This window comes from Apus apus, chromosome 19, assembly GCF_020740795.1.
Source record: "Apus apus isolate bApuApu2 chromosome 19, bApuApu2.pri.cur, whole genome shotgun sequence".
Lineage (NCBI taxonomy): Eukaryota > Metazoa > Chordata > Aves > Apodiformes > Apodidae > Apus > Apus apus.
Window position 1 is genome coordinate 7,291,361 of NC_067300.1, and position 141,773 is coordinate 7,433,133.

At 47.0% G+C, this 141,773-nt stretch overlaps 3 protein-coding genes across 14 annotated transcripts; 1 reads left to right on the forward strand and 2 right to left on the reverse strand.

Annotated features, from left to right (window-relative positions):
- Positions 1 to 2,835: 2,835 nt before the first annotated feature.
- Positions 2,836 to 48,361, forward strand: NTNG2 (netrin G2). Of its 3 annotated transcripts, XM_051636347.1 has the most exons (13): positions 2,836 to 2,933; positions 5,543 to 6,635; positions 22,125 to 22,768; positions 33,026 to 33,198; positions 34,913 to 34,939; positions 36,907 to 37,032; positions 39,681 to 39,749; positions 43,119 to 43,193; positions 43,551 to 43,613; positions 44,110 to 44,184; positions 45,754 to 45,921; positions 46,674 to 46,808; positions 47,171 to 48,361. In XM_051636347.1, exons 2-13 carry the CDS (start codon positions 6,423 to 6,425, stop codon positions 47,392 to 47,394), a joined length of 1,992 nt encoding a protein of 663 aa, XP_051492307.1. In that variant the 5' UTR covers positions 2,836 to 2,933; positions 5,543 to 6,422; the 3' UTR covers positions 47,395 to 48,361. The 3 variants fall into 3 exon arrangements, with proteins under 3 accessions (XP_051492307.1, XP_051492304.1, XP_051492305.1); XM_051636344.1 differs by lacking the exons at positions 36,907 to 37,032; positions 39,681 to 39,749; positions 43,119 to 43,193; positions 43,551 to 43,613; positions 44,110 to 44,184; XM_051636345.1 differs by lacking the exons at positions 2,836 to 2,933; positions 36,907 to 37,032; positions 39,681 to 39,749; ... (1 more) ...; positions 43,551 to 43,613; positions 44,110 to 44,184 and adding an exon at positions 3,848 to 3,902.
- A 5,593-nt stretch (positions 48,362 to 53,954) lies between these two features.
- Positions 53,955 to 83,635, reverse strand: SETX (senataxin). Of its 2 annotated transcripts, none has more exons than XM_051636348.1 (24): positions 83,454 to 83,635; positions 81,999 to 82,209; positions 81,707 to 81,816; positions 80,119 to 80,338; positions 79,702 to 79,821; positions 78,524 to 78,695; positions 76,879 to 76,969; positions 71,584 to 76,038; positions 70,609 to 70,732; positions 69,923 to 70,099; positions 69,042 to 69,271; positions 68,383 to 68,550; positions 67,678 to 67,834; positions 66,748 to 66,849; positions 65,785 to 65,897; positions 65,018 to 65,089; positions 63,989 to 64,147; positions 63,373 to 63,480; positions 62,273 to 62,460; positions 61,756 to 61,848; positions 60,993 to 61,157; positions 60,446 to 60,544; positions 58,067 to 58,154; positions 53,955 to 57,024 (listed from the first exon to the last, which is right to left on the reverse strand). In XM_051636348.1, exons 1-24 carry the CDS (start codon positions 83,631 to 83,633, stop codon positions 56,290 to 56,292), a joined length of 8,337 nt encoding a protein of 2,778 aa, XP_051492308.1. In that variant the 5' UTR covers positions 83,634 to 83,635; the 3' UTR covers positions 53,955 to 56,289. The 2 variants fall into 2 exon arrangements, with proteins under 2 accessions (XP_051492308.1, XP_051492309.1); XM_051636349.1 differs by lacking the exon at positions 53,955 to 57,024 and adding an exon at positions 57,040 to 57,251.
- Positions 83,636 to 86,929: 3,294 nt separating this feature from the next.
- TTF1 (transcription termination factor 1) lies at positions 86,930 to 100,534 on the reverse strand. 9 transcript variants are annotated; one of them, XM_051636746.1, is made up of 16 exons: positions 100,451 to 100,534; positions 99,701 to 99,911; positions 97,307 to 98,760; positions 96,794 to 96,885; positions 95,034 to 95,184; positions 94,738 to 94,838; positions 93,692 to 94,590; positions 92,712 to 92,962; positions 91,836 to 92,021; positions 91,235 to 91,313; positions 90,833 to 90,963; positions 90,091 to 90,319; positions 89,676 to 89,765; positions 89,385 to 89,450; positions 88,580 to 88,665; positions 86,930 to 88,148 (listed from the first exon to the last, which is right to left on the reverse strand). In XM_051636746.1, the coding sequence occupies exons 7-16, from the start codon at positions 94,576 to 94,578 to the stop codon at positions 87,988 to 87,990; spliced, it is 2,166 nt and encodes a 721-aa protein (XP_051492706.1). In that variant the 5' UTR covers positions 94,579 to 94,590; positions 94,738 to 94,838; positions 95,034 to 95,184; positions 96,794 to 96,885; positions 97,307 to 98,760; positions 99,701 to 99,911; positions 100,451 to 100,534; the 3' UTR covers positions 86,930 to 87,987. The 9 variants fall into 9 exon arrangements, with proteins under 9 accessions (XP_051492706.1, XP_051492705.1, XP_051492704.1 ...); XM_051636745.1 differs by having other exon boundaries at positions 96,794 to 96,888; XM_051636744.1 differs by having other exon boundaries at positions 97,164 to 98,760.
- Between the last annotated feature and the right edge of the window lie 41,239 nt (positions 100,535 to 141,773).

A 141,773-nucleotide genomic window follows, 5' to 3' on the forward strand; every position in this document is an offset into this window, starting at 1 on the left:
GCCTGGTTATTATGCTGGCAGTAATCTTGGATCTCTCTCCACGGACTCAAGACAGCTCAACTGTTAGCAAGCACATCACCACCGCGAACGGGGACTGCGAGGTGTCACGTCTGCCTTCTGTTGTTTCAGTATATCCTCTATCATCCCGAGCCAGGAAAACACTTCCCTCCTCTCCTGCCCATGTCAAAAGCACCATTTGCCATTTAGATTTAGGGAGCCAAATATAGGCACAGTATAAAAAGGTGCGAGCCCGCATATGTCAATAGGATTACACCTGCTTCTAATGGGTTTACATTTGGCCCTTGAGCCCTGGGGATCCCTTTGGGAGCTGAGGCTGTATTAAATATTAAGGGCCTTATTCTCCACCCCTGCCTACGCTGGAGTAATTAAATCTCAGTGCAGACCCATTGATTTTCAACCACACTCTCCTTGCGTGAGAAGGCAGGAGAAGCCCATCCATTTTGCTCCTCTCAGAAATTTCACCCAGAAGGAAATGACACCCAGCATTTACATATTTGCAAAACGTGCTTGGGCAAAAGCATGGAACAGGTGTAAAACAAAACATTCACTGCAACTCCTCCCCTTTTCTTCCTGCCCGTGTCACTTCCCTTCTGCTCCCACATCTGAGAGTGCCACAGACCATCTCCCTCCTTCCTGCACAAGCACCTTGTGGAGTCAGGCCCGTTTCTTTACCTCGGGAGTGGGAGCAGCTCCATTTCCCACCCTCCGAGTTTGTTCCTAGATCTCCTGGATGGCTGTGTAACCTTGGGGGAGCCGTGCAGCTGCTGCCAGCCCCTCCAGGGTATCCCGCTGATGAGTTAATTCTGGGGATTTGCCCGGAGCTAGAACCTTTTACCTGTGTCTATACAAGCCTTACTGCTGCCTTCTGATCTTTTCAGCTCACAGGGCTGAGAAAAACGACTTAGGTTTTTCTTTAAATGCCATGTAGTTTAGAAGTGTGACGACTCACACTGTGCTGCTATTCTTTCCAATTGAAACCTAATGATGCGTGCATATCACTTAACTCTGATGTCAATAATCAGCACACCACTTGGTCTTTGCCGTGGCTATTAGAGGGAATGAAAATGAAATACCAACTCCTTTTTATCCCCTTACTGTACCATAATAACTAATAAAGGAGTAATAAGTGAGACACGTGGAATTTCCAGGGGAGTCATTACTAGGAGACCTAAAGGCACAACGTGAAATCCAGGAATATCAGCCCACCCTGAATTCCTACCCTGTTCTTCTCACTTAAGTAAAACTATTGCCCTATAATAAGTGTTTACAGGGGGGAAAAAAAAGCCACATGGATAGTACCAGTCTGTGCCCTGACCCGAGGAGTGGAGCTCGAGCCAGAATCAAAATCAGCCTTTTAGGTAAAGACCACCCCATGCACCAGGGCAGCATTTGGGCTGGGCCACAGTCAAGCTGCATGCCAGCATTTCATAAATCTCACTTATGCTCCAGAATACGGGAAACGTTTCCCAGGAGAGCTCTAAATCACCTCTGCCCTGTCACAGGATGGATAGTGCTGCTTTTTTTTTTTTTTTTTTCCTTCCAGGGACTCTTAGATGGGAGCAGCCACATCGAGACCTCAGAGCAATGGGCCAAAGAAAATCACATCACAACACACTGAGTCGATGAGATCGCAAACCACATGCAAGTTGGACAATGCACTTTCTGGCTTAGAAATTATTGAATTATCGGTTAGGAAGGAACAGTCATTTTTTTGGTGGTCGTGTGCCTAGAGGGCAGTGGGGATCCTTTGGTTTTCCTCCCTGTAAATGGACTGTCATTTACCCACGTGCACGTCAAAAACCTGTCTCTGCTTAGGAACGATCCTGCCCGGTGCAGGGCAAAACTGGACCTTTACCTGCCACAGCTTTATCCACCCTGTCCATGGTTGGAGCCTCCTCAGCTCCTCGGTGTGGACACAGGAGAGCTGACCTCAGCAACACCTACAGCTTCTGCATCCCCATGCAGAAAGGTGTCATCACACCTTACAGCCCTACATGTTGATCCCTCGCCTTCCCAAAGTGAAAAACCAGCTTTTCTTAACTCCCAAAGCACATTCCCACCATTCTCAAAGCGTTTCCCAGCCATCTCGTTTCCCCATCTCCGAGTTCCTGCTTTGTTTATCCTATTAATTCCAACCACCCCCTCTTCCCCCACACGCAGCCTCATTTCCAGCATCTTTGCCAGCAGAAACCTCCCCAAAATATTCAGGGCACACCACGGAGAGAACTTCCACGTGCGGGGAAACCCTCGTGACTAGAGCTGCTTATTATTCCCACCCCCCCCCCCTCCCCGAACGAACATGATCTCATGATTTTTTTTTTTTTTTAAGCTCTTATGGAGGAAAAAAAAATAAATAAACAAGGCAAACAAACCCACCCACCAAGGAGTGGCCCTCCCGGCCCGTCCTTACCCCCCGGCGGGACGGCGGGGATGCTGCAGCCGCTCTAAAACCGGAGCCGGTGGGGCTGAAGGCTCCCCCCTGGCAGCCTCCTCTTCCTCGGGCGCTTTCCCTCCCTCCTCCCTCCCTTTCCCCCACCGGCTTTTCCTCCCTGCACCTTTAAGAAGCACATTGCCGGCCGGTGGGATGGTGTGTGCTAAAGCTGCACAGAGGAAGTTACGCAGCCGGGATCAAGCACGGAGATAAAAGCTCCGATTGTGATTGAAAGTGAGAGCAAAAGGGATTTCAGCCTCGGCATTAACTTGCCAGGGGAGCCGGGGATTGCACAAAGCTGCCCCGACCATCTGCCCTTCGGGGGCCGGCCCCGCAGCGGCTGGGGGGGGCGGTGCGGGTGTGAGGGGGGGGCTCCACCCGGCCCCGAAGTTCAGCGCTTCGCCGGGAGCCCCGCAGAGCTCCGAGCTCCCCCCGGCACGGACCCGAGTTCCCCCCGGTGCACGGACCCGAGCTCGCTCCGGTAAGGACCCGCAGCGCCGGGATGGGGGGGGGGGGGGGGGAGGGGGCAGCGCCGGCAGCAGCTCCCAGCACCCCCATCCCAAACACCCCCGTCTGCCTCCCCCCCCCACCCCCCCAGCCTCCCAAGTTGCCCCGAGGTTCTCCCGGGGTCTCCGTCCGCCCCCACCAGCACGGGAGGGGCTGATGGATGGTTCCCCCCCCTCTCCGGAGTTGGCAGGCGGGGATGCTCCCGCCGGGGCGGCTCAGCGCCCGCCTGGTGCAGACTTTTGCCCCAGCCCCTGCCTGCGCCCCGAGTCCTTCAGTCTAGAAAAATAAATAGATCCTGGCTTTTTTCGGGGTTTTGTTGGGGTTTTTTTGGGGGGGAGGGAGGAGGAAAGGGGAGAAGCGCATCGGTTTGCCTGGAAGCGCAGATGCACGAAGGAGCGCGGCTGGATGTGAGGAGCGAGATGTGCAGGTTTTTCTGCTGGGAACCCGCTGCTCCTTCCAGCTTTGCGACGTTATTCCCAAGGCTCAGTCTCCTGCCTCATGGCAGGCAGCGCGGGCGTTCCCGAACTTTGCTTTTAAGGGTGGAGGGGAAGGGGCGGCCAGAGGTGGAAAAGAAAGGGGAAAACTCACCTGGATGCAGAGGGGTTGGGGGGAGGGGGGCGTGGGGAGGAATAAAGAGAGGTTGGGGCTCATTTTGAAGACAACACTTTGGAGAAGAAAATTGAAACGTCCTTCACTGAGTGTACTTTCTGTACTTAATTCCAGAGCAGCTGAGTTGTTGCTCAGCCTCGTCTATTTCGATAGGGTGTTAATCCAATAATAAAATAATAAAAGAGAGGAACCAGCTAAGTCAAGATCCAATCTAATTTCGCGTTTCCCAATCCTCTGGCCATCAGTCCCCGGCGCTTGCTGAGCGCTCTTCAGAGAAAACAAAGAGCGTTGATTCCATTTGTTCCCACCGACTGCAGCTTCTTAATAATACCAGGTGAAGATTTATTTTCTAAGGATCAAACCAAATCAAGCAGGGCAGACCCTTGAATTCAGAGGGTCCCTCTCCCCCGTTGCCAGTCTGCTGCCTGATTCCAGAGCAACATCCTGCAACTCTTCCTGCAAAGGGACTGGACGGGCAGGACTTCGCAGGGGACCCGCACGCCCGGCTGATTGACTGACAATAAACACCTTTTGCCAGCATTTTTATATATATTTTTTTTTCTCCTCTCCCCGGGAATCTATGACATTTAGCAAGCGTAACAAGAAACTAATAGATATTATAGATCATTTCTTCCCGGGTTTTTCCCTGACAACCGTTCAAGTGCAAAATAGACTCGTTAAAGCTATGAAAATAGATCCATAAACTTAACTGGAGTCCTCATTAAAACCACCCTGCTTGTTTTCTACACAACACAGGAGCCTCATGCTCTCCACTGTTATTGAGCACTTGGCTGTGACCAATTTGATGTAATAATTAGGAACTTGTTATAACTGAAAAGACAGCTCTGATGTCAACGGGACTTACAAACACTGTGTCACACTGGTTTATTATTTTTACTACATTTACTCATACTGTAAAAATAGCAGCCAGTCTATTCTTTCTTGAGAGTTTATTCAGGTCCAATGCAGCCATAATAGGCTGTTCTTTGAGAGCTGGTGATGAAGTTTCTCCTTTCTGAACTCATTCATCTCCATCAGCAATCTTTCAACCAGAAAAGGGGGGATAGGGAGATGGTAGCACAGTGATGTGAAGCCCCCAGATGTGGATCAATGGATCTGTTAACCTGGAGTTTGAGCTTTTTAGTAACTGAGCTTTATGAAAAAGCAAAGCCTAAAGGTGCTGTTAAAGCAGACATCCCTAAATTCTGGAAGAAAAGTTGAGTGAAATAGAAAGTCAATTATCCAGAGCTAAATTTCTCTTCTAGATATGTGCCTCCCACCTTCTCTTACAAGGTCTCCCTCTTGGGTCTAATGCTGAGACAGGGTTTGATTATTTTTTTTCTCTCTCTCTCTCTTTCTTTTGAGTTGTCATTTTGTTTTGTAATTACTTAAGGTTTTTATAGCTCTGCTGGAAAGACAACAAAATTGCAGAGATGTTGCTCTAACCTGAAAGGAATACTAGGAAGGTCATTGCTCTTTGTATTAGGTGAACCTTAAATGTTATTAGGACTTTAAATTGTTTTTTATTAAATGTTATTGTTCAGATAAATCATATGTGGGGATACTGGACAACATATCTGTCTCCCCAGCTGTCTTCTTTATTTGCTTATCTTTTTAAGACTACGAATTTGTCTGTCTGTGTCTGCATATTCTCCATCTTCTAATGACCTATAGCTGCTTCTTGATATTATTTGAAGACCCATTAGAGCTCTTGTCCAGCTGCTGTTTCAAACCAGATACCTTAAATGGTGCAGTGCTCCTCCCCATCTCCCAAACAGCAGACGAGCTACGAGCATCTTACTATGGATTTCTTTTTATTAAACTTGTATATCTCTCTCTTACAAAAACCTGGCTTGTGGCTCAGGAAGCCCAGGTGAGGGCTGTCTCTCCTCAGGGACCCCTGTTCCTACATGCCTTGTTGCTCTAACTGCCCTCCCTTTGCTCCCAGCTAATTTATCCTTCAATTTGTTGCAGGTACAGCCTGCTAATGAACTCTCCCTTTGCCCTGACCATGAAAAAGACAGAAGACCTGAGGTAGCAGCATGGTTTGCAGCTGAAGGCTCGGGGAAACTTGGTGCTCAGTTGCCAAAAGGCAAAGTCAGACAGAAATCCTCTCCTTCCAGTGCCCCACAGCTGTTACAAGCCACAGAGGGAGAAGCAGCCAGGCCAGCAGTGCTCCTGCCAACCCACCCACCACCCTGGGACCCCCGCGGATGCCGCCACCCAACACACTGACATTGACACAGCCATCCTTTGGGAGCAAGGAATTTTAGCTCCAAAGAATCTCTCTTGTCAGAGTTGTACTGATGAGCGGATGCTATATTTATGTATTAATGTTCAAAAGCCCCAATAATTATTTAAGGCAAACCACAGCTTAAGGTGCTTTCCACAGCGACGCATTTGCGGCGGACAAGAAGGTTGAAGAAAACCTGATCCAGCACCATCTCACAGCCTCTCCAATTTACTCCTATCAAATTTCATCAGCAACTCAGAACTTGATCTTTCTATTGATTGACTAGAGTCACCTCTAGATATTTTCATGCTGATTTGGAAGCCCTTTCATACAATAAAAGGGGGGGAAAAAAATTAGGTTTAAGGAAGACTTTTGACCATTGATCAGGAACCCTGGCCAAAACTTTCCTAATCAAGTGGCTTCTGTGCCAAGAGAAACTTTCCACATCCAAATACAGCGTGGGATCATTCCTGGTATTGTTTGGGTCTCCTTCTACTGGATCATTTTTAGATGAAGAGTTTCCATGCTGATCCCGAGAGCAACCCCTAGCCCAGTAGCTGCCTTCCTCGGGACTCTCGGCACCGCCCTTGCCCAGGGATCCCGTGCTTGGCTGCAGCTGCCATGTTCTACCTGGTTGCTTTCCTCTTGCAGTGTTTCCCCTTGGCCATGGGACAGTATGACATTTGCAAGTCCTGGGTGACCACGGACGATGGCCCCTCATGGGAGTTTTACGCCTGCCAACCCAAGGCCATGCGGATGAAGGATTACGTGACAGTACGGGTGGATCCAGCAGGAATCACTTGTGGAGACCCACCAGAGAGGTTCTGCACCCATGTAAGTGTTTTCCTCCTTCTTGGATGTCTTGTAACAGACTCTGCTTGCAGGTGGCCAGGGGCTGAGATGCCATTATAAGGCCAGCTGGGTTCAGGCTGGCAGCGGTGGCTGCTGCCTTGAATGCAAAATGAGGGGAAGGTGTCCTGGCCTTCCCAGTGCTGTGCAGACAGGTCAGCCTTACAGCAGGGATGGTGCTGGCAGGCTGAGGGGAGGGCAAGGAGGAGCTGAGTGGGCTTAGGAAGTCCTGGTCTGGGGGTTGAAAGAGCTCCTCCCCCACAAGCACACAGACCAGAGCTGCTCTGAGCACGTCCCTCTGCGTGCTAAAGCGTGTGGGGGAGCTCATCGGTCCCATCCCAAAAGGCTGTGCTGGCACCAGGGTTTTACCAGGGGTGGGGGCACTGTCCCAGCATAAAGAGTGATGGGCAGAGTAGTGGGGGCCCACATAACACCCCCACACTGGCAGCCAGTCTGATGGTCACCAGTGTCACTGACATCCCTGCAAGCACAGCTCTCCCCCTCTCTTGCCTCTGTACCAGAAGACTCTCTGGACAGACACTTGCCCTTGTACTTAAAATCTGTAAGTTATTTTCTCTTAAATATTAATCATTGCATTTCATTCTGTGCACCACAAGGCTCAGCAGGAACACTTGATTTATAATTCACAAGGCTTTATGTTGTTAAAAAGAGTTCGGGGGTCAAAGCAAAGAGCAAACCAGCATGGCTGTAACATCCCCTCCCAAATGTCCTCTAGGTGTTCCCTGAGCACACCTTTAGAGCACAGTGACCAAGCCAGTCGGTGCTGACAGGGTTTCTACTGGGATGAGCACTGGACAAGGAGTATAGTAGCCTATTCCTTGTAATGAGAAGGAGGGAGTTCTCCTCCCTCTAAATTAGTGGAAGTGGGGACAGGAGTCCCAGTTTCTATCAGCAGCATCACCCAGACTCAGACACCCCATGCCTCAGTTCCCCACATACACGTAGAAAGTACCCTGGGCCCAACCAGCACAGAGCATCTCTGAAAAAATCCAAGAGAAAAAAGTTGCTTTCACACCAGGAGATTCCAAACATTCATGACCAGCAGAACCTACCACCACTATTTATTAACCCACTTCTCCCCAGCCTACAGGGTCTTATTAGTACCAGGGAAAAAAATCTCACTCATTCTTGATAAGTAGCAGTTTTTCTTTTAAAGTATCATTTGAAAAGAAAGATTAAGCCAAAGATTGCAAATAAAACAGTGAACTATTGTTGGGTGGGTCTGGCTTTCCATTTATCTGACTGGCTGCAGAAGGATTAAAAGGGGAACCTTGTTTTCTGCTACATTCACTGCAGCTATTTGCAAACACCTTCTACACCTTCTGGCTAAGGGTGCTCCAGGCATCCAGTTCCACTGACCTCTAAGAAAGCAGAAGACACAAACTGCAATCAGCTCCCTACATCTCTGGATTCAGTCAATACTGAGCTAAAATCCTTCTATTCTGGGCAGCAGCAGCATCTCCTGGCAGGGTACGCCTGCCATGTGCTGAGACACTTGCAAACACCGTGTACAGCCTGAATGGGAGTTACACAAATGCAAGCCATGGATTTGCCTCCCTGTCCCTGCCTCACCCCAGGGTGTGTGCCTGGCTCAGCCTTCATCTCCCACAGCACAAACCAGCGTTCATGGCAACCTCCCTGAGCAACTCCCTGGTGAGGCACCGAGCTAAGAACAGGAGTAACGTACTGCAAGTTATTTTTTACATTTTTGGGATAGGTTTATGAAATCCCACTGTATTCATGGCTCTTCCCCTCCCTCTCTGTTCTCTCCAGAGGATTAGAGAGTGTTAAAGAGAAAGCAGATGCAGAGCAGCCCTGCTGAGGGGAGCAAGGAGCCTGCCCAGCACTTGGTGCTCAGAGCCGGAGGTGGCTGCAGGGGTGATCCAAGCTCTAGCCCAGCCTCAGGACTGGAGCCGTGTATGCTGGGAGGCCAGCAAGGTGAATTTTCAGGGCCTCTGCCACAGGGAATGTGGCCATTTACTGCTGCACCTCCCCTTACGGCCAGTAGAAAGAGCCCTCAGCGAGAAACTGCCTTTTCCATCCCGGTCCCGGGCGGTGACCTGACTGACACCCATTGACATGCAGAGAGAGGCGACCGGAGCTTTGCTACCCCCGGGCAAAGGGAGGGCTGCACACAAATCAATGTCACTGCCCAGCCACGGTTCCCAACCCCAGCCCGTGCTGGGAGCAGGGAGGTGGCTGACTTGGGTGAACCCTGCCCAGCTCCCTGCCTGCCAACCCACCTTTCAGCATCCCGTTATCCTTTCTCTTCAGGTTTTAATTATCTTTCTGTAACAGGTGGGTTCTGATAGAAGCACAGCCTTCCAGCAGAGAAGTTCTTACAGTGACTATATTGCTTTCTTAGGTGTCTTTCAAAACAGCAGGGCACTGTCCGTGCAGTGAGACTCACGGCACTCGGAATTAAGCACAGCCCGGCAGGACGTCTGCACTGCTCAGACTGCTGAAATCACAATTAAAGACACACAAACATCCCTACGTGCTCAGAGCAGTCAGAGATGATGTCCACGGGGACGTGGCTGTGGGTGGGCAGAGGAGGAGGGTCTTGTAAGACAGGGAATGTTTCCTACCCGGCTTTACGGGCACCCACAGGTCCCACACGGAGCTTCCAACAACTCTGAGCTGCACTCACAGAGAGTTCTGCAGGAGGAGGATTGCAGGGATTATTTGGGGGATTGTCTTTCCTGTTTGACAACAATTCAAGTCACATCTGGCCGCTCCCTTCTGGTTTTGCTGCTTATTAAAGTCAGGGTGCTTTGCTTTTTCCACAGTTTCTGAACCTTCTCCTATTCATGTCAACGCCTGCCTGGCAGGGTCACCTGAGAAATGAATTGTATTTTCCTCTCCTGGCGGGGCAGGGGAGTGGTGGGAAGACAGATGGGTAAAGAAATAAAAGCCTGAATGAATTGAGAAGCGTGACTGAAGCCTAACAGGGAACAGACCTTTTAACCATGGATGTTGAAGGAAGGGCAAGACTTCAAAGATCACATCCAGGGCATGGCACAGAGCAGCTCCATGCAGATTTCAAATGAGGGGAGGGTCTCGGGACAGGTATGGCTGTGAAGCTGCCTGGGACAGAGAGGGGAGACAGCATTGCTTCCCCATCCCACCCTCCTGGGGAGGAGGAGGGCACAGCTGGGCAGGGTGCTCCCAGGTATGGAGATACCCTGAGTTGTTGAAGGTCTTTTTTGATACCAAGCTGAGACCTCTGAGAGTTTCACTTTCAAGTGTCCACGTTGGGCACATGTGCTAAAAAAATTATGTAGGTTTTGTGGGCAATTTACACACGAGAGGGGCAGGAGGGAGCAAGGAAATGCCGAAACACCAGTGCCCGCTCCAAAGAGGTTTGCAGCTCAAAGGGTTTCCAAATCATTCTAACAAAAACAAGATGGGTGTACAGGGGAGCAGGAGCAGACTGCCTATGAGCCAGTGGCTGCCACATCTCCTGGGTATTCCAGACACAGCTCCCAGCACCCAGCCAGTGGCACAAGGAGCTCAGCTCATCTCCAGGATGGGAGCCACTTTTTTTCCCCCCCAGAGGTGTCAAGACACCATCTCTTGTTCAGAAGACACTTGAATGCAGGGCTGAGCTCTTAGCCCTTATTGATGGGTCAGGGGTATTTTTATTTGGAGTCAGCATTGTTTCATCAGCTAAAAGAGCTTGTGGATTTTGGCACGGGTACATGAAAGGAAAAGGCTTTATTTATTCATTACACTTTGGGGCAAATTTGATGATTAGTTTAACTCTTAGTTAAACTTCTCTGAATTACATGTGGTTATAAGGTTCATACTAAATAACTATTTCACTTAGTAGATAGGGTGCTAACTGCAGAAAAAAGCAGGTAAACTTTTGGGCTGAGAAGCCCTTTTCCCTACATTTTTAGCCTATCTCATACAGCTCTACCCAAACATATCTTCATACCCCTGTTTAGGTGCAAAGGAAGGATTGCGGGTTTGGGGATCATTAAAACTAAAGTCCAAGTTTTTAAAGAAGGAAAATGGAATTGCTTTGGCTGTGATTTTCTAGAAGTATTTTTAAAGATGCAGCATGATCTGATGGCTAAAGAACAGATTCACCCCTTCTAGAACCTCACGCAGCGCTCTCCCGGCCTGTCCTGCCCCTTGTTTCAGGTGGGAGAACCAGGGGGGCAAAACAAGGGTTCTCAGCCCTGCAACCACCCCAGGGCTCACGGGCAGCTTTCGGGCTGAGCACAGCCTGTATACAAATAAAATGGAAAATCTTTTCCAAGAAAAATGGATGTTCTCCCTCTTTCTTGAGTAAATCAGTGCTACCTGCAAATGCATCCTTGGCCTTAGCAGAGAGCTGGGAGCCAGAGCTGCCCTTTGCCCTTCCTTACAGGACTTACTGTTCCCTGTTGGCATTGAGGACATTAACTTTGCCTTTATGCCAAATTTCAGCAGCATAAGAAAACCACTCTCCCCTGTCAACTTGCCCAGGACAGCTCGGTCAGGGTTTTGGGGATGGAAAACCGCATCCTTCTTTTCACATCCCTCACGTGCCAACAGCCTCCCTGCCCCCTGCAGCCCTCCAGTACATTAAATTACCTCCTGGAAAATACACCCCTTTCCTTTGAGGGGAGCCTGGAAAAGGCAACTTCTGCCTTTTCCACCCAGGTGAAGGGTGGAAAAGGCACCCACAGCAGCATCACTTTCAAGCGTGGGAGCAAGAGCAGCAAAACCTCTGGGTTTTGTTCCCATCCTTCATCACTTCTCAGCATCAGGGCTGGTGCAGACACAATTTTAAGTCAAGATTTGAAGTCAAGATCAACAGCTCCTTGCCCCTCAGGGCCAAACCCCTGGATTGCATGTTATTAACTGCTCAGCAAATTACACACTCCTCCTCTCCTGCCAGAGAGGCTGCTCCAGAGCGTGGCAGGATCTTGGTGTCACAGAAGCTCTATGGAAAATGAGAGAAGAAATTCAGCTCTAAATTACAGAGTGCTGAGCAAACAGGATTTCACCTCACAGTCTGTAGCAATTTCCTTAAACACCCAGTTTGGGATTCATCTTGTTGTAAGGTAGGATATTGCTCCTTTAACAAGAATCATTTCTACTTGCTGATGGAAAAGACACAGCGATAAAAAAATGAAGCTGTCAAGTAGATTTAATTGGTACAATGAGCAGAAAGCTTAACCCCCACCTCAGGAGGGATGAATAAACTGCTTTTAAGAAAAGTTTTGCTATCCAAAGGGAACAGCATCCAGATGGGAAAATTGGAGAGAACTGACTCCAAAGATTTGCTGGGGAGCATGGCCAGAGTCAGGAGAGCAGCTTTCACAGCAGCTCTATGTGTGGGTTTTCTATAAGACACTTTTAAAGCTGAAGGGATCCAGGGAAGTCCTTCCTATTTGTTTTGGGTTTGTTTGTTTTAATCCATATTGTATTCTATAGCATCAATACTATCTCCCTTAAAACTTCAGAAGGAATTCTCCCTACAGAAAAGGCTGCCTAAGTGAAAGTCCAGTTTTGACCTTAGTTGAGCCTGACTACAGTTTCAGATCCCAAACACAATCTTTTTACCATCAGGATTTAAAGGCATGTCCCACCTCCCTGGCCCTGCCTGTTGTCCCATGCAAGTGACAACCACATCCCCACTTGTCCCCCTGTGGCAGCAGAAGCTGCTGAGCTGTGCTTGGTCACATTAGTTCACTGATCCATCTGAAAATCATCTCTAGTCACCCAAACCACCTCGCTTTTTGCTCCTGCAGCAGCTCCAGGGCTGAGCCCTTGGCTGCAGGGCTGCACACTGAGCATCCCTGGGCTGCCAAGCACCACTTGATGACCATCCAGATGTCTATGGGGAGAAGCTGATGCCTGCAAAGCCCTAAGACCCACCAGCCAACAGCAGTTTGGACTCCCAGGCTTCCCCCTAGGCAGGTGTCCCATCCTCTCCCACACAGCACCCTAACCCTGCTGGGCATCTTTCAAGCTCACCCTGATGTGGTCCAAGCCACCACCAGGCACCTGCTGAATTATTCCCCTGAGGGCATAAAGCAGCCAAACTCCTTGTAAGCAGCAGCAAAAGCAGAGTGCTTGTCCCAGCAGGCACAGGAGCCCTGATCAGAGGCCCAGGTGGGTGCAAGGGTATCCACCCCCCAACTGTGTTACCCCAACAAAGGCTGTGGGGAAGATCTGCACCTCCAGCTGAGGATGACAACAAGCTCCACTTCCCCCTTTCCCACCCCCAGCCTCTGTGTCCTGCCCTCCCCCATTCAAACTACCAGGGCCTCTCTTACAGAATAAAATATTAATAGCGGTGGAGCGAGCTGCTCTGCAAAGGCTGCATCTATTGAGCTTACAAGGCACACAAGCTTTTAGAGAGCAGGACACTTTTCCTACTTCCTAAGCATTTTCTTAGTCCTGAATCAATAATGCACTCGGAGCCCAGCACACAGGTCACTGCTGTTGTGCTGCTGGTAGGGGCTGTGGACACAGATACCCCCCCATGACAAACTGCAAGGGCTTCAGCATCTGGGTGAGGAGGGATGGGGCAGGATCCAAGGGTCTTAATCTGTAGAGGAGCTTCAGGGAAGTGCCTTGGGAAGAGCAAAACTTGCAACAAATTAGGTACAGAAAGTCCAGGTTTGGAGAAGAGCTAAAAAAGCAGTTGGTGGGATTAAATGCCTGCCTCTTTGAAAGTGTGCCCATGGCTGAGAGGCAGCTGGTTCACCAGCTTCTCACCTCAGGCTGTAGGTCACCCTGTAATCCATAAACTTGCCAAAGGAGCAGTTGCAGGGGTGCAGCCCAGAGGTGGGCATGAGGTGAGCCCAGGGTGCCAGGAGGGGTTAGAGCAGCTCACCAGGGATTAGCAGTTCACAAAGAAAGAGCTGCTCAAAAACTACTCCATGGGAGGCTGGGCTGCAGGAGCTGTGTGTGTGTGTGTGTGTGCCCAGCACAGACCAGATTATCTGCTTAGGAGTGGAATTTTCCAGGCAGATTTAACCCTTGTGTCTCCCACAAATCAGCTCCACATGCATTTTTCTGGGACAAGGTGTAGGGCAGCAGATCCAGCAGCAGAAGCCAGAGCTGCTTCCCAGCCATCCCAGGGCTTTGGAAATGAAGTGCTGCCCCGAGGTCACCCTGCAAATGGGGTGCTCAGAGCCCTTCTCAGAGAGGTTACATGTGGTCAGGGCTAATTTCAGCCTGGAGGTTAAAATTTATCATGTCACCAGATTTTCTGGCTGTTTCTGGCTGAGCCAGAGTGGGCGTGAAAGGATTTGTGTCTGTGCACGGGCCGTGAGGGTGGCCAGGTCCTTAGGTCAGTCTGTGTGTGTGACAAGCAGTATCTCTGGATCCCCTCTTTGTGGAGAGGCTGCTTCTCACCTGGGTGTCAGCCTCCTGCAGAGCTTGTACCATGTATGGCACAAAGATAGATTCAGACCCTGTTCATGGAGGTAACAAGCAGACAATGGGGAGAGGAATTCTCCCTCATGGTTCGCCTTGGCTTTCACATCAAGAGGGGGTGAAGGACCCACCACTTCAGTCCTGAAGACTGAAGAGCTCAGTCTCCAGAAAAGGTGGAGCCCTCAGTGCTCCAGATGAAGCCCAGACCTGCTCCTGAAGTCCCTCCCTGCCTCAGTTTCCCCACCTGGAGATAGGACACTGCGTTCCCACCATACAGCCCTGCCTGGCACTGTGATGCTTCCCTACGGTTGGCAGAGAGAAGGGCAGAGTCCTGAGCTGGGATGAAACACTAACAAGATGCTTCTTGAATTCAGAAGCAGGCTGGAGGGGGAAGGGGAAGAGCAGCCAGGAGAACAGGTTGAATCTTCTCCAGCAAAGAGACGGGCCCAAGGGAGCCCGAGAGCCTTGAGCAAGCGGCGCGCAGCCGGAGAGGGAGGATCTGCTTCAGGCCAAAGGGAAGAGGCAAAAAACAAAGCAAAATGTCTGGCTGAGCAGGTCCCAGGGGGTGCTCACCAGGAGCTGCGCCGAGAAGCCGGCGGGGCCACTTTCTGCTGACTCACCCTCTCCTGAGTCCCACGGGCAGGCAAGGAGTGTCCCAACGCCCCTGCCGAGGGGTGACCTTGTGCTTGGACAACCTCACATCTGGGAGGAAGGGGAAGGAAGTGGAGGAGCAATCAATCCCCCAAACCACGGCCTGGGGGGGGAGGTGGAAGGGGTGACATTCAGCAGAGCCAGAATTAGCCGATCTGTGGAGGGACCCCATTTCCACCCTGTTAATAATTCATGCCAGCTGTGCCTTTACCTGCTCATAAACAGCAAGTGCCTCGTTAGCCAGGATGGTTTTCTCCCCTTTTGCTGTCTCTGCCCTAATAAGAGCCTCGTGCAGGTGGCTGGGGGAGGGAGGCAGCAAGGGGAGGGCACACAAGTGAGCAAACCAGCCCACCCTGAGCATCACATCCCAGCACCATCCCATCTCCACAAGGCTCCCTGCCCCTGGAGACCCCTGCCTCCCAGAAGGAGCTGCCTTCCACCTGCAGAGGTGAAGCTGGGAAAGAATCCTTCACCAGACCATGGGTGTCCTGCCAGGACCTGCCTACACACACTGACCATTTCAAAACATCTCTGTGGAGGGTGACCATGAAGAAGGGAGCCATGTTCAAGGGCTCTGCCTATGGCTTGGGGCCATGCCCACTTGTGGGGTAGGCAGAGAAGGGATTTGCTGGGGCATTCCCAGGCATTCCCAGGCACCCAAGTGGCTCCCAGGCAGCAGCCATACAGGCAGCCCTGGGAAAACTGGATCTTCTACCATATGTGAAAAATAAGGGCTTCAGGATTCTCTAAAACATATTTAACTTCACCCAAGTTGTATTTTCAAATAATAATAATAATTAGGAGAAAACATCTCACCTGGAAGAAAGCAATTAAGGGTCCATTTCCAAAGGGCATGTTTTGCATTCAGAGCAGCCCCAGTGTCTCTGCAGTGTGATGCTGAGGCACGTGGTCCCAACCCAGGACCCCTCCCCTGCACACCAACAACCATCCCAAAGAGGAACAGGTCCCTGAGACACCTGGCAGGCTCCAGTCCCAGCTGTGGGGTGGGCAAGGCCTGTGCAGCACCAGGAGATGGGGCAGGTAGTGCCAGAGGGAGCAGCCCCTGGCCAGGCAGCCCCACCAGGGCTCCCTGCAGCTCCTCCAGCATCAAGCAAGGAGGGCACAGACCTTCCCCCCTGGCTCATGGAAGGGCTGGTGCAGGGTATTCCCTCCTCCCCAGTTATCTCCATGCTCCCAGACATCTCTGCCCATGAGTTGTGCCACTTGCCAGCTGTTGGAAATAATTGCTGTAAATTAATTACTGTTTCACCCCTCTGATCCCTCCCAGCCAACGAATAGAGTGAAAATTAATTGTCAGAGAATATTTCCAGTTCTCTGGCAGTCCCATCCTGGCCACTGGCAGGTCATGGTTTGTGCCCCCAGGCACAAGATGTAATTACCCACAAATGTTATTTTGGATGATAAAATTGCCTTGTTTTTTTCATAACTCCAGACAGAGCAGCTGACCCCTCAGATCAGAAGCAGCAAGAGTGAAAAAACTTTCTAATAACATTGGGACAAGCCTGAGTGTTTTCCCAGGTAAACATGATTCTGTCTGGGAGAGAGACTCACATCCCAGAGCAGTTATTGGAAAAAAAAAAAGGAAGCTTCCCCAAAACACCCACCACTCAGTGTGGCCCTCGTTAAGAATTTTCATGGTGTAAAAGAGATTTAACTCTATCAATGGAGAGGATACAGGAGGTTGTCACCAGGGCTGGGTCAGGGATGGCATCTCCCCTGCTTGGTGGGGTCATTTCCAGGGCTGAACAGCACTGGAGCAAACCTGGAGCCTGGCTGGGATGGGGATGGAGATCCTTGCAAAGCCCTGGGCAGTTTTGCCAATGAGGCTGTTTTGCAGGATCTGGAGTAAATTCGATAGGAACTTAAGGACTTTGTAGCTGTGCAAGGCAACCTGGGGACTTTGTGAACCTCATAGATGGCCTTCAAAGCACCACACAAAAAAATACTGCTTGGTTTTCCAAAACTAGTCCAAGTTGTTGAGACCTTGCCACTATTCTCATTGGGAGACTGATTGTAATTAAAAACAAGTTGACCCCAGAACACCCCAGGTTTTAGCAGAGGTCCTGGCTTAACCACCACAATTTCATCAAGCAGAGACCCCCAAAAGCAGAGCAACTCCAGGGGGGCTTCCCTAGGCAAGGGCACAATTAAACCATTCACACCAGGTTACAAGAACTGTGATGAGCATCCTTAGCTGAGCTGTACAAACTTCCACACCATCTTATTTTTCCTTGCTCAAATCTTGGTGTTTTTTCCCCCCTGTTATTACTACTACCATTATTATTATTATTCATTGTGCAGTTATTAGTTGCAATTGCTCTCCAACTTCCCTTTGGCAGGGAGCTCTCCTGAAAGCTGCAGGGTTGTTTTTTTTGTGCAGCTTTCACCATTCACAACAGATGTCTAGTTTGTTTAAATATTCAGCAGCTTAATGATTAATCAAGTAATTTCACCTACAAAAATATATGATTTTATGCTGTGAGGCTTAGAAATGACATTATCTGCTAGGGAAAAAAAAAAGGAAAACAACTTTGTGCACTCATTAAGAGCCTTAAAAACCAGCTGGGCTTTGGAAAACCAGGGCCTTTTATTGTGGCTGTTTTCCCCCCCATTCCCTCCCTCCCCAGCAAGGTGGGGAGCAGCTTCCCTGCAGCATCTTGAATCCCTGTCATTGTGCCTCCTCAGAGCAATATCTTGTTTCTTAAGACGTGCTCCACAAGAAGCAAGTCACCTCTATCACCTTCAGAAAGTCCCTTTTGCAGCATTTCTGCCCAGCAGTGACCCCAGCTCAGCACCCAGAGGTGGCCAAACCCAAGAGCTGGCTCTGCACTCACCAGGACACCTTCCCAGGGATTTGCCCCATGGAGGCACAATCTTGCTGTGGTGCCATTTGTTGGGACAACTTGTCCTCAGGGAGGCTTTTGTGATTTGTCCCCAGGGCTTTTTGCCCCTTTGGGCTGAGCAGGGGCTGAGCAAGGCTGCAGTGCCCTTTGCTGCACCCTCAAGAAACAAGCAAGCAGAAGATCATGCCAGGGAGCTGGAACCCTGCAATATCTAGTTGCTGTGAGGACACTCACGACTGATTTAATAGCATGAGACTCAAAGTGAACTGGTTTATTTAAAGCTTGCAGAGACCAAGGTTTGCCTGGCTGATACATTCTGACTTTTAGATTGAAGATGTAAATATCCTGGGACTTTGGACAGATTCTTTGGAGGACACACGGCTTGGAGGAGGAAACCAGATTCAAAAATAATACCTGGAATTGTTTCAACAGGGCTATAACTGATCCTACCAGGACCCACAGAGCAGCCAAAGTATGACCATCTGTTTCCGCTCCCCCCTGCCCTCCTGGCTGACTTCTAACCACCCCCTCCAGCCCAAATTGCACTGAGCATCCCGTGGAGGAAGGACAATTCAATAAACTGAAAACCAAAAAGGAACACTTCATTTTAGCAGAGGAAGCTGTAGTGATGTGACTCACTCGGTGGTTTTTGAGGCTCCCCCCCCCCACCTTTCAGCACCCTCACTTGGAGGTTATTTTTGCATTTACCCTGTTGGAACCACTGAGCTCTCCAGCCTTGTGCCACCCCAGAGCACCAGGGTGGTTCAAACAACTCTGAGCTTGTTGCCTGCTGAGCTGAGCACGTTTATGGGTTGGGATGTACAGGAGCATCAGGGACTGTGAACCCCCATTCCCTGATCTCTGGGATGAGCATATGGGAGACAGGCAGAGTTTTGGCTCCACTTCTCCCTGCTCTTGACCCGCCAGGTCTCCTGCCAGGGACATGCCTGGCCAGCTCTGTCCCTCCAGACGGGACACGGGGAGAGGCATCGCGCTTGTCAGACTCTGTTGCTTCCCTCATTGCTCCTGGGAAACCTGCCCCACCTCCCAGCCTGGCCACCCTTTACTGGTCTGGGCAATGTTTTCTTATTTTGGTTTGGTCACAGAGTCCTGCCCTTGTGTAGCTTGGCAACTGCTTAAGGAAGCCTTCAAAGAAAACCTTGCCCCTACCAAGGTGAAGCTGGCGAGTGTGGGCACACTGGGGACAACTCTAGCAGTAAGTACTTGGTGGAGATTCATCTTACACCAGCTGAAGGGCTTTGGCAGCCCCAATGGCTGCTGCACACAGGGAAAGGAAACCACACAGCAAGGGTGCTCTTGCCAGGGCAGCTCAAAGCACACAGGCTCCTGCTCCCACACTACTGTTCTGAGCAGCAGGGTGGGTTCATCGGGGAGTTTTGTGCCACCACCTCGAGCTGATTCCCCATCTGAGCCCACTGAGATGCTGCACCCTCCTTCAGACACAGGGTGAAAACAGCCCCCCAGGACGGTCTTTACAGGACCGTCCGATTAAGCCATCTGTATGGCCACACTGGCAGCAGGACCACACTGCAACACAAAGTGATGCCTCAGCACAGGAAACACACTCACAGCCCCAGCACTTCAGCTGAGGGGGATTTTTATTCCTTTTCCATCAGCCACTGCTGTAAAGCTGCTCTAAGAGGCAGCTACATCCCCCCACAGGAAGCTGTGTCTCATTAGCAAAGGTAAATAATTCCTCTGAACGTGACAAGTCAGGAGAGCATCTTAAATATGTCAATATCTTGGTTTTTTTTTAATCCCTGCTCCAGAACAGTGTGTTGCAGGAAGAGAGGACAAACCCCCCAGCACAACTTGGAGCCCTGCCACACCCCTGCTGCTATTTCCCCTTACTCAGGACATCTGCCCCTCTTTGGGAGGAGATAACACCTGGGCAGGTGCCCTCACCCCTGTCTGATCCACCCAAGCAAGCCTGAGCACTCCATTAATTTCTCTTGCTCAGTCAGCACAGCTGCAAGCAAGTGAGAAATAACAAAACCGTTGCCATTTGCTTTCCAACCATCCACTGGAACATCCATTTAGTAGCCTCCCAGCTCCAGGGATGGACACAGAACTGGAGCTCAGCAGCCTGGGCTGCAGCCCTTCCTCCCAGCACACACAGAGATGGCAAAAGCCACACGTGGCTCAAGCTAAGGCTGGAACAGAAGGAGCAAATCCCAGCACAGCACTTGAGGTTTTCCCATCGGGCAGGTGCCTGTCTGAGATCAAGCTGGTGCTGGACACAGGATGAGTTTTGTGCTGCTTCATCAACTGGCCCCTGCTGCTTTCCTCAGCAGCCTCGGGCACATCTCACACGACAAGGCTGTGCCTACAGGAGTCCCCTCTTCTCCCCAAGGCCTCCACTGCATCCCCTGAAAAGGAGCCTGGTGCTCAGATCAGCTGCTGGTTGGTTGGTTTCAGCCCCTCTGCAGGCTGAGCAGCCTCTGCCTTATTTACATTTGCTACTCACACATTGCCCAGGAGATGGGATTATTTATGTGCTCCTGAGCTTTCCCCAGGCTCTTCAGCACTCTGGCCCCCACTCACTGTGCAAACAGTTGCTCACATTCAGCACATGTCTCCGAGCTGTGGGGAGGCACCAACAGCCCATTTTACATCCACAGAATGCAGAAGCTCTAAGCAGTTCCCAGAACTTCTAGTTGCCCAACTGGAAGTGGCAAAGCCCAAACTTTCCAAAGCACCTCGTGGTACACAGCGTTTTCCACACTCAAAGCACAGCCATGATTTGCACCCAAGAGCACCCATTTGTACAAGCCAGACCCCCTGCTCTGCTTTGCCCAGGGTAGACACAGAGCACCCTAAAAGCAGGTCACAAGCACTCAGAAGCTCCAAGAGTTTGCCAGGACAAAGCAAGCCTATGGTGCCAGGTCAGTCCCCAGTGCCACAGACACAGGAGCAGTCTCTTCCCACACTGCCAGCAGGATTCTCCCAGCCCTGGAACCCAACCAGCTGGTGCAGCACCCACCTCTGCATCTCATTTGTTTGAGCCCCCCAGCCCCAGCTCCCTAGCAGCCAGCACCCCCAGCACAGCCAGGGTGCTGTGGCTGGTCCCCAAGGCCAGGCAGAGGCACAGAACTGCCAACCACACAATAAACATTCACAAGCCAAACTTCAAAACCCATCCGGGCCTTACCTTGCACGCTGGCTGTGCTCAGGAGGGCCAGTCCTTGCAGCCCAGCAGGCTCCTCACCTCCAACCATCACCCCTGAGCAGCTCCAGCTGTTTTATCTCCTCCTCCCCCTGCCAGGTGACTCTGCCTCCCTGATGAGGGTCCCACCACAGCTGAGCCCATTGTCCTACCCATCCCTCACCCTCCCCAGTCCTCTGGGTTTGGAGTCTGAGAGGGAAGTAAAGCAACAGTGAAGAGATGCTTCATGTGCAAAACAGATTTGCAGTGTGTTGCAGAGAGGTTTTTGCAGATGGTACCTACTGTAACAGAGCCCCACGTCACCCCCAAGGCAGGTCTGACCCACACACTCCTGCAGGCAGGAGCTGCAGGGCTTTAACACCCCAATGACACAGCTGACCCTGATGCCCACCTCCAAAACGCCAACATTTGGTGCGTGACCTTGATGACATGTCCTTAGTGCAGCTCAGCACAGGTGCAGGTGTGACTGTGTCCTTGCAAAGCATGCAGGCTTGGCTGTGCACTGTCACTTGTGGGTAATACAGGATGCTTGGACCTTTTCTCCCATTGCCCAGGCCTGCAGGCAATGAGTGATGTAGGAGTGGACGCTGTCACCTGGATGGGTGAGCCATCCCTCCCACCGTGGTCCCAGCAGGCAGCCAAAGATCACTGCACCTCCTGCCTGCAGCTAGGGGAGGCAGGATGGCCTGGGCAGTGCCTGTCCCCTCAGGAGCAGCCTGCCTGGCACTGTTGCATCACTCGATTTCTGCAAAGACAGACATTAACTGGTGTCCTTTGCTATTTGCCACAGGCTGAGGATGCCCAGACAAAGAGCAAGTGGCTGGGGATGGTGTTTAGGCTGCGGGAGTCCCTGGTACTTTCTGGGCACAGAGCCACTTGCCCTGTTCCCTTCCCCATCCCCTGTCAGCTCAGCTTCTGGAGAGTTTGAGTAGGTTGAGCTGAGGAGACACCAGCAATGGTCATCACAAAGGGCCTTCCAAAGGAAACAGCTCAGCCTTGCTCACAGCCAAGGCAAATCCATATCTTTTTGCCTTAAATTCCTGCTTAGAAACAGCTTCATCCAGAGCCAGACCCCTGGCACAGCCCAGTTCAGCCCAGCAATTAAGGTTTGACACGAGCAGCTACAACCGGGGCGCAGTAATGGTGCGAGCTGAGCCACGTGCCTGTGATGCCCACACGATGCCCAGGTGATGCCTTCTCCTCTCATAGAATCATAGAATCATAGAATCATAGAATCATAGAATCATAGGGGTTGGAAGGGACCTCGAAAGATCATCTAGTCCAACCCCCCCGCCAGAGCAGGGTCACCTAGAGCACATCACCCAGGAAGGCATCCATCCACTCTCGTGACCATTGTTGTTGTTCCAGGAGAACCCGTACCTGTGCAGCGACGAGTGTGATGCCTCCAACCCGGACCTGGCCCACCCACCCAAACTCATGTTTGACAGCGAGGACGAGGGGCTGGCCACGTACTGGCAGAGCGTGACATGGCGCCGGTACCCGGAGCCGCTTCTGGCCAACATCACACTGTCCTGGAACAAGAGCATCGAGCTGACAGACGACATCGTGATCACCTTCGAGTACGGCCGACCCACCATCATGATGCTGGAGAAGTCTCTGGACAATGGGAGAACTTGGCATCCCTACCAATATTATGCAGATGACTGCATGGAGGCCTTCAGCATGCCAGCACGGAGGGTCCGGGACCTCTCCACCACCAGTGCCAACAGGGTCCTCTGCACGGAGGAGTATTCCCGCTGGGCGGGCTCCAAGAAGGAGAAGAACGTCCGGTTCGAGGTAAGGGATCGCTTTGCCATCTTTGCTGGCCCCGACCTCAAGAACACAGACAACTTGTACACCCGGCTGGAGAGCGCCAAGGGGCTCAAGGACTTCTTTACCATCACTGACCTGAGGATGAGGCTGCTGAGACCGGCCCTGGGGGGCACCTACGTGCAGAGGGAGAACTTGTACAAGTACTTCTATGCTGTCTCCAACATTGAAGTCACCGGCAGGTAACAGCTGCTGTATTTCTTGGGGCATCTCTTCTCAGAGGGATGAGAAGAGGGTTACTGCTAGAAAACTAGGCCATCAGCCTTTCTGTCCACCCATAAGATTATCAGTGTTTTTCCCTCCAATGCTCCTTCTCCCCAGGCAGGGCAGCAGTGGTAATAAAACAGGTGTGTCCTTGCAGGGAACGGCAGGGACACCTCCAAGGCTGTGTCTGGGAGAAGGGCTGTGTCCTCCTGGAGCTGGCACGGAGGGAGCTGGGACACAGCTCGGGTGGATGGGCAGGGTCTGAGTTCCCTCTCAGATACCTTGGCCCCAGCTGTGCAGACACAACCAGCCTCTGCCCATAAATCTCAGGGGTGATGCTGGTGGGTCTGGGGGATGAAGAATAAGGCTCGTCCCACTAAAGTCCAACTCACTGCCAGTCCCCAGTCAGTCCTGCACCCCCAGAGCAGCCCCCGCTCCCACAGACCAACTTTGGGGTGAGGGTGACCCCCCTGACACATCTGGGGCAGGAGGGGGTTTGTTTCTCCTGTTGTTTTTTGGTTTTCCTTTCTCCACGCGCTGCCATGTGTCACGTTATGACATCAACCAAAAAAGCAAAGTACGGTGGAAAAGTGCCGAGATGGCTGATTTCCCTTCCAGCTTGTGTGAGACTCAGAGGCGAGAGGGGAACAATCTCCCCTCGCTAACAAGACTCATCACAGCAACAGAGGAGCTGCTTGTCTCAGTTCCAACCCCTTCCCTTCACAGACTTTGCAAGAAAACATGTTTTTCAGGTGCCACCGAGGCTGGCACGGAACGGGCTCCAGGGGGAAGGGAGATACAGGGAGGGATGGGAGAGGGGCAGGCAGGGCGAGGAGCTGCAGCTGGCAGAGGGGTTGGTCTCCCTTGGTACAACTGCCTGTCTGGGATGAGCAGCCACAGCTCACTTTTCTGGACATCCACCCCCAGGATTGCTCAGAGAGGAGCCTGGGGAGCTGGGGCACAGGCAGAGGTGGGGAGAGGAGCATCTCTGTGACCGCAAGGGCCTGGGTTTCACTGCAGTTTGCTTCTGTATAAATATGTGCACAGAGACATTTTACACCTGCCCATAAGAGGTATTGCCAGGTGGACTAAACATCCAGGGTCCTCAGGCCGCTCAGGAGGGGGCAATGGAGCAAAGCAAAGAGGCTGAAAGGAAAGCAGGTGAGGGTGAGAGGAAAGGCCACCACGCTGCCTCCCCCACTGCCACCACAGCCAGTCCTGCCCCTGCCCCATTCCCCCCCAGCTGGCCAAGCTGCCCGCAGGGACACTCACCCTTCCTGCCTGCCCTGTGCAGGATGTGTCACTTCAGTACTTTGGGCTTCTAGCTGTGCTGGTGGGATTCTCCACAAACCAGGACCTTTGCAGTTTGTCAGCTGTCTTCTTCCCCACCACCAGTCCCCCAGCAGGTTTTGAACTCTGTAGCCAAATTTAATACCATTTAGTAGCAGCAGAAGTTGTTTCAGGAGATAAAATCCCTACAAACTGTGAAAAGAGGCAATCAGGGCAGGGGAGGAAAACCCCTTCAGTGACCCTGGGGAGAGGGGGCACAACCTCCATGAGACACCAGAGAATCCACAGCTGCCAGCACACTAGGCACGGGGCAGGGAGGGGTGACTGGCTGAGGAGCTGTGGATAAGTGGTGTACAAGGTGGAGAAGCTTCATGGGAATTAACTCTGCTCCTGTGATTATGCCAGTACTGGCAAGCAGGGTTTTATTTCCTGGAAAACAATCTAATTCCAGCTGTAAGCAAAGCCAGTTGCAGTGCAGGGACTAGGACCAAATTAAATCTTGTGTATGGCTCAACAAGCAGAGGGTTATTGAGAGGAGAAATCAATGTGAGCCTGACAGGAGAGTGGTGTGGGCAAGGGGGGGAGGCAGGGCTGGAGATGGACAGAGCCTCTTCCAGGATATGGGAACCACCATGTTTGAGGAACAGGAGGAAAGTGTCTAGATAACATGGGGAGTGGTGTTAGGGCATCACTTCATGGTTATGAAGAAATGAAGGCTCAAAGGCAAAAAGCAGCCAGAAAATCTCAGCTGGAGAGCAGAGGAGCAGTGACTGAGAGATGTGAGCAGCCCCGAGAGGCTGGAGGAGCTGGGCTGTGAGGAGTGGCCCTGGGGGAGCAGAGTGTGCCATCAGAGGAGCAATACATGGCACCCCCTGTGCCCCTCTACGGCTCCAGGATTTTAGCAGGCAGCTGGCAGAGCCTGCAGGCAGTGAGACACATGGCAGCTCATTTCCAGTTGATGTTCATAGTCAAGCAAAGAGTGAAACACTTTGCTCTCAGAGCAGAGCAGGAGCCTGGGTGGTTTCTCCTGTCACAGCCTTAACTGGTGGGTTCAGAGAGGTTCCTCTGATGCCCCTGAACCACTTGCTCCTGGGACCCCATCCAGCTGTACCCCATCCTTCATTCCTCTGCTTCCCACCAAGGAAAACCCCTCACTGTGATCTCCCAGAGCTTTTTGGAAAAGCAGAAAGAGCCAAAGCAAAGGACATGGGGAAAAGGGGAAGAAGTCTGCAGCCAGGGGCAGTCAAGAGTTTGCCAGGATCTCCAGAGGGTCTGATGGATCCTGAGAGTCACTGCTCCCTTCCTGGGTGCTGGTGCTTCAAGGTCTCCTCTGCCAGCTTCATTTGTGTCCCCTCCTCCCACAACCTCGGCCAGGTCCATTTCTCTGTTCGTGGCTGACAGTTTATTTTTACTCACTTTCTCCTTCTTGGTATCTTTTCTGGTTTGGTTGTTTGGTCTTTTTTTTTCTTTCTCCATCCTGTCTCTATTGATCTGCAGAGTAACTGGAGATGCAGAGGAGTCAAGACAGGAATAGACACGAGCAAGCCCTTGGCCTGTGTGCTTGTGTGTGTGCCAGGCAGGGTGGGGAAGGGAAGCGGAAAGACTTTTCCCCGCAGATTCTCTATTCACCGCTTCGTTTTCCCCTCAGCGCAGGGATGAGCTCTGTCTTCTTCTCAGGAATGGGTGAATGAGCCCTTCCTGGCTGCCAGGGCTGAAGGCTGGCCTGATGAAAGCCACCTCTTTCCATTACACACCGTGTCTCTTTGGAGTAATTTTCCCCCCTCCCTAACGTCAGTCACCGCAGCGCTCAGCGGGTCACGCTCCGTCACGGGGACGTTAATAAGCTGTAATTGAAGCTAATGTGCCATGGCCAGGACATGTGGATCCAGTTAGGAGAAATCAGATTGAGCAGAAGTGAATCAATTTTAGGTGATTATAAAGCTTTCTCTCCTTCGTCCTCCCCTGCCCTGCTGCATGCTCTGTCTGTCTATCTGTCTGTCCATCCTGCCAGTGACGAGCAGTCCCCAGAGAAGGGAAGGAGGAGGGAGCGTTACTGGTCAGGGAGCTGCTCCATGTAGCAGTGCCTCATCTCAGGCTTTGCTCAGGCCAAAGAGGCACCAACCAGATTATGAGGCTTCCAGTTTTTTGACAGCATTTCCCTTCCTCACTTCAGCAATTGCCTTCTGGAGGGTTTTCTTGGCACTTCTGCTCACCCAGCAGAACTGAAGGGCAAAGCCCTCTGTGCAGGTCTCGGTGCTGTGGGCAGATGCTCTCTGGGACGCTTTGCCCTCCACGTGATTTGGGGTGGAGAGTTTGCACTAGTGGAGCAGAGTGAATTCACTCAGCCTGTGTTATCCTGGCACCACAGCCAGGATCAGGCACTTCAGACCTGAAGGATCAAGGCCATCCCCCCAAGCACCTCCTCCAATAAATCAGGCCGGTTAATCATCAGGGGTACCCACATGCAAGGGATGCATTTTTCTGCCTTCTCAGTGACTCTCAAAATGTGCTGCTCAGTGCTTTATTGCTGTTAAAGATGAAGGATTTCCTGCTTAGCCTGGTGCCTGCATCCTGCCCGTGTCCTCCAGACCAGCACAGTGATGGCAGCTCAGCATCCTTCCCCTGAGGCTGTAGTTCAGCTCGAGCCAGGGATCAAAGAGCAAGGCATGTTGTGGCTGCCACAGGCTCCTTTGCCCTTCTTGGAAATTCCTCCTTCTGGCTCTGTTGATGAAGCTGTTGGAGAGTCTCCAGCCACAGATGTTCATGATCTTGAGTTCTGCGACAAAGCGGTGTCTAGAAGGGTTGAAAGGAGGTTTGGTCCTTGGAGCCTGTTGTTGAGGGTACTGACCAATGCCCCCACTGAGCTCCTTTCTCTGAGGAACTGGGTGGGAATTTCCAGCTGGTCCACAAAGAGGGACAGGCAAGGACCTGGGGTAAAAGATCTGTGGGAGCACAGGCTGCCCCAGCTGAGCTTGCCCAGCCCCAGTGCCAGAGCATCACCTCCAAAACAGCCACGGGTTCACCCAAACATCCCCCAGGAACTAGCCCAACGCCCCTGCAGCCTCCAGCCCTGCTCAGCAGCTTTGGGAAGACCACAAAAACCAGGGCAAGCCCTGCCTGCTCCTGGCTCTGCTCCTTCCCCCACAGATCCTGGCAGCCAGACACTGGGTCCCAGGGGGTAACAGCATCCTCGTGTCAAGGACAGCCAAGTCTGCGCCGCGTTCTTCAGCCCGTCCTCACCTCCGTGCTGGGCAGCCCCTGAGAGCTGGATGCCTGAATTTCCCTGGCATTCCTCCAGGCTGGAATGAGCTTGAGTTCAAGCAAAATCTTGCTCTTCGTCATATAGTTAAATTAAGTTAATGCTCAGCAACTGTCTGCTTGGCTTTCCTTGAGGTTCGTAAAGGTTTTCGCTCCCTCTGCAGCAAGATGGAGGGGAAACCTGCTGAGAGGAGGGAGGTAGCAAGAAACCCAGAGAGCTCCTCCTTCCCCCAGACACTCATGACACTTTATCAATAGCCGGAGACAGATGCCCAAGGTCCTATTACCTGCCCCTGGCTTTGGTTTGTGAAGGTTTTTATTTCCCCTCCAATTTTGTTGCCAAGTTGCGTCCGGCCCTGAACAGATAATAGAATTTCATCGATAGACTGAGAAGGTGATGTATGTTAAAGCACTTTATATAAAGAGACTTCTACAGGAGCCCAAATTCAATTTGGCCAATGAACTCAATTGCAGGCATTATTGCATTCCAGGAGAAAGACCAAGAGCATTTATACACATTACTCGGCAAATATTTATGTTCACGGATCCACGTGATGTCCTCTTCACCCTTCCTCCCTTCTGCTGCCCGACCCCCTAATGGGGAAGTTTGGTTTCGTGTTTGCTTTTTAAGACAGCTTTGAATGTAAATAACGTTCCACCAGTCAGCAGGATCTTGACAGCTGGCGAGTGTCAACTTATTTAAAATAAATAGCCTCTCAAATGGGAACAGCCAGCTTAGTGTGCTCTCCACTTTGGCATCTTTTAAACTGTCTCTTCTTTGTAACCCAAACCTCAAATCATTTCGAAGGGCAGTGAGGAGGGTTCCTCCCCACGGGCAGGACTCATCCATCCCTACCACACGACCAAAAGTAAAAACCCACAAGGAAAAAACCCACTCACAACATGTCCCTCTGACCTAACCCAGGGTGGTTTGTGTTTTTTTCATTTTTGGTTCTGCAAAAAGCAGCAGAACCCAGGAGCCTCTCTCCCTGGTTTTAGCAGAAAGGAACAGTGAGTTAAAATGGCTTTTCTTCCCCCTTCAGCCCCTGGACCTCAGGCTCAGCTGCGCTCCCAGCCCTGCTCCTGGGATGAATGAGCCACAGTCACCTTCCTCAGCCCTTTCAGCCCTGCTCTGGTCACTGGTAGCAGCAAACCCTGCTGGAGTGAGCTCCCAGCAAGGTGAATCCCAATATATCTGCACTCCAGAAAGGTGCTTCTTCCATAGCCCAGCCATTAGAAGCTATTTTTACCTGCTTCTGCACACACAGATGGGCCAGAAACAAGCCAAGCTCAGCGCCCATTCTGCTTTGCCCAAAAGATTTGCTCCCTGCTTTTGCTGAGCTGCCAAAACAGTTGCAAAGGAGCAGGTAAAAAAGTGGGTAAGTCACGGCCAGGCAGCTGCCAGGGAGTGCTGTGAGCAACGGCTGGGGATGACAATAGAGATGGAGAAGAGTTATTCATGTTTCCCCGAGAGCCGAGATCAGTCGAAACATCGTTTTCCTCAGGGACGGAGAGGGAAGAGCTCCCTTCAAACACATCATCCCATGAGACTCATTAAAGGCTCATCAATTACAGTGAGAGCAAACAATTCAGGGAAAGCTCTCATAAGCCTTCCCTTGGATGACAGTCATTAGCAGCTCTCCGCCAGCTCGGGAAGCCAAGAGGGAGCAGGGGGGGACCAGTGCCAAGCTCGTGGTGGGGGGAAAGCAGGAGCCTGGTGGTCTGGGAGCCAGCAGGAGGGGACCAGGTCCCCATAGCATCCCTGGGGCTCTGCAGTAGCATCCTCATGATGGGCACAGGGTGGGGAGAAGAGGGCAGGCTGGACTGCAAGGAAACTCGGAGGGGAGGAATTCTGTTGCCCTGTGTCCTCAGCCAGGCTCTTTTTCAAGGAGCTTGAGACAAGGCAGGATTGGGCCATGGTGGGAGCTGGGTGAGAGGTGCATGGGGATGGAGCATGCTCGGAGATGCTCTGACCTTTCTCTGCCTTACTCCCCTGCTCTGCAAAGCAGGGTTATGGACAGAAAAGAGGTTGTAAAACACATAAGGACCCTTGGAAGGAAAGCAAATGGCTGGGGTGGCTTTTGAAAATTATTTCAGGAGTCACTAGTCATGAAAAGTCAGGGTCAGGGGCTGCTCTCCCACTGCCAGTGCAGCTCCTGAAGGTTTGTGGCACTCACCCCTGCCTGCTCCCCCTTGCAAAGCCTGTGCACAGGCATCTCCTTCCCTCACACATGGGTTAGCACTGCACACCAATCCAACTGCTCGCCGCTCTGACCTCCAGGCTGCTGACTTGGAGAGCTGCAGGGATGGCAACGTGTTCCTGGAGGCTGAGAGGGAGAACAAAAAAAAAACAACAAAAAAAAAAAAGGAAAAAGAAAAGGAAGAGAGATTAAAAAAAATAAAAGGGCCACTTTGCTGTAAAGTCTCCTTGGCTCTCCTGGCTCCTCCCTGGTGGAGGCATTGGCAGCCTCAGCCCACACTGCACCACTCCCAGGGAAGGCAGCAGCTGAGTGACCTGCACTAAAACAAGTACCTTGTTGTGCAAAGTCCAACATGTAGGGCCAGTCATTGCTCCAGCCACTTCTGCTGAAGAACGGCATGAGCTGGTTTCTGTTTCACGCACAATGCAGTGGTGGGCACCTGCTGACAGCCCAGCACAGGACTTGGGTGTCCCCAGGCCACACAGCAACTCTGGGTGCTGTAGCTCCTGCTGGGGCTGCTCTCCTCCAGGCTGTGCCACACCACAGCTGGGCTCTGGATGCTAACTGAGAAATGGCACCATCACTCCAAGCCTTGACCCGTGAGCTAGAGAGGAGAAATGCTCTCAGCTCTTCAGATCACCTCCAGAGCCAAAGGGATCATATTGTCACCAGCACTTTGCTGGAACAGCCCAGGCCTGGAGTGGGGCCATCACTGCCTTCTGCAGAACATGGCACAGGTGTCTGCCCCTCTGCTGCTATTTAAGCCTCATGGCTAATTAGCTCCTAACCTTTCCCTTCCTCCCCTCTTCCCTGCCATGGTTGCCCACCCTAGGAAGACAAGCAGAGGCAAGCAGGACTAGCAGCTCCCACCCAGAGGACTGGACTAATGGCATTTACTCCAGTCTCCACCAGCTGAATCTTGGCTGGGAAAAGGCACAGACCATCAGCAAGCACATGTCCTTGGGCTGCAGGCCCAGAGGAGGAGGCAGAGCAGCCTGAAGGAGGGGTTAAGGCTGAGCTGCCAAGCTGGAGCAGCAGGGAAGCCCAGATGCAGAAACCTTTGCTTAAAACAGGGCTGGCAATGGGGGCTCGGCCACTCACTGTGAAATAACACAGCCTGATGGATTGGGCTGGGCAGGGCTGTGCTGTGGGGTCAGCTTGCTGGGGTTATAGTTCTCTGCTTAGATTGATGATCCTCAAAGGTCAAACTCAGAAAGCAATTCCCTGGTAAAACTGATCCTTTGGATAACTAAACTTTGGCACAGCGGCGAAGGGCCAATAGCAGGAAACGTCAGTGGCACAGGCAGGCAGGGTGACCAGTAGCCTCTGCTTTCTCCTTATTTAATTTTCCTTTTTTACACTGATAAGGAAGTGAGAGTCTTCTCCGGGCACAGCATTGCCCCATCATTTAGAAAACAAGAGGGATGCCAGGCCCTGCCTTCCTTTGAACCCCCCCTCTCCCCTCGGCTGGATTTTACAGCTGCACCCTGAAGCTGGTTCCTGTCCCCTCAATCCCAGCCCCTCACTCCCACCAGCAGCAGGAGGGAGGAGAGCTGCAGCTCCCAGAAGCTGTTGCTCTGACTCAGGCTGGGCCCAGAGCAGCAGCAGTGAGGCTTTGACCTGCTTTAACCCACTATCTCGCCTGCTCTGCTCCCCTCTGCTCATGTTGAAGTGAAAGAAGGAGGCCACGCGGGGTGGATGCTGAATAATTCAGAGTCAGGCTCTGCAGCATCCCAGGGCTGAGCATCATCTCTGCTAAAGGCCTGGGGTGGCTCAGCCAAAATCCTTCCTCACCAGAGGCAGAGGGGACACAGAGTGGCTGGAATTCAGCATCCCTGCTGTGCAGGTGCCACCCAAAGCTGTTTTCTTCCCCAGACTCGGGATTCACGGCTTGTTCCCAGAGCACGGGTGCTTGGAGGCTGTTAGTGCTTTCAGCCGTGATGCAGCATCTCCAGCTCTCACTAAGACAGATTCAAGTGGAGCATGTTGACTGTGGCTGCCTTGGCTCTATGGACCATGTTTTCTTCCTCCCTCCCTTCCAGAGAGTGCAATATTCCCTCCCCTGCTTGGTCAGAGACAGAGCAGGGTTGTAAGATGGGGAGAGAGGCTGTTCACCCAGCTTATGCTTAACCTCTGAGCAGGGTTTGCTAGAATTAAGGACAGGGAGGGGAGGGGGAGGAAAAAAAAAATCTTACATGAGGTCAGCTCATCCAGCCAGGCGTGAGGAGCACAGCAAAGGAGGCCTTGGTGGGTCAGGCAGGAGGCTGGGGAGCATCTCCAGGGGCTCCGGGAACTGGTGGGCATGCACAGCACAGGGAGCTGGGAGGGAGCTGGCTCCCAGCTCCCAGCCTCATCCAGGTTGTTTATCCCAGCACAGAGCAGGAGAAGGAGCTGGCCACGTTTCCTCTGTTTCCTCTGCAAGGGGTTTCTTCCCCTCAGCTCTGCATCTTCTGGGCAATTAGCCCAGTAAAACCAAGTGTCAGGCCTCTCCCGGGTCACAGAAGGCACCGCGGTGATGTTTTCTGACAGCTCTGCTTCTGAGAGGGTAAATGATTGCACCAACCAGTGCAAAACCAGCAGGCTGTGTTAGAGATCCACCGTCTAGAGTGAAATCAGAGGTTTTGGTCCACAAAGTCTCTGTCTGATGGCCTCAGCTTGGGCTGGGAGTCACTAGAGCCACAAGTGAGTTATGGGCTCAGGCTCCACGCTCTGTGCAAGTCACCTCCAGAGTCTGAGCAACAGGAATTATTGTGCACAGAGATAATTACTCCCTGCATACTGCACTACAGCTCATTAAAAGTTTGTTAATGTTTGCAAATTGCTGAATAGTGTTTTCCATTGTTGCTTTCTCTGATCAGGCAGGGACTAAAAGGCTGATTCCGATGGTGAATAATCTCGGTGTTATTTTGCTCCCAGCAGGCAGGGGCTGAGCTGCACAGAGGGAAAGGGGTTTGTGTTGAGCAGCTTCACACCACAGGAGAAAACACTCTTGACTTAGCACGTTGTGCAGGGGCCAAGGGGCTGAGTCCCACCAGTGTTAGCTATGCTTCTTCATCTGAAACTTGAGACCATCCTTGCTGCCTCCAAGTAAATCCCCACCTCTGAACTAATCACTCAGATTTCTGGGGGGAAAAAAGTGTGTTGCTCCTTAGCGGGGTCTCAGGTAGAGATCTTGACTTACCATTAGTGTGGACTAACCATTACACCATCTGTGTTAATGTACACGAGTGGTGGGAGTAAAGCATCTCTCATCTTGAAGCAGAGACTGCAGATCCACCTTGGGTGAGGACACGGACATCAGAACCCCAGCACCAGATACCTGGGGAAAACAGCTGAATTAATTGAAAAACTCCTGCAGAAGGAGCAGGAAAGGGGGAACCAGCCCAGCTTCACCTCTACGTTTTCATGCACACGGACACCACTACACCGGGGGCAAGAAGGAGTTGAATAAAACCTGACAGCTCTTCTCCTCTCTTCCTCTTCCAGGTGTAAATGCAACCTCCACGCCAACCTGTGCACCTTCAAGGAGGGCAGCCTGCAGTGTGAGTGTGAGCACAACACCACGGGGCAGGACTGTGGCAAGTGCAAGAAGAACTTTCGCTCCAGATCTTGGCGAGCAGGGTCCTACCTGCCTCTCCCCAACGGGTCCCCCAACGCATGTAAGTAACCTCCAGCCAGCCCTGGCTGCACAGCACCCACCCCTGGGATTCCAGTCCTTCTCCATCAGTGCAGGATGCTCAGCTTTCAAATGGGAAGCTGGTATGTACCTGGGTCCTGGGACATGGAGGAATGAGAGGATCTGGGTGGATGCAGAAGTGATTTGTTGGCTGCTGGTAGGTCAGTCCAAATGATGGCTGAGAATAGGAGGGACGACCTGGGGCCAAGATACAGGTCCGTGGCTTTGTAGCCACACAAATGACTGTCCCTTGCAGAAGACATTACTTATCCACAGTAGAGCACTGGCTTCCAAGTAGCTGCTCAGCTGCAGGAGGGCAGGTTGCTCTTTGGATTGCTTTAGGGGTTGCTTTCTGGATCCTGTTCTGTGTGTATCAGCATTCCAGGCCAGCACTGGGAGCTGTGTTCCCTCTGTGCAGCTCCAGGCTCATCCAGTTGTCTGCTGGAGCAAAGCACTGACAGGAGCAGAGGGATGCAGACGAGATGAAGGATTCATACCCACCATCACTCCAGCAGGGGAACTGGGGCAGAAAACATTACAGATGGGCCAGTTTCCACTGGGTTTCTGTCCAGTCCACATTAGCCGACTTGTTTAAATGTCATGGAGCCACAGTGGCCACTCCAGCCTTTCAAGCAGCAGCTTTGAGCATTACCAAAGAGAATCTTTTCCCTTCCTCCCCCTAAATTTTTTTGAAAGATTTATGTGCTTTAAGATGATCAAAGCTGAAATTCAGGCTCCGAAGGCCGTGACGGGAATGTTTTGTGTGTGCCAGGGCTGGTAGATGAGCAGGTTCTTTGAAAGGGAACGAGCTTGTCAGCTCCCACCACGAGGCTGCATTGCTTCAAAGGAGCCTGGGAGAGTTTCTGGCGTTGACAGGCACAGACGTGCTGCTCTCTCTCTTTCCCTCCCCTCCGTTCCTCGTGTCTCTTCCTATTTCGCTTTCTCCTTTGCTCTTTCGTCTCCCATTCGTCTCTTCTCCCATCTGTCATTCAGTCTTTTTCCTTCCCCCCACCCCAACTCTCTCTGTTGCTTCTTCCTTCCCTCACTGATAATCCTCTTCCTCAGCAATAGCAGCAGTTCCCCAAAGCCCTCCTCTCTTGGTGGTCCTACCTCTTCCATCACTGGTCCTGTGCTTTATGTTTGTGCAAAGCTGAGGCTTTCCATGATTCAGCCACTTGGTACAGCAGGGAGAACCATGGCCATTAGTCTCCTGGGTGCCCAAAGCCAGGTCCTTCAACTGGCAGGTTTGAAGCTGGTGGCTTTGTGGTGTCTGGCTGACAAAATGCTGTAGTGAGAAGGGTGTTGAGAGAACTCAACATGGAGAACTGCCCCAAGTGCAACAACCTGGTTCAGACCCCACAGTTTGTACTGAGCCCTGTGAACTCCAGAAGATTTGCTGGTAGGTCAAGGAAATGGTTAACAGAAAAGCCTGTCAGCAAGGACCAATCTGGGTGAGAAGCTTCAGGTGAAAAGCTTGAGATGCCAAGACCCCAGACAGCCCTGTCTGGTCTCTCCTCTGTAGTTTGACAAAAGAAGCTTTTAAGATGTTGCAGCAAGCTGATATGCCTGTGAGCAAGACCCCTGTTAATTAATTGCTGCTCAGTCCCACACTGTGGATCTGTTTGATCTTCTGCTGGTACCAGAGCTGATGGCATCCTGCTTCCAGTGACCAGGCTCCTTCTTGTGTTTTTTTCCAGGTGCAGCTGCTGGCTCAGCCTTTGGCAGTAAGTAACAACATCACTGCAATGTTGGCATTTAACCCCCTGTGCATGGCCCTTGTGGATGGCACTAGGAGGAAGAAAAAAATTGTTGTTTTCTGTCCATTATCATCTTCCAGGCAATAAGTCTTCCCTAATTGTCCCTCATTTCTGTCCTGTCACAGAGTCTTATATTTTCTTCCTTTGACTTCAGTAGCCTCATTTTGCCTCTTCCTCTGGCATGGTTTCCCCCCACGAGGTTCATTAGAATGGCAGCTGGAAAGGAAATTTATATATATATAAAGCTTCTTCAAAACCACTAGTTCTCACTGTGAACTTTTCCCCCAAAGTATTGCAGACTCCTGCTCTGAGAAGGAGCTGGATTTGAATCATTTGGCACAGCATCCAGGCTGGGTCACCTTGGGCTATTGATAAAGTATATAGAGAGTGTGTGTACATCTGTAAGAACACATGTACCTATAGGAATATATGTCTGAGAGGTGTCAGGAGCAAAGACTGTGGAGTTCAGCTGGGATTCCTGTGGAAAGATTGATGGTGTGATAGGGACTCCTTATTTAAGAAAGCTGGAGGTAGTTTGATATCAAAGAGCCTGGAGTTTTGGGTGAGAAGGAGCCTGAGTTTGAATTTTGTAGCTCAGCATTACCCTCCAGAAGGAGCAAAATTGGAGACCTGAATGAATAATGAGTTCTTTGGTTTGCAGGCAAGTGGGAAGAATTGGAGAAGAAATAGTTTCAGAGAAATGCAAATGCAGTTAGAAAAAAAAAATGCACCTAATTGAAAAGCGGAGGATGGGTTTGCTGGGTAAATGAACCATATTTAGGAGTTAAGCAGTTAAATTTAAATGGTAAAAATTAAAAAAAAAAAAATTTAAAGGGAAAAAAATAAGCAAACCCAAACAAAACCAAACCCAAACCAAACCAAACCAAAAAAGCAACCAAATTAAAATCTCCCATAAGTAATTCAGGATTTTAAAATATTAAGTGTTTTAACAGTCCCAAATATTCTTTGCTTTTCTGATCAAAACCATTTTGATAACTCTTTTTCTCCCTCCCTTAACAGAGCTCAGCCTTCTCAGAGTTCCTTTGTTTGACTGGAAAATGTTTCCCATCCCTTTTTGCTGCTAGGGAGAAGCTGGAGGGTGCTGGGAGCAACGTGCAGGAGGTGGACAGGAGGGATTTGTGCCCCAGGCCAGTTAAGGAGAGATTATTTAGCCCACACAGGAGACTAGAAGTGACCTAAATTAAGTACTTAAACTAGCTCAGGGCTATTATGAAATTAAGCATGATAATCTGCATGAAGCAGTGGGACAAACAAGGACAGGAGGGCAGGAGGTGTAAGTTAAGTAGGAATTTGTGTCACGAGTGTCAGTTTAGTTGGGGCGGTTGTGGCGAGCACGGCGCTGAGACCTGCTCAGCTCCACGGGGCCTTGCTGACCTTACCCATCCAGAGGGTGCTGGGGGGGATTCATACAGGCCAAGGGCACAGGGTGGGAGGGATAGGGCCACCCACGGGGTGGCAGGAGGGCCGGGGCTGTCCCCAGGGCTGGGGCAGGTGGCTCTGCAGCTGTCACGGGGACACCGGGCAGCGGGATCCCAGCTCCTGGCAGGACAGGCTGGGGACCCCTCTGCACCTCCCACCTGCTCTTCACCCCACCTCAGCCCAGGAGTGCTTTTGTTTCCCCTTTCCAGCTTAATTGGCAATTAGTTTATGATAGAGCTGTAAGTATTTAAGCCAATATCTGCACCAACAGAGTAAGCTGATCTGGCCCCTGCACACACACACACTCGCTGCACGCAGCGTCACCGAGCTGCCCTCGCCCTAATCCTCTTGGTGCCCCAGTTGTCACCGCGCTGAGAAATCGGTCACCAGTTCAGCCCCAGCAGCAGCAGCAGCCTCACGGGCATGTGGGGCTGGCAAGGAAACCCTCCATTCCCCCCAGTAAGTGCCTCCCACCTCTTCTCTTTGCTTGCTAGCCTATGAGCGACCGCAGCGGGTCACCACCGCAAAAACCACCACCGCAAAAACCACCACTGCAAAAACCACCACTGCAAAAACCACCACCACCAGCACCCCTCTACCTGCCACCACCACCCAGCCAGGTGGGTGCCCCACTCCCTGCTCACTCCTAGGGGCAGGATTCCACTGCCTGACTCCTCTTTTTGGCTCCTTCCCCTCCCAGCTCATCCAGGGGTGGTGGGGAACTCCTGGGGCTGCCGTGTTGGTGGCCCCGGTTACCTGCTCTGTAGGATGATAAAGGGACATGGATAAAAATCACCCCGACTCAATTCACATTCCCCAACCTCTGGGCAGTCCTGTTTGGCTTTTTTTTTCCTCTCTATTTAGTCCAAGGACACTTTGACATGGGTAACACGAGCCACAAGCAAGCATTATGGTCACCATAAGCAGCAGCCAGCCTGAAAGGTCCACCCCAAAGCCAAGAAACAATCATGCCACAGGTTGTCACCCCCCATCAGCAGCTGATCTCACTCTGCTGCTGCTCTGTTATCATCAGGGCAGCAAGAAGTGAAGCCAGGACTGGATGCAGGGAAAACAACACTTTTCCCCTTTTTCTCTCAGCTTTGTTTCTTAAAAGAAAAAGTTTTCAAAATCCATCCCTCCTACAGCCACTCGGCCACCTTGTCCTGCACAGGCTGGCACAGCTGCAGGAGATGCCCTCTTACAGCTCCCATCACAAGGCAGGGTAGGAAAGCCATGAAAGCTTTACTGTCCCACTGTAAAATTAAACCATTTACCCAGTCCTGCCTGGCTGGGAGGAGAGAGAAACTGTCCCTGTCCTGCTCTAACCCAACCTCCATGTGCTGTACTGGAGCAGCCAGGAGAGCTGCAGCCGCTGTGCTGCTGGTGCTGCTCACAGGGAGCAAGAAGCCACCTCCTGCCCCTGAGAACCAAAGCAGCCCACAGGAGTTGCCAAGCAATGCCAGAGAGAAGCTGGCTCTGTCCTTGCTGGCTCTCCCAGCCCTGCAGCAGGTCCCTGTGGGCAGGGATGGGATGCAGGGCTGGCTGCATCTTCAAGGACAGTTTTCCTGGTGCAGAGCTGCTCTCCAACACCCCCGGGCAGCTGCTGTATGAGCAGCCAGGGAACGTGCAGGGCTGGAGCTCTCACACGTGCCAGAAACACCCTTCCTAATTCCAGAAATCACCCCGTGAAGGAAAACTTTTGTCCTTTTTCCAAGGGTTCCTCCTTCCCTCCCCCCGGGAACAAGGAGACAGCGTTTTCACTTGTCTTTTGGAAATGAGCAGATAAAACTTAACAGCAGGACATTTTTTTAAGCTTCTCATGGGGGAATTAGACACGCATTCCTCCCCTTGCCATGCTTTCTGGGCCTGATATTTCCCAGGAGGACGTTTTACACCCACAGTATGTTAGTAACAGTCTGTCTGGGGGAGCTGCCAGAAGCCAGTCAAAGGGATGAGGAAACTTGATTGCATGTTTATGCAAATACAGATATATTCATGGAAGTGCTCTGCTTGAGGAGTTAATCAGAAAGCTGAGGCTTTAGCTCCAACTTCCATGGAGTTGGAGTGACCCTGGGCAAAAGAATGCAAGTCTCATGCCTGTTAGGAAGTGCTCCACGTTGCACATCTGCAGGAGGAGGTTCATCCACCACCCCTGCCCAGAGCTCCCACCATCACTGTGACCCAGCAGTGACAGGGATCATGGCTACATCTGCACCACACACTTGGGGTTATTTGATTTTTATCCATGCTCACCCATAGCAGCCTTTTAGGTCGATTTTTTAGTATTTAGTTGGTGGGGTTTTTTTTGCAAGTGGTGTGTAGGTGTGGGTGGTGTGTTTGGTGCCTGTCTCACGGATGAGTTGCAGTGCTCTGCCCCTCGTGTTGTGCATCTGGGGTGGGCAGGATGGCATCTGTGTGGGGTTGGGTGGTGATGGGGAGGGACAGTATCTCCTGCCAAACTGCTCTAGGGGACCTGGGAGATGTCACAGACCTTGGGATTTATTCCTTCTCCAAAACCTGCTTCCTGTGCAGAGGAAATTTTTTCATAGTGCTTTCCTTAACTGATGTCAAGGGACAAAATCAGTCAATCAATCACAGTCCAGTTGCTTGATACAGTCAGGGCTGAGCTTGGAGCTCCTCATCCCCAACCCAAACCCACATCCATGTTTCTGCACAGACAGATCCCACCCCAGAAGGGTGTGCCTGGGAATGGAGACAGCCTCTAGAGAGGCTGCTCCACATAAGAAGGTACTCAGGACCACCCAGCAGCTCAGGGACCTGCTCTCTTCCATGGGCAGCACACTGGGTTTGATGCCAAGGGTCCATTGTGTGTCTTCAACCAGCCATAGGGAATCCTGCACAGCCTAATTCTGATCTGCTCTTGACCAGAGACATTCCATCCCCCTCCAGTCCTGCCAGATGTACTTCTTTAAGTACCAGGACATCCCAAGGGGGCTGTGACTGTAGCTCACTTGGACCTCAGGGGAACAGCTCTAAAGAGGCATCTCCTCAAGGTCCTGGTAGGACACCTCTTTGCAGGAGAGGCAATAACCCCACCCTGGGTCAGAGGCCCAAACTAAGATACTCCAGCATAACCTCCCTTCTGAATTTTAGAAGCATTAGACAAACCCCTCCTTGCTGTAAAGCCAGCTCAGCCAGACCAACATGTAATGAAAAGTCCCATCAGGGCCCTGACCAGTCCCTGTCCTGTTTCACCCTCTAATTTACACTGTCTTTTGCCCTCTGAATTTCTGCTTCCCACCCCAAGCAAGCACCACGAGACCCACCTCCGACTTCTCTGCCTCTGTCCCCGTGAGCCAAACACAGAAAAAACCAGGTATTTAAAGCCAGACCAACGTGTTCTTCCCTCCTCCTTTGTGCCTCCACACCCCAGTGGGCAGCACCAAGGCAGAAGGCAACGTAGCACGTGGGCTAGAGGAGTAGATTAGATTGGGGTTGTCTCTGGGTTGCATAGATCTGCTAAACATCTGCTTCCTTTGGCTGCTCCTGGTGATTTCTGTGGCCAAGGTGGAGCTGAGGTCATGTTTGTAGGATGCTTTTTTGCCCTGTGCCCTGTCATGTGGGGAAAAGGGGAGAAGAACGAGTTGATGGGCAGGGTCTGTGGCCTGGAGGCAGTTGAGGCTGCCAGAAGGGATAGAAAGAAGGGAAACTGCAGAGTTACCCTGAGGAGGATGAATTAAGTGCTTTTCTCATTTGCCTTCTGCAGTTCTGTTACTCCAAAACCTTCCCTGAAGCCTGTCAAATCCTTCCTTGCCATTTGTTACATTTTTCCTATGCTCAAAATAAGAAAAAAAAGAAAAAAAAAAAAAAAAAAAGGGCTGCTTTTTTTCCCCCCTCTCTGCTTCCATTTACTCCCCCAGTTTGTAGCAGTTTCAGCAGTGCCAGTTCACCCCTGGGGAAAAAAAAACACAACCCCAACCTGAGCCCTGCTTGCTGGTGAAGAGCTCCAGCAGACAGAGAGCACCCAAAGCCTGGCTTTGTGTAGGTCCTGTAGGAACAGGACTTGGTGTTTATGTCTTGAGAAGGACTTTTTCAGGGTCTTTCCCCACTGCTCCAGCTCTGCTTTCTCTAATATTTTGCTTTACAAAGCATGACTTCTTGGTTCAATTTATTCTTCTTCCCCAGAAACCCACCAAGATCAGCAGGGGCTGATCCAAGCCCCCAGAACAAGAGCTGCCCAGTGTTTCAAACTGGGCCTGGGGGGGGTGAAACGTGTCTCTCTCCCTCTCCTGAAATGTAAAACTGTCCATTAACATCCCAGAGCTCGGAGGGAAAGGTTCTCAGGATAATGAGCATTAATAATTTTCCTGGCTCTGTAAAAGCTACTGAGTGGAGGTGTATGTGAATGACTAAAAAGCAAAATGCCTTCAGGGCTGGTTTTTATTGTGGCTCTAATTAAACCCTTGCCAATTTGCACGGGGCTTTCTTCATATTCTCTTTAACACCATATTAATATCAATTGGTTTCCACTTTCCAGCTGAAAAGGACAATGTCTATCACCTTCTCTTAGAACTTGTCATTAAAAAAATATATCTTCTTTTTTTTTTTCTTTTGAATTCTCCATTGTTTATCATCCCCTTGATGAGGCTGGGAAATCACATTTCTCTCCTCCTCGGGTTTGTCCTTTGAAACTTGGCAAGGATGGAGTGATTTTTATGTTTTTTTCCCTCCTCCTCCTTCTGTTACCCAACTGGAGCTTGAAATTAATAATATGGCTTTTAAATTTTTATTCCTTGGTTTGTTTTCTAGTAAACCTGAAGATTGCCACCAATACTGAGGAGAGAGGGAGGGGTAGGGAGCCAGTGGGGCTGAGGGTTTGCAGGGAAACCAAACAAGGGATCTGCAAATTTCTTGCTGGGTGAATTTCTCTGTCGTGGCCTGAAAATCCTTTAAACCGGTATTTCTGGGGGCAGAGCAGAGCCTGAAGGAGGGCCTAGAAGTTTAGAAACAAGGACTTTGTGCCTCCACCCTAGGACACCTCTGCTGTTTCTCAGTTCCCTTCTGTGGCAGCAGAGAGGGGGCAGATCTGGCACCAGGGTCTTCATGCAAACACCCCAGCAAAATCATAGAATCACAGAACCATTCAGGTTGGAAAAGACCCTCAGGCTCACCCAGTCCAACCACCATCCCTACTCTACGAAGTTCTCCCCTAAACCAGATCCACCAGCCCCACCTCCGAACGACCCTTCAACACATCAAAAATGACAAATGCTGAGCAGGGCTGAGAAGGGGCAGCTCAGCCCGCTGCTGCCCTCCTGCCCTTCGCAGGCTTCCTGCTCCCTGCAGTGCCCAGGGACATGCCAGCTCCCCAGGGGCAGCAGCAAACAGGCACAAGAACCTTCTCAGCCCAGTCTTGGGTCGTGTTTGTCCTCCCAAGGTCTGACCCTCCCCTGGGGCGCTGCAGGGCTCCGCGCTGCTTCCCAGCTCCCCCAGTATAACCCAGCTTTTCCCCTTTGATCCCTCCAAGACTACACCAGCTTGTCAGAGGCTGCCCCGCTGCAGGTGGGCTCTCCCCCAGCCCAGGCTGACCCAGGAGCAGAAGGTAGGAGGCACTTGGCTGGGTCCTGCCAGCAAGTACCAGTTCCTGGCGGGCAAACACTGTAGTTTCTAGTTCCACATCCCTGCTTCCCCTGTATCTCTCTCCTCCTCCCACCTGGGAAAATGCTCAGGGTTTGTCTGTGCCCACCACGCAGCTGGGGACCTGGTGAGGCTGGATTGAGCCTCGGGGTTTAGTCATGTACATGAAAGCTGAGGATGGGAAGTGGTAGAAGAGATGGTTCACAGCTTGCTGCTGGGATGAGCAGAAAGGATCATGGAGATCCTGTTGTCTCCCGAGACCAGAGTCTGTTTTAGAGCAGAATAACTTTGTAAATAGATCAGCCTCTGTCGTGTGTAGCATAGATGCTGCCTTATGTGTCTCCTTGCTTCAGGTCTCCCGTGTGAGCTGCTCCTGGAGGGAACCCTGGGAGGCTTCACTTTGGCTGTTGAGGCTGAAGCTTCTCCTCCTCGGGGTTCCCACCAGCACACACAGCCTGGCAGTGTCCTGGTGGTGCTTGGCTCCCCTTTCCCACCTGAGATGCCTGTAGCTCACTCCAGCCACTGACATGGGCATCCCCTCCAGTGCAGAACATAACAAGTGTTGGAACTGGGCTCTGGACACAACCCAGTGTTTGGAATTACTCAGCTGGGGGGAGGGGAGCAGAAAGTGCTGACATGGAGGCTCTTTGATTTGCTGTGCTCTAGGGCCTCTCTCTGGCCTCACAGAAACAAAGCTATTTGATACAGTGACAAGGGACACACCTACACCATGGGCAGCAATGCCAGGTGATGCTGACAGTCTGTGCTGAACAAGGTGGGCTTCCAAGTCTTGACAGTGGTCTGCAGGTTTAGCTTCTCTCCATGCCTGGGCAACGTAATGACCACATGCCAACACTTGCCCATCCAGCAGCTCCCATCTGTTCCCCTTAGTAGTACTTTTTCTGTCTCTTTGTACACTTAAAGACTAATTTCCAGGAGGCTTTGTCTCCTATTCCTGCTTCAACACATCCTCGGCCAGATGTGGCTACACCAATGCACCTTAGATACCTGCCTAGAGCTTCCAGCATCCCTTTGCCACCTTTGTAAACAAACAAGAAGGGGAGTTTGTATTAAATCTGATGTTCTCTCTAACTGATGCCCCTGTAAGCTGTTCAGAGCCCACCAAACACAGCAGCACCTGAACCCAAGCCGAAGCCACCAGACCCTCCCAAGGACATTCAAGGTAAGGCCATTCCCACCCCCAGGGCAGGACAGGTTTCTCCCCCAGTGCCTGTAGGCCAGGACAATCCCCCGGTCCTTGGCATGACCCCCCACCATACAATCTGGTCTCCTACTCAGAGGGTCCAGCTCAGCTCTACTCATCCATCCCCATGGAGATCTTTCTGGAGACAAGTTTGGGGCTAGGATGGCTGCAGGGGTGTCAGGTGGGACAGGGCTCCTGCCAGCAGCACAGCCCTGAGGAAGCCCCATAGCAGGGCATCCCCCTCACCCTGAGGAATTACCCCTCATGGATACATGGCCCTGGGAGCCCTTTCCCACCCACCACAGCACTCAGGTGTTTTTCTTGTCTCACGTTCAGCCCCGAAGAGGAAAGCAGGGCGTGTGGGCAGCTCTGCGGGCAAGAAGCATGGGAAGAAGGCAGGTATGTGCTGGGGGGGACAAGCTGGTGCTCTGCAGGACCTCATAGCAAGCCCTGCCAGATACCACCTGCATAGCTTGTGTCCTCCTAGCTGTACCCCTAGCAGCTTTTTAGGTGCTGGTTGGCATGAACTCGGTTAAACTGAGGCCATGGCCAGTAGATTTCTCAAGCTGTCTAGACTTGTAGATCCTGAATAACCCAATTCATGCCACCAAATGTACAGGAGAGGGGGGTGTGAGAGAAGCTCCTTTGCCTCAGCCCCCAGCTCTACACGTGGCAATAGTGCTGTGCTTTGAGGTTTTCATGCATCAGATTTTGAGGAGGGGAGAAGAGGAGAAATGTAGCAGCTCCCAGCTGTCTGCTGCAGAAATAGATGCTGGTGCTGCCAGAGTGGTGTTCTTGGCTTGGCATTGTCCTCATAGCAGAGCTGCTCACCGTAGGGTAGGACGTGGAGTGGTGCTAAGTGGTGAGAAAAAGTGTGTCTCTGATCTTCCTGAAGCGTCCTCAAAGAGCTCAAAACTCATCCGGCTCAAAACAGCCTCTGGCCCAGTGGTTCCTATTGAATCCTACAAAGGTAAGAGGAGGGAGTGTGGTGCTCCAGGGCTCCTGGTCTTCACCTGGGTGATGGGGTCCAGCAGCCTCCAACGTGGAGAACATGGGGAGGGTTTACCCAGGAGTGCATCCCGAGGGTGAAACACTTGGGAATTGGAGCAACCAAGAGTATTTGAGCTGAAATTCTTTGGGTATTGGTCAAAGAGGATGAAGTTGTTTCCCAGGGGGTCAAGATGACAGCAGACTCTCAGCTTCTCCTCAGGCAGCTGTGAACCATGGGGAAACCTCTGCCCTGCTCCATCATCCCTGATCTTTGTTTCATTTTCACAAGTCTCCTCCAGTTGCACGTGCATGCCAGCCTGCATCCTTCCCTCCCATCCCTCTGCCATCCTTGAATGTTTAATGTTAGATCTTGGACCAAAACCCCATCTCTGAGCTTCCCTCCTCCTCTCCGAATGCTGAGGAAGTTCCGACCTGGTTGGCATGACCTCTGCTCAAGTTATCCCCTGCTCATGCTGGCCAGGACATCTCCTGACCAGGAGAGCTGGGCCACAAGACAACTAGGGTACCTCCTCTCCTCCTGCCTTATGCTCATAAGCTCCCAGAAAGACCCTGAACCAAACCCTGCAGGGTGGTCACCATCCCCAGTCATGGTAATGAAAAGCAAAGACAAAAAGCAAGTAACCAAATTCCTCTGGTTAGACATTAAACCTAGTTTGTTGTTTTCTAACATATGCCCACAGCTGAGAGGGGTCAGCCCTGGGGACAGGAGCAGTGCCAAGCCATGGTGGCATCTCCCACCTCACCACAAGCATCCCCGTGCTGTGCCAGGCAGCCCTGGTTCAAACCCTCACTCACACACTTGTTCACCATCTCTTGGAGGACCCCACACAAGTCACACCTCCTTCCATAGGCCCATTTTAAGCATTTAACCTGAGAGTCACCACACTTCACAACCAGCATTAGTCTGGGAGGTACAACAGCAAGGGACACGCTGAGAGGGGACCCGGAGGGAAGAAAGCCAGAGGAGCAGCAAGGTTTTACCTGGGCACGTAGCAGCTCCAGCCCCACCTGGTCCAGGGCCTTCCTGTCCCTGGAGTGTTGCTGTCCCCTCTGCCAGCATCCCAGGGGCCAGTCCCCTCCTGCCACAGCCCTTGGCAGAGCCTTCATCAGGGCTCTGCGCCCCAGCCCAGCTCCCCCAAAGATCCTGCAGCCCCACCAGAGCCAAACCCAGGCTCTGCTCAATAATGAGGCAGCTCTGTAATTAACACCTGACTCCTCTCTGCCTGCTCCCCTGCTGCTGCATTTCCTTAAGGAGATGGTGCCCAAGGGACAGCTGGGGGCTGCTCCCTGCCTGTCCTGCCCCCCCCCCAGGGGACAGAGCCCCCGTCCCTGCTCTGCTCTCCGAGCAGCATCTTCCAGCCCGACCTCCCCCATGACCTGCTGTGTCCCTCACCCTGCCCAGCCCACCCCAGCTGCAGGTGCCCCCCGAGCAGGTCCCCCTCCCCAAGCCTCCTGGCTCCTCTCCCGTGCCCGGCTCAGCGGGAGCTGCTCCCAGCGCCTCTCCCCAGCTCTGCCCTCCTCTCCGCAGACTGCGAGTGCTACGGCCACTCCAACCGCTGCAGCTACATCGACTTCCTGAACGTGGTGACCTGCGTCAGCTGCAAGCACAACACCCGGGGCCAGCACTGCCAGCACTGCCGCCTGGGCTTCTACCGCAACAGCTCCGCGGAGCTGGACGACGAGAACGTCTGCCTGGGTGAGACGCGTGGGATGGGGCTGCGGGACCCCGGCCGTGGGGTGGGCTTCGGTTCAGCCCCCCCCTCTGGAGGGTGCTGTGCCCACCTGCGTGGCCCTCAAGGACAGTCTCTGCAGCCCACCAAGGCTTCTCTGTCCGGAGAATGAAGCCCGAATAGTTCTTCCCCGAGGAGGAAAGGCTGAGGGAGCTGGGGCTCTTTAGCTTGGGAGAGACTGAGGGGCATCAGGACAGAGCCAGGCTTTGTTCAGTGATGTCCAGGGATAGGACAAGGGGCAGTGGGTGCAAACTGGAACACATCAGGTTCCACGTAAACATCAGAAAAAACTTATTTCCTGTGAGAGTGACAGAGCCCTGGGACAGGCTGCCCAGAGAGGTTGTGGAGTCTTCTTTGCTGGAGACATTCAAAACCTGCCTGGACACGTTCCTGTGTGATGTGCTCTGGGTGACCCTGCTCTGGCAGGGGGGTTTGGACTGGATAATCTTTTGAGGTCCCTTCCAGCCCCTAGGATTGATTCTGTGATTCCCAACTCTATTCAGACACATCTCTCTACCAGGAGCTGCTCAGCAGGGTGGTCTTTGCACCTGTGACTGTTGGCACTGTTGAAACCTCTCATGAAACCATAACCCCCAACCTACTGGGTCCCCTTCCGTAGCGTGCAGCCAACCTTTTCCAAAGGCTTTCTTTGTTGGGGCTCTAGTGGGCACAAACCCCCCCAGGCAGGACAGCCACTAACAGCCCTGTCTTTGGCCAGAATGTAACTGCAACCAGATCGGCTCCATGCACGACCGCTGCAACGAGACCGGCTACTGTGAATGCAAAGAAGGTGCCACGGGGCCCAAGTGTGATGACTGCCTGCCCAACTACTACTGGAGACAGGGCTGCTTCCGTAAGTGCCCCACAGCCCCCTCAGCCAGAGGGACACAGGGAGGTGTGAGGTGGGTCCAAACAAGAAAGGGATCTTCAGCACTGCCTGCTCAGGTGCCCCGTGGTGCTCCAGGTGTCCGGTACAGGCTCCAGCCATTCCTTCCAAACCCGAAGTTTCTTGGTAGCTTTGTGCTTGGAGCTTGGAGCTCCCCCCGCCTTGTGATCCTCTGGCCTTGGGGCTGCTCTAGCACTAGGAGGGTTGGGTAATTTAAACCCTTAGGAGCTAGAGAAGAAAGCCAAAAGGTGGCTGTAAAATTTCTGCTGCAGTCAAAGGGTTTGCTGCACCCCAAGATTAACATCACGCCCTTCCCTCCCACCTCGTAGCCAACGTGTGCGACGACGAACTCCTGCTCTGCCAGAACGGCGGCACCTGCTACCAGAACCAGCGCTGCATCTGCCCCGTGGGCTTCAAGGGGGTCCTGTGTGAGCAATCCAGGTGTGAAGTGGACAAAAAGGACTGTGACGGCGCCCGCAGCGCCCGCGGCAGCCTCAGCACCATCCTGCTCGGGGCGCTCGCCCTCCAGCTGCGCGGCTGGGTGGATCTCTGAAGCCACAGAGAGGGGGGAGCCCAGCCCAGGCAGGTCACCCCAGGGACCCGGGGAGCCCAAGGTGATGGGGGTGGCTCTTCCCACCGTCTCCTCCGCCTTCTTTCACGCTAGGACTTGCACAACTGCCTCCCTGGGCCACTTTCCAAGCAGAGAGGGATGCAGAAATCCAGGGGCTGACTCCTGCCCACGGACCCGCTCGGGGCCGATAGGAACCAGCGGTGGGAGCAGCACCAGCCTGGGCAGCACCAGCCTGGGCCGGGGTCCCACTGCCCCAGGGGACACGGGCCCGTCCCTCCCCCCGCACAGCGAAGCCCCTTCCCTGCTCCGCACAGGGTGGCCGGGGCCACCAGGAGGCCCTGGTGAAATAGTGCCGCCAGCCAAGGGTGTATTTTTTATTATTATTATTACTTGATTTACTTTGGTAGAGGCCGGGCTGTTCTTTTTAATTTTTTCCCCCTCTTCTTAGCGTCCTGTTTTGAAACAGCCCGTCGTGACAGCTCCAGAGCCCTGGCACACAGCAGGCAGGGGAAGGGGAGGGAGGGAACGGGGGACTCTGCTCCATCCTTGCTGCATTGCCCCGTGTCCCACCACGGGCCGGGCCTGCCCACGCACATACTGTTGCCTACAAACTCGAGTTGCTGCGTTGATTTTTGTATTTTCATTCTTGGGGTTTTGTTTCCTTGCACTAATGGAGAGCACAGGGGCCATCAGGCACGTGAGGAGTGCAGTGTCTTATCCACACCTCTCCCTGCAGTGTTCAAATACTTCTTTTTTCTTTGTAGAGACTTATTTTTGTTTGGATTAAATGTTATAAAAGAACCACAAGTTAAAAGGGATGTTTTGCCATGAGCATTTGATTCTGGTGTATCCTTCTCCAGTAAAGCAACTATCAATTGCTGCTTGATCACCACGTTTTCCTTTTCATGTGCACAGTTAATTACAGGTAAAGACTTATTTTTTTGATTCATCATGTCCTCTTGTGTTTTCTGAGTCCCCACCAAGGTGCACCACATGGTGAGGGAGAGGGGAAGGGAGAGGTTGCCTCATCACGGAGAGCTGTTAATTATTTCTCCTAATTACTTTGCTGAACCTGGGTTAGACTACTAACTGTAGACAATGAAGAAAACCTGAGTGATATATTAAACACTGGTCCTGTGTTGAAAGGCCATTCCAAATCAGCCCATGGCAGGAGAAGGCTGGGTAGCCAGGGATGCTTCCCCGGGGGGACCTCAGCTGTTCTGACCCATTGCAGCCCCCTCAGAGCTGGTGCCATGAGGCACCTTGGCAGAAAAAGCTGTTTATCAGGAGTACCTTTCAGGAACCACAGCATAGGACTTCAGTGCAGAGCTCACAGGGACTAGATCAACTCATTTAAGGCTCAAACATGCCCCTGTCAGAGCAAACCTTTGCATTCAAGCACATAAAGGCAGGAGAAACCAGAGACAAGAAATGATGCGACTCAATCAGAACAATGGGAATGGCATGAACACAAGAGCTTTAGTTTTGTGACATCCAAAGCTTTACCAAGCCAGGAGCTAACTGAATGGAGAATTCAAGGACACTCCCACCCCCAACACGTCCAATTCTGGGCTAATTCTGTCGACAAGGGAGCAACCCTTGGGCACTGGCCCAGCCCTTCCCCTTCCATTCGCTGCCTGAGCCTCCACTGGCATTGCCAGCTCTAGTGTCCTTGCCCAAATGCTACTCCAAGAGCTTCTCTGTCAACATCTCTTCTGTTTCAACTCCATCGTCCTGTCCCTCCAGCCCACCCAGGGGAGCTGTGCTGGGAGCAGCCCACGTTTCAGAAGTGCAAGAGCCTGCAGCACCTTCTACCCGAGAGTGGCAGATACCACGTACACAGCCCGTGCCCCCAAAACGCAGCCACCTCCTGGGAGAGGGGGAAGTGAACCTGAGCTTGGGAAAAGGAGAAGAAAACAGGAGCGAAGGCGCAGGGCAGACATTGTCGCCTCAAAGAGCAACACAAAGAAATGCTGCGCCTATTTCCAGCAGCACTTAACATCACAAAGGCAGGTCAGGGGACTTAGTTAATCCACCATAAAATAAACGAGGGTTAAATTCACCCTGCTGAGATCTGATCTTTGAGGGAGGGGGTGGCACAAGCCTTGCAGGGGCTGCCGGCTGTTGTTAGTGACATTTGCTCCTTCTTTGTACTTTCTGACTACCATGTCTTTAAAATCCCCATATGTTACTGCTCTTACAAGTAATAGCACAGAACAGACTGTAACAAGATCAAGATCTCTAATGGCACTTCTGGAAGGTGAAGAAACATTCTCTTTTCCCTACACTGGTGTTTTTCTCTAGAATATTAGATTAAGCGACAGAAAATTTACTACTTCATCAAACCATCTCCTAAACTCTGCACCCAGCAGGCCCCTGCAAACACACTTTTATTGCAATCGAGCAGGAACGTGCTGAGCAGCAGCTGCAGCACTGAATTCATGTAGAAAACAACCTCGGAGGTGCACAAGGAAGCTCAGGAGAGCTGGAGGAGATACTCTACTGTGCTAGACCTTTTTTGGGTTGGGGGATTTTCTCTTGGTTGGGTGCTGGTTGGTTGGGGGCTTGGTTGTTTTTAAGATAAAACATCATTAGCTTCCTAACTCAGCTCCAGAGGTGGTACCACCTCCCTGTGGACCCAGAATGCCTGAAGTGTTCAGTCCTGGACCTTCTTTAACTAAAGCCCAATGAATATTCTGTAACTTCAAGCAGAAGCAGAAAGCTGCAGTGCCAAAGGACACCTGAAAAATGCTGAAACTGATGGGTGGGGAACAAAACCAACCCAAAACACCAGTTCATCCTCCACTCTACAGACACCATCCTTGGGCTCTAACTAGTCGCGCAGAAACAAAGCCCTCTATGAAACAGTAACTGCAAGGGAGAAACAAGGTCCCTTCCAACCACACACACTCTATGACTCTGTAACTCATCTCACAGTAGAAACCAAGTGGCCTTTGGGCTCCGAGCAGGAGCAGAGCCAGAAGAGGGAGTTCCAGGCTTCCCTCCCATGGCTCTGCCCATGGACAGGGCAGATCAGCTCTGCTGCAGGCTGGGACACAAAGCTGGCCCCGCATGTTGGAGACCAGGATGGCACTTGATACATCCAGTGCTGCTGAAGAACTTGTAGTCCTGTGACACAAACCACTAGAAGGCAGAAAAAAAACCCTCTCACACAAAACTTCGACTTGGTATTTGAGAAAATAACTTAAAGCTTCAGCACTGAAGACCCATTAAGTGCAGGCATCTGCTGGCACGTGGTTGTCTACCTAGAGAGAACAGCACATTATTGAGAGGATACAGAGAGAAAACATCACAGCAAGTACCCACAGATCCAGAAGTTCATCTCCTTTAAGACTGAAACATTTGTACCTTCCAAATGGGAGAAGTTATCCAATGAGCTTGATCCTTCACTGGTGGAAAGGTTAACCAAAAAGTACTTCTCTTTCTGAGAAAAGCCACTTGTGCTTTCAAGAGCTTCTCCTGTGCGTCCTGTCACCAGCACCGGATTCATCTGAAAAAGTTTTAAGATCACACTTCTGTCTGCAAAAAAAAAACACCTGACCTCTTCAAACAGCAGAAGTAGAGCTTTTGATTTTTCTTGTTTACCTTAGATTCTACTGATTTTACCTACTCAATCTACTGACAAATCTAAATAACCAAAAGCCCCAAAGCAAGAAAAAAAAAATAAAATCTGCCTGCTGTGACAGACCCCTGTGGCCAGGTTGAGTTCACAGAGAAGTCAAAAAGGGGGGGGGGGGGGAATTCCACTGGAACTGACCAGGTATGTTATTTGGTTTTATAGAGGTGAGGAAGCAGAAATCTCAGCTATGAGAGATTCATAAGGAACCTTGCAGAGCCTGGAGTAGCAAAAGAACCAACACTTCAAATAACATTAACGGTCTCACCAACCAATTCTGTTCTAGAATTGGCTTTTATGAGAAGTCCCAAATGTAAATACAACAAACTATAAAAGGAGATGCTGAGCATTCCTGCTCAGAAATAAGAGCAGAGCTGGGTTTTGAAGAAATTTGTATCACCATCTCCCCAGCCCTTCTGACAGGGGACTTTGGGCACCATCATGCATAAACTGGCTAAAACCCACACACTGATCTGAAAAGCAAAGAGCTCCAGCCTGTCCTAAAGGCTCCTTTGGCATTTGGATCCTCCAGGTTTCCTAATGAAATTCCCTGCAGGGTGAAACATGCAAGGAAAGCCTAAACCCACCTATTTTTTTAAATTTTTTTTTTACCATGGAACTCTGGTTTTTACTAGAGTTTACCAGTTTACTCTTTTTACCACCTCCTCTCCTGGCCAGCAACAATAGTGGGCTCCAAAAGCTCTATCCTGCCCCCCCACCCAGTGCTATTTCAGGGATTATTTTATTTTAAATAGAGGGAAAATTATGGAATTTCTCTGTAGCAAAGGAAGCTCTTGCTTGATAATCCAGTGAAGTCAGTGGCAACATTGGACAGGCAGAGCAGCTCAGCCTGGTAGGCTATAAAAAAGGGTTTTCAGTCTTTTCACAGTACCAAACACAATGTGCACTCAAACCACCTTTGTTTTCATTTCTGTCACTATTTGCCTGGGAGTTGGTGGCAAATTAGTCGAGGCTTTAGCAGACAGGTACATATGGCTGGAAGGTCTCCTGTGTCAGGGGTGCTCCATGTCCAAGGCTGCTTACCTTCCATTTATTTGCACTCAAGAATAAGGCATTTGGCTCCTTTCCAAGCATCTTAAAATGACAAGAAAGGAGACTTGGGCAAGAGACTCTATTACATCATTAACATTATAAATTCCATTTACAACACAAGAGTCATTTCTTCCATCATTTATTCATGCAGACTAGAGAGAATGTCTTGCATTTTTAGGACCCTGGTTCTGCTTATCCCTGGTATTGCTGGGGTGGCTGGGCTGTGAATGAGCTGCCCACCTCCAGCTCTTGGCTGCTCCTCCCATCTCTCTCTCCCTTCTACAGGCCAGAATAAATCTCAGCATCTCAGCACACTTCAGGAACTGCAAAAAATCAAAGTCTCAACTCTGAAATCACGCGGGTTCCATGTTAGGTTTGGGATTTCAACTGGGAATGTTGTTCACCCTCCATCAGTTCACCCTTACTGCTCAGTGCTTCCCCAGCATCACACAGCAAGGCTGGGGGCTTCTTGATGTTATGGACTAGCAGGAGGAGGCCAGGAGCCTTGCCACCCCAAGGCCACCCCTTGCACCCCAGTCTCCCCTCTCCTGTGCCTCCAGCCATTGGACCAGCTGCTCAGCAGGTCCTGCAGCTTATCCAGGAATAAGCTTGTGCAAACTCACTGCAAGGGTTTAGAAGGGAAGGGTGAGCACAGGGAAGGGACTGGGAGAGCTTATGTTTTCACCCCTCTCAGCTCTGCTGGCTCCTGTCACAATCCAGAGGCACCACCAGCTCTCACTGTTCCTCAGATCCATCTTCTACCACCCCCACTCTGAGGAGGCATCACCCTCCCTGTTGCACTTCCTAGAGCAAGTTAAAGCTCCTGCCAAGGACTGGTTTCCCTCTGGCTGGCGAGCTGACATCTGTGAGTACAACTGATAAAGACACCTTGACTAAGCCAGGTCTCCTTAGCACAGTGCATGGACCATGAAACATCAGAAGAAAAACTTACTAGACAAGTACCTGTTTGGACACCATCATTATTCATACGGCTCTGGTTTGTTCACACATCCCCATAATTTGGAGTAACAACATGGAAAACAGTGACAGGAAACCTTAAAGGAAAAACCAGAATCATACTCCACCTTTTGGAAAGCCTCTTTCGTGTACAAAGAATTAAAAACCCCATAAACTTTAAACAAAATATAGTCCAACACTTACAAGAGATTTTCCTTTCTCAAGGACATCAAAGGCTGAAAGCACCACAGAGGGAGCTGCTTTTGCACTGAGAATTCAGCTGCCAGGCTTGAAGGAAGCACAGAAGCCTCTCTATAAAAACCTGAATACCACTTCTTCCAAGGTTTGGTGGGTTTTTTTGGGCAAAAACTCCAATTAAAGTGTTTTACATAAAGCTCTGTTTCTTTCCTGTGTGGTTTGTTTTTTTCTGACTTCAACACTCAGCAGATGACAACAGTCACTGGTTCTGAGATGGCATTTAATGAACACAGCAAGTCTAAGCTCAGCTCACCCACACTGACTTGTCCTCCACCACTCAGTATTTTGTAACCCACGGTGGAAACAGCAGACAAGTTATCAAAATTGGACCTAAGCTGTTTGTTCCCCAATGCAGATTTCATTTGGATCAGTGCAACATGTGGCAGATTGCTTGGCTTTCCATGTTACTGCTATAAAAGAGGGTAAAAAAAAAAGTTAATTCCAACTACAAACCTACTCTGAGTGATGTGTGAAGAGGGAAAAGTGTTTTAAGTGCAGCAACCCGAAGATTTTTTTTTATTAAATACACCATTAACAGTACAGCCTGATACAGTAGCAATAAGCTACCACTGCAAAGACTGACAATTTCAGTCAGATAAATCTAGTAATAAATAAGCACAAAAGTCTGAGCCACTGACCATGTCTCAAAGCTGATTTATGGAAGAATACAGGTGGTTTAGTTTGTGCAGATGTGTACAAAATATAGTCAAGTGAAACATTAAAACAAAATGCCTTCCATCACGTGGGGCAAGACTAGCTCTCACTTCTGAAATGCAGATTAAGGAGAAAGAAAACTAGAAGCTTCAGAGAAACATTCTGTTGACAAAATTGCATTAAATGGCCAGAAAAGCATTATCCCACTCACCCTGTTGCCAACTTCCATTTTATTTATATAAAGACAGTCTAAATGGCTTCCCCAGCTATAGGATCTTACAGCCCTTTGCAGAGTAGCAGCCTTTGTCATGTGCTAAGTAGAAACAGCAGGCAGGTCAGCACAGCCCTGCCAAGAGGAGCCAAGAGGTTTGAGAGATGTCAGTAGTTTGAAGTCATTCCTATTAACATAAAGGGAGAGAACACCCAGGACATGGATTCTGTGATGTGGGAGTGACCCAAATCTCCAGTCACAACAGTCACATTCATCCAAGCAGCCTTCCTGCTCACACGGGGGATACAACATCAAGGAAGAGTCACAGCAGCTTTAGAAGAGCACAGACTGCTGACAAGGGGTGGTCACGGTTCACTGAAGCCATTAAGATGGCAACATAACAAGTAACTAAAGCTAAACAATGCACAGGGGCTGATTTCACTCCATGGGTATCTCAGATTTTCCCCTATTACTTAAAAAGCTCAGCACTGTGCAACACAAGGAGCTGGACAGTCACAGACAGCAATCAAAAGCTTCCCAACACACCATGCAATTGGTACCAGTCAAGAACCAGTGCAAGTTTGTTCTGAGCCTGGAAGCATCAAGGATGTGTGTGCTACTGGCAATTACAGTTTGAATCACTGCCTGCTGTTAAGGAAGGCACCTGTATTTATTGCAATGAATGTGTCAGGACAGAAAACACAGCTAAAATTTATGGCTAAATTCTGACCAGAGACATCTGGCAGCTCATATGCTTCAGGAAAGCCACTGCCCTTATACTGGTTGAGCATAAGTCAGTCAGGAAGGGGCAGCAGGACAGTGCTGCTCCAGAGCAGTCTGTAACACCGAATCCTGGACATAGCAACCTGGCCCAGCCACAACACACCCAACTTGGCATGAACACAGCAGGGTGCTGCAGTCACTAGAATTACCCCCAGGCAAAACTGGGCACCTGAAATGTTGCTCTGCACCTCCTTGAGACAGACACACACTCCAGAAAGTGCTACTTCAGAGTGACCCTTTGGGTCTTAGTAGAAACAACCCCACTTTTATTGTGAAATGTTAGGATGAGAGAAAGGCTTTCTTAAAAATATTATTCCCACACACACATCCCATTGTACTGGTTACGTGTTCTTCATCAACACACTGGAAAGAATCCAGGAATAACATCTAGGATGAACTGCTTTTTATCTTTGTAAATCTCCAAAAGCTTCTTACAAAGAAACTCCAGTGTCATTACCAGAAGTGTTAACTAGATCTTTGATGAAGATTCCAGTTCTGTTGATCACTCCTCACATGGATTCATTAGGACCAAAGAGACCTCCTAGGCTTTAATCTGCAGTTTGTGTTGCCACTGCAACAAGAAAAAGATTCCAACTGATGAAGCAGCAGCAAGAGCAAAACACAAGGCACATCTGTACAAACAAAAGCTCTCTGTTCCTATAAAAACAGGGAATAAAAGACAAATTAAGTAGAACTCTCTCCATTCAACCAAGGTTCATCTGCCTTCAGTCTTTCCTGAGGCACTAATGGAGCATGAGGAAGAATCACTGCTACCATATTTTCAACATTCACTCTTTGCTATCAAACAAATTAGGATTACTAGTGCAAAGGGAAAGAAGTTTTCAGGTTTTGGGGAGTTTTTTGTTTGCTGCTTGGCTGTTGTTTTTTTTGTTTGTTTGGGGATGGAGACTTTGGGGTTTTTTGCTTTGTTGTAGCTCTTTGTAAAAAATTACATCACTAAGAAATTAGCATTTGCAGAAGGAAACAAGAAGTTATATATTTGCCAAATCAAATCTTAAAATAATTTTGTATACTGTACAAATATACACTGTGAAACATTTACAACCTTAACTTCCTAGATGACAAAATCCACTGCTCTTCCAAGCAATGCAGTTACCCAACTTTTCCTTTCAAAAGCTCAAAGCTACCAACTGTCAGGTATAAAGTCCCTCTCACAATTAAGGACAGGATGGGAGAAAGATGGATCTACTGATAGTAGTGGTATCAATGTAAGGGAGTTCCAGGCATACTAAATAATTTAAAATACAGTCCATGCCAGATAGAAATCTGGGAACAGATTTCCAGTAATGAGCCAATACTGAAGTCAGGTCTTCTTTCGCTTGACACTGTTTGTTTCTGTGCTCTCTGGAGATTCATCTGATGTTCTCTTCGTTAAAACACGATAGTCTTTGTTCCACCTACTGCTAGAACTCTGACCTCCTTCACCAGGGGCTTTTGAACTGCTTTTTGCTACAGGAGCTCTGCAGTCACCCTCGTGCCGACCCGCAGAAGGCAAAGCAGGAGGCACGTCACACTGTCCCAGTGTCTGCTGGGGCTTCTTGGAAGTTTCTGTTCTGGAAATCTGATCCCTGGCAGCAGAGGGCACCGGGAGGCCTCGCTGTGATGTCTGTCCTGGGTTGCTCTGGGCTGCCTGATCGCTGTCCTTTGAGGGTTGCTCCTTCCCCTGGGTGTCAGGTCTCCCAGCCATACCGGCTGTCCTTGGATCCCGCGGTTTCTCAGGCCTGGGAAGCGCTGCAGCCCCCGGGGGGGTGGGGACACTGCCCCTCCTGGAGCCTGCAGCCTGAGCCCCCGGGGCTCCTCTGCTCCCCTGGGGCACTGCACTGCCAGGACTTGGGTTTGCAAGCTCGATCCTCTTGCTACTGGAAGCAGCAGCCTGCACCAGAGGAGGCTGCTTCGTCCCCACCTTGGCCGGGGGCTGCACCGTTGACTTGAGCTTCAAAATCCTAACAGCATCATTCCTGTAGCTTTTTTCTGATGTCCTGATAATGGCACCTCTTTTCTGAGCATCCTGAATCAACGCGTTCCAGTCTTTATTTTCCTTTAAAAGAACAAAAACAAAACAAAAGAAAAAAGACACCCCCAACCCCCCAAAAAAAAGAAAGTTATCAGAAAGAAATCAACACAACTGGACAGAGGTGTCAGAGGAGGCACAACCCCTTTAATCAAGGTACCTGACACAACTGTCATGGAAACCACTGTTATGTTCCTTCTGGAATGGAAGAATCTTATGTTTCACTTGCAAAACAGCAATAGGCACTCTGGCTGCTGTAACACAGGGAAGGTACTTTCAGCCATCACTGAGCTACTATTTAAAATGACAATTTCTATACTTATGAAGGCCAGAAGAGTTCTCTTACACAGAGTGAAACAGGAACATGGCTTTAATGCCCTCTAGTGTTGTAGGTAACACCCCCACCCTTGGAAGGAGAATAAAAATCAAGTACTGTAAGACAAAGTCCATTCAAGAGCAGTCCCTACACATTCATTGGGCCTTTATACACCCCTAAATATGCAGTTTTGTTTCAGAACCCCGTTTCAGAGAGTACAAGCAAAGAGTATGCTCAGAAACCACACAGCTACCCAAAGAAGTGTCAATAAAGCAATCTGAAGATCAAGGGAATGTTTTGGGGTGGTTTGCTTTGTTTTTAAAGTATTTTTCCTTGCTCAAGTAATCCACAAACAACTGCAATAGCTGGAGAAACAGTATAGATCAAACAGGAACTATTGCTGCCATCACCCTCTCTTACCAGGAGAGAGAAGATTCTTTGCAAACCCCAACCTTGAGTTGCAAAGAGCATGTTACAATTCATAGTGGGAGGGTAATTTATAACTTTCCTACTTGAAAGCAAGGAAAACAGGTTTATTTATTAGTATTTTTTTAAAAAGCTTTTGTGACAGTTAGAGCCAAACCTTTTCAAGAGAACCCTTTGGAGGCTTGGGTTGTACTAATGCAGCAATGCACCAGAAAAGGGTCCCCCATTCCAGACTGGAGCAGCCTGAGAATGGTTTTAATTTCCCCAACCCTGACTCGGCCTAGAAGGGTGGATCCCAACAGATCATTTGATTTCCACTGCACCTACCATAAGTGTTTTCAGTCTTCCAAGGATGAAGAGGCTGAACCTGGCTCGGGTGATTGTAACATTCAGACGCTGAAGACTTGCCAGAAACCTGAGGGACAGGACAGAACCAGGCTCTGAAAATTACTTCTTGCAAGAGGCATTGTGAGAAAAAGAGGTAATTCACAATTGCAATGAAATGAAGGTAACAGAAGCAGGTACAAGAAGCAGGCAGTTCGTGACCCATGCCCAGATCCCACTGCAGCAGCCTTGTCTTACATGAATTGTCTCCTGTCATCACTCTGCTTCCTTGCAGGGAATTCCAGTTCTTTCCAGCTCTTGCCTTGAGGTTTCCTTTCTTAGAGCAAATCCCCTCTTAATGCCAACCACTGCTTCCTTAAGTGTTCCTCAAAGTACAGAAGACATCAACCTCACTTCACCTATCAAGACTTTAAGCTTCTTTTTGACTTGAACTGAAATAGTTTAATAATATTTGGCATGATTAATGGGAAAATTTTCTACTGAAATAGTGAAATGCTGGACATGAATATTTTATTTTAAAGGTGACCTGCACTGGAAGCACATGAAGGAAGACTTTTGCTTTGTCATGCTTCAAGACTGATAAGTATATTTTTGCAGAAGAAAATGTTTGTAGTGCAAATATCAGACTGTCTAGGCTGCTTTTGTGGGATCACAAACCAAGGTACTGAAAACCAAAACAAACAAATGCTTAGTGTATTTCTAAAGGTTGAATTTTGTTGGGGCTTATTTACCAGAACTCAAAAAAAGATCTGTGAAACTAATGTCAATGATTTCTTCTCTAATGAAAATGCTCTCAAAATGCACAGCTCATTCTATACTAACAGTGATTGCAATACAAAGCCAAGTCTTTGTAAAACTGAGTTTGAACAGGTCCAACATAATCCCCTGGCACTGAGACTTGCTCCTCAGCAAGTTTCCAATCCCTGCAGTAGGGACTGCAAAAGCCCCTGAGCCACCCCAGAACATTTGGGCAGAGCAGGACAAAAAGATAAGAGGCAGGAAACAGATTGGGAAAGACAATCCAGCAGCATAGATATTACAGTTCTCTAGGTCTTAGGGGGAAAAAGAAGGGATCTTGAGAGACTACTAAATATTTCCAACAGCTTTTACAACTCAAATACTATGGGATTATTTTCTCAGGAAAGAAAAAGAAATAATTCAGTTAGTTCCTGGACAGTTTTCTCCTTGCTTTGCAAGTTACTTCCAGAGTAAATTTAATGCTGGACTAGCAACCTTGGAGATCAAAATACTTTGCTCAGCTACAAGATCATAGGTAAGGGTGCTGCAAACTTTCCCATCACACCTTGGCAATGATACCTGACCCTGAAACAGAGGCATCCAGTTCAGCGTGTACAACTCTGAAGGCACTGAACTGCCAAACTTTTAATACATATAAACCTGGGAAGTCTTTTTCTTCACAGATAGAGGTTAAGTTCTGTGTCAGCCAAAACAACTGGCAGTCCTACCTGCCTTCAGTTTCCAAACTCAATCAAGTAGATTAAGAAATCTTACAAAAAAACCCCATCATTGTTGTTTACTACACGATTTGGATTCTTTCTCTTCCCCAAGTAGAACAGATCAGGACAACTAAAAGCCCTTTATCTAGCAATCATAAAATTAGTATCAGAGAAACTTAAGTGGCTTAGTGAGACCTGGGATGAAGAAACACAGATGTTTGTTTCCACAACAGACTTCCCATAGTTTAACTTAAAAGCCAGTGAACTATACAAAGGCATATTTCCACTACATTCTTTAAACTACAATGATCAGTAACTTACAGCAACAAAACAACAACTGCTGTAGCAGCCTGGGGGTAAACAGCACACCCAGTACCTAGTTCTTTCTGTTCAGGTAAGAAAGACCCACATAAAATAATCAAATCCATGACCTTGAATCAAGAATTCCTGCAAATGTCCTCCTAATTCAAAAGACAAGCACATGCAGCTACAAATCAGAGATCAGCTCATCTGCACCAGACTCCTAGTGACATACACAAGTAACAATACTTGGATAGACAAAATGCCGCATTTATAGGACAGCAACAGAAAATGGATTTCATTGCAAGAGAGCAGCTCAGGAAGTTACAACATTATCAAAAACCTAGAAGAGAACTAAGTGCTGCAGTACTGATGCAAAAAGCCAAGTTTCCAGCACCACTCCTGCCAAACTGAAACAGTGACAGGCTATTCAAATTCATCAGCATACTTTGCACTTCCATGAACCTTTTGTTCAGAGATCTCAAAACAGGAACAGTGCTGACTTGTTCTCTAATAATTTTCTTACTGGTCATATTTAAAATATAATGACTGTATCCAGAGTGCCACTGGAAATGGGACTTGAAATCACCACAGAGAAACATACCCAATTGATCCTCTAGTGCTGTTTGCCCGGACACAAGTCACAATGATGCAGTCTTTCTCTCGACCCTGGAATGCATCCACTGTGTCCACTTCTCCTGGGCTGTTGAAGAAAGAATTAGCAAGCTGGTAAATCATGACAGTTGAAGCAACACACTGATACAAATAGCCTAAACACTATTCTTAATGATCAGCTGTCAAAATAACACAGGGTAAATGTCTGCTTCAGTGTATTAAAAGAGCCAGTGTATGAACCTAAAGCTAAATTTGCTTTTCTGAGGCCAGCTTCACTGCTGAAAAGCAGTTCAGGTCCATGTAGCTTGGAATTTTAGGTTTATTCAGAACTGCCATATAATCAAAGCCTGTACACAAGAAATAACTAAGAAACAGTGCAAAGAGACCATGTCCATTTCAAGCAAAAGGCTTACACATTGCCCTTATGATTAAGTACAGATTTTGGTCACACCAAAAGGAAGCTAGAGAGTTTTTGCCATTAAGAGGCTAAACAAAAGACTGACATGCAAGACCCAAGTTCTATTTGAAACCTTTACCTGTTATTCTTAAACACTTTGTCCATTTGTTCTTGAATTTTCTTTTTCTGTGCACTGTAAGGGGTAATTATTCCAATGCGACGCAGACCCAGGTCCTTCCTTTTTTCCTTAATTGTTCTGATTAATTCCATCACCAGCTTCACTTCCTGAGGATTACTGAAAGAGCTGAGCAAGACAGAGTGGAAACATTACAGAAATATATTTGACAGCTCTTTCAAATCCAACTCTTCAGCCCAATTTGTAGAGGGACTGCAAGTCAAAGGTTGTCTTGAACTCTTGCAGCCTCCCTCAACAAGAGGCTCAAAGAACTTCTCGGGGAGAAGTGTTGGTAGAAAAGGCTGCACCTCAAGTTCCCTTAAAACTATATGGATTTGCTTTCCTTCTGGAATAAGCTAAAGGGAGGACTGAGCCTGCCACCTTCTGGCATCATCTCAGTGTGCAGCTGTGAAGGAAAGTCACTGATAAAATAAATGAAGTTGGAAGTCAGACTGTTGACTAGAGCTAGCAGAGACTGTGGGCATTCACTGCCATCTAGTAGAGAGTCAAATCAGGATCAAACCCAGTTTCAGATTAAAAAAAAAAAATAAAAAACCATTTAACTGGTGCTTTTAGTAAACTATTTTTTTGTAAAAATCAAATCAAGTTGAAAAGGCAGTTCTGGCTGATTACTGCATATTGGAAACAGAGGACAGAAGACAACTCTTCTGCAGGTAACTGAGTCTCAACGAATCTAAAATTTGGCAGAGCAGAATGCAGGACTTACTCACGGTCTCGCTCCTCATGGCCATCTCCTACATCAAAAATAAGGTAGGGCTGGAACGGCCACTCTGAAGAACATCTGTTCTCTTCTGTTGCTCTGCAAATAACATTTTTATCACTAAGTAACCATACAGAAATTCTAATAACTGAGACCGCATTTATTTACACCATGGTTATCAAATACAAGCAACTTTCACCCTTCCCCCCACCTGCCCCCCCCCCCCCCCCCCCCCCCCCCCCACCCCCCCCCCCCCCGAGTCCTTAATGTTCACTGCTACCCGAGGCCTAAAAGTGAACTCTAAGAAGTAAGTATGCTTAATTTTAAGTGATCTAGTGAATTTACATCTCACAGCCAGCACTAAGACAGATGGAAGGCAAGTTTTCTCCCATTAGGTATCCTCCTCCCTGTCAAATCTCAAGGAGTTTTAGACTCAAAAGAATATCCCGATTTGAAAAGGTTTATTTGAAAAGGTTTATTTGAAAGAACCCCTGCTCAGAAAGGAGGCCAGAGAGCTACTCACTTGTCAGTCTTTAGAGTCCTGCCATAAACATAGTTGGATGGGAAGAGGCAGATGTCAGGGTGCATCCTGTACTGCACAGTCAGCTGCACAACCGGCAGGCCCCGGAAAACGTTCCTGCGCACTTGCTCCTCCAGGTGCCTGTGCAGACGTGCCATCAAGGACTGGTCATAGCCATATTCCTGAGCTTTCTGCCAGAGGAAAAACAGGAGACTGATCTCTGCGGACTCAGGAATTTGCTTTTTGGATTTAAAACTAGTCGGTATCTTCTTCTAAACTTCTGAATCGCTGGCAAAATGACACCTGCTCACACTTCAATTTTCTGTTTGTTGTCTTGTTTCAGGAGAGAACACCTGCATAAATCTGAATTTTTGTCAGTGCAGGCTTTAGCAAGACAACTTTCCTTTGTGAGTCACAACATATTAAAAGTTTTAACAACACCAACAACGTCCAAAAGCAAGAGCTTTCAGGTGGGATCTTGTTAAACAAGCACAGTCTCCAGACAATTCACCCTTCTAGAGAGGCCAGTCTGGTTTTCCTCCTTCCTTTATGAAAGTTTAAAACAGTTTATGGTTGGACTCAAGAAAGTGCTCGTAAACATTCATCCTTAGAACACATCCATAGAGTGAGGAAGGCCACATACATGTGGTCTTGATCCTCCATTCCTTGGAGGAAGGAATTCAAGGAATGTGACACTGCTGAAGCTCACATGATGGAACAGCAGAGCCTGCTGCAACACAACGTCCACCATGAACTGAGTGTTGAGGGCACTGAAATGTGTGTTGCCACAGCTGCTCTGTGTGCAAGAAACCAGTTCCCAACCTCCCCAGGGAAGTCTGGAGAGGCTGCACCCACATCTCATGAGCTTTATTCACACATCTGATTGATTGATATCGTCTCCACATAACAGAGACTAAACGTGGCAGGGCAAAAGTTCTCATCTGACACGCATCATGATCTGACACTGAAGTGCCTTTTCTCCTTTTATACATCTTTTCTACACATACTGTTCTTAGAGTACATCCACTCTAGAGCATGAAGAAATACAGTGTGAACACTTACATCCACTCTAGAGCATGAAGAAATACAGTGTGAACACTTACTAGTGATTTTACAGTAGGAGGGAGCTGTCTGGGATCTCCAACAAGGACAAGTTTACTACAGCGATGCATCAGTGGAATCAGTGTTTCCACTTCACAGGACTGTCCTGCCTTTTGAACATGCAAACAGGACAAAAAGTAGAAGTTGTAAGTAAAGGAGCAGAAGGAGGTATGTTAGATTTCCTGTAACAGATCCAGAATAACACAGAAATGCTTTTCAAAGCTTTTAGAAAAAAGAGAGCAAAACAAAATAATTTTTCTGTTAAAAAAACCCCAAAACTCCAAAGAGATTTTTGTTATTATTAAATACATAAAGCTCTCTCCAAACAGATACAAATACAACCCAGCCATCTAGAAACCTCTATAGCAAGAGCCACACTTTAGCCATGACTTTTAAGTAAAAGCCATTTACCATTAAAGCACCAAACAAGTCAGAAAAGGAATCAATAAGAAGTTATTATATGCGGTAGGACAGGTTGGTTACCAGTTAAAACGTGGGGATGGGGCAGTCAACCCACAGTATATTATACTAGCAGCCAATCAAAAGTAGCTAAGGCACAAAGCAAGGCAGACCTTCAGAGGTGGAACGTCCTATATAGTTCTAAACAGCTTGACTGACCTCATCCACAATGACACAGCAGAAGGGACTGAATCCTTGCCCCCCTCGCCGCCAAAAAGCAGATTCCAGCAGCCCCCCTCCACTCGTGCTCAGGGTGCAGCAGATGATGTCAGCCTCCAGGATGATATCTGCCTGTACCTTCTGAGCATGGCCCCGGACCTTCAAGTACAACAGGACAACATGTCTCCTCTTTTAGTCTTCCCGAATCACCTTAGAGCAGTTTCTAACTGCCTGGGCAATTCAAACAGATCACACACACGTGTCGCCCCAACCAAACTGCCTCCATTACCACAAATGAAAGTCACAAGGTGGCTTAACTGAAGTGTCACTCTCACTTTAAATGACACCACCTTTGAAGTGGCAAATTACTTTATTGCTTTATGTCTACAGCCATGCAATCTAGCCACAGTAACTGTGAGCAAAGTTCAGTTTGTGACATTTGTGACTCCACACCTCCAAGAGCATTACGAGGCAGCATCTACTGGTTGAAGATGAACCTTCATTCGTCTCATGGTTCATGCTAACTCAGCCTTGACTGGTTTTGCTGTCAGTGCCTATTTCCACTTTGAAATCTTTTTCCTTGCATCAATAATAATAGAAAAAAAAAAAATCTTCCAGCTGTTGCTTTACCTAAAAACACTTAAAAATATCTCGGTCCCTGTAGGATTTTAAGGGGCATGAAACTGGTGATGACACGACATCCTACAACATGAGGACATGCACATTTCTATCACCTTCTTTGCTAAATTTACATTTCATTTAAAATTAACTGTAAAAGTGAATATTCCCATCCACTGATTGCATTTTTTGTTTGGGGCTTTTTGCATTTTTTGCACTATGCAGCCAGAGTACACCTAGAGTCCACACCAGACTGTCCATAACTTATTATGATCTGTATCTAATAAGCTACTACTTTATAAACTCCCAGTTCTATAAAAATCAGACCTCCACTACAATTAAAGGATACCAAATATCTAACTAGATTAGCTGAGATTTTATTAAGGAGTTGCCCTAAAGAGAAATTCCTACCTCCTTTAGTTGAGAAGCAAGTTGTTGTCTCTCCTTGGAAATTCTGCCTATTTCGTCATCTAACATTTGACTCTAGACGGGGTGGAAAGAGAAACCACATAAATATCAGGCATAATTAACACACATTTCCCATATACCCTTTTTCCCCCCATACCTTAATTAATTTCCTAAACATTTAGACTTGCTCAGACTGCCTTTTAATATCAAACATGTCTGAAAAAGCTGATCAGTTTCTTAGAAAATGATCAATGGTTTTAGCCTTTCCCTACATAATACTACACTTCACATTTCTGTGCAGCTGGGAAGGTGGTTTACCATCAGAAATCTGTAATTTGAGCACAAGTGCCAATTTTTTTAAACAAAAAAATGGAAAACCTTGAGTGAACACATATCCCAAAATCTCTGACTGCGTGGTAACTTCATTCTTCCAGTTAAACAGAGCTTTGAAGTGCACAAGTTAAATAATTAAGTTTTCTAAATATGGTTACACTGGTGATGGAACCAAATGAAGACCACTGACCACCAGAGGAAGAAGTACCATAACTGACCTGATGAAAATGCCAGTATAAATAGACAACCCCCCAAAAAAAAAAGTTCCTCATTCCCTCTTTTGGTGCTAACCAACATTTCCACTAGTTGAAAAAGCAGGTGAAGAGACATTTACTCTGAGAGATGACATTAAAAGGACAAGTTCTTTACTCTTTGGAACAGGGTTATGAATAAAAAAACCCCAACCAACAGGATTAAAACTACTATTATCTTATTACCTCCCTCTTCTCACATCTGTGCATGGCACGCTGACGAGCCAGCATGTCCAGCTGTTGATCCAGGGCTGCTTTTCTCTTCTGCATATCCTGGTCACAATCAGTTGGCTTTCGTTCTGTCATAAAACCCAGGAAAGCATACAGGAAGAGCAGAAAAACTATGTTACAGCAACACTTGCTCTCAGTCATGCACATTAAATAGCCAGTCATCAATCTAATTTTTTGTTGCGTTTTCTATTTTTCCATTGAGGTCTGATGAGGAGAGGCTGAGGGAGCTGGGGCTGTTCAGCCTGGAGGAGAGGAGGCTGAGGGGGGACCTCATTGGTCTCTGCAACTACCTGAGAGGAGGCTGTGGTGAGGTGGGTGTTGGGCTCTTCTCCCTGATGATGAGCAACAGGACAAGAGAAAATGGAGTCAAGTTGGACCAGGGGAGGTTCAGATGGGATATTAGGGAAAAATTATTCACAGAAAGAATGGTGAGGCCTTGGAACAGGCTGCTCAGGGAGGTGGTGAAGGCACCATCCCTGGAAGTGTTCAAATGACAAGTGGATGTGGTGTTTCAGGACATGGTTTAATGTTAGGGGTTGTAGGGCAGATGGCTGGACTTGGTCTTTTTCAACCTTGATGATTCTATGTAAAACGAAGGTAATGAGACCTGGTTCCAGCTGTAGCTCCCAAATGCTGCACAGCTGCATTGCTTAAAAATGACAGCTTTAACATTCATTTTTTTAAAGAAATAATGAAACAAACAAAGAAGTCATGGTGCTGGTTTCTTTGGTTTGGTTTAGATTTTAGGCCATAAGTAAAGAGACACTTTGCCACTCAGAAAAACAAGGCTTACAAAGCACTGTTGCAGAATAATCTTTCACCAGATCTTCCTTCTTAAAGGACACTTAGAACCAAGTATAAAACATCACCAAGCTCCTGAAGGAGACTGAAGAGAAGTCTGATGTGTGTGTTACTTACTCATTCTATGTTCAACTTGCTTATCCAGGCTAAATCCCCGGACTTCACTGTTGATGGTTTTTTCAGCACCAAGTCGCACTAAATTGATATCACCACAATTCCCTGTTGAATAAATTGAAGTCAAAATACTTTTAGATTGCTCCAACCAGCTCTGCACTTTGGTATGAGAGGCAAAACAGAAATTTAAACAGGGATATCAAACAAGGCCTTTCATTCTCTACTTTTCAGGGGTTTGAAAGGACTGTACTTATCTAAAAGCAGCTACAAAAGACTCAGTCATTCCAAACTCTAAAAGAAAAATATGTTTGCCTATGTTTTAGTGGTGGTTAACAGTTAATAATGTTATTTTGAATTAGCAGAACCACCTCTTATTCTCAGCCTTCTTTCTAAAATTTACAGAATTGCTAAGTTCAAAAAAACTGCTGAGTACCATCAGCAATGCAGCTGGTAAGTCAATGCTGGATTAACATTTGGCTCTAACATGGATTTATTTTATTTTTTCCCCACCACACACTAGATGCCTTGTTCAGAATCTTCTTTGTATTAGTTACAAACTAGGAGAAGAGAAAAAAAAATAAGTGACAGGCTTCAATGTGTCAAATTAGCATGGCCAGTGAAAGTCCAATTTTATTAAAAATCAAGGTGATAGTCTGGTGCTCAAACCTTGAGGGTGTACTTAAAAACTGGTGAACAAGAGGGTCAATGTCTATATAAAGACAAAGTGCAACTTATTTGAAAAAAAACAAAATACACCTTTTAGAAAAAGCACATTAAAATTAATAACACTATGAAGATGTACCAGTCATGTTCTGCAAGAGAAAAAAAGCTGCTTACAGTAGCACAGAAGTATTACACGTAATCAACTGTTCCAGTGTCTCCTTCAAGTTTTGTCTCTTTAACATATAAACAGAATTTTAAAATAAACCATACCCAAGGGCTCCTGTCTGTTCTGGCACTTTTCCTTAAATGAAACGATGATCTTTTTCATTAGTTCATCAACTGCAGCATTTGATGGTGCACAAACTAGAAAACGGTTTGGCTTGATCTTGGAATTTGTTTTTGGAGATGCTTTATCATTCCTCATGTTCTGTAGATTAATTAACAATAAACCAGAACAGGCTCTTTAGATTGGTTTTGTGATTTAAAAGCCAGACTTACACTCATTCAGCATGCAGAGTATGGGGACTATTGCTCCTGAGTATCTCTTAAGGTATGTCTTACATTCAGCAACAAGTCAAACGTATTAATATTATTTGCATAAATTCCTTCAATGATTATGTATTTGATGAATTTACTGGATACTCATATGAAAATAATTAAATGGGACAGGCCAAATAACATTCTTTAGTACATCAAAACATTAGGGAAACCAAATTTTCACATAACAAGTGTTTATACTACCAACTGTTCATGTTCTCTTGATTTTACATCTTAAGTTCCCTGAAATAACTGTTTTCCAAGATGACCAAAATATATTATTTCCACCTTCACACTCTATACAGAGCAGATAAGTCAGCTTAATGAATTACACTCCCAGTAATTACCAATACTACACTTCCATTTAGTTTAAGCTGTCACTAACTTCCTTTAAGAAACTGAACACGAGCACATGAGAATGGCATCACATTCACTTACTTCTCTTAAAATACAGGACAGAAGTCCAACAATAGTTTTTGATTTCCCTGTTCCAGGTGGACCATGGATGAGGCAGATCTTGGGAAGCTCTGGATGCTCCTTTACCATGGCATAAGCTGTCTCAATGGCTCTCCTTTGATCTTCATTGTATTCGTTCGTAACCAACGCCTGAAGGGACAGGGGGAAAAACAATGAATGGAAGGTTGATCACAACTTCCATGTTCACTTTAGGTATTTTCATCAGGTTGTTGCCCACCCTTCTAGCTATGACTCAAAAACTCAAAAGGGCTTGGAAGCTTTTGATTCTAGGTTTGCTGTAGAGGCACACCCAATCCTGACTCAAAAGCTGAAGAGAAAAGTTTCATTTACTCTACACGTCTTTGTTTTGCTTTATCTTTTCCAGACCTCATCTTACTTCCTGAAGAGACACCTCTCCCTATCACAATACAGGAGAAACACCTAAACAAATTCAGACTACTCTCTCTCCACCCAGTCCACCAACTCTGAAAAGCACAGTGTCTCCGTGCTCCAGGAAACTTGTCTGTTTGCACATGGTCACCTCAAACAAAGCAACAGGCAAAACCAGTTTTACAAATCTCATGAGACCCAAACGTCCAACTTGGTCACCCTTAACTATCACTTCTGGCTGCAGGACTTACAGCACTTTCTGAAGCTGTGGGCAAGCCCCTGGGACAGAAGTAATCATAACTTGGATTGATGATGGGTCTAGCCAGGCAACTCCTGTGCAACAGCAGCAGACCTCTGAATGTTCGGCGCGTGGTCACCAAGGAGCCAATCACCACACACTTCACTTGCTTATTTATGAAGAATGACAAATTGCCTCGAGTTTGCACAGAAAGATGACAGGCAGTGTGCTGCTCCCTTTGTCCTGGGAAAAGCAGGGGGAGGGAAAAAACCAAAATACAAGTTGTTAATTCAAAGAATATCCAAATTGTTAACTGAAATATGTTCTAACAGGTCACTCAAATAATTCATCAGAACCAGGTGCTGCCTTCTATTAGAGAACCAACAATTAATAACCGCAAAATAACAAATCTCTTCCCCTCCCACCCCCAAAAAATCCCTCAAAACTAACAAACAAAAAGCAGTGTTTTGTAAACAACTCAGATCACTGTTTTAATCAGGCAGCATTGATGCAGATACCCAGTAATCCTTGGTAATTCACAACTGCAGTTCCAGAAGATGGTGCGAGTTTCTAGTCAGTGAAACCACTGAAGTACATGGCACTTTGTATCTCACAGCAATGCACCCGAGGGTGTACACAGAGCACTACTCACCATCAGTTTCTGTTCTCACACAAATTACTATCATCTGTATTGAAGGAAGTCCCTAGAAAATTGCATGGAAAAAGCAGGTCTGCAGCTTCAGGTCCTGGCTTTTCACCAAGATTCTAGCATGAAATGGATGTGGAAAAACAACTCTCTTTCCTCTGAGGTAAGTGGTATATTACAATTATCAACTGCCAGCTACAAAGCAGCCCTTTACAGGAGCAACTTTTATTTCAACCCCATTTACTTACCAGCTGCACAGCCAGATGCACGAGCAAATCGTTTCACAAGACCAACATGGTTCACTATCTGGGTCTCCATCTCACTTTCTTCCCCAAAGGCATCTTTTTTCTTTTGGACCATCAAAAAGATTAAGTCATCCTCCTTTGGATGAAGCTGCTTTGCCAAATCACTTTCTTTAAAATGAGCTACCCAAAAATATGTTTTAAAGTTAGAATATTAAAAGGAAAATGGTGATAATTACTTTGACTCTAGAAGCACTAGGATTAACATATTGCATATACTTCAGGAATATCCATCTGTTCATCTTTTAAGCTATTAAAAACCATAGCAAAAGTCTACAAAGAGTTTTAACCTTATTCTGCATTCTTAAGACTGAACTTAGCATTGTATTAAAAAAAAAAAAAAAAGAGCAAGTCAAGGGTTATTATATTTACCAAAAGAAGCTGAAAGGAAATCCCAAATGAGATGGAAAATATTCCAGCAGCAATCAAATGACTTTTTGTACTGAACACTTAAAGCACAAGTTCCCTGCAAAATCCATATTTCTGTTACAAACGTGCTGTAAAGTAGCAAATTCAAGACCCTTTTTGCATTTATAGCAACTTTTTACAAATCCTACCTGCAAGTGCTAACTCATTACAAGGCACTGTCTACCTGAAAATGAGAAGAGGGCTTTATAAAATAACACTCTTACCTGTAAAATTTCCTGTAAAACTTGCTGTAAGGTTTCCTGCATTCAAGTCAGAAGATAAGTTCTCTAAGCAGAAGTAGTAACTCCTCTCTCTTACTTTCTGGTTTTCTGCCCACTCTTTTGCCAGCTACATGTTGGAAAAAGTTGAAAAAATAGAAATAATTTTAAGTGTGCAGTGTATCAGAAGAAAATCTTACCATGACTCAAACACACTAATCAGAAATAAGATAAAGGTAAAATAAGAGACTGTCAAGTTCAAGACAAAGAGTCTTGCCTATTTCTTTTTTAATATGTGCATATAAATTATATACAAATGCATATGGGGCAAACAGAAGCTCTTCCTCCTCACCCACCCCCCATTTAATCTACGTTCTTACAAAGCTCCTCAAAACTAATGTGTGGTCCCCATATTGCATTTTCACCTTGAAATACCAGTATTACACTGGTATTCATTTTCTACCTTATTTCTGAAGGAAAAGTGATGCAATGACTGAACGGGAAAGCACGAAGAGCGTAGTGGAAGGAATGCTGCTTTTATTCATTATTAAACTACAAACTATGAGACTGTTTTGGAAAAAAAAAGCTTCTTAGATCAACCTACCCTCTGATCTAAGTTCTCAACATAAATGAAAACATCACGTCCTTAACCTCTTGTTACAGTCATTGAAACACCTCAGCTTCTTAAACAAAGATTCCTGTTTTAAGCTTTATATGCTATGAAAAAAGAAAGAGGAACCACCTCCTTTTCAGGCTATTGTGGATGCACACCCCAAAACACAAAGCTTCACTGAGGTGAGTAACACTGACAGTCCCCAGTTGTAAACACACCTGTCTAGGTTATTTCCCTCAAATCATTCCTCTATTCAGATCTTTATCTGAACACCTTCAGAAGGTTATCAGAGGACATAAACCAGTTTTTAACCTCCTAGTAAAATGCACTAGGTTTGAAAACAAACGAAGAGGCAGGTAGCAACTTACTGTTTCAAAGGCGTTTAGCATCATCAAGGGGAAAAATGTCTCAAAATACTGTTTCTCTCCCCAAAACTGGACAGGAACAGAGGCTACTACAGACTGCAGGAGACCGCTCGGAGGTCCACACTCGCTGGAGTTTGCAAACATTTCATAAGTCCACTTTAGGACTTCATTATCAAAAGTACTATGGTCCCGGGGCTTAGGTTCAAACAAGGCAGGACACACTTCTTGGGCAGGTCTTCTGACCACGTTTGAAACATTGTAATTCTGTCTGTTTTGTGGCTGGAGAACATTAGAACTAGGGAGCTGAGGTACATCACTGGAACTTAGAGGCTTCCAGGTCTGATTTCCTGGGGGTGCAGCCCTTGCAAGTGGTGGTTTTGCTGCATTCTCTTTGTTTCTTGAAGCTGGTGGGGGCTTCTTAACATCTTCAAAGTCCTTGCTGAAGGCTGCATTCCGTGAGGAACTTGCCGAGCTGAAAATTTTGGCAGTGGAAGGCTTTCTTGGTTTAGAAGGTGGCAGGAGAGGTTTGGCAAACAAGTGGTCTGCTTCTGAGCTGGTGGCTGCATGGTTACTGCAATATTCTCTTGGTTTTTCTACCTTCTCCATGCAGTTTTTGTACTTACATTTCACAGGAGTCAAGGAGTCTTTCTGCTGAAGACTTTCAGCACTATTTGTTTCCTCTGGTTTTTTACTAGTTTTAGTAGCATCTTCAACACCTTCCTCCAGAGAACGCGATTCCTCATCCTTAGGATCTGACTGAGTTAAAAACAGATGATCATCATCATCATCTTCACTGTTTTCATTTGGTTTACACCCATTTTCTTTTGAAGCTGTCTTCTCACACCCAGGCTGGACACCGCAACCTTCTCCTGAAGGTTCATCTTTACCATCTTGAGCAAGAGCAGCAGAAGAGAGACTTGAACCCTCAGGTACAGGAGGAACCATCGTACTGTTACCCTCTGATCTTCTGCTCGAGTCTGAAGAAGTAGGCATTTTAGACAGATTTGTCTCCTCTCTTTTTTTGTCTCTTGGGTTTTCTACAGATCCAAGCTCAAAACTTGTAGGTGTTTGTTTCCTAGAATTTGCATCCACTTTCCTAACTGTTTTGTTTCTACTCTCAGAATTTCCCACAGGATGCTTCACACCTTTTTTGGGCCTTGTCTGCCCAAAATACAGACGGTCTTGGCAGGCTAGCAGTTTTTTATTGTATTTTACAGACAAATTCTGAGGAGCAATTAGTTTACTCTTCCGTTTCTGTGCAAGTGCCACCCTCCCTGCAGCTCTCCCGTGGCTGCGCAGCTCAGCCAGGCTCTCCAAGGAACGTTGGGATAATTCAAAGGCTTTACGAGGTGCCTTCTTCAGACCCAGCTTTTCTGCAGTGGTGGAGGGTGCAGGACACTGCCTGACCTTCCTTGGAGGAATAACAGCAGGCAATGACCTGCCAGATTGTGAATTTTTGGATGTACTTTGAAGTAACTTTTTATTTGGGGCTGGTTTAAGAAAAGGAGGCTTTTTAGGGCTTCTCTGAATAGCTCTTCCTACCTTGGATTTTGCTATACTCTTCCGTGGGCTCAGACTGTTCTTCTTCAGGGCCAGCTTGGAAGCTAATGACATTTTAGATGTAGATGCTCTGGGTTCAGTCAGTTTTGAGCCCAGGGTGGAGTCTTTCGCAACAGGACCTTTGTCTGCCAAATTCTCCAGTTGATCTTTTCCATCTCCCTTACTACTAGATTCTTGCAATGCTGAATTAGTTACTTCCTTTGCATTATCAGCTTCTTTGGGATGAGAATTATTTTCTTCCTGCTTTTCTACCAAGTTTGCTTCTTCTTCCATGGTTTCATCACTTAGGTAATCCAGATCATAACCCCACTCATTTGTGTGATCTTCCAGTGAGCCATGGGAATTACCACTATCAACCGATGCTGAAGCTTGATTCTGTTTATACTCTTGAGTTGCTTCCATACTATACTCTTGAGTATCTTGCCACACTGAAAAGACTTCATCTTCTGTTTCAAATTCAAAGTACTGAGAATCACACTCTTCCAGTAACAAGGGAGAGCTTGGTGACTTTGAGTCAGAAATGCAGCTGGAAGTTGAAGGCTGCTTTTCAGGACACACATTCTCATTATTTTTTGTTGTTTCCTCCTTGTGAGCCACGTTGTTTTCTTCATCAGAAGAGTCCAAAATTATAATTACTTCATTGTCATGGCAATCTGCATCACAGGGAGGCCGAGCACTTTGGTCATCAATGGAAGATCTTACAGCACCTTTCACTTTTCTTTTAATATCACACAGATTATGATGAACTAAGCTTTCTTGGCTTGAATCAAAGGGAAAATTGACACTTTTGGCATATGCAGCTAGAGATAATTTACTGAGGTCTCTGTCAAGCTGGGAGTCTGATAAAGTATTATCTTCAGAAACAGTTTTCACACAATTCTCCTCTTTCTTCCCCACTAAATTGTTTTCTCTCTTGAAATATTCTGAGAATTGGAACAACCTGTCATTTGATTCACTCTTCACGGACAGCGGCCTGATCCGAGAAGCAGGGTTAGATGTATCCCTCTTACTTTCAGAGGTAGATGGAACACAACCATTTGCTGAAGTTTTATCCACACTGAATGTCTTTGGAATTTGACCTTTACAGTCATATTTACCTGAGTCATTTAAATTAGGCTGTTCCTGGTCTGAAGTTTGCATCTCAGGGTCTTTCATAAAGACAGACCTCAACAGTAAACTTGACTTTTCTTCAGTAGATTCTTTTTTCAGTACAGTGTCACTAATCCTTGAAAGCAAAATACTGTTGTCTTCATCTTCCTGCACACCAGGTTCATTTTTAGAGGAGCTGGAGCAAACTAGTGGTGTTTCTTTGGACACCTGGGTAGTGGGGACCAGTCTGGATTGAAAAGCACTGTTGACACTTCTCTTCTGTGCACCTTCACAACTCCTCCAAGATGGAGAATCAACAGAGATTTCATTTTCATACACAATATTCACTCCCTGATGTTTATGACAATCTTTGGTAGTACAGAGATAGCCAGTGCAAAGCTTAGGTTTCTCCACCTCTGCTTTTGAAGCACTTGTTAAACTGCAGCTTTTCAAGTCACTTGGCTTGGTAGGCTGCAATACTTTTGAGGGCCATTCAGTTTTCTGCAGCATGTCTTTCAAATTCATCAGTCTCTGTGCATCCACTTTCAACTTAGAAGAGGAACTAGAAAACACATTGCTTCCCTTTACATCTGAGCTGTAACTATCTTCTGAAGAACCAGTTTGAGCAGCGAGGTGCACTGGTGCTATGGGTCCTGCTTCACCTTTGTTTTCCAGCTCTCTGATTCTTCTGAAATCTGATTGTTGGGTATTTGGATTTAAGCACTGATCACCCATAGTGCACTTCCCCACCACAAGATCACTGTTCTTGTTTTCCTCAACTTTCCCACATTCCTTTGTTGCCAAAGAGTTCTGTGGGCAGACACGTTCCGGAGTTGTCAGGTCATTAGGTTCCTTTTTAATATTCACCAAGAGGCTTTCTGTTGATGTCCAAGATCTTGAACTTTTAGATGCATCTCTACACTCCTCTTCCCAGGCACTCTTTCTTCTAGGGAAAGGGTTCTCTGGACAATCTTCATCTCTGCCTTCCTTTGATATGAGACCAGCTGGTGAACAAAGGCCATCTCTGCCATGCCCATCACCACGTCCACTCTTCTCCTGCTTGACTGAAATGGTGGGCAAAGTTGTAGAGCCTGCATTGTTTCCTATGGGCACAGAGGTATTCAATGCTCTGTCCTTTATATTTCTTATGACTTGCTTTAAACACATTTGTAATTCCTGGGTTTCCTGGACGTTCAGCTGCCAACCTAATGACAAATTTCCTCGCAGAAGAAGATTGAGTTTGTTCAGGTATTGCTTGCAAAGAGTTTGCTGCCCCATCTGACAGCCTTCTTTCAGAAGGCTGCGGATCAGCTGCACACAGGCGTGCTGCACGGAGTTAGAAGCTTGTAAAGACATTCCTGATGAACCCCTCACACAGTGTCCAGAGGCTTTTTCAGTGCACCGTGTGAATGCTACAGCTGGAAGCTTGGCACATCTCACCACCACTTCCACCCATTCCTGGGAGCTAATCCATAGCAAGTGCAGGCACTTCTTATTCCTGTGCAGCTCAATAATCGACACCAAGATCAAGAGAAAAAATTCCGAGATCTTATCGCACTGCTGGATCCTTTCATTGAGGATATCCTTGATTTCTGAGTACAGGTAGTGAATGACCTCTACTATATATGCTACACCCAAGTCCTTGAGATCCATAAGAGACTGAACAAAAGGGATGAACCACAGAAACGTGCTGTTATGAATGCGCATGTCTCTGCCAATATCAGACTGCAGCACGTGAGCCAGTGTTTGCATGTCCTCGTACATGCTGGGGAGGTAGTCTGGGCAAATAGCAGCTTTCCATCCAGTATCCTGGAAAATAAATTCACCACACACATCATCCTCCACAGTTGAATCTGCCAGTTTTCTGTTCTAGCCATAAAGGTTACTGTCTTTCAACTATATGTTCATTATACGGTAACTTTATATCCTAATGTAGAGTCAAAATCTAAACTGAAAAATGAAAAAAATAAAGATCAAACTAACTTACGTAGAAGGAACTAATTTCCTAAAGTACAACCTATGAAATACAGGTAAAGTAGTAAATTTCTTGAAAAATCCTTGTGAAATCCTCCAAAGATGATGTTATGCTGACAGAATTTAACCTCAGATAATCAAATACCCATTTAAAGACTTTAACAGACATTTCATAAATTCAAGAGAAGATGACAAATGTGTGTCTTATACCAACTTCCTCTGCCTTCTAACAAGAAAATAATGGTGCCATTTTGGAGCACAGCCTAACATTTGAAAGTAAATCAAAGTGTACATCATTAGTCCATACTCAATACACTAGTTCAGAAATCTAAGAAACAAAAAGGAAAATACAAGAATACAAAGAACAACTTATTTTAAAATAACTTAATTCAGAGTTTCGTTTCCATCTTGATATGAATTCTTGGACTTTAATACTATCTCTGTCTAATTCACAAACCCATTCTTCTTTCCTCTTACAGCCTGAAAGTACCATGTAAACAAGAGGTCACCACACTGGCTACTAATTAGGGCACACAATGGTGACATACATGATGTCTTATTTTTTCTTTGGAAAATCACTAGTAGAAACAGAGCATCTTCTGAGATGATTTAAACTGACAGTATCATTCAGTGATCAAAGTTCAAAGAACAGGGAAATAAAACATTTCTTAATACCTTCTGAAGCTTTTCTGTGTTAAAATCATACACAATCTGACTGCAAGTAACCATGTCATCATTGTAGTCTGACTCCGGTTCAGATTTTGTCCTAAAATGAAAAACACATCATTATAGACTCAACTAACTTTATACAAAAGCCAACTGCCCAAGACCCAGATTTCAATTCACATACTGACCACACGATTAGAACTTATCAACGATGAAACATACCTATGAAATCATAATTAAAACTGCAGAGTTTGTTCTAGCCTGCTTGTAAGAAGCAGGGGAAGTGACTGTCTCAAAAAAAAAAAAAAAAAAAAAGAGCTTTCTAGTAAGCCATGGATTTGACTACCTAGACCAAACACCCAGAAAAATTCCAATTTCTTTGAATTTTCTATGCACAAATGCAGTTCAATCACTCAAACTTTGTATGCAACTATTTGAACACAACACTCCAAAAGCTTGTTTAACTGAAGAAAACCTCCTTTAATACACCTTCCTCAGCTATCTTTAACATTCCATATTTATGTAGCTGTAGCTATCTAGGATAATATAGACTGTATATATAAAAATACTGCATATGTAAATCACTGTCACTCAAAGTTGATTCAAAATATACCACAGGAAAACAGTCAACAACTGGTACAGTTATTCAGGAACTGTTTTCTACCAACTTTTAAAAATTAGACAGCTTCAGTGCTCAAAAACAGGTGTTCATAAAGTCTTGGGGCTTGGATTCTTATAAAAATATATACATAATTATAGTAATATAATAACATATATATAAGAATTCTTCAGGGGACAGCATGCCAAAAGATAGAAGTCAAGTTTAGGTAACAAAACTTTGCTCCATAGAAGTTGTTTCTAGAGTTCCTGGCAGTGTCCTAACCCATCACTGCTGCACTGAATAGGCATTTCACCTAATTAACTTTAAGTTCAATACTGGGAATACTGTCACTTGGAAGTGATTCAATAACTCCTTTTTATCTTAAGATACATGCACTCAAATCCTTTCAAAAGCTTATCTGATGCCTGCTACATGTTCTAAAGCATTTCATTGCAGCACTTCACTATGTTATCCAAGTTATTAAAGGCCAGTTCCTCCCTGAAAGGAATGCACTCAGAAAAAGAATAAAACTTTTAAGGTTATAAAGTACCATTAAGAAAACCTAATTTTGAGAAATACTTAATACTTAACCCGAGCTGAAAGTAAACTCAAGTTGTCACCTGGAACTACAATCTAAAACTATGTCATCCACTGAGAATTCTGGAATTCCCATAATTTTATCAAGAGTGTCACACATAGCAGCCTTCATTAAACATTAACTTCATTAAACCCCTAACAAGGTGGTTACAGCATTAAATAAGCCCTCAACAGCAGCCCTCCTGATTCAGAAAAACCCTGAAAAGTGTAACAGACATCAGAGCAGTCAGAAAAAAGTGAGCATAGAATTTTTGAAAGAACCTCACAATTTTAAGGGACCTACTTCATCTTTTCATTGCTTGAAGCTGGCAACATCTGATTTTTTCTTTTCACCCAGCCATCTCTCCCTCCCCCAAACCAAATCAAGGCAGCACCGACAAGAAAACCAAGACCGACCCTACTCCTCTACCTGGTATCAAAATCATAAAACTGTTCTAATCTCTTAATAAAACTGACCTCTTAAAGCTATTGCGTATATTTTTTATTTCATTGTTGTAGCTCACACTGTTGATAATGGTTTGAAAGGCCTGGACAGGATCAATAAGCTGACCCCACACTTTAGATCCGAGCTGATCCAAAATAACCATGAAACAATGCAGCGCTGGCCAGAAGGGGTCAGTGGAATCATCTGAAACATAACAGTAATATTGGGGAGAGTTGAAATGCAAGAGTCCTGGACATTCTTAGACTCATCTTAAGTTGAAAGTAGTCGGTTTTCATGATTTTTTTTCTTAATTACTAATATAAAGATATGTATTCTAGGAAGTTGGAACTAGATTTTCAAACCCAGAAAAAGGATGAAAAAAGTCAACCTCACTTATCTCTACAGACATTGGTCATCATGCAGTCTTAATATCAACAAGAACCTGGGTAACTATTACTAATGTTTCTCAACTCTTTGAAACCTATTCATCCACACCGAATTTTGCACTGCTATTCTAAGAACTGGGTACAACTTACACGGCTCTGACAATTTATACTTCAAATTAAAGCTAGAAGCAATTGGTTTTCCTTCAAGTGTGTTCTTACTTCTTCATATAAGATAGCATCATACCCTCAATAAGCATACTAAGCTTATAAAGATCTAGATATCCAAGAGGTGGCCCTGGTCTTGAGCTCATGTGCCATTCCTGGGCTACACCACAGCATGTGGCCTACAAGACTGGGCCAAGGGCTACCAGTCTAAACTCCCAGCTGCGAAAGGGGTTCCCTCAAACTGATGGATGGAAGAGTCAAGTTTTAAGCAGGTTGCAGCAATTCCAAGGAAGGTGTTTATTTTAGGACTCAACATTCAAACTTCATGCCCCAGTGAAAGGGGCATTCCCATACAACCTGTATATGAAATGAACAGAGGATGGCAGAAAATACAGATTTATTCTGTCAAAGCCTCTAAGGCATCTGGCAAAGCACTGCACTCCCTTTTCCCCTCATGACTTTGTTTGAATGTCATTTTTCAGTGTTTGTCAGTATTGCTCAAACATGCAATATCTGCCAGCTTCCAGAAGATACATAAGCTTCAGTTAAGATCACCTCAGCACTGCACTACTAAGAATTTACTCAATTAAACAGGGAAGTCTGATAATGATGAAAAATAGGCTAAGAAGTGTCTTCATTTGAGTATCAAAATTAGTTACCGACTGCTTCCTTCTCCATGGTATGAAGTATGGACTGCATGAAATCATTTTGTTTGTCTGGGTCCAGTAACAAGGAGTCCATGGCTTGCTCTTCCAGCACCGTTAGCAACATACAAATCCCTACACACACAAAGCAAAGCAACAGGTCTGTAGATTTACAAATATTTGTTCCAATTTTCACCGCATCAAGGATCATTTTCCAAGCGTCCTTACCAGTCTAACACTTGACCAAAGAGATCAACCATGTGAAGCTAATCAAACACCATCTTACTACTGCAGCTGTGCAACATTCAATTCTCCCATTTGACTTGCCCAAAATAAACAGCCCCCATGAAACAGTAGAGCTCTGACCTGAAAAGTGTTTACAACATGAGAGAAGCTACATGTGCAAATTCACCTCTGATCATAAATACTCACCCAGCCAATAGTTCTTGTAGTTTGTAGTATCGTATAAATGGGATGGCAGAAGGATGAGTTTACCCTTTTCAATCACTGACGAGCTGTAAATATCTGGACTCTCAAAAAGCCCCAACTCAATAACTTTGAACAAGCAAGTCAGCACTTCCTGCAAGTCATAATAATCATCCCTGTCAACCTTCCCTAAATTCCTTGCTGTTAGGATGGCCCATCGACGAATCTAAGGATTAAAACAAAAGAATTCTGCTTCAATAAAAAGAGCAAGTAAAATCACAACATTGGGAGATTAGGAACCACTGCTACTACAAATGGGACAAAAATGGATTTTTACTATGGTAAATTTTCATAATCACAAGCAAGAGTTTTTTCAAAATCACCTCAGAAACAGGCTTACTATACCTACAATAAAATGCTGGTTACAAAGAAGCTAAAATTCAGCATAATATATACAGATAAAACTGTGACAGAGGGATAACATATGGTTTTATACTTACTTTATATTGTTTAAAAGTCACTGACCAATATTTACCACCTAGATAACTGTATACTCTAACAACAGTTGGCAAGTTGTGCAGCTAGCACAGGAATTTTTTGCCTTTGAATCATTCTCTGACCTACAGAGAAAATTTCAGTTTCAGGAAGCACAAAGTACACCACTATTGAACCCTTTAACTGTTTCTTAGGACAACATGAAATGTTGAACACACTGGTGTTTAAGTCAGTCAGCCTTGGAAAGGACACAGCCTGTGGAACCTGACTCTCCAAAGCACCATCAGATGAGGTGGGACAACAATGGGATGAACTCACACTCTCCTGATGTAAATCAATAGCCCACTTGGGTTACAATTCAATAATCCTTGGAGAGCTGCACATCCAAATTCACCCTACACAGATAAACACATCACAGAGACTTCAGGATCTTGCCAAGAAAGCACCGAGTCCTGTCCCTTCAGTGTTAACACGGTGCATGAAACCAGGATTTGCTCTTTCAACAGACACTCCCAATTGCAGCAGGTAATTCTCTGAATTACCACTATCTTTTGGCACTCTTCCCTGTTTTTGTCACCAGTTTTATACCTAGAACGTGCACATGTAGTCTGAAGGACCAGCCTTCCAGCAGAGTAATACACAAACTTCAAAAGAAGGCAGAAAAGTAGGCACTCAGACTCATCTAATGCTTTGAAAACTTCAGGTATTTTTTTGGTCATCTCTCAAATCCCTTTAACCAGCAAAAAATCCAAAGGGGATTAATACACTAAATGACAAATCCTGGCCCACTTGAGAAGAATTCCATTTGGGAGTTTAGGGGATTCATTTTTCAGTTTCACTGAACAGCTGCAACTTCTGCCAACTAAATGCAAGTAAAGTGATTTTAGAAGTTATTGTAAAACAAGAGTCTTCTCTCCTTCAGGAAGAGTAACTCTATGGCTACTGAAATTCTTATTTTATATATATACCATTTAACAAAAATACAGAAAATGGAACACAAATCATCTTGAACACTAATCTTTTCAAATTCTTGTCATTAGAAAGGGGAATCTGCTCTGATGCTATTTAAAACTAGCAGAATAAAAAAGAAAGAACTTACCACTTCATTTGGGTGTACCAAAAAGAGATAAATTCCTGGATATTTCTCAAAGACCTGAAAGGAACTCTGATTTTTTTCCATTTTACAGAGCACTTCCACACACAGCTCACCTAAAAGGACCAACACAGTTATAATAAGGGCTAATTTATATGCTCACAAAACAAAAAAAACAACCAGTCAGTGTAAAAACAAATATACATACATACACACTGGTACTTTGGTTTCCCTGTAAGTTATTTGCAGCTCCTTCAGTAGAAACAATACCCTTACAACTACACTTTAAGATACATACTGACTTTCTCGTGCAGCAGCAGATAGGGATATTTCAGTATTTCTAGGAGGGGCACTCGCAGGTTATTCTCAAAATCTGGGCCCACATAACCAGACAGGTGTCTCTCTTCATCCCCATTCACTATAATCAACTCATCATCATCTCCAGCTTCTTCTTGGATGGATTTCTCTATGTGGGCAACAAGACGGGAGCTTTCCAACTCCCACAAGACCTGTTGAGTAGGGAAAAAAAACCTAATCAAAGTGCATCTGTGAAGAAAGTCATTAAGGACATTTATTATAGTCATGTGCAGGAACCTTCAGTAGACTTTCAAAACTTTTAATTTCATTTTTAAAAGTTTCCAAGCATATTGTGAAACAAAGTGTTTGACAAGGTGTTCAGACTGTGCAAACCACAAAACTCTCACTTCAGAGTTAAGATCATAAAGTAATTTTTAAGACTGGCAAAGCAGAAGCATTTTTATAGTTCTGTTAAATATTAATAAACAGTTTCAATAATTCTTTCAGGCCATAGGTTAGTCATGAAGTTTCGTTCCACTGGCCAATGCAAAGCAGGACACAATCCAGAAAATTATTGTATTTAGGAAGATGGGAAAACAGTTCTGAAGTCTTGCCTTCTCACATATTTTGCAGCATGTTAGTGGAAGGGAGTGAATGCAAACGATGCAAACAGACTGACTTGCTAAACATCTGCAGGGGATTTGGCTCACTTAACAGCACTCATCTAAAGGAACTGCTCCAAACATCAATTAGAAATCAAGGCTATTTCCTACAGTAAACAGATACAGAAAGGAACTTTCAGCAGTCCTGTCACTCCACTTATCTCCAGTCTAAAGGCAGATGGGATTGCCCTCCAGAGAAATTTAACTGACTAGTTGTTGTGGCATAACCACTCCCCTCGGGCCACTCAGCCCTCAGTGTGAAACCCCCTCCTGAGGGAGAACTGTAAAAGGCTTATAATAAAATTAAGTTTTAAAACTCACAGGTTTGCAAGATCAGATTGCTGAAACTCAAGCTTAGTATGAAACTATGAATGAGAAATGGATGCCAAAGAGGAACAACCCAAAGCTGAAGAGAAGCCAGAGGAAGGAAGCAAACACATTAAAGAAGTAGAGCTGCTAGTTTGCTTGGCAGGTGCTCTTTTTTTCAGATGTCAAACCATCACAGCATGAACAAAGTCCAAGCTACAACGTCTAGTCAGCAACCTCCCACTACTGTTTTAGTTCTAATTTGAACACATGCAAAACAGGAGGGTCTTCTTCCTTTACAAATGGCTCTTTGTAACTCAATATAAAAAAGCAGAGTTGAAAAGCAACATACCCCACTCCCCAAACCCAACAAAACAGAAACCCTGCACAAACTCCTCCCATCACTGAGGCTGGACCACAGAAGCCTCTCCTGAAGTTTTCCTTCAGTTCCTGCTCATTCATGGGCAGGAGCCAAATCTCTTAATTACCTCATGCAACTTTGGCAATTCTTCCCGTGCTTTGTGGTACTCGACCACACACTCCAGGCAGTAAGAGAGATCATCATTGGCTCCTTCAAGATCTTCCAGGGACAACTCTTTAAAAGCATAGCTCTTCAGGAACTCCGTGGTGTCAGAACCACCCGGTGTACACCATCGACATGTGCTCATTCTTTGGGTGGAAAGGAGGAGGAATTAACAGAAGCCTGAAGACTGAAAGTGGCAAAATATTTCCCTTCAGCCACAGCAGTACCTAGTTTTCAAGCGTGATGAGCTTCAGAATTTATGTAACTCGTTAGCAGCATAAACGTGTATTTTCTTGGATTTTTTTTATAATTTGGGCACATGCAGTTAAGCAAAGAAACACAGGTGAAAGCCTGAAATGAACGTTACAGGAAACGAGTGCTGAATGGCAAACGTGAGAAGCAAAGCTCTGAAAGGAAAACAAGTCACGGCACTTGCAGACTATGAAATCACACGTGAAAATTCACTTCATATACAAAACAATCCCCCATCCACAGTTCCCAGAACTAAAACGCTAAAGTTCATTACGTTGCTTTGCAGGTATCTATGTGATCTAGGTCTGACGAGCACGAAATTTAACGAGGTGTTTTTTTTTTTTCCTTAATCTCTTGGTAAAACTTACAGGTCAACAAATCCCCGCTGACAAAAGCAAAGGGTGTTTATGCAGAGCTCTCCTGCCCTCGATACTACTTCGAACGCCTCAAGAAACTCTCCCCACAGATTGCTTTCTCTAAGAAGCTCTTCACTAACCAGCAAGCCCGTCACCTCAGATCCTGCCAGGCTGAAGAGCTCGACAGAATGAAGAAAAGCAGGGACACGTAAGTATATACAGCCGGTAATCGCTTGTGTTAATCAGCGTAACAAAGAAGGCGAAAGAGAAGGGTAAGACGAAGCGAAACGCGCTTCCCCAGCGCCGGCGGGGCTCACCTTCGGGCAGGGCAGGGAGCCCGGCGCTGCCCCGCAGGCAGGGCAGGGCCGCGGCCCCCCCGGCCATGCACCGCTCGGCTCGGCCGCCCCTCAGCGCCGCATCCCCGCGGGTCCGGCCTCCGCGGGCTCCCGCACGGACCCGCAGCGGCTCAGCGGGCAGGCCGCGCTCAGCCGAACGCGCTGTTGGTGTTTGGGTGAAGGGCGCGTTTTCTGAAGGGGTGAGGAGGGGTGTGCAGCTGGACTGCTCCCTCGTCCCAATGCCTGTCCCGCCTTTTTCTAAAAAAAAAAAAAAAAAAAAAAAAAAGGAACAGTTTACCCAGGCGCGTCAAGCAAAGGGATTGCTTCAACAAGCAGCCACGGGTAGATGAAAGCTCAGCTGCAAAACCAAACCCAAAACAAACCAAGCCTGACACGCTTTAACGGCCGCTCGCCGGGGGCGGCATCGACACCTGCGGGCGCAGCCGAGGCCGCCGCGCCAGCTCGTCCCGTGCAGGGCCCCGGGCACTCACCGGCAGCTCCGCCGCCACCAGCGCCGGGGCCCCCGGTTCCACGGGGCCCCCGGTTCCAGGGATCCCCGGTTCTACGGGCCCCCCGGTTCCACAGGCCCCCCGGTTCTACGGGCCCCCCGGTTCCACGGGCCCCTCCGGTTCCACGGGACCCCCCGGTTCCACGGGCCGCCCGCCTGGGCCCCCCGGCCGCCCCCGAGCCCCTCCCGCTCAGCCGCCCCGGCCCAACCCTGAGGGAGCGGAGCCCAACTGCCGGGGAGCGGGGCGGGAAGCGGCAGCGCGGCCTCGTCCCTCACCTCCCGCCGCGCTCCGGTTCCGTCCCGGCCGCGCCTCCCGCCCTTCCGGCCGGCGGCAGGAAAGGGGCTGCAGCCCGGCCCCCGGCAGCGGGCCTCGCCCTTTAAAGGGCCGGGGGACAGAGGGAGAGCGCGGGGCGGCAGCCCGGGACGGGGTGTGAGAGCCCCGAGGAGTGAACTCGCAGCCGCCGCCACGGCTGGCGCAGGCCGCAGCCCCGTGTGCTGAGGGGGAGTTTGCTCACAGGGTGAGGGAAACCTCTCCCCCCCACCCCGGATCCGGGCGGCCCCAGCACCCCCGAACGGAGCAGGAGGAGGTTTTGTCACCGCTCAGGGGCCCAGAGGTGCAGCCGCTTCGCTGCGGGCTCCGTCCCTGCCCTGGCAGCTGCTGCCCCGGTGAGCAGGGCGAGGCTGGTCCCCAGGCTGGGGGGGCTCTGACACATCGCACAGAAAACTTGCCTTTCTCCAACCCCCCCTCCTCCCCACGAGACTTGTTCGGGACCCTGCAGGAGAATGGGGTGAAAAAGGCAAGTCACCCTTTGAGCTTCAGCTGCTGCTGCCACCATAATGCTCCTCAAGGTTGGAGGGCTCCTCTGCTGCAAACACAGCCCTCGCAAGGCGACTGCCTGTCTCTGATAATGCTGCACAGCCAAGAAGCTCTTCCTACAACACCATTCAGGCCATTAATGCACCACAAAAAGTGCTTGAAGCGACATTTCTGCTTGAACCACCCAAGTTTTGAGGGGACTCCCGGCGCTTTTTAGACTTGAAGGTTCTGTCACGCTCGCCTTCATCATGCAGCCTGATACACAAAGCTTTGTCAGCGTTGTTCCCCTCATTCTGTGGAGCCTGTTTGTTGGGTTTTTTTTTTTAAAACCACTGTATGGAGTTTGCTGTTTTCAATAATATCCAAATAGCCACATGAAACCCCCACCTGTGCTCCCACATACCTTTAAAGATGATGGCAAAGGGAACAGCTGCTTCCTTATCTCTTCTTAAGTGCATTCAGGGGATGGGAAATTACCAGCAATTACTCTCCTCCTCCAAACAATCATTTGTCCATATGCAAAGAAATTACCAACACCCAATTACCAAAGGAGATGCAGGTAAGGAATTGTTTCCCTACTCCCCTTCCCAGGCTGAGGGGGAGAGGGACACTGTTCTCCTCTTTTCCTGTGCAGCAGAGGTCAGGTTTACAGCTCCAGCCCTTGTTAAAAGCAGTTTCTCTGCAAAATTAAATTTATCAGTAAAAGTCCTACTTCAGAACTTTCCATTTAAAGCAAAGGATAAAATAAATTTCATTATGGAGGCAGAAGGATTTTTTCTGTGAGATCCAGTCTGCAAGACTCTAGAACCACACCATCATTTGTGCTCTGGCCTGCAAAATTTCAGAGGATCTCCATCTTCCAGGAAAAAAAAAAACCCAACACAAATCAAAAAACACAAACTACTTAGATTCAAAAATTCAAGTTCTTCAGCTTTTAACCTTCAAACTTACATGGCAACAGAAGGGATTCAGAGACCTAAGTGCAAGGGAACTGGAATGTGGATTTTTTTCCCCCTCCACTTCAACTTATGACTGGAAAACTTACCCTTGCCCCAGTGCTGATCCCATGGGGTGTCCTGCCTGTCCCACAAAATCCCAGTGTTTTGTCTTCAGAGAGACTAAAACCAGACTACAGATAAATGCAGGAAATTATCTGACAAGTCACAATCCAGATGAACCTCCAGCCAGGCCTTTATTTCATGCCACAAGAGGTTCTCCATTTTCAGTGACCATCATTACAACGAAGGAAATTCTCCCGTATCAAAATGACCATCAAAAAGCAGTATGTCAGAAACCAAGTCTTCTTGCATCATTTTCTAATACAGCAGGTAAGAAATATAAACAAGCCATAAAAATACTTTACACAAACAGTAAGTTTTGTGGTTGTTTCTTGTTTGTTTTGGTTTTTTTTACATTTACTTGGTCAATTTACAAATAATCCTTCTAGACAGACAGTTAAAAATACCATACAATGACTTGAGTACAAACCTCCACCTTATCCCTCAGCTTATTAAAATGTAGAAATTCTCCTTGGCACAATAAAAATATATCTATGTGTATATATACACACTGCCCAGTTTATCTCTGTATTCCAAATACAACATAATTGCTCTGGTTAGCATGAAATGACATTACAATTTATGAATTGTAAGGGACAAAAAACCCTTTTCCCTAGAAGGGTGGATAAAAGTATAAGTCTACAACAAAAATAACAGATGTTTTTAAGATGATACATTAAAAAAACCACAACTCAAAGTTGTGCTGTTTCCATCATCACAGATACCTTAAGGTTTTTTTCATTATAGAGATTTAAAAGCAAATTGAAAGTGTTTTCTCAAATCCATGAATTTATTTCTTTTAAATAATTTTAAATTCATTAAAGTTCTAAAAAAAAAAAAGTTCCAACACAAAGGGTAAACAGCAGCTTTCAACTCCACAGAAAACAAAGCAGTGGAAAAAAAATATTTTTGAGACATTCAGAAAGCAACTTAGATGCTTTAAAAGGTATCTTAAACCAGAGCTAAATTAAGGTTAAAAAAAAAAAAAAATTGGCACAAAAATTGTATTTACCTCAGTCTTCAGTATGAAACAAGAGACTCAGGTATGAGTATCTTTGCTTTTTCCATTTCTAGATAGCCTGTGTACCTGCAGCTGCTGATCTGTGCCTACATTCAACCAGATCCATTCTGCAGTTAAATATGAAGACCAGGAATTGTTTTTAAGGCAGTCAATTAATCACTGTCTTCACTGGAATCAAAAATGTCACTGAGTTGGAAAGTTGTTCTCTGTTGACTGGCTGTTAACTTGTCAGAACTAAACTGCTTCTGTTTCCTTTTTTCTAACATTTCTTCAAATTCTGGAAGTTTCTCTTCAAAAAGATAATCGATGATTTCTTTGGAAAAAAGAAAAAAAACAAGTAGTCTTAGTTGGACCTGTGGGGGAACTGGTGCCATGGGGAAAAGGGATCTCACAGGCAGCAATTATTCAACCAGTGTTAACTGGCTAAAAAAACCCCTCACTCTTCCATAATAATCACAGTAGCTGGAGGGTGGATCAGACACATGAACATGCACAGAGAAACTGAAAACAGCAGAGTCATCAAACTTCTAAAGCCAAGGTATTAAAGAGGTTGACAGGGACTGCATGAAGATGCCACTGAAAGCAAACTTACTTAAAAAGCACTGAGTGAAATAAGTGTAAAGTCTGATATTTTAGACAATTTACTTAGGGGGAAGCTAACTAAGAAAGCATTGAACCAGAATACATCTCCTCTTGAACAAAAAAGCCCTTTCATTATGATAATCAAACAGCTGGGATACTGACCAGAAAAAGTCTTTTTTTGCCAAAAAGGGACACAGGAGACTTTTAGCTTATAAAATTTTGCTTGAACATAGGCTCTAGGGACATCTCTGAAAAGAGAAGAGTTGAAAGAATTAGTGGTGCAAGTAACTATTGTAAGTTCAGTTGTTCCTGATTTATCTGTTCATGAGAGTGATGTTACTTAAACAACATCAAAGCATTACAAAGAAAGGATGGATTTCAAATCCTAAGCAAAACAGTTTTTCAAGACCCTCTTGAAAGGTGAGAACCTGAACCCCACCAATATACATCTCTAGGTTTAGTGAAAAGAAATGGTGAATTAAACTGAAAGTACGTGGAAAAAGAATCAAGTGCTGCAGAAAAAGTATCAACATTTGCAGTATTGGTAATTTCATATTCAACATTTACTGTGTTTGGAAGGAGACAATATAATGTTACACATTCCTATAATTCTCCCTTTTTCCTATGTGTTAATTATCACTTGGCAAAGTGATAAGTGATCTTTTAAGTTCAAAGACTGCAGCAAAGACTAGGTGACAGAGTTTGAGCACACAAAATGTGCTGGGAATACAATAAGGGTTGCTTGAAGTGGTTAAAACTAAGTTTCAGAGATTTTGGGCACAGTTTATTGCTCAATACTATGCAAGGATATACCAAGGATATATATATATATAAAAGTTAGCAAACTAAATGGCATTTTCTGTAGTTGCAGAGGTCCAAGACCTTTGATGCCTTTATGGAATTTTGAAGACTCTCTGCTTCAAGTAGCCTTTGTATCCATAAAAACAGGGGGAAAAAAAAAGTTTACCCGATAATATTACTGAGTTCTTCCCAGTTTACTTCATTAGCATCTTCCACTTTCATTTCATACAACCTGTGGGTATCATACAGAAGCAGTTTGTAGGCAGAATTGAAGAAGTAATTAATTCACTAATGCTCATAGCTCCCCCACTCATAAGTCACAAGACATTTTGTCCAAAGAAAGAGCAGTTGCAAAACCTGTAGGAAACTGCAGGAAAGTTCTCACCCAGCAAACTTTTATAAACTCAACTCAGAACAGTAAGAGATGCAAAAACATTCCAGGACCTCTGAACTGTACCTTTTGATAAGATTGATCTTGGCCTGTAATCCTTTGGTCCCCCTGTACACCTGCTGCCCTTTGGTCATCTTGTTTGTTAAAATGGTAGTCCTTTAAAAACACACCAAAAAAAAGATTTCTATCATTCTAGGCACCACAAGGAAGTGTCTTCAAGATGCTAGAGCTGCCACAGAACAGCAGCAATCAGGCTTCACTATCCCAGCAAGAAGAACAGGCAACACAGCCAGCAAAGAGGTATTTATTGGTCTCAGAGACATTTGTAACACCTGTCTGTACTTCACAGCCCATTTATTACCTCTCTCACCAAACAGTCACCGTGGCACAAACACTTTTGCAAAATGGCATTAAATGCTCCCAGAACACATTTTACTGTCTCAATTTAGTACATCTCAGCATAGGAAAGGTAAAACCTTACCATTTCTGTTTACATTGTCTCCAGTATCGAGTTCCCACTTTAGCTTCAATCTCAGTCCAGGGCAGTGTCTGGCACAGTTTCTCACGGTCAATGGAGAGATCCCTATTGGATTTGCCTGATGATGACAGGGAATTGGATTCTTCCCCTTCCAGCCTTTTCCTGATCACCTCCTCCACTGCATGCATCAACTTCTGGGTCTCCTCCCTTGACCAAGGACCATAATTAATAGCTAAAATTAAAAATAAGGTGAAGGCATAATGCATCATCAAATAGCAGGGGAAAAAAGGCAAAATAGCAACTGCTTCACTTTGCACTGTTCTTACTTGCAGCCCCAGCTTCTTAACATGCTTCCCAGAAACTCTTTGTACCACATGTGAGAGGAGTTCAAGCTAATTGCTAAAGAATAGCACTGATCCCTAGTTTCTATCTTTTAAAACCTGGTTGCCAAATTCCTCCTGCCCTCCCCCTGAAAGCATCTATTCAGATACCAGTTCCATTTCATTAAAAGTTGCATTTGTTCCACTTCTTTTCCCTTTTCTGTCAAAGACTGTTCTTACCCCTCACGTATGAAAATGCAACCAGTGGTCTGGAAAAAAGAACCACCACCACAAATTCATTAAAAAAAAAAAAAATCCACTGTAGGGCTTTTTATACCTGAAGTTTAGGGCACATACAACACACAGTGAAAACAACTTCTCAAGTTGCATTACACAGAATTAGTTTTTCTCTTTAAATTACAAACCTGACTTGATTTCAGAGTATTTCATAGCAACTGAGAGGTTAGAACGGGACATCATCTCAGCAATCTTCTTCCAATCATTGCCATGCAGAGCATGATACTTTTTTAACTTTTCTTTTTCTTCCTTTGTGTACCTAGTTGAGGAAATGAGCACAACTGTAAATTCAAACCATTCCAGCATCTTAAAAGACCTGTAATCTTTACAGGTGTTTCAATGTTACTCCTTGTTACCATTTCAAGCCAGATTTTAGAACAGAGGTATTGATAAGGACTAGTCAGAAGAATAAACTGTCAAATCAGGCACAAATGGGAGAGGTTATGTTCATTTATATCCATTTTTAATCTACAAATAAACATCAGAGACTGATATTAGCATTCAGAAATTATTTAGTATTACTCACTTACCTCCCTTTATAATTGTTTGGGTCAAACATCTTCCTTGCTCTGTAATAGATCAGCCTCCAGGGCCGTGGTATTCCCTCAGCTAGGAGGCAATGATTCATTTTTAAGAGACATTCTCACACTGGTGAGGCCACTTTAAAAAAACCAAAACAAATTCCAAACCCCAACCACACATGTTTTCATGACCATGCTGTCAACTCCCTCCATCACTAGGACATACTCTCCAACACCTCAGTAACTACACAGGAAATAAACTGAAGACAATCTCATCAGGAGCTTAAAAAACAAACAAAGATTAATTGTTGTTACTGTGGTAAGACTGGGAATGCCAAGAGCTGGTAAAAAATTGTTCATGTGTGTGTGGATACCCAGATTGGATCAAGGTGCTATTTTAAACTCTTAAATTCTTCATAGGCAAGCAAAGAGGGTCCAGAACAACACACTGTACAGATTATCAACTACAAACTCCCAGCAGCACATTCTTTTTTCTGCCAAATGCAGCCCCATGGGTGCTTTTCAATAAATAGCTGTTTTAGAAACTACACTGCAATTTCACCAGGTTGTGGAACTAACATTCAATCTGAGAAGGAACTTCAATACTCACAAAGCTTTTCACAAAATAGGTGTTCTGCTTTCAGGCGGTTGATGGCTTCTTTATCTTCTGGGTACCTGGAGGTGAACAGGAGTTTCTCAGCACTGTCTATTCCAGTAATGGATAAGAAATCTTCCACATTTTTCCGGATTTGATCATTTTCCTTCTGGGAGAATCTGCCAAACTTGACAGCAACACCTAAAAATACACAGAAAGTTTTATTTTTAATAAAAAGGAAACCTCAAGTAGCACCTCTCGAGCACTGCAACTCAGGCTCTAGCAAAAGTGTAATAGAAGATCAATGAATTCAAAAGGTGAAAAAAATAAACTTAAAAGAGACAAAACAAGAGCTGGGAGCAGGTGATTTCCACTGAAGTTTTGGGTTGTGGATGCTTTGCGAAGTGGATGCTACAAAGCAGAGAAACAGAAAATCACATCCATTGGAATGAAGTGAGCCAGACTTCAGGGATGTACCAGACATGATACAAAGTCAAACTATTTTTCCCTCTATCCCAGGATTAGCAGAGCTGCACAGTGTTTCCTCCCTGCAACAGTAATGTGAGAGGCCTTCCAGCACCTGAAGGAGCTCCAGGACAGCTGGGGAGGAACTTTCAACAAGGGCAAGTGAGAGGACAACGGGCAATGGATTAAAACTAGAAGATTTAGGGGACACATTAGGAGGAAATTCTTTAGTGTGAGAGTAGTGAGACACTGGAACAGGTTGCCCAGGGAGGTCATGGAAGCCCCATCCCTGGAAGTGTTGAAGGGCAGGTTGGATGGGGCTTGGAGCAGCCTGGACTGGTGGGAGGTGTCCCTGCCCATGCAGGGGGGGTGGAACTGGATGATCTTTAAGGTCCCTTCCAACCCAAACCAGTCTGTGATCCTCACCTTGTTTTTTAAACTCTTTAAACCTCATTAAGTCTCTCCCAGCCATCTTCCTGATTGAACTGTCTGATATATTCCTCACATGAGGAATAAACTCTTCCAATTCTTGTCTGGCAGTATCCAAACCCGTGGCTGAACAGACAGTAGAGTTCAGGATCTCATCATCACCCACAGTAAGCTCATCAGAGTCTGCCATTTCAGTAAAGGAACTATTCTGGTCCTTCCTTTCCTCTGATGCCAAGGGTTCTGATATCCTGATATGAAACAGAAAAAAAGGATTAAAATTAACTGCTAGAGCTCCAAAAGAAAGATTTTGTTAGTGTCTCTAGCACTAAGGGAATGAACACATTCAGTACTTAAAGAACAAGGAATATTTCACACATCCAGCCCCTTGTCTTTCCAGCATTTTAATATTTAATACAGACATAATTTAGTATCAAATTTCCACACCTGCAATACTCAAGGAGCTTGCTGAAGTGGTGAAAATCTGCACTTTTCCCACAAAACTCTCACACATGGACCTACAGAACACAATGTCTCCTGCAGTGCAAAACTCATCATCTCTCTCTTACTAGAGCTCTTTATTGCTTGTTCTAGACACAGTAAAAGCATCAAGAGCTTGTTACACCAGCATTTGCTTGCACAGATCATTATTTAGTTGACCTTACTAATTGTTTGGCAAAATGCACACATTCAATATAAACACCAAACTGAGCAAATTAAATGCCTTCTTTCCCCCCTTTTAAATAGGAAAAAATATTCTACTCTGAAGGCAGTGGCATTCTTACCAGTTTTACTGTGCTGATAACTAAGCTCTTGCAGTAGGTCTCCATAATATCTCAATGTAATATGAAGGTTTTTGATGTTATTTTTTAAAAAGACATATAAAACAGACTGAAGAAAAACCTGAGACCCAAATCATGTGGCAGAAACATTTCTGGGGGTGGGGAACAAACCCAAACAAACCCCCAAATTTAACTTACATTACTTCACATTCTGAAGAGCTTCCTTCCATGACCAAAACACTGCTTTTGGTTGGCTTCCTGGCACGTGCTGGAGTTTTCTGATGAGATCCATCAGCTGCTTTAGTTGGCTTGGAAAAATGAGCAGGACCATCCACGGAGTCTTCACTGATGACAAGAAAATCATCAGTGTCACCATCTTCTTGCCATCGCTGGGATGAGGCAGCACCTCCCTCTTCTGCAGGTGAGGCCAAGGCTGGGTCTTCCTTTTGCCTGCTCTGCTCTGGAGATGACACCAGTAACTCAGCAACAGTCACATCTGTGTCTTCCTGCACCTCTTGGCTACTGCTGCCTCTTTTCTTCCTCCTCCTCTTCTTTTTTGGTCGTTGAAGGTCATTTTTATCACCTGTTTCTGAGGCAGGCAGCTCATGTTCCTCATCATTTTCAGGCCATTTAGCTTTTCTTTTCTTCTTAGCAGATTGTTTGAAATAAACACAATCCACCTCCAGACAACTCTCATCACTTTGCTGATGTTCTGGGACACCAGGTTCCTCACTCTGATCATCTGTGTTCTCACTGCACTTAGGTTTCTTTTTTTTCTTTCTGGCAACACCCACACCAGTTTCATCACTAATTTCAGTTTCCTCTCCTGCATAAAAATGATCTAACAAAGACTGCTTCTTCTGCCCCTTGGTTTTGTGTTTCTTCTTCTTTTTCAAGCCTTCAACCCTCTGTGCTGCTCTCTCATCAAACAGCAGAGGAGAAGCACAGCCAAGCTCTGCATTTTCTTCACTTTCTCCTTCACCATTTTCATGCTCCTGGTGATATTCTCTCTGTTTTCTCTTCTTCTTCTTCTTCAGAACTTTCTGAACTTGAAAAAAATCATCTGCACTTACTACTTCTCTCATATTTTTTCTTACCTTAAATAAAAGGGAAGAGTTTTACTCAAGTGATATAATCTAGGTACCATTGCACAGTTACACAGTAAGAAAAAAAATCAATAAACCCTCAATATTTTCTTAGAGCTATTCAGTATTTTCTCAGAAACATTTAATAAAGGTACTTACTTTTTAATCCACCTAATGTTGGAAAGTGACTATGAAAAAGTGATCCCTCCTTCATCAAACAGATGTGCATCACAGCTGTATTCAGCCTTACAACTGCCTTCCTGTAACAATAAAGATACACTTGAATAACTATAAGCCTGACATGGATTTTTAATAACTACACAATGACTGCTTGTTATAGTCAACTCTGTTTTCAGCAGGAAGCAGCAACAAGCTAGAAGTAATAAAAAAACATTACACTAATCAGCACTAAAACTAAGTTTGCTAATTAGAAGCTTCTGACTGGCTTTGCCCACCTTCAAACAGGGCCAGTGAGGACCTGCCAGCCCTGGTGGACTCTGCAACCAGAGCCAACCTGTTCCTCAACAGGAGGAACTGTGGAGTTGCACAGAGCAGGCAGGAGGCATCTTCTGGCATACCTTCTACAGCCAGCACACAAGAAAACACCTACAAAACAACATTCTGTCATCTCTGAAACAGAAGACCTTGAATTCCATCCCCAACACGGTCTCCAGCACTGACCAGTACCAGACATCACCTGGGGACAGACCCCAACCCACTCAGCCCCTGGGACAGACCCCAACCCACTCACCCCTGGGGACAGACCCCAACCCACTCAGCCCCGGGATCAGACCCCAGCCCGCTCAGCCCCGGGACAAGACCCCAACCCACTCACCCCTGGGGACAGACCCCAACCCGCTCAGCCCCTGGGGACAGACCCCAACCCACTCACCCCTGGGGACAGATCCCAACCCGCTCAGCCCCTGGGACAGACCCCAACCCACTCACCCCTGGGACAGACCCCAACCCACTCACCCCTGGGATCAGACCCCAACCCGCTCAGCCCCGGGGACAGACCCCAACCCACTCACCCCTGGGATCAGACCCCAGCCCGCTCAGCCCCGGGGACAGACCCCAGCCCGCTGAGCCCCGCGCAGCTGCCCCAGCGCCCCGCTCTCGAGGCCAGGCCGCGGGCAGCCCCGTGGCTCAAACCCCCGCGGCCCCTTCTGCTCCAAGGCCCGTCCCATCCACCGGCCCGCCCGCCGTTACCCTCCGCCTTCCCCCGGGACTCCCGAGGGCGGCAGCGGGGCGGGCCGAAGCGGAGGCACCGCAGCCCCCCGGTTCCCCCCCCCCCCAGGATCGAACGGCCCCGCGGGGCCTCCCCCCGCACCTCCGGCCGCGCGCGCTCCTCCGCCCGCAGCACCGCGCCCCCCCCCCGCAACCCGCTACCGGCCTCTCCGTTCCCCCCCCGCCTCCCGCCGGCGGAAGCGGCCCCGGCCGGACCCATCGCGGCGACGGACCGGCGGTTGCTAGGAGACGGGGCGCCGCCAGCACCTCCCGCCTCTCCCCAGGGTGGGATCCGCGGCGAGACCCTCCCGGCCGCACCGGAGGGCCAAGCGAGCCCTCAGCCAGGGCAGCGCCGCCCGCCTCAGCCCCGCCTGTCCCCGCAGCGCCTCGCCCGGACGGCGACATGGCGGGTTCCGACGCCGGAGCCCCGCGGCGGCCGCTGTGCTTGGCCGAGGTGGAGCCGGGCAGCGACAACGAGCGGCTGGGGGTGGCCCGGGACAGCATGTTGTGCAACCCGCTCATCCTCAAGGTGAGCCCTGGCGACCCCGGTGTGTCCCCCGCCCCCCCCGGCCGTGCTCCCTGCCCGGGCACAGCCACCTCCTCCCCCTCCATCCTAGGACCCCCCGCCCCGGGACATCGCTGTCACAGCAGATATAACCCTCCCTTTAACCCACCTGCAGTGACAGCAGTTGAAAAACAATAGGTTCTTCTTTTTTTTTTCCCCCCTATTTTAAGTTTTGCGACAAGGAGGGGAAAACGTGTGTCCTCGCTGCTCCTTCGCCCTTGAGCTGCCCGGCAGCCCCGGGGTGGTGACCAGCAGCAGCAGGGCTGGGTTTGCCCTCGGAGCCCCGGGTGACAGGGACCCTGATGTCTCCGGGACTGCTCGCTGCCACCCCCCGCAGCGCAGGGGCCCTGGGGGGTGAGGGGACACGACACAAACTACCCACCTGGGGTCCCGAGCGCTTCACAAACTCTTGACACTTCTCACCTTTACAAATCCCGCTTGTATCCCCATCCCGGGGACAGGCTGAGCTCCGGGGTGGGCTTGGAAAGCTCCAGGCGTCTCGCTTCGCTTGCCTCCTGCTAACCAGCATCCACAAAGCACAGAAAAATCACTCTTTAACCCCCAAAATTCCCTGGAGTCCCCTCCCCACCCCGGCTGGCAGCCGAAGCGCGGCTCCCGGCCCCTGGACGGCACTCACAGAGCAGCTCCGTGTCCCAACCAGCCCTTCCCCATCCCCGACCCGGGACTGAGCAACCCCCCACCCTCTGCTGGGGGTCGGGATCGTTGTTTTGAGGGGACAGAGGGAGAGAAACGGCGGCCGCAGCCCCCGGCACCGGCCACGCAACCGTTGGACCTGCTGCACTTTTCCTCTTCTCCTGGCGAGGGCAGCCGGTTCTGCTCAAAAACCTGCGTTTCCCACCGCCGTGACAGTCGAACAGCGGCTGTTCAGCCTCGCCTGTGCGAGTTCCCGTTCTGGAATTCCCTTAGGGATCGTACCCCGGTTAGCAGCAGGCTTGGAAGTCGGCCGTCAAATTGTGGAGTTTGGAGTATAACAGAAAATGTGAGTCTTGTAACACTGAACGTCGTCCCCCCCTAAAACAACACCTAAACAACAAACAACTCTGTACTTCCATTTGGAAATTATATTAGGAAGGAAAAAAAAAACAACAAACACAACCAAAAAAAGCTGCTTTTGCCTCATAACTCAAAAGCAGCTTCACTTTTTCAAATCCTAAACTTCTGCTTGCTTTCTTTTCTCTGGATTCTCTAAGTTTGGTGGTTTCCTCGTCTAGTTCCCCTCCAGCAAGAGCTCCCCATCTCCTCCATCCCCCTGGGAGTGGGGCAGCCCCAGTTCTCCCCGATCCCTCCAAACTGTTTCTGGCTTTCTTTAGACAAGTGTGCAAGTAAATACATTTCTAGGCAATGCATGAATATGAATCAGAAGAACAGGCAATTCTATGGCATTTAAGGTCAGCTGAGACACAAGTGCAGGGGTTGGGCTGATCCTACTTATTTTTATGATGAGTTCACAATCTTTAAATTGAAATACAGGTATAAGCCACCTGCCATTGCTGTAAATCCCAGGCCTAGGGCTGTCACACTGGGGTGATCCTACATAGAAAGGCTCCTCTCCTACAGTTGCAGGTAAATGAGATGTGATCATGAAGATTATGGTTGCTTTATGTGGGAGTTCTGCCTGTCTGGAGGGGTTTGGTTTCAGCCAAGAGCTCACTTGATGTCTCCTCCCCCAGGGTCCAGCAGTTTGCTCAGCCCCAGCTTTAGGGCTTGGGGTTTGTTTTTTTTCTCAGCAGAGCATCCTAGCAGTGGGATTTCTGAGCAGGTTTGAGTCATAGGATATTTTAGTAAGACTCTAATCTGGATTTCTGCTGTCTCACCAGGTGAAACTGAAATTTGAGCAAGCTTTGAGAAAAAAAGTCGTGTTAAATCTTGGCATTCTGGACAAATGTTCTCCCAGGGCTTCCTTGCAGGAGGGTGTTCCTCACCATAAGCCAGCTGGTAGGGATGTAAAGAGATCTGCATCTACCTGGTGAAATCCTTTAACACCAAGTAACTGGGCTATTAACAGGGATGCTTTTACTCTTGGGATCAGCAGGAATTTCACCTCATGGTAAATTCCATTGTAAAGTTTGTGCAGGAAACTGCTGACTGCCTGCCAGCTGCCCCCCCACATTGCATCGAGCCCCACTGGATTTCCCAAGGTGTCCTTGGCTGCCAGCAGGTGACAGTGACAGGATGGCAGTTTACTGGGGAAGTGGTGGCACTTGGCCAGCCCCATGGACCCGTGGTGACATACTCACAGTGTCAGCCCTTGGCCACATCTCTTCTTGGTGCTTCCAGCTGCAGTCTGGGATCTCTTCCCCCACCTGGAGAGCCCTGGGGACCTGGCATTTTGGAGACAGCTGCTGAAGGGGATGGCCAGCAGGTCCCACCTGAGAACCAAGGACACAAAGATAGTTTAGAAGGAGACAAAAGGTTTTGAGACAACTGCTCCTCCCAGCCCTGGGAGGGCACCAAGGAATGCTCAGTTCCAACAGCTCTCATTAAGGTTCACCAGACAGCAATTAAAGAAGAACCTGAGGCCCAGCACTGATGGAGGGGACACTTAGTCCCTAATCTTCCTCCAACTAGCCCTGGGTCCCCAAAACCCTCATGCAAGTGTGACAGACCTCCTACTTTGCAGCAGCTAAAAACAGGATCCCCTGTTTTCTCTCCCAGTTCTCTCAAGTATCTTCTAAAAGAGGCATCACTATCCAACAGGAGACCACTGCATTCCTGGCTGACCCCCCTGCCTCAGCTCTGCCCAGCTCCGTCCTCCTCCCAGGATGTGTCCACACACACTTGGCAATCACAGGTTTAAAACATCCTCTTTTCATATAAAAATTTCTAAGGGATGAATATGCCATGTTTTGTGGGTGGAATGTATGATGTGTTTTAATGAACCAAGGAATTAATTTAGTTTATCAATACATATTTGCTTGCAGCGTGAAACTGAGGAAAGTTTTTCATCTAGTGAGGCCAGTAAAAATCTGAGCAAAGCATTTTTGGTCTGTTTGTTTTTACCAGTAAAAGCCTGAGCCAAGCACTTTTCTCAGCACAAACTTACTGTGTTACAAAAACAACCCAGCTCAGGGCAGGAGCCAAGAACTTCTCCACACTTAACCCTCAGCACGCCTGAAAAAAAAAAAAGTGGCCCACACCAGTTTGATTGCATTGAGGTGAACTGTTTTTTGAATAACATGTCATAATGAAGCTCGACATCTCTCTGCCAGAGCCGTTGTGTCACCAGCCTGGCACTGGACATGTCCCTGGTGTGCAGAGGTAAAGGGGAAATCACAGCTGCCAGACCCACAGGCCAAAGCATTTTCTTACCTGTTAAACTGGGAACGTGCAGAAAGTGGGGAACTGCTCTCCACGAAACGCCTTCAGAGCAGAGAGGCACCCGGCTCCCCCTCAGAGCCCCAGCCCAGGATCTCAGCGCTAAAAACTTGTTTCAGGATCAGCGGTTTGGAGGAGGAGGATGTTGCTGGAGCTGTGGAGGCTGGGAAGGGCTGGCACCGGGTCCCAGTCCCAGTCCTCCCGCCTGTCGGGAGAGCCAGATTTAACCAACGGGAAGTTTCCAGCACTACTGGAATGCGCAATATTTGTTTTAAGAGCTTGTTATTTACATGACAACTGATGCCAGGCTCTTTTAATTGGTCTGAATCCCAGGCCATTTAGGATTCGTTTTCCTAAGCTTTTCCTTCCAGCCCCGAGGGCTGGATTTTTTATTTTTTTTTCTTTTTCCAAATCAGATTAAACAAAAGCTACAAGACTCCGGCAATAACATCTCGACACCCACAGTCTCCAGAGGAAGTACGTATGATTGTAAGAGCTTGCAAACCCACAGGACCTGGCACACCGATCCCCTTGGTTTTGGCAGTCCCAGCAGAGCAAGGATTAAGCAGACCAGGGAGGCTGAGCTGCCCTTTTCCCTGGAGGAAGAGGACACATAGGAGAGCTCAGGAGCCCACTCCATGCCCAGGGGCAGCAGCTGGGTGCAGGGGATGGCAGGGCACCAGCTGGGCCACCGTGGGACTCCACTCACTACGTGGGTACCAAGTAAAGGCAGAAATCACTCACCGCAGTTGTTTTTTTTTTCCTTTCATGCCTGTTGAACCTTGTCACGAAGCGTTTCTGAGCCGTCTGACTTGTCAGAGAGCAAAGGGCTGCTGAGAGGTGTTGCAAACTCTTTTTGGTTTCTGGAGCAAACCATAGGAAGGGCAGTTGAGAAAAGGAAGAACAGGCATTTTATTGAACTAGAATTGTGTCACATCATGAAAAAAAAAACAAACCCAAAGCTAATAATGTAAGAGGCAAACACAGACAAATGCACGGTGTGAACAAGGGTACTGCAACTTCGAGTTGCCAACTGCTCACATCCCAAGCTTCTCTTGCAAGTCATTCGTGAAAGGGCAGGTTTTCCATCACTCTGGAGTTGGAGCTTTTATTAATAGACCTGCTTTGTGGGTGCAACAGGACTTTTAAATCTGAACATTGTGCTCAGTCTGTGAGCCTTTAACCCTCACCTTCCTTTCTTTTTAGATCTCTTGAAATCCACTCATCTTCTTTAGCTCTCCTGGCAGCTGTACAGTGAGGAGCCAGGAAGAACCTGGAGAGGTGCTCCCACCTCACCAAGCCCTTCCTCAGGGCAGAGCCAGGAGGCACCGCTCACCTTTGCGACCCTCCTCCAGCTTTGTGCAAGGACCGTGCAGGAAGGGCAGGGGAGAAAATACGGGCTTCCTTCAAAACGTCCGCAGGGCTGGATGCTCAGGGAGCGGCTGTGGGGCCACCAGGAACAGTGCAGAGGCTGCGTGAGGGCTGGGACCGACCGAGCAAAATCACTCCCTCTCGGCACAGCACCTCCCGGGAACGTGCGGAGCTTGCGCGGGTCCCCGCGGAGCCCAGCGCATCTCTGCCCTCCCCGGGAGCCCCGGAGGGCTCAGCTGGAGCCGCCTCCGTGTTGACCGAGACCCTCAGACCTAACAAACCCTGCTGACAGCACCACCACCCTGCGGAGCATCCTCCACTAGCCTCCGGATAACTGCCCCAGGTGCCGGCTTTCTCGATTTCGACACCCGCTCCCTCGCCTCGTACCTGCTCAGCTGATTGCAATCAGTTTCTAATCGATTTGGAGTCAACTGAAAACTTGGTCGGGGACCACATTTTTTGTCTGTTTGCAGTGAATAACCCCGGGGAGGCAGAGCAGAGCAGGGACAAGTTCTGTGAGGCTGATTTGCAAGAAGGGGGTCTTTTATTTGGTGTTAATTGTACTATTTACCTCTAAACCGCTACCTGTGCTGAGCATCCTGCCTCCTGTGCTGGCTGCTTGGGGACGCTGAGGATTAATTAGTGTTTAGGCAGCGTTTTGTGTGCTTATTACTAGTGTTATTATTCCTATATCACCCCTGCTATTACATTCTTGCCATCTAAAGCCGGTGTTGTGCTTTTAAAAAAAAATGCGTTCTGAAATATCTACAGAGTTCAGTTCATTAGAGAAATAAGCTAATGAAGGGCTGGTTAGTCAAATAATCATTAGGTTTGGTTCTGAGCTTTGTCTTTCCAGTGCTCTGACTTCTAAGGGTTTTCTTCTCAGCATGAACTCATTTAAGATTTTAAATGAATTACTTGCTACACTAAAAATTAAACTCCTTATGAGCTTTAGTGCCCTCCCGTATTTTGCACAGACACTCCTGAAATAAAGAAGGCGTTTCCAAGAGGCAAGTAAACATCCTGCGTGAAGGAAAGTAGTGGGTTTTTTTCTCCTGGTTAGTTGAAGGCAGGACTTAGGCTGCAAATTGCCAGCAGTGATTCAGTGAGCAGAGGGATGGCACCAGCAGCACCGGGCATTCCAAGCTGCCCACCCCCAAGATCTGCAGGCAGTGTGTAAAAACAAGCAAAAGGGCATTTTGATCCTTTATGTGAACAAAACAATGCAAATTGGTGAGACTAATAAGCCCAGAAACATTACAAGGTGAATGCCTTTTATGTTCCTGAAAATCTTCTATGTTTATTTGTCTAATACAATGGAAATAAAGCATCAAAGGCCCTTTGATTTAAAAGTGCTTTCTTGAAGTCAGCCAGCACAATAATAACAATTAGACCGAATTGTTCCATTATGACCCTAATAGCAGCATTGTCACAGCACAGAACATCTCTACAGCCTCTTGCCTGAGTGGTTGGTGATGTGAAAGCAGAAATTAAGCCAAAGGAAGTGAGAATGGAGGCAGAAGAGAAAAAATAATGAAATGAAAAAGGTCCCAAATGGCTCCACACACTGGCAGTGCATCCAGAGCTGCAGCAGGATCTAAGATTTTATGCTGAACCTGAAACTCAGGCTTTATCATCTGAAAGATTAAAGAAAATTCAAAGTGCCCAGTTCATGGCATTGACCCCAAACCACATTAAGCCAAGGGATGGTTTTCAAACTAATTCAAATCCAAGACACCATGCGGAAAGTCAGGGATATTCCTATTCCAGATTCCAGTCCTAACACTGTGCCCTTACTCACAAACCCTTCCCTGGGGACACTGAACCCAGCAGCACTGGGGACCCAGCTCAGTCTTGTAAGAGCACAGGAACATCTCTGCTTTCTTTCCTCACCACCCTCAGCTTCCCAGCCACCATCAAGAAATACCCCTCCTCCTCCTCCTCTTGGAAGAGGCACAAGAAAATCTACAGAGCAGAGAGGAAAAGCTGGTGGAGGCTCCATAGAGGCCATCCCAGACAGGAGGGCATCAGGCAGGCAACTGGTGGGCAGCTGCCCACAGACAAGGCAACAAGCTCTCCATTTGAAAACCTTTGCCACAATCATTTCCCCCTCTTTTTGAGGGCTGCCTAGCCCTAGCAGAACACACAGCAAATGAGGCACCTTCACAGCCATCACAGGGACCAACATTTTCAGTTCTCCCTTTTTGCAGGTTTTTAGCCACACTTTCCCCAAGGACAGTTTGCTTTCCATGCAAATTCTTAGAGATGCTCTTATGCTTAATTATTGAATTTGAGAAGCCTTTGTCATCTTGCAGGGAATGTTTTTGCTTGGCTGCTCACATTGTACAGATTAGACAGAACCTGCGTTTTGAGGATATTTTCTTTTTTAACCATTTGTGCTTTCTAAAATAATTTACATTGACTTTTCTACTCACATGTATTTCAACTAGCATAGTTAAATGAAAGTGGGAACCCAGCACTAGTTTCCCAACAAACAGCCTTTAAGAAAACTTCAGTATCAGGGGAAATATCTCTAGTTTGATTTATCTTTTTTTTTAAGCAAACCAACATGCTTTTTTCTGCCTGAAAATCTTACAAGTGAAATCTGATTAAAAAGAATAGTGTAATTCTCAGGCTGGGGGTGGGGGAAATCAGAAAAACAAGCCCAGCAAACCTTGTCTTGCTTAATGCCTGAAAAATGAAGATGGTTTCAATCACCAGCTTCGGGCTGCTCGCCCAGGTAGCAGATTCTCCTTTGTCTGCCACACGCTTTGCAACTTCCCAACCTCCTTTATCCATTTGCTCCCTCCATCACCCTCCTGCTCCCTGCCTGGCCCCTTTGGTGGTTCCCAGGAGATGCCAATCAGCTGGTCAGAGGCGACTGTAACTACACTAATTACCGTGTATTATTACAGTGTGTTAAAGCTCCAACAGACACAAGTGTCCCCTCTCCGCGGTGCCGCGGCCGGGGGCTGCGGTGCTGCCTCTTGCTTCCCAAAGCGGGGAGCTAAAAATTGGGATCAGCTTAGTCCCAGCCATGAAAAGCACAGTCCCAGATCACACTCAGTTAGTTAGCATTTAGATAGGCTGGGACGGGGGTCTATACAATAGGCATCAAAGCCGAACTCTTGGTGCAGTGAGAGGGATTAATTTCTTTAACCAACATGCCTGATCTGGCCTATCTTATTACCCGGCCTTGTCAGTGTCGATGTTGGATTTGATTGAAGATTATACCATTTAGGCCTTTCCCCTGTTTTCCACAGAAATCAGGCCCATTGAATTGCACATTCTTCCATGGGCCCCTGTCAATACTCAGTGGCCTGAGCCTCTAATTCTGCTTCATTTAAACTTCATCAACTTTTCCAATCAAGTGGAAGGATCTGAAATAGGCTCCGTAAGCAGAAAGGCCCTTTTTTCCTTTTGTCAGATAATTTATTCTGTTTTCTCTTTCTCTTCCCCCACCTCTTTCTCTTTTTCTTCTTTTCGCTCCCTTTCCCTGATGCTGAAAATGAGATTACAGTATTTAAATGACTATGATAATCAATCGGGGGACCTTGAGCCGAGATTGAGGTTAATTTTTCTTAGCAGAACAAAGAAGCGTGAGATGCCATCGGGGATTTGAAGGTGCAATCTGTGTTTCATGCTTGTATTCCTCACCCCCCCACACCCTGAAACTGCAGTTTGAGGAGTCTTTTCTTGTTCCTAACTAGGCAGTTGCTGTGATTTTTAACAGAGGCAACCCCTAGGAGAGAAGAAATGTAATTTTGGGCTGATAACCAGCTAACTGCCTTCAATCAACAATTTTAATAGGAAAAAAATTCACTTTAATGGAGTGACTTCAGATCTAATGCAAGTGCTATTGTTACCTTATTTATTTTTAAATATACAGGGAATCATTTCCATGATAGCATTTCAGTGCTAAAAGTAGCCCTTCCAGCCTCCACAGCAGAGTTGTGAACTTTTAACCAAATACCCCTTTAATTCAGCCACTCTTTCTACTTCGCAACTTTCTTTGGCTGCCTAAAAAAAAAAAAGTTGAGTCTTCTGCCCTGATTTTGCTAATCAGAAAATGGAATCACTTCTGTTCATCTTAAAACCTGCATTGAAATAGCTTGTTAAGTCTTTAGATGATGTCTTTTTGGCTGTAAGATGCCAGCTTTCACTCACCTGGATCTCTCCCCTACCCTCCTCAGGAAGAGAGAAAGAGAAAAATAAGCATTTCTTTGCTTCTATCCTAGCTGTCTTGTCAGTGCTGTTTTACATGCTGCCACCCAATGTTATCTTTTATTTGTGTCAGGAGAGAGGATTTGACAAGTTCAGTATACAATGTTCATTTGGCAAGGCAAATTTTTCATACCAATTTTGAGTAGAAAATGAAACCATCTTTCAACCCAACAAGCAACATCATTTTTGGACAGACTTATTATGAGAAGAAGAATTGCAAAACTTTATTTCCCTGCATGATCTAAAAAAAAAACCAACAACAAAAAACCCACCAAAACCAACCAAACAAAAGAACCAAACAAGATACAAACCCTGGAAATGAGACATTTAAACAACAACAACAAAAAAATACATGTATGAATGTTTGAGGCCATCAGTTTGTTTTAGAAATAAAAAATAACCACCAGCTGCTGTCAGGAGCTGTGGCCTCCTTTTTGTTAATCAGATGCTGCTGAAATTGGTTGCATCATAATGTAGCTTTGTTTCAAATCTTTTAAGCTGTCAGAAGATGGGGAAAGGCAGACTGACTTCAAAAGTTTGTCAGTGTTCTCCAAGCAAAACAGCCATTAGTCACCCACACAGTAGGCTGAGGTTTGCAAAGATGCCCCAGGCCTGAGCAAAGGGGGGGACTGGGGCCATTTCAGAGAGCTCTGGGTGCTTCACCTCTCTCCAGAATCCTGAATGTAACTTCTGGCAGTACTAAATGCTCTGAACAATTCAATTAATGGAAAAAAAAAAACCTCATCCTAAATGCAGCTGTCCCATGTGTGTCAGAAGTTACATGGGTACAGCAGCTTCCTCAGGGGTGAGACTTTTGGTTTTGACAGCCCCCCAGCACAGGGAGCTTCTGGGCCACGACAAGGACCTGCTGGTGAACTCCATAACAAGGACCTGGGACAGTTAAATAGCTCCTGTCTAAGGAAGACCATGCATTGAAAAGGGCTGTCAAACCTTCACCAGGTGACAAGTTCATTTTAGCACCCAGGACCCCTGCAAGGCTGGGAGGTGCACCCTGAGAGCCACGTGGGGCTGTACATGCTCTGTGTTCCACAAGCCAACAAGAAACCTCAGCCAGTGGTGGGATCTGGGATGCTCTTTAAAACCCCAACTACCACCCTCTGTGAATTTTACCCCCAACAAAAAAGCAGCAGCAGCCCTGAGATGCCTGTTTGGCCCCACAGACTTGGAAGAAGCTGTGATTGTCTCAGGAAGGGGTTTGCTCTGACATTCTTCTCTCTTGAAGCAAATGTTGACTCACCATGGGGGAATTAAAACTCCATTAGACATTGTCACACTGAAGAGCAGACCCCATTACAGCGGCCGAGCTGCAATTAATTGGTTTCCTCAGATATTACTTGATCCTGGGAAGGCACAGATAGATGGGAAGGACAAGGCTGATCTAAACAATAATTTCCTAAAATAACACAATCTAAATCAACTAATGAAGTGATTACATAAGTTATTAAACTAAATATAAAGAAGGGTCAAAAGAAAATATTTGGTATAGAACAATTTAGAAAAAAACAGAGTTAATACCATTCTGGTTAGACTCATCATGAGGCAATCAGCATTTTTTTTAAGGATGGATGCTGGTTTAGCAGCTTAATTATATTTCATCCAAATACTTGCCACTCAAAGTATCCCAATCTTCTGCTTTTCTTTGATCTGTTGTTCACGCTGCTTAACTTCTCAACACCTAGATGGAAGAGGCCACTGCAGGTTTGGGGATGTTTGGGTTTTTTTTAACTGAAGTTCATGTTAGGTTAGGAAATGTAGAGCAAAATAACCATAAAAATAGACTCACTCCCGTGCAGGTGTCATGGGGGCCCCAAGAGCTGTGCAGCCTCCCCCCAGCCTCCTGCCTGGACAGGGAGCAGATCCAGCCACCTCCCACAAAGCTCTTCTGTGCAAAGCTCATTCCCTTGCATTATCAGGTTGAGAAAGTATTTGGCTTCAGGAGAATAAATAACTAGGCCTTATAAGTCATAAAAAATGTATTACAAGAAAAATACAGTGCAGCTATAAATAGAAAACAAAACAACTCCTCTATAAACTTTTACAATTACTGTTACTCAGACTATTCATCACTGTCTGGTTTTAAGTGAGTTTAGCAGCCATGATCTCCAGAGGCTGCTCTCCCTGGAAGCTGCAGTTCTCCTCCTGGGGCACTGACAGGGAGCTGGTCCCCATGAGCCTCCCCCAGATTTGGTGATGAGCTTGTGGGGACAGTAGCTCCAGCCTGTGACTCGCTCAGTCTGCCTGAGCAGAGAGGAGCTGGGATGAGGGCAGAGGGGCTGCTCCAAACTGGAACTTCCACAGAATCATAGGATGCCAGGTTGGAAAGGAACTCAAGGATCATCTGGTCCAACCTTTCTAGGTACTACTATAGTTTATATGAGATGGCTCAGCACCCTGCCAAGCTGAGACTTAAAACTGTTCAATGTGGGGGAATCTACCACTTCCCTTGAGAGACTATTCCAATGTTTGTCCTCCTGGGGAAAAATTTACCTCTTGTGTCCAATCAGAATCTCCCCAGGAGCAGCCTGTGTCTTTTCCATGTGACTCCTTGTAAACAGGGAGTCTCCATCTTCTTTGTAGCCACCCTTTAAGTACTGGAATGTGGGAATAAGGTCTCCCCAAAGCCTCCTTTTCACTCCCTCCCTTTTTTATTTTTTAAATGGAAATACTTTACTCATTTCTAATTCACCTACATGTGCAACAGTCTGACACGTAGCAGTTGCTTCCATAGAAGATGCCACCTCTCCCTGCAAACCTCCACAGATACAGATATTGACTTAATATGAGATGAACTCTACGTAGCAATACATTAATCATTCAGTGATACATCATTACTGTCTTCCTTTTTTTTGTTACTTAAACAGTAGTTCATGTAGGTAAAGTCAAGTACACTCAGTAATTTCTAAAGCTTTCCTGAGGAATATGCCCATCTTTTGGCAAAGCCAATGTTGTCTCCTCATTCTGCTCAGTGCTCCAACTAAAGGCAGGGCCAGTTTGCTTTCAGGGGGAAATAAGCTGCTCTTGGTGTTTTCAGACTTGAACGTTAAGAGTTTTAGTCCTCTGGTCTGATCTTTTGTGTCATGTCAAAGTGGAAGAATTACCTGGGCAATATACCCTCGTGCAGCTTGGCAGCCAGCAGCACAGGACACATCTCCAACTTTCAGCTGGGTGAGGTTAGAACTTGAAAAAAATCAAATTCTGTGATCCTGGCACAAAAACTCCACAGTAAAGTACTAGCAGTGCTTAAACTCCTGCAGCTAATAGGTTGCTCCAAGAGAAAGACTGGGCTGGCCTGGCTGGACAGTGGTGAAGGATTAGAGCTGGCAGCACCCAGGTGTACTCAAGAGTCCCTGGTTACGTATCCAGGTCAGGAAAAGTAGAGCACAGATCTAAGTGGTGAATCCTAATAGTCTGAGTTGTGGTTTCTTGGCAAGGAGGACATTTTGTGCAGCTTACAGCTTAAGTGTGATGTTTGCCTCACTCTTCTGCTGGACACAAAAGAGAGCTGCTGCAGTGAGGTCCAGAATGAAAATGTTCTGTTCATTTGTGAGGCTAGAAAACTGTCCAGGGGCTGGGAGCAAAGATCAGAGCTCTCCAAGTGTGGGGATACTTAGGATCTGGGTTCACACTGTCCTGTTTGTTTCCATTCATGTGTTCCTGACTCAGGACTGGGGGAGAAGGTGAGAGATCTTTGTTTGCATTTCATTCCTGACTGACTCAACCTAGTTGCAAAATAAGCCTGTGCACTGCAGTGGGAATCAGGCACATGTTGGTGGGAAGGAAAGCAAATCTGCTCTTCTGCTTGGACAGGCACCCTGGACTGCACTCCCAGGTGTGGAAACTGCTGGCTGAGGGTTCCTTAGCAGTACAGACCCACTGTCCTCATTTCTGAAAAAACAGGAAATCCAGCAAGAGATAACTGGAAAAAGCAATTTCCTTTTCATGAAGTGTCAGCCCTCGTTTTGTTTCCACCCTAAACTCACAAGAATCTCTTTCTAAAAGAGCCTCTCCCAGTTGGGGTCTCATTGCTCACCTCCCTCCTGCAAGGCTGTTAGTGTGCAGCAGTCCCTCGAATTTGGGAATTTAACAAGTAATTCTAAATTGGGATGCTGGAAAACCTGTGATCCTATCTACCATGTCGATCCTATCAGATGTGCTTCTGTGCTTTCACTGCCCTGAAAACAAAAGGGAAGAAAGTTGAACACATGGTTTCCTGCACCAAAGGGCTTTGCTGTAAGAGGATATTGAGTTGTTTTATAAAGCCCAATATTACGCTTGAATTCTGCCTGAATAAGGAGAAAGGACATTGTTAAAGAGCCCTAAACATGGACCATAGTGGATCTTTTCTTCCAATCCCTTCAGTGGTGTTTTTTTTGGCTGTTAATGATTTGGTATTGTATTTATAAGCCAGCAGGGTAATCCAGAGAGCAGCAGGAGGGGCAGTTGCCTTAAATAAAGCTTTACAATGCTGCTAATTAAAATGATCCTTCCTCTCCCTGTGATGACTAATGAGACAGAAAGAAGAACTGGGGAGGGTTAATGAAAATGCTGCCATGAGATTCCCTGGTTTTAATTGGTCTTTTTAATGTTTTAATCTCCTTTATGGTGTGGAGATGGAGAAATTGTCTTTCAACCTTTCTTCTCCCATGCCCACTAGGTTGGCAATGCCTGGCTTTTGAAATATGAGTTTCTACCTATATATTAAGAGTCTGTAACTGGAAGTCTGAGACTGAGCCTAGCCTTGAGATGGAAGAAGCAATTTTGGACTTAACTGAGATCAGAAACAAGAAACGTGAAACCTGTTTTTAAACTAAAGCTTCCAAAACTCCAAGGGAGATTTTGCACCCTGAGGCTAAGATCTATTGTGAAGGACTGGCACTGATGGTCAGTACTATTTAGAGCTTTAGGTCATGATGCTCTGTTAAATGCAATATTTATCCCCTGAGCATGTCACAGTTCACCTCAGATGTCAAGAATTCAATTAATATTCTGTTTAATAGAACACACCATGACCTAACCTTTTAATACTCTTAGTGTGTCTGAGCCCTCCTTATTAGTGTCACCCTCTAACTTTCCTTCTCGGCTGATGCATCTAACCAACTGGGATGGGGAAATTGGGAGCAAGGAGAGAGGGAAAGAGATTTAAATTACTTTTGGACCTCACTGTGAGGATTCAGCAGCTTTATCCCTTGTAAAACCCAGTTTGCAGGGGGCTGGCACACCCCGCTTCTCCTATTTTTAAGGGGTTGACATCTTGCAAGTTTCAACTTTCTATCCAGTCAAAGCCATCAAAGGCACCATCACATTAGTCATGGTTTGAGCCCATCCAGTTTTTCATCAAAACAGCATTGCCCCTGCCCCACAGCACAGACAATGGAGGGACAGGGGGAACCACTCATACATTTGTGGGGTGAAATCTTGGGCTTAAATTTTGTCTGTGCACTGTGATGGTGGGTGATAAGTACTTGGAAATGTTGCAAGGGGCACTGCAGAAATCTCCCTGCATTGCATCTGAGAATTATTCTCTGGAAGTGAGATCCCTTGAATGCATCAGAATTTTTCAGATCAAACTAGGAAGTCACAGGTCTCCTCCTGGCCTTAAATCCAGGAGCAAACAGAGCTGCCTCCTGTCTCCTGTCACACACAGCAGCCCAACCCCACCAGTCTGGTGCTGAAATCAGAGGTGCAGAACCAGGCTTTGCTGGCCTCCTGGCATCTCTGGTGGGCTACAAAGAGAAAGCCATAAAAACCACAATAAATTGTGCATTACAGATCACATGAAAAAAGAAGACAGACTTAGGAATCTGATGGTTTTCATATCTAGCTTTTAAAATTCATTTTTAAAACACCTACTTGGGACCTGCTTCAGCCCAACACCTTTTAGTGTAAGACCTGCAGAAGAGTGATTGAAAATGAGCATTTTCAATTATTTCATATCATGTAGCCTTTACATTTTGAGAAACACTAAATAGCAAAGGCCTTTTTTTTAGGACCACATTTCCCTGAGCTGAGCCAAGCAGGCAGGATGGGGTTAGCACAGCAGAGAGCACCTGCCTGATGCTGGGAGGGGGGCCCCACGATTACCACACCTCTGATTTCTGTAAGATTTGTTGGAAAGATCAACCAATAAATACCAAGCCAGTTCCACAGCTCCTTAGAGTGGGAGGAAGAACAGACATTGTGCCAGATATTTTTCCTGCAACTATATTCATTATTTATGCAGAGGAAGAGATATTTCAGGAAAACAGAGCTGAACCATGAGTGACAAGGTATCTTTGTGGAGCGTAGGGTGCAGGGAAATTGCACTGAGGTTGACAGCTTTTTAATGTAGAGTCTCTATTTCACTGAATTACTGCATGTTGGCATTTCGCAGGTACAAGATGACCTATTTATTAGCTGTGAATCAAACAGAAATTACATGCTAAAAAATAAAAAAGTTGTATGTTTCTTCCAGCTGCTAAGAGGCTTATCCCACAGAAATAATATATACAGGAAAGAAAACCTGCAAACAAAGAGCCATCAATCACAAGGCACTAAATTTCATGTCATAGGACCTATATTCATCTTGCAATATTACCATCATATGTGCTTGTTCCCTTACATGTGATGTACTATTAAATGTATGTGTGTCATAATACTTTTACATTTCACTATCCTTGTTCCACTTAGGCTCCCATCATCCTTTTCCCTTTTGAAGAGAAAATACTGGCTTGGCAACTTGGCATGTATCCTGGAGCAACACAAAATAGCTCACTGAGATCCAGCTTCCCATATTCCCAGCTGACCTCTTCAGACATGTCCCCTCCGTGCACAGGCTGGGGTCAGAGATGTCCCCAGTTTGGGGGTGCCAGCCTGTCTAATCCTGCCTCTCAGCACACACAGCACTTTTAGTTCTCAAAAAATCCTAACCAAGCTTAAGCAGGAGCTGCCTCACATCACTTGTAGTGCAGGAAGCAGCAAGTTAGGAAGTGAGAATATAGTTGCAGTGAGCAGCAGCAGCAGACTATTTTATACAAGATGATGTATCCATCTTCCTATGCCATTGGATCTTCCAAATCCAGTTATCCTGGAAAACCCAGCCCCAGTTTGTTTATATAGAAGGGTTCCTACAACACACGGAACAGGCAGGTGAGCATCACCCATCTAATGTCTCCCAGTCACACATGGATATACCTCTAATCAGTGCAACCCCCCCCCGGAAATGCTACTGTTATTAATTTTCATTGGATAATGATGCTGTATTTCATTATTTCAGAAGAGGTGTCATCAGCCCACAGCTTTCAGGCAGTACTTGCAGGTCAGCAGGAGCTGATTCAATGGTGGATCTGCAGGGTCCACCATCAGAAAGGCACCTGCTGCTCAGAGAAAAGCCTCCTGTTCACTGCTATTTTACAACTGTAACAGAGGCCCAGCCAGCCCTGGGGCTTCTCTAGGATGTTCTCAAGTAGTAGGGATTTACCCTCAGCTTCCAATACAGACAAACCAAAGGTTTATTTAATGGAAAAGCTGAATATTAATGCACAGTAGAAACTAAGCACTATGTATTAGGCACGTGTCTGAGCCTGGAAGCAGGTGTCTCTTCATGGCTCCTCTTTGCCTTCCTGCTTGTCAACAGGCAGTGTCAGAACCTCAGGAGGAAGGTTACCAGCTACCAAACTAAATACTAGGAACTACCAGGCCATGCATTTCCCTGAGGAAAATGCCAAAGTGGGAGGAAAAGCTGCCAGAAGAGCCCAAGTAGTTGCCCTGTACTCTGCCAGAGAGGCCAATGCCACATCTGAAGGAAATATCCTTACAAAGCACAGCTTGTCAACTGGAGAGTGAAAATTCAGCTTTCCCTAGGAATTCTACTATCTAGAATCCAAGCAGAGGCCCAGAAAGAAAAACATTAAGATCTTGGATTTGTTAACTGGCATTCAAATGAAGGTGGAACAAGTTCCTGCCTTCTCTTCACTCGTGTTCTTACATAAAGAATTTAAGAGACACGTTGCAGGAGCAAAAATCCAAGCCCAAACCTGGAGCAATGTTAAATATAGCTTTATGAACATTTTTCCTCTACCTTTTAGCTCAGAAAGTAAATAAGATGATTTGCTTTCCATTTTTCACTCCAAGCACCACAACCATCAATATGAAAAGCAATCCCACCACAATTAAGAGTCAAAGGATGGAATGTGAAAGGGTGCAGAGAATTGTTGGAGAGAGACACAGACACACACAGAGTTGCTCAAGCATGCAAGAGGGTAGAAGTGAAAATCAGATGTACAAATTGATGCAGGCTACCAGCAGTCTGTAGACAAGAAAATTTGCAGTATGACAGTGAGGAGTTGGCCTCGTTTCCTCCCTTCCACAATCCCTCCTGTTCCCCCAGCCTCAGTGTCTCACTGCAGGGCCTGGATGTTGTTTTCTTGGCCAGAGCAGCAGGCTTTGTGGGAAAGATGAAATGATTGCTGACTCTTTTCTTCTCATTAAGTTGGTTTGCACTGTGGACCATTGAGGTTTCCCTGGCTTTGTGACTCATGTACTCTGCTCTGAGAATCCCCAGCATTCATAAAAGTGAAGCCAGCTAAACCTCCACAACTCCATTACTTAGGAAGGTCCAGTATGATCTTTTACCACATGTGCATCATTTTCCTTTTAAAAAAAATAAATTCAAAAAGAAAACCACCAGTTGACTGTGTAGAAAGATGATTGCTGCTAGGTTTATCTTTGGACCTACTGGTTATTGTACCCAAACCCATTCTGGACCAGCAGGCTCCTGAATCAGGGATCCATTATACCCCAGCAACTATGGCCAAGGGCACCAAACTCATCCTGATTTACAACAACTTGACAGGCATCTGGCCCAGGTCCTGAAGAGGGCAATGAGCAATAGCCTTCAAATACAGTTGTCATTTCTGCTAATCCATCCATGTGGCAGGGAAGGGGAGGGCAGTATTAAAAACTGCTGGTCCAGCAGAGGGAAATTAAGAGAAGGAAAAATAACACAAAAATTCCTGTTGACTTACCTGAAACCCAATAGCAGAGGCCAGTGGTGAACTTTTCAACTGCACCTTTGCCCTTCTGAGACTGCAGAGCAATATCTTTCACCAACCTTAAATTCAAATCAGGTTTGCAATTCCTCAGCATCACTTGGAGATACATATTATCAATATAATTTTCAGCCTTTTCAGTATAGTGCCTACTTCCTCACAATAGCTGGATAAAGCACATTTTTAGATATGTGCTGGTCCAGGTACATTTGCAAGAGAAGCAAGGCAGTTCTTTCAGTGCTGCACATTCATTCCAAGTTAACTCATAGGATCTTTGGGGGGAAAAAAAAATATACATTAGGAATATTTAATTGACCACTTTGCTGTTATGCCAATCCCTGTGTTGAATCCTGAATGGTAAAACTCCACATGGCTTTTTTTGCTTGAATTAGCTTGCATATATACAAGCTACATGCTGTAATGCAAGACTCATACATTTGTCTCAGTAATTTATCTCATTTCCTTTGGAATGGTGTCCCTCAGTGGCTCAGAGAAAGTGGAGCGGTTGTTTTAATAGATTTGAGTTTTATCTGCCTCTCTATTTGCAGCAGGGCATAATAATAATAAATTATTATACTAATAAGTAGGTTGTGCAGAATGGACTACAGTGGTACCACTTCCCTCCCCCTCCAAAAAAGTAATTTATGGGTACATTCTTGTGACTTTAGGGGTGTAATAAATTATCAGGGTTCGTTTTTCCATCCAATTTGAGGCAGTGCAGCTGTGTTTTGCAAGCAATAAACTCTCTTGTTGTATTTCTTAGCTAAGCACTGAAAAACAGTGTGATTTTTTTTTTTTCTCCCTCCCTTCCCAATTATTGTTGCAACACCTGGTAGCTTCTCTGTAGTTAAGGGCCTGCCAGTGCTTCTGTTATAAACCTCAATTTTCAGGGGCCTATAACTTTGCTCTTTTAAACCATCGAGGACTAGAACTCTGTGCACATCTCTGTCAATCTAGATGCTTTTTTAACTGAGAGGAAAAAAAGCACATTTTCAAGGAGTCCAGAACTCCCAAATTGGAGCTGTGTGGAAGTCAGAGACACATGGACACCACTAGCTGGGAATGCTTGGATATCTTTTCAGCTCCTGAGAAGCCTACGAGTCCCTCATTTTGGACACATCTTAGGGCAGTGTTTGGATTTTAATTCCATTTTTGACCCAGTGGACAGGAGGGGCAGCCCTGTGTGCCACTCTGCTGCTGGAGGTGTGGGGCTGAAGTCCAAGTCAGCCATTTGCAGAAGTTGTCCCCATCCAGGTGACTCCCTGCCCCCGAGTGCTGGCCCAGTGTGCCCAAAACACAGATGGTGTCAAGGAACCTGCAGCAATTCCCCCTTCCCAAGCTCCAGCTTGCAGCCTTAGCCGACTGTACCAACCCAAGTGCTGTCCCAGAGTCTCTGAATCCAAGGGGAGGTTGAGAGCCCCTGTGAACCTGGTTCCCATTCCCCACACCTGCCCTCTTTGCATTCAGCCTGACATGAGCAAGGGGCAAAGAAGGGAAGATGACAGCCAGAAGCCATAATAGCAGCACTAGAAATGCACCAGTTCTCTACAGCAGCCTCGAAGGCCCTGGGCTGGGAAGCAGAGCAGACATTCAGCTCTCCCAGGAAAGGGTACATTCCTTCCCCTCTGAAAAACCTTATTGAAGGGGGGGAAAAAAAAAAAAATCCCACCTGATTTTCCAGCACTGCTTTGCACAGGTACAATTACATCCTGCTAGTACTGCACAGGCACCAAGTCCCTTCCAGGACTAGGGAGTAAAGCAAGAGCGGAGTAAAAATGACTCTGAATTTCCAGGGTACTCTTCAGGGGAGCATCATGGCAGGGAAGGAGCAGCTCCCAGCCCTTTTGTGCAGGCTGCTTCTCCAGCCACTCTCACATCAGGCCGTGCAGCCACCAGCCCAACGCTGCTGCTGAAGCAGCTTCTACGTGAGCAGCAATTAAGCTGTGAAGTCAGCCCCTTAATATTATCTTAACATAGTTCAGTATATTAAATGTAAAACAAGTCATAATTTTTAAAGGTACCTCAGCTTGCTGGAGTTTAAATGAAGGCAGCAGTAGGACTATCACAGCCATATGCAAATCACCTGCATTTTAAAGCTAACAATAGATTTTGCTTTATTGTTTTGGCATTTAACGAGTGGGAAAATAATAAATTAAGCCACATGGGGAATCCCTGGTGCTTTTACAAACTGAAGCAGTGCCCATTTGGAGCAAGAACATTCCCCATTTTTCTCCCTAGCTGCATTTCTTTTAACCCACCATCTTATTAAAGCTTATAGGGCAAAATTCTCCTCTCTTATTCCTCTGGCAGCTCTTAGTCCACATTCAGCTCTCCTTACCTTCCTTGCTGTCTTTCATCCTGCAAGCTCTTTCTGCAGACAGGGAAGAGAAGAAGAGTGAAAACTGGCTGAGCCATAGGGAGTCAGAAGAAAGATGTTGTCATTGTTTTAGGAGGGTTACAATAGCTATTAAAGCATGGACAGCTTTTTCTGCCTGTTGTAACAAGGGATGCAGTCAGCAGCTCCCAGTGCGAGGTGTATACAAGAGGCAGCTGCATTAGGCTCTGGTCAGCAGGATCCATGCAGGGAAGAGAACAGGGTCTCTGCAGCTGCCTGGAGTGCCACCAGGCTGGAATCATGACTCGTGGAGAGATGTTTCCTTGGGGCTGTGTAGCCAAATAGAAGGATGAACCTCTCAGGCTTGATGCGTTTCTGAGTAGAGTGTTAGACTGTGTCATGCAGGACATGGGCAAAATAAAAGGGGGTTGTTTTTGTTTTAACTCACTCATCTCTTACTGATCAGAGCCCTGAGCTGAGAGCCAGGCTTGGCTGCTTGGCTGTTGGTCACGTCAGCCTGATTCAACGTGCAGGTGTTGATCTTGCAAATGACAATGTTTAGCTCACTTAGCAGCTATGAAAGGCAGCTGAAAGCAGATCAGGTTAGGGATGTTCACTCCTGAACACCATCCTAGACACATCTTGTCCAGGCCTTGTTGTTTGCAAATCACCCAAAGGAAACTGCACTGCTTCATTGCCCACACTGCTCCTGTGCATGAACAAGCAGAGAGAGGTTCCTTGTGCAGACCAGGCACACGAGCACATTCAACACATGTTTTCCTCCTGTGCTATCTGCAAGAAGCATCAATTATACATGGCCATGAATATCCCTGTGCCCATGCTCCCCCAGGAACACTGAGTCACCAACACCAAAGGCTGCAACAGAAATCAGGAACCAAGGCAAACCAGCCAGCCTGAAGTGAACATGACACTGCAGCATTAACTGACAACAGAAAATTGCCAGGGAAAGTGAAAATCAAAACAAGACAAACAACAGGAATGCAGAGAAAACACTTTGAATGGAAACCTGGAAACCTCTGACAAGTCTGGAACATGCCTAGGGATAATTCAGCAGCTTCCATCTCATGGCCCTGTACAATCTCTTAGATAAGTCCTTGCAGTCTTGCCACACGTGTCTGTTTTCCACCAAATCTGCTGTTGGTCCTATTAGATGCAGCTAATCTGTTTTGTGTAACGTTTGCACTCACGTACAGCCCATGTGGGGAAATTGTAGCTAGAAGGTTTGTGCAGCTCCCTGAATATACAAAGGGCTGCACAAGGATTATGGTTATTTTCATCATAATTCTCCAGCACTGCCTATGCTTGAAGTCAGGGCTGTCTGGTGGCTGAACCAGACAAGCAGAACACAAGCAAAAGCCCAATTAGCTTCTTATCTCCAAAGCTCTTCCAAACACTAATGCATTAATCATTGTAAAACTAAGAGATGAGCATTGGTCTGTACTCCTGGCTCAGTTCAGTTGGGATGTAACTTGACTGACACAGAATTTCATGACAAATTCTGTCCAATTCATCCCCACTGTGCACCAGAGGAAACAGAAACAAAGGCAGAGCACCTTAGTGGCTACCCTGGTCTCAGCCCACAACGTCCCTTTGGAAAATATGACCAGGTCTCAGCCCACAATGTCCCTTTTGGAAAACCTGAGCAGGTCTCAGCTGAGGAAGAAGCACATCTTGGGCTCAGGTCCAGCCAAGCATCAATCCTCCACGCGATGCTTTCTCTTACCCTGTTGGAAAATCCTGATGCTGCTGAAAACATGAGAAGTCTCAAAGTGACACAGGAATAGACAGGGAAGGGCTAAGCAGCAAAATAAGTGTTTGGTTCTGTAAGAGCTGCACAAGCACACAAAAGCAAGCTGGCTTTGGGAAGAGCTTTTCAGATTCCTTGAATGTCGCTTTAAAAAATGGATTAAAATACAGATTCCCCCTATTATTTTTCAATAATAGAAGTGCAGCACAGAACAACTCACTAGTGCCACAAACTACTTTTTCATTTCTGTTTTTGTTTCATGCTTCAATATCTTCCTTCCAGCTGCTCATGTCTCCTTTCCCTTCTCCTCACTTTGATCTATTAGTTTTCCCCAGAAATGGGGTTTATAAATCATTGTAATGCAGCCCTGGGAAAGATGGTGCTTAGTGCAGGGAGAAATACATTGCAGCTAACAGCCACGGCAGGGAGGAAAACTCTCACCTCGTAGTGGGGCTTTGGCGACAGGTTACTGATGGTGCTGGGTTATTTTATGTCTGCATTCCTGCCATCAGGGGCAGGGCCGCGGGGAGCCCTGCCTGTACCCCCTCTGCAATATTTCAAGCTTCCTTCTGCAGGCAAAAACAAACTGCTCTGGGGCTCGCAAGGGAAAGGGGGAGGAAAAATTGCCAGAGGAAAGGGAGGGGAGGCAGGACAGGTGGGGATGGATCTCTTAGTTCCTGCTTTTGCACCATCGCATCCTTTGAAAAAAAAGAGACGTTTTTCTCCAACGCAACCTGAAAAAGATGCAAATGTCCTGCAGGTCCCATCTACTGGCAGCAGGGGCAGGATCCAGGTCCCCCGTGGACATTTCCAGCCCTTTGTGCCAAAAGGCTTTTGTGTTCCCATTTTGCATTTGGGTAACTTTCTTGCTGTGGTCAGGGCTGGTCCTGACGTGGCAGCACGTTCAGGTCAGGGGCACCACAGGAGCCCCCCCCGTGCTACCCAGTGTGACCCCCGTGAGGGCAGATGTCACCACTCTTGCTTATGGCCTTCAAAAATCTTGGTATGTGAAGCCTAAGGGTTGGGTGTTGTTTTTCCAGCCAGGCTTTTTGGAAGCTGTCTGCAGTTATTAAAATAAAAATCTAAAATACAAAGCTGGGTGAAGTGCAAGGCTGAGCACCGGGTCACGGAGCAACCTCAAAACAACCTTTCCAAGCCAAGCTGGTGGAAGGGCTGTTGTGGCATCTGTGGCATGACACTCTGTCCAGCCTGGGATGAAAGTCTGAATGTTCCCCCAGCAAGAAGAGGTTCCCCCGAGTCCCCTCTTGGGAACAAATTTTAGTCCTAAATGCAAAAAAGCCAACATCAGCTAGAGATAGAGACACACCTCTGTCAGCAGAGGTTTAGGTATTCATCTCCTGCCCTGGGGTACAGGATGGATTAGGGAAACCTACTGCCAGCCCTATTTAATTAGAGAGGAAATTTTCATTACCCCTTAAGAGCAGCAAAACCCCACACAAGCCACAAGCTCTTTTAAGCACTTGCTGTGTTTTTAGGATCACCAGCTCCTAATAAGACCACCCCAGGCAGACACACCATCCTTTAGTTTTGAAAGCACACAAAAGAGACACCATGCTGGAATCTTACCTCTACCTTTAACAAAGCATTACCCCCTCCTCACCCTCTTCCCCATAATTGCCTTGTTATTGTCATTGGGGCCATTGTTCATTGGCTGGGCCCTAGAGAGGCCCGAGGGAGCAGTTCTGCCTTAGCTAAACCAATATCTCCTGCAATAACCCCCTGCAGTTTCCCCTTTGCTATCCCATGTAGAATAAATCCTCCATCTCTGTTTGCTGAATGATCATAAAGATATGATTGAAGTTTCAGATTTATGGTTTCCTTGCACTGGAGGAGCAGCTCCAATAACGCCAGGGCCTGTTTGCTGACTGCTCCTGACAGGGTGTGTGCACAGGGAGATTTGTTAGAGCAGAGACAGGAGTGCAAGGACTAAAGGGAGACATTTTCTTGATGCAGTCACGTGTAGGGGTCGAATTCACCCACACACTTCCAGACAAGGAGCTGCCTGAGGTTCCCAAACACCCTGCCAGGCAGGGCAGATGCACCATCTCTTGCTCTAACAGCAAATCTGTCTTGAGTAACCACACAAGGGACCCACAAGAACTGGTTGCCTAGTAAAGGAGAGGATCCTAATGAAAGATCTCACGACTGGACTGGAAACTATATACACTGCTTTCCATATACTCTGAGTTCCTTCTGGATTGACAGTGCAATCCTCTGGGTGCCCAGGGTGCTCTTAGGGGAGTGCAGACAAGCCCCCTTGCATCCCGGCATTGCCTCTGACCAAACACCAACATCCAGAAAAGCCACCAAAACCAGGTTATTCTCTCAGGCAGCTGCCTCCTGAGGACACCCTGTGCTGCACTTTCCCTGTTGCAGCAGCAGCCTCCAAGAGCAAAACCCAGGGAATCTTGGTGCCTGGTTGTGAACTTCCCACAGGGGATGGTCACCCCCTGCCCCAGTGCTGTCATCTTGGCCTGGCTGCCAAAACCCTCCTTTCCCCAGCAGCATCTAGGGAGCCATCTGTCACACAGCTGTATCCCAGGAATTGCACATCGAGATTCAGATTCAGGTCAATATTAGTCTTTATGAATAAACCACCACAAAGCTGCAGTGAAATCCAAGTTGGTGACTTGGGTGCCAAAACCAGAACAGAGCATCCAAAACAGGTTCTCTCCAACTCTGTGGCCACAGCACGTTTGCTTCTCCCTTAGTCACAGCCATTTATGCTCATTCTCATTTCAACAAAAAGCCTATAAAACTCTTCCAGCACGATGCAGTCCTAAATTAAATGCACTTTAACATCCCTATATAACAAGGGAGTCTTTGCTCTTTGAAATTAATGCGTGTAGCCGAGAAGGGGACCTTTCCTGCAAAATTTATTCCACTTTATTTGGAGACAGAAAACCCCACCTCGATCCACCTTCTCCAAGAGCCAAGATGATTCCGTGTGTTATAATGAGGACTTTGTAATAACAAGACTTGTGTTAGACTAACTATGAAGTGAACACCAGAAAAGAAGAGTCTGTGAACAGCAGCGTTTGTGTGATGTATGGCAATATTTTTCTTCAGTGCATTACAAAAGAAAAAAGCAAGATAAAAATATCTTCCATTTTCTCCCTAATTTGTAGTTTTCTGGTGTTAGCAAGGCTTATAAGACACATGCTCCCAATTAGCTGCTCCTCTTAATTTAAATGCTTCATAAATTATCTCCTGCGCTTGTGGATTATCACTTCATAATGCGAGTTAGCATTTAAATAAATAGCTGCAATGTAGGAAATTAGAGAGGTTTACAGTCTGAGGCAGCAGCATAATGAAGGAAAATACCACAGCAGCTGAACAGGGGTTGGGAGAGATGTGATGAGACAGATTTTTTTTTTTTTTCCCCCCTTTACCTTTAAGCAAGCAAATTTGGACTGCAGCAGGGAAAATGTGGGTCAGAACTCCAGCAGAGCAGGAGCCTTCTGTAATGGTTGAGCACGAAGGGAATAGAGAATTTTGAAGAGTGCAAAGCATCTGATTTAGCGAATTTGATGCAATTATGAAGTGACTTTTTGGAGCCAACTCTTGCTTGCCTCACAAAATAGCCCCTATGAAAGCAGTTGGGCTACTTGTGTATGTCACCTGAGCAGTATTTGGATCCCTTGAGCTCAAGCCTTTCAAAAAAATAGGGAACTGGAGAGGAAAAAAATGGAAGACTAGAGAGAAAAAACAATGGAACAAAGAGCTGAAATTTTAGGGAGAAAATTTGGTGGTGAAAGCAATGAGGGAGTCAGATGTAGGTTTATAGGGAATTTTAGAAATACATACATCTTGCAAAGATAATGAGCTTGACTTTGTAAGCCAGATAACTTTTGCCATCTTTTTAGCACTGGTAATAAGATCAACTTATAGGCAACAATAGGTTTTAACCCTTGGCACCAACTTCCCAGTGCTATTTCAGCCCAGTTTCACAATTACGGTTATAAATGTAGAAAATTAGGAAGGCAAAGGAAGGAAAAACCTCATGACAACTCCTTGAGGGACCAAGTCTCTCTCCAGAATTTACTGGTCTTGGCTTTGGTGTCACTGCTTTTTCTACCACAGGAGAAAACTGGGCAAGATCCTGCCAGCAGTCAATCTTGCTTGACTGTCATTGACTTCTTGGGGAGCTGGGGACACAGAGGAACCTGGGGGCTCAGGCCCCTTTGGTGTTTGTCTTGCAGAGAGCCCAGGGTTGAGCACTGCAGGGGAAGTTCAGCTATTACAGCTCCCTGCTCACTCACACACACACACAAGTCCCAGCATGTCAAAATCAGGGATATTTTTTCAAAAAACACAGGAAAAATCATAGAAACCTTGACAGCCTTGACCAAAGTCCAGCCTTAGGCAGGAGTAAAGTTATTACTTCCCTTATTTCCCAGAGAAAGTCTGACACATTAGGATTTCACAGTAAGTGGCTGTAAGTGTAATGGGCAGGGTGTGATTTTGCTCACCAGGTTTTGCAGTTAAATTTCAGCATGTTGAATACATTTTGCTGTAGGACAGAGCAAATTATTCGGGCAGATTCTTGAATTAGCACAAGACCCTCTGTGCTTAATGGGAGTTCTGTCTAACTGACAGCACAATTTGGGTCTTCACTGTGCTTAATATACTAAAAGAGCAGGGGTCGATTTGTCTTATCATTTACATCCATCCAACCCTGCTAATCCCAGGAGAACTGCAGAGTAGAAGCTCAGGACAACCTGCAGCTGCTTCAGTTTTCTCTGCTCAGCACTTTCCAGTTCATTTTTCTAGCAATGTGCCCCAAAATGCTCTTGCTTACAATCCCAGTTCTTCCCAGGTCAGTAGGACTGACCATGGGCAACAGGACTGAAGTCTGGGGAGATTCCTGCATGGACCCCTGGAGTCTGGAGCCATTTGTTTGGCTAAGATGCAGTTCACTCTGCAGAGAGTTGGAACAGGAGCCCAGTTTCATCTAGAATTTTCTATTCTGTTTATAAAGTGACAAAAAGGCTCATCTGAAAGGTTACAGAAGCTCTTCATCCCTCACAGATTCCAGGCAGTAGAAGAAAGGCTTTGTGGGCCAAATTGTGCCCGTGCTCACAGCTCTGTCCTCTGTAGCATCTTTGTATCTCTATTCTCATCACTTTGTCTTCTGCACCAAGCAAAGAATGGCCACAAGTGCTTCTGGCTTCTTCTGAGCTTAGAGCCTGACAAGCCTCTGTTTTGTTGGGGTATGAGGACACCAAAACCAACTCTTCTGTCCCAGCTGGAAGGACTCTTCAAGTCTAAGGAGAACCCGGCACATGTGGTGGGTCCTGTCCTGCAGGACAGGAAACCCTGTGACTAGATTCCTTCAGGAGCTGGTGCCACTTTTTACAGAGTCACCTTTTCTTCTAAAAGGGCATTTTAAGTCATAAAATTGGAAGCTGCTGCATATCTTTCCAGCTGATCTACTAATCATATTTCTTCAAGTTTTATATCCCTGACCCTTGTAAAGGGATTGCAAGGAAGGCATTTTTTAAGCTGCATTTTAATAAGTCAATATGAAAGCTCAAAATTATTTAAAGCTTCTTAAATAGGATTATATTTGATTTCTTGTGGGAATAGTGGGGGGTAGTCTAGTAAAGGCATTCTGTCCTGCTGAGGTTCTATTACATTAAAGAAACAGCATCCTTTTTTAAACAGCAGAAACTTTTATCTGTTCTCTAATGAAAATGGAGATTATTCTGCACATAGATGACTGAAGTTGGTAAGTTCCTGCATCTGTGATCAGAGATCAAAGCCCCTCCTTGAGTGAAAGCCCAGAGATTCCTGAACCAGAGGTTCACCCAAATTTAACAAGTTGTCTGTTAGTCTGAAATACTTGAATATTTTGTTCTAGGAGGTACCACAGGTGTATTGACTTCAGGCAAATTCTGCTGTGAAACACTGGGTAGCTCTCAAGGCAGCCAGGGTCTCATTTGCAGCCAGGGATTGAATTTGACCAGAAGAACCAGAAGTCTGTGCCACTGGGGAACTGTTTTGCTCTACAGGAGAATGTGGCCGTGTTCAGTCTGCTCGACAAGGCCCAGAGTCAAATTCTCACTGGCATTTCACTCCTTTAATGCTGTTGTGGCTTGTCTGGGTGCTCTGCTGGCAGCACCTAGCCTGGTATGGTCTGCAGCACCCCAAGAAGTTCAGGAGAAAATAAAAACAACCTCTACAGAGTTGAAAAGTAAACAGCAGCTCCACTAAGTTGAGTTGTGCTGGACATAATCTGAGACAACATCTGGCCTTGAGAACAGAAGGGGAATTTTTCTTGGAGCAGCAGATGGGGAGGTTTATAGAACAGATATTACTAAGGATGAAGCACAGAGAAAAGGTCATAACTGCTGGAAGGGGATGGGAACTTTTTTTAAAAAACATTGTCTCATCTCTTTAACATTTAGAGGATGTTCTCTCCCAGGCATCACACAACCCCATCCTGCTCTCAGCTAAACCTCAGTGCTCCTGCTGCAGCCAACAGACACTGAGCAAAAACATTCCCTGGCAGATTGTGACCTCAGGATTTGCAACACAGCAGGGATCCCCAGGACTGGGATCCTCTGGGAAGTGACACTACCACTACCCCCTGTCCAGCCTCTCTCTGGAGGTCCCACCTCTCCAGAGGATCAAATGCAAAGATGGTAAAATGGCTTTTTTGCCAAGGTGCCATGCACTGTTCTGCCCACATTCTTCCCAGAACTGCTCCTGCATTGGAGACAGAATTATTCCACTGATTTTCCCACCCTGAAGTGTCCACACACACACCTCTGTTTTCTCCTAGAAGGAGAACAAGGACTCAGTTGTCTCTCTCCATTCAGCTGCTCCTGGGCCACCACATGCTGTACCCACCCTTTCCATCCTCAGATCTCTCCCAGACTCATTCTACTTCTTAGAGGTGTGTGGTTGCTGCAGCTCAAGAAAGATCAGGAACACACCTCATTCTAGTGGCAGCTAAAAGTTGCACCTATCTCCATCTAGCTCAGCTAACCCATCCTTCCTGCCAGCAGCTTTGCCTTATGACTATAGACCTTGCTGCTTCTCCAGGGCTTGCAAGCTGATATGAACTTCACAAGCTGTGACACCCACCACAGAAACACGTAGGCTTCTTTGACCTTCAATGCTGGCACGAAACCTTACACAGGCACCAATTTATCTTGGAGTCAGGAGCAGATTTAACAGAGCAGGAGCAGATCGTTTTCAATATTTCCATCTCAATTACAGTCAAACACCTCGGTGAGGCTCAGCCTTTGGGGCTGTACCTGGGCTGCCTGCTCCTTGCTTGGAGACTCTTGGCAGCATCAGCAGAAATAGCACGACTGGGCAAGGTGTTGGTGATTTATCAGTGCTGAAGTAATTCACACTGACATGGAGGCACCGAGGAGGAGCTCAGGTGGCCCCAAAGACCCGAAGTTATATGGTGCCACACGCTGAAAGCAGCAGACTTGGGAGCTGACTCTCCAGCAAAGAGGGTTGTTGGTTTTTTTTTTTTCCCCAAAACTGCAGAAAGAAGCAGCCCTGTTATGGAGAAAGGCTATTTTAACTGTTGCAATGCCTTCCTGCTAAAATTGTCCCTCTAACAACACGTTATCCTCTAACTCAATAACGATGACTGGCATTCAGAGTCCCAGAATTTTGGGGAGAACAGGATTTTTCAACAGAAAGCTAGAAGGTGAATACAGCCCTGAAGACAAATGAAAGCCCTGTGCACGCAAATACTTTCATATCTGTCTAGCCCTTTAAAACCAAAATGATAGAGTTCATTTGCATTTAGATCTCTTTGGCTCCCTCTTTTCATCTAAAAGACAAATCCTCACAAAGGCTGCTTAATTAGACCAAATTAGATTTCCACCTAGTGGCTTGTCATTCATTAGAAAACGCTGTTCTTTTTTTCTGTTTTGGTAATTATAGGCTGGTCTTGCAGTGTTCACTTCAGGCTCAAAGTATGACTTGCATTCATGATTCTGTGCAGATGAGAGGAAAATTATTCAGTCCCATCAAGTTCCCCCCATTTTACAAGTTGGATAAAGATCATTGCTGGAGTATTTTATGTAATGGGGTATAGTCTTTCTTAAGTCCTTTAATGATTAATTGTAATAGCATATCTCAGGGCAATTTTCAAGACTAAAAGCTAAGTATAAACAGTTCACACACAAAGCTACTGTACCAGATAGCAGGAGGCTTTTCTGAGGCAGGGGTTGGTGTTGGAGACCCACGTGCCTGGCCCTTCCTTCTCAGCATTATGGCCCCACCATGAACAGAGAAGATGGGGAGGGGCAGGGGGTGAGTAAAACCCCAGGCTGGAAGTGTCATCTGCCTTCTCTAACTGCTGTACCTACCCCAGCAAGTGGGACACCCACGTCCCACCCTCCTCTGCTGCTGTCGTTACACAAAGGGGAGCTTCTAGAGGGGAAAAACTTTCCAATTTAGCCCTGGCACTCAAGGGTTTTGAGTTAATAAGGCTGCAGCTCCTGTCATGGGTCACTCAGGAGCTCAGGGCAGTGCAGACCACATGTGTAGACCTACACGGGGTCAGTGTCTTCACCCTGTCTGGAGGATTTGTAATTAAAGGAGTTAAATTCTCAGCGAGATCCCTGAACTTGGCTGTTCCTGCCTCCGAGGGCAGCAGTCTGCCCAACCACCACCCTTTAGCTGGAAGACTCTGACACCACTGTGGGACAATACAAATTTGGTCTCCCACCTGAACACAGAGTACCAGGAACAGTTCCCTTCTCTCCCCAGCCCAAACTCCATTCCCCCTGCTGTCCTGCATGGGCACTCTAATTCCCTGCCTCAGTTTCCCTACTACTACAGCAGGATTGATGCTCAGGGCCACGTTTTAAAGCTTAATTGGGGACAGATTTTGTGGTCCTTCATCAAGCAAAGCTTCCATTGACCTTTCATGTTTATGAAAACCTTGGAAGATAACTGCCAGCTTGTTATTAATAACCTTCTGGGAAGTGGAAGCTACAAGCAGTTGGTAACAGGCAGCCCAGCAGCCACCAGCCTCTGCAAGTTTCTTCTGCACTAACAAATCCAGATTTCCAGGTGTTTTTTCTGACAAGTGTCTTGCTTTCCCAACCATTTTTTTGTAAGAGAAGGAAAGGTGGTGTTGTTTTTTTTCCCCTCCACCTTTAAACAAATTTGCCTTCCTCAAAACACTGAACATTCCCTTTCTCATCTACCTAAACCTGATGTTGAGTTACTGTACCCCAGAGGCTCTCAGTAGCTCAGTTCTGATGTATCCCTGCACTTTGTAGCTCACTGCCTTCTTAGAGTGTAATCAAACATCAAGCTAAGTAGCAAATAAATCTCCCGATCTCATAAGCTGCACAGCAAGATCATGTAAATGCAAATGAAGGGCTTGATTTCAAGCTGTCGCGGGGGGAAGGAGGGAAAAATGCTGGGCCTTGTCACTGCAATCACTTCGCTCTGCAAGCGCAGTAAATCTGCAATAATAATAGTAATGGCAGCGTGACAGGAGGCTTTACTGTACAAGGGGGTGTAATGAAAAGGGGAACAGAAGGTAGGAAGGAGCCTGGCAGGCTGGAGTGCAGCGGGCGGGGGCTGCAGGCACTGGGCAGAGCCTGAGCAGGGGATGGGGCCCAATGAGGATTCAGGGACTTGCCCCTCCCAGGGAAGGGCTTTCTCAGATGCAGGGATTAAAAATCCATGCCTCCATCTCTCACTGCACAGACAGGTCTACCACCTCTCTCACAGCCTGTGTCATCTTTAGGCAATTGATGCAGTGTGCCCATGGGCCTCAAACACCAGGGGCTGAAACAAACAAGGCTTGCGATAAACCCTGGAATTCTGAGAAGTTTTGTACTTCCTTGCACCTTTGCAATGTTTCCACCTCTTACAGACTCGTTTCTGAACCTTTCTCTGCCTTCTTAGCAAAGATTTGCCAACACCATTAGACACTCAAACACAAATCCAGGGCTCAAACCTGGGGCTGCACAAATCAAACCACCCAGCAAAGTCCAGGGAGCTCGATACGACCCAACACCACTTGGTCTTCAGCTGACCAGGGTATCCCCATGGATCAAACACCTCCACCACTGCATCATGGCCAGTCTGACCACGGCACCCTCCAAACCCAGGACAAAAACACCTCATTCAGCAATGAAAATCATCATGTCCAAGGGGAAAGGATGCACTAGTAGAGACCTTAGAGACAGAGAGAAAACAAAACCTCAGCACTCATCCCTCACAGCCCTGAGAAGAGGTGACAATCTCTGCAGGATGGTCTTCATGAAAAAGTCTAGGGTTGTCTTTTCTGCACAAGCTGGATAAACAGTATTTAGGATGCTGGATTTTCCTCACTGAAGTCATAAAGGGAGAAAACTTACAGAAGGTACCCAGAGAAAATTAGGACCACCTGGGATGCAGAGAGAGACGGTTTTAATTAGAGCCAAGAGGTGGGAAATAAGGCAGAGAAATGACATCTTAATGAGGTTTAATGAAGTTGTCTGCTGATGGCCACAGCTGTCAGACAGATCTGTATTCCAGCCAAGCAGCTTTGTGACAGCCTAAACCTGAACACAGGACATGGTGCTGGAGCTGGGGAAGGGAAAAGGACCTTCTGCACCAACTCTGGCTGGTTCCCCCCACTGCTTTACACCACAGCACACCTAAACACCCCAGGACAAACATAAAAGCAGCCCATGGGGTTGCAACTGCATTTTGCCGATTTATGAATGAGAAAGGCTGTAGCCTTGGATGCCACCAAGCAAGATTCATTCCTGCCACCTCCTTCCCATCCATTGCTTTTGTGGGTAGGTGACATTGGCAGACAACCAGAGTCCTCAGAGTCTGTTGATTTTCATCAGCACAGGTTCTCTCCATGTTCAACACGTTGGACCAGATTTTTTTTTTATTAATTACCCAGCACCTTCAGCTTTATTTATTCAGTGCAAAGTGACTGTAAAATGCCACCTGATCATAAAATGCAGCAGCATGCACTCATTTTGCAATGAGTAAATACCCAACTGTGTTCATAGATGGTTTGGAAGGGACCTAAAAGATCACCTAATTCCAACCCCAAGTATTAACTTCGGGTGCTCTACAGAAGGGAATCTTTAAATCCTGTAATTTCTCCCACTCTACAGAGTGCTGCATTCAAAGGGCTGCAAGCAGCTTTGCCACATGTTACAAACCTCTCTCCTCTCCTGCAGCTTCTCAGCAATTTTCTCCCATCTGCCACACCTTTGCTGTTATAGCAGATCTCTGACCTCACTAACCTGCTCTGGTACCAGAACATTTTTCCCCTGGAAAAAGCAAGCACCCACATCAGGCCTCAGCTCCAGAGGGGCTTGTTGCCCAACCCTGCTCCAGCTTCCCCCAGCAAGAACATGCAGCTCCAGGCTCTCACCCCTTCCCTCCTGCACCTCCTCCCTTTCCAGTAGCAATAAGGTTTCAAGACACACACATCCTGCAGTGACTTCACCATGGAGATGGGAGGGTAGAGACAAAGGGGTGAAAAGAGGTCACTTAATCCCACAGACACCACCAGGCTGGGACACACATGGGCTGGGGAAGAGCTTATTTTAAAACTGAACAAAAATGGTTATTGAGCTCAAGTTCTATTCTGTGTTATAAACCTCAGGCTCTGCTCCCCCTTGCTTGTCCCCCCTTACCCTCCCCCTGCAACATGCCTCGTGTCTTGCTTATTCCCAGGCAGGAGTGGTGATGTGATTGTGCTTGGAGAAGTTTGTGCCAGTTTTCTAAGAGGGTGCACAGCTTGGAAATTAAACAACTCAAAGGAAAGACTAGCTGCACTCTCCCCAGCAGACACCCTGTGTATGCAGCCCAGCCAAAGGGGAAATTAACCAAACAAGAAGACTTCAAGCTCATATTTACCAAGTCAGGATTCCTATTTCCAGCAAGGCTAGGTCACTATAACTCAGGAAAAAAAACTGGTGTGAAATTCAGCATCCCTTAGACTTCAGCTCTGGTGAAGCCTCATGGCTTTGAGATCTCCTTTTGCACTAGCACACTCACTTGTGTCCAGACAGTGAGATTCCAACCTGTGCCAAGTGGAGCCAGAGCCATTCCTGACCAGGGTCTCTTACAGAAATTTATTTCCAGGGGCTTTAATTTGTCAAGAAAGGTCTTTACACTTCTCCTTTAACTTCACTCTTGTGCAGGCAGAAGTGGGGAAGCCCCGGAGAAACTGCTACACCCTGCCAGGCTTTGATTTTGCCTATGGGCTGTACATTGAAAGGACAGATGGAGGAGTCCCCGAAGGTATGACAGCACCACTCAAACACAGGCCTGCAAGGAAGTTCTAAAGGTAGCAGGGACTCTCCTCTCCTTCCCAGTGCTCAATACTTCTCACCAAGCTGGAGGGGAAGAGCTCCAACATTCACCCATTTTCATTAATGGCACCCAAATCGCTCAGTGAGTAGTGAAGTTTATCATACTGAAGAAGTTCCTTACTGGAAACTTACAGGATTCCACAGAGCCCAAGCAGAGAGGGGTATGGCACCTGCAAAGAGTGACACACCTGGCCACTTCCATACTTCTGTTAGAGCTCCTACTTAGTGCTCTCAGGGACAATTTCCCTGTGAAATCAGACTTGCTGAGCAAGCCAGGGTGGAGGGTGGGAAGACATCTGATTCAGATGGGACATGTCCTGCTATGAAGTGTGGTGGGATGGGACAAAGTTCACTCCACAATTCAGCCATACAAGCCACACAAGGCCCATGTGCATGGTGCAGAGACACCAGCCTGCCTTCCCAAACAGGAGGTGCCAGAAATGCCTGATGATTCTCTTTGCTTCTGTTTCCTTCCATCTCCAGCAATAGGCCACTGGAACACAGCAAAGCCCAGGATCAATATAGGTCAGGACATGCCCCGAGACTTCATCACCATGAACATTGCTGCTCTGAAGGATGGTTGCAGAACAGCCCATGAATTCAATTTGTACTACAAGGCCAAGGACATTCGGTGCAAACGTGATGACAGCAGGAGACGTCCTCCTAAAGTACCTCCAGACATGACCTATGGCATACCAACACGGTAAGGGGGAAGGCTTGAGGGCCTTCTCACAATGGGGTTATCCCTTCTTACCTTCACATCTGCATCTCCCCCACCTCATCCAGCACAGTCCCCAAAGTGTCCTGACCCTGGACATGCTGGAACTGAGTCACAACATCACGTCCGTGTCCCATGGCATCCAGGGGGCAGATGATCAGCTGCCTAAATCCAATTTATACCACACACTGTGGTGTAATTCACCTTGTGGAACTAAAGGCTTGAAACCTCTTAAAAAATGTTCAACCCAATCTTTAACTTCAAGAAACAGGAAGAGTTGTAAGGCAGAATAACAGGGTCAGAAAATCAAAGCAGCTTCGTCTCTACCTGTTTACATGGACTGAAGTTCTCTGGTGCAGGAAAGGGTCAGTTCAAGTTCTTTATCCTCCTTGTTAGTTCATCACCTTGCAATGAATTCCTCCCAAGGAATCATACAACAGGGAGTCTGCAGAGCACATCACCACTTTAGACTGACTTCTAGGTCCTTGTACCCCCTCTTGTACCCCTTGTACCCCCTGTCCTCCACAGGAGCATGAGGGAGGCTGGAGAGAACAAGTGGGAGTCCAAACAAGTGCTCAGAGCCTCTGGAAGGGGCTCCAAAGCAGCTGCTGGAACACGGGGGGTTTTCTTGCTCTGTGCAGGTCAGAACCAGACATTAGGTTTCATTTTAAGAGCTGGATAATAATCACTACCAGAAAAATAACAGCTACAAATTCTGGAGAAGAGACATGATGAACAGCCCTGTGTATTTTACATGATAGTAAATGGGCTTTGCATATGCAAATTGAATGGATTTTAAAATGGTATTTAATGACAATTTTCGTCGCAGACATTAACATTAATTGCATCAAAATGAAAATGTAGCATTAGCTTGCTGTTAGCTGCAAATGCCCCAGCTATAAAGCTTTATCTTGATCAGTATCAGCCCTCACCAGAGTGACAGGCCTGCTCTGCAAATTGCAGGCAAAAGGGCTTTTATGTTGCAAAAGTATCCCCCAATGTAGACCAAAATCAACATCAATTTTGCTTTATCTCTTCATAAACGGAGGTTAAGTGGCTGCCTGCAAGAAGTCCAGGCACGTTTCAAAAGTTTTAAGGAAAATCTGCAGACCCCACAACAGCAGAAGTTGTGGAAAAGGGCTTTAAATTAAGTTCTTATTGTACAACTTGCCTGCTCCTTAATAGCTCCCTTTTATGCAGGCTGATTGTACTTATCCCTTTACTTTAAAAGCACGTTATAGACAAAAATCAAATTACTGGGATTACTCCAGCCATTTTGGTAAGAGTGGGAGTTTAACACACTTTTCCATGACTTGAGATCAAGACAGCAGCTTTGGTGAGCACTCCCCAGCCCAAGTCTGTCCCCAGTCACAGCTGACCAGGTTCAGCCAGACCTGCCCTGTCACCAGTGACCTGGTTGTCAGTGGATTTCAGTTGCTTCTGCTTTTGAACTCCAAACCCAGTATGACCACATTCTCAGTGCTGCTAATTGGGGAGGCACTCACAGCTGAGACATGTTTGTCTGGGGACAGGAGAAGAAAACAGTGGCCTGCAGTCCCTTTCCATGACCCCACACACTTTACAACGTCCCCTTTGATAAAGACCTCAGGAGCAGTGAAGTTTTTCAACAAGAACAGAGCCTGCCTGTCAGTCCCTAGACAAGGCTGAGAAGGCCAGAGAGCTAATGTGCCTTCCCCATCAGCCTGGGAGAGGCTGCAGCCACCCTGCCTGCTGATGGCCACACTCAGGGACAATCCCCAGAAGTGCTCCCAGTTTGCACCACAGCCCTGTGGGAGGTTTTCTGGGCAGCTGGAACTGCAGCCCTAAGGCTGGGCTGCCTCCCTGGGGTCAGCAGCACAGGGGTTAAGGCCCAAACAACCCAGCAGTGTCACAGGAACATGTTTGTGGTCTTGCAGCTGTCAGTGGGCAATAGGCAGAGGGCTTTTCAAGCTCTGGAAGTATATCTCCAGCCCCTCCTCAAGCCCTGGGCTGGGCTGCTAAAGCTTTGTCTCCTAAAGACAAGGTCAGGAGTTCTCCCCAGGCTCACAAGTACAAGCTCTCCTAAATCATTCCAAACAGAAATGAACACAAATGTTGTGGATGCTATTAGAGACTTATTAATCACCCCCTGGCCCTGCTACTCCCTCAAGCAAGGATCTCTTACACCTCTGCTCCCCTTTCATGGTGGACATGGGCTGCATGGAGCATTTCACAAGGCAGCATCAGGCACTGGAAGGAGCTTTCTGAAGCCTCTTTCCTTTCCTGGGATATTTACCTTCAGAGGTCACCCATACCCCTTCTATCAATTCCCCACAGGCAACTTCCAGGGCAGAGAAGCAGCTCTGCTTTTTTGCAGATTTTTCCCCCCTCCCCCCATTCTCCCCCTCCCTTTTCCCAGAGAAACATTTGCTACCAATCGTGTGGCTTTGTTGTGAGAGTCATCAAAAGGGCATTTTTCATCTCTCCTTTTTTCCTGCTCTCAGTCCCTTCTCTCTCCCTCAGTATCAGACAGAGATTTATTCCCTCCCTGATGCCTGTGGCATTCAGAGCTGGGAGGGGTCAGGGGAGGCACTGATGGGACCATAACAGATAATATAGTGGTTCCCCAGGGTCTTGTCCAGCTCCATAGCTGATCCATCAGCAGGCAGAGCTTGTGCCAAGGTCAGTGGTAACGAGGATGTGGTGGGGTCCCAGCCTCCCCCACAAGGTCCCCTGATCCATGCTCCAGCTTCTGATCTCTACCAGAGCTGCCTTGTGCAAGCCAGTTTGCAAGAGAGCACATGTCCACCAAGTGCAGGTGCTGGGGTAACAACCAGGCTTCACCTGCCCAGCCCTCATGCCCTCTGCAAGCAGGTCTACAGGTTCTCTCAAGGAAAATGCCCATCACTGGCAGCATCTCCCCCTCCAGGAGCTGAAACCATTCCCCATACAGGTGCTTTGTGCACAGCACATTACACAGCTGGAAGATGTGTGCAGATTAGGGTTACTGTCCTCCTGGACCCAAATCCAAGGTGGTTTAAATTAAAATAACCCCACAACACTGGCTACTGGCTACGTGCTACTGGCATATATATTCAGTCCCCACAATCTTTGTGCAATGAACTTGTTTTACAAGAGGAAGGGTGCAGGGCAGTGGGAGAGCTGGGTTTTGATGATGCTGGAGATCCAAAGTCACAGAGGGGCTGTGTAGACCTCCAGGATCTTCACTGGTGTCAATACAGCTTGTTATTCAAGGTGCGTTTGGAAAACTCAATAGATGTGGCTCCCTCCTACCCACCTTTTCTGATTGAAGTTCACTGTGCACTGAGATCAGCAGACATTCAATGGCCAGTTTTGGAACTAGAAGCAAGCCCAGCCATGGATGCTGCCTACAGCTGGACTTTTAAATGACACTGATTTGCACAAGGTCACACAAGGAGTCTCAAGCCAAAACACACAGCTGGTCCCCCAAGCACAAGTTTTCTCCCCAGGAGTGAGCAGTGCGGGAAGCATCCTCAGCAGCAACACTCCCCAGCACTTCCAGGGCTGCTTTTTGAGAAAAGCTTTCATTTGCCTCTTAAGCAGTGCAAGTTTCCCAGTTTTGTCTGCTCTGCTGTCCCAGAACACATTCCTGGACACAAGGACTGCACAGACACACTGTTCTCTGCCATCCTACACCTGTACCTCCTTCAAACCCTGCGTGGCCACAACCCTGCCTCCCACGTGCTGCCATCCACTTGGCAGTTGGCCTGTAGGTTGGGCTGACCTTGGGTGTGCTGGCAGGATTTCCCTGGCACTCTGTCATCCCCACATCTCCTGCCAGGTCCCCCCCCCCCACCGTCTGCCTTCTCTTCAACCATCCCTTGCCTGAATTTTACATTCCATTTTCCTTCTAACTTCATCTCCTCCTACCATTCCACCTCCCCTTCTCTAAAACTGGCCTTAATCCTTCAGCAGCTGCTTTCCCCATGTTCCTGCAGTAACCCACCTACAGCACTTGGTCCCTGCAATCTCACTTCTTCAAATTGTTACAGTTGGCCAAGGACACCAGTTACCCAGCACCTCCTCTTTTCTTTCTATCATTTCCAGTTGTCCTAATGCTCTGTTGACAATTGTCTCTGGCCTTTAGCAGCTCAGCTGTTACCTTGGCTATCCCTGCAGCTTCCTGGCTTCACTGACTGCTCTGTCCTTATTTTTCACCTTCCCTGAGAAGGGGGTTTCAAAGCTCATGCTTCTGCTTTGCAAGTGACCTTTCCACCCTAAGTGCCCATGATGTTTACACACAGCCAGGACCAAGCTGAGAAAGCTACCCAAAAAATACTGAGATCTTTTCCAGCATCTCTTTGGCACACAGAGTGCTCTGGTAGGTTTATTTTTCAGACACTTGAAGAATATTTCAGGTCATTTATATATGGCCTTGGAAAAACAGCTCATCTAGCTATAGACCAGCTGCAAAGATATGTCAGAGAAACAACACTAAGAGCAGAGGGTGTTCCTGGAAAGAGTCCACCTGGGAAGGCAAGAAAAGTGAATATTACAGCAAGATCACATCTGATCCACAATCACTGGAAGCCAGACAAAGAGTGTCAAGCCACAAAAATCCAAAAGATTGGGGCAAACAAAAGTTTTAGGGAAAAACATATCTGAGCACTGGTGAAACAAAGTGCAGAAATGTAGCAGTGACTGGAAGCACTGTCAGGCTGGAGGCACCAGAAAAATGCAACCAAGTTAAAAAGTATTGGACTCCCACCAATTCAGATAATTGCACATCCCATCCAGCTCCACAATGAAAGGCACTTTGTGTTTCTGCCACCATTCTATCACTGAAAAGAGAAGACTTTCTATTTCAAGAATAATTTTCCTCTCCTGGAGATGTTGCAGGCTGGGTCTGTGCTCACATCCCTGTGCACAGGAGCTCCCAGACACCAGCACCCTGCTGCCCTGTGCCCAGGGGGCTGCAGCATCTGCTTGGGCCAAGACCTGTTACCCCCTTCAAGAAGTTCTGCATGCACCATCAAGATGCTGATTTTCTCCTTCAATGTAGTTATTTACTGCAGCTGTAGCAGTTTGACCACTTCAGGCTCCTGGATTAAGAGAAAACTAAAAGCCAAGTCATGGCTTGGCATAAGGTTTCAGTCCTGCACATCAGCCAGAGCTGGGAAAAAAAGATCTAAAGAGCAGAGCTGTAGATCCCTCATTACCAACTGCATTTCACTGAATAGAAAGTAATTTACTCTCTCTCACAAGACTGGCTGTTGTCCATGGGTTTCTCTCTGTTGCTTACAGCTAGATGAAGAATTACTAGCAAAATTTCTACCACAACCATCTAAAACATCTTGCCACAACTGGATTTGTTTTCCCCTTGCAAACTTCTGCTTTTGCAGTCTGTGCAATGCAAACCTGGGCCAGAGGGAAATAACCAGAGAATCTTTTGGGAAAGCAGAGCCCTTTATTCAGCCCTCCTTGACATCTTTTCCTTTCAAAGTAATGTTCCCACCCAGCCCAAGAGATTCAAGCATGGGATGAAGGTCAAGGGGAAGACCTTGCTCTTTGATTTGTTTGGCTCAGTGTTGTGAGGCTTTTTTTCCCCTTGTTATTTTTACTCATCAAGAGGTTTTGCATTTGTTGATGGCTGCAGACTGAGCACTGTTTACCCTCAGCTGTGGGCAGAGGAGCTCCATCCCATAGTCACATCCCACCTGAGTTTCTCAGTAACAGCAGATTCCAGTCAGTAAACAAATGTGATGAAGACCAACCTAAATAATCCTCAATCAAGTCAGCCAAAGGGCATCTTCACCTCCCCCCAAAAAAAAAAATCAATGCACAAATTCCAGCTTGTGAAGCCAGGTATTGAAGAGCTAAGCACTGGTTTGGTCTCTTCACTGTTTCCACATGTGCATTTAGGACAGTTACAAGTCAACATCTCACTCTGGGCCTGGGAGGGAACAGTAAAGCAAATTGGTGCTCTTGGAACCACGTGTGCTCCTAAGTACAGCTATGAGCATCTGATAAATCTTTTAAAGTGCATGTTTACAATGGATTTTATTCTTTTTACTGTTCTATACATACGAGCCCTCTGAGCAAAATAACAGATCCTCTGACACTCAGAAGAAGCCACTGCCTTATTGGCTGCCCACAGTGAAGTAATTTATATTGTTATTTCCTCGTCGAAATTATAAGGATTGTAAAGAAGCTTCAGAAGTTCAGGCTAATTAGTGTTTCACCAGCACAGATCCTGCAGCTGCCACATGGGGGAAGACCCACTATTTCAACTGAGAGTTTTGCCAGCCCAAAGACTGCAAGAAAAAAAAAAAATTGGTCCCCAAGTGTTTTCTACCAATTTTTCTCTTGTTATTTTCTTCAGTGGTTAATGGAAAGTGAGGACAAGTGGAGATCATTTAAAAATGATCTTCCAGGCCTCTCCATGGGTTTATTGCCAGGACCTATTTAGAGGACCATAAAGCTGTAAGGGGCCTATAACTTTACCATATAGTCCACAAGCTGCTTAGGAAAAGCAAGAGCCTTTACACTCAGGCCCTGCTTCTTTTGCCACCTCCTCACAAACACCCCCACGGTGTGAGCAGGGACTGCCCAGAGCTGCTAATTGAATTCACCCTTGCAAAAGCATTAACAAATTGTAAGTGACCTTTCGTAGCCATTTCAAAGTCAAGGATTCCCCACTAACTGCACATCCCTCTCCTCTGCCATTCAGCCTTTATGCAAAACCCACAAACAATTAAAAGAAATAAGGGAGAGCCCAGCGGCCCTCTTGCCTAATTAGCTGCAGGAGGCAGTGCTGGGGAGTGTGGCTAAGTGCTTCAATTACCTCGGCCCTCCTTGCTGCCCTTGTTAGAAGAGACAGGTCCACTGGCCAAAGGGGAACAATTAAGGGCAGCAGAGCCAGGCAGTTTGCAGGGGCTGTGGGGCTGTGCTGGCTCTCACACAAGGGCCAGAGCTGTAATCGTGCCCCAGATTCCTGCTGGGCTACACAGAGACAAATTAATGGTAGATAGATTGCCAGCTCCAACCCATCAGTGAGGAGGGAGGCAAGACAGCAGGATGAGGGAGCTGTAATCAGAGTTTTCCTGTGCTGGCAGCCCCCTTTCAGGAGGGGGGGACCTGAGCATTAATGCTGCACTGCTGTGGCAGTGCCCTGAGGCCCCGAGCAGAGCCACAGCCCCCACTTGTGCTTTATTTGCTGAAGATCATCTGTGCTACCTGCACCCAGGAGCCCCACGCTCCAGAGATGCTAGAGACCAAACTGGTTCCCAGTAAGAAACCAACCTGAGCTGGTTTGTCTGACCTGGCCACAAGAAGATCTCTACGTGGATGCTGCTGCCACAGGACAAATCCTTCCCATCACAAGGGAAGGGAACACAGAGGGGGTGACTCCTGCAGCTGTCTCCCTGTGGACAGAAGACCCCAAAGGCAGACCCTGCCTCTGCAGCAAAAGCAGATCTTAGATGGAAGGACCAAAGAAAGGCCCACAAAACCCCCTGAATCATCATTAACCTTTAAGAAAGGGTTAAACCTTCAGGATAGACAGCAAATGTTGGAACACAGTTTTAATATCAGAAGATTAAAAATCTCCATTTGACGATTTTTTTGTTGTTGCATAAGCACCCAGAGAAGGCCAGGTCCTGCTGCCACTGAGGTGCCACAACGTGCAATGGGAGAAGAACTCCCAGCACATCCCAGACATCCCAGCCACCGGGAGTCCGTGTCTGCTCCTGTGTCCTCTGCTCCCTCCCCACTCCAGCCCCTCCTGGAGAGTAGGAAAAGTGCTACAGGAGCCACACTGGAAAATCCAAGGACTGAAGATTGTGCTAAAATATTTACACACCACTTTGCTTTTCAATTATCCCAGAAAAAGGTCTTGACAAGTTTCACCCTTTTACAGCCCAACGCAGCAGTCAAATTGATTGCACCTTTTAAGCTGGTATAAACCCCCTTCCCAAGCAAAATCCTTTGTATCCACTTTTGCCAAATACCTTTCCCATCCCCCAAGTTGATATATCAACCTTTGAAGATAAGTTTGAGGGGAGACTGACAACCTTGAACCCCCAGGAGCAGCGTGGCCTCTCCCCGAGCCGAGGATTATAGATAGATTTTAATTTCATTTTAACAAAATAGCTGTCTCCCATGGAAGGAGCATCAAGAGCTAAATGAGAACCCGTCTCGAGCTGAATCACATTGAACAGACCCCAGCACTGTCATTGATTTTCTGGGAAGAAAAAAACTGCCTCTGGCTACTAAACCAAATTAGTAGTCACTGATGACCAATTATTTTGCCCCGCTGTGAACGGAGAGACGTACTAAAATTCCAGTTTGTCAGACCCAAGGCTCTCTTCTCAAACACCTTTCAACAAGCATGTACCAAAAGTCCCTCAGATGGTTCTGACGCCTTCCTGTTTTCAGCAACTTCTCCTTCTCCAAAGTTTTAATGAGCTGCTGCTCTGAGGACAACCTGCCAGAAAGGGATCCCTGCCCGGGCTGCTGGAGCACTATTTGGCAGGGCACAAATCCCAGCTGTCAGCATTTAGACACACATACACAAAAAGAGTGTCAGCCTAATGTTTGCAAATCATAATTACCATTTCTCTTGCACGTCCCTGGTGCCTTCATTTTAGGTAAATCCCAGCTCTGAGGTATCAGCTGCAAAGCACTGAAAGCTCATATTGAATTGAATAGACTTAACTAGTTTGTAGCTCATTTAAGGCCTACACTGTTTTATTTTAATAGTGCTAATACTTTATTATACTTTTTTTAACATTGTTTTTTTTACAGTAAAACAGCCTATTAGGAGGCTGTAGCTTCTTTTCCAAGAGATTTCTGGCAGACTAGCACACCACACTGTATAACCAAGTTAGCAGGAGCTTGTCATTTCAGTTGAAAATAGGTCTGTACCCTGACTCTTGAAAGTAAATTAGAGAGACTCTATTAAAGAGACAGGAACTGTTTCAGAGATAAGTTTTGAAAATGTGCACAGGTAGATTTTAAAATATTTAGGACTTGTCAACAGCAGAAGTGGCTCCAAGTATTTGACTATAAAAGGAAGCAGCTGATTAATTTTTTTTTTCCTACAATCATAAATAATTTGTTACAGCCCATCAGGACTTTTCCCTTTCCTTCCCGGGGCAGGGTGCTTGTGCCAAAACAAGAAGATCTGAGTTCCCCTGAACGGGGTGGATTTTAACCCCCCAAATGAGTGTTTTCAGAGGATGCTTCCTCTGCTCTCCCTACAGACCACAACAGTAAAATCCTCCCAGTTCAGAGGAGTCACAACTGGGCAGGGTGACAAAAGGAAGCAGAACACACCAGCCCTTCATTCCTGTCCTTAAGCAGCACTAAAGCAAGAGGATGTTTTTCCAAAGGCCAACTGAGAAATCCTGTCACACTGCCAAGCAGGACTGACTTTGAGGCCAAAATTCCCCATCCACTCCTAACACTTGACCTACAAAGAAAAAGCCACCTGGCTGAAGTGTCTCCAATAACCTGAGTCCAAGAAGTGTTACCTGACATCCCCTGCTCTTCCCCACTTTCTCAGTATTCCTCTCGAAGGAGGCAGGAAAATCTAGATGAAGCAGAAAACCCCAGATGAAGCCTCATGTCCTACAGCCCCACCAGAGCTTGGGTGCACAATGAAGCACACCAGTTCTTCCCACCCATTTCAAAGCAGCAGCTCATGTGTGTGGTGTTCCAGGTATGGGTCTATACTTTGCTGGATCAGGACTTCAATGTGATTAATCACACTGCAGGGAAGGATCTCTGAAGAGCATCAACCCAAATGTGTCCTTTCAAGCATTTGCTTACAAGCCAGCTGTGGGTTGATCAGTCACCAACTGGCTGGTCCACTGGAGATGGTAAAAGTCACCTCCATAGAGGTGTGAAAACACATTCAGCTTCCACAAAAATCAATAACCAAAGGCTACACACAAAGGCTCAATGTTTTCCTGCATCCCTCCCTGCTATTCCTGCACACCAGGGAACCTCCTGCCCTGGAGAGCAAAGGGAAACAAACCCACGTGGACAGGTCACCACATCCTCTCACCAGGGCTACCAAAACTTACACCATGCAATGAGACTGGAGACTCACCCAGACAACAAGACACTTGACCACAGGTTTGCCACATGTTGTGTCCTTTGTAAATATTTGGCCCAGCTCTGATCAGTGTGAAAGGCCAAACTGGAAGGGAAGGAGCAGAGAGAGGAGGGGAAGACAAAGGGTAAATATTGGTGTCCCCTTTGGCACTGGGTGTCCCCAGATAATGGTCTGGAGCA

What these genes read in the sequence shown, in the direction of transcription:
- NTNG2 (XM_051636347.1), top strand. Translation starts at nt 6,423, where the DNA reads ATGTTCTACCTGGTTGCTTTCCTCTTGCAGTGTTTCCCCTTGGCCATG. An exon ending in CAACGGGTCCCCCAACGCAT is followed by an intron (nt 33,199 to 34,912) that starts GTAAGTAACCTC and finishes GTTTTTTTCCAG; the next exon opens with GTGCAGCTGCTGGCTCAGCC. An exon ending in TGCTGGCTCAGCCTTTGGCA is followed by an intron (nt 34,940 to 36,906) that starts GTAAGTAACAAC and finishes TTTGCTTGCTAG; the next exon opens with CCTATGAGCGACCGCAGCGG.
- SETX (XM_051636348.1), bottom strand. Translation starts at nt 83,633, where the DNA reads ATGAGCACATGTCGATGGTGTACACCGGGTGGTTCTGACACCACGGAG. An exon ending in CTCCTACTGTAAAATCACTA is followed by an intron (nt 62,461 to 63,372) that starts GTAAGTGTTCAC and finishes TTCCTCTGGCAG; the next exon opens with AAAGCTCAGGAATATGGCTA. An exon ending in AGGACTCTAAAGACTGACAA is followed by an intron (nt 61,849 to 62,272) that starts GTGAGTAGCTCT and finishes TGTTATTTGCAG; the next exon opens with AGCAACAGAAGAGAACAGAT.
- TTF1 (XM_051636746.1), bottom strand. Translation starts at nt 94,578, where the DNA reads ATGAGAGAAGTAGTAAGTGCAGATGATTTTTTTCAAGTTCAGAAAGTT. An exon ending in CCTATTTTGTGAAAAGCTTT is followed by an intron (nt 91,314 to 91,835) that starts GTGAGTATTGAA and finishes ATTGCCTCCTAG; the next exon opens with CTGAGGGAATACCACGGCCC. An exon ending in CCAAACAATTATAAAGGGAG is followed by an intron (nt 90,964 to 91,234) that starts GTAAGTGAGTAA and finishes TTCCTCAACTAG; the next exon opens with GTACACAAAGGAAGAAAAAG.